The sequence below is a fragment of the Phyllobates terribilis genome, unplaced genomic scaffold (genome assembly GCF_046119375.1).
Source record: "Phyllobates terribilis strain yellow unplaced genomic scaffold, ASM4611937v1 Scaffold_60__1_contigs__length_8166268, whole genome shotgun sequence".
Classification (NCBI taxonomy): domain Eukaryota; kingdom Metazoa; phylum Chordata; class Amphibia; order Anura; family Dendrobatidae; genus Phyllobates; species Phyllobates terribilis.
The window spans coordinates 1,334,184-1,478,362 of record NW_027362820.1 but is presented as its reverse complement, the minus strand read 5'-3'; the positions used below and the strand labels follow the sequence as shown (position 1 = coordinate 1,478,362).

The window sequence follows — 144,179 nt, the reverse complement described above, 5'->3', positions numbered from 1 at the left end:
CGGCACGGTCCAGTGGAATCACACGCACACGCCGCTCAGCCTGGGCGTGTGCATTACAGCATGCTCAGGCCATGGTTCCCGTTGAGCCCCAAGGCCTTCGCTCTCTGAGACGTTTTTCCAGCTAATACGTGCATTAAAAAAAAAATATATATATATATATATATTTTTTTTTTTTCTTTAGCTGAGTTCCAGGCGAATTACGCACCCGTCCAGATGGATCTTTCTGCACTCGTTCCTGCGGATCCGCCACGGTACTATGGGGATCCAAGACAGAGTCGTGCATTTGTGGAGCAATGCATGCTACACTTCAAGTTCTACCCTCTTTGTTTTCCCACCGATCAGGCTAAGGTGGGATTCATGATGTCTTACCTAGCGGGTGATGCCTTGAAATGGATCACCCCCCTATGGGACGCACAGGATCCTATCGTCCTGGACATAATGGCCTTCCTGGTGGCCTTTCTAATGGTCTTCGATGATCCTAACCCGGAGGCTCCTGCTGAAGCTTCACTTCCCAATATCCCGGAGCAGCCCCGATGGGTAATGTGTGTGGGTAGCGCACTAGTCCTCCTGCCCGAAGAGACTACTACCCATCCAGAATCCACACAGGATGACTACGCTCTCAGTAATACTTCTCCCAACCTCAAGAGGCAGTCCAGACGTGCTAGGTGTAGAGGCAAGCCGTCACGCCTGGGTCTGTCCTCCCAAAGACCTCCTGATCCCAACCTTGACGTCCCTGCTGAAGCTTCATTTCCCTGTTTCCCGGAGCAGCCCCGAAGGGTAATACGCGTGGGTAGCGCACCAGTTCTCCTGCCCGAAGAGACTTCTGCCCACCTAGAATCCTCCGGGATACCACCTGATGACAAATGGAGAGAGACTTCCCTACACCCGGTACCCGATACTTCGTCCGCTCCGTCCTGTGAGCCTGACAATGGGTACCTCAAAGCGGTAGTTAACCCCGAGTCTCTACACCCCTCCGACCAGGCGGAGGATCTCCAGTTGTCTCCAGAACCCTTCGGGGTGCTACCTGGTAGCGAATGGACAGAGTCTTCCCTATACTCTGTACCTGATACTTCGGCCGCTTCGTCCAGTGAGTCCGACCTAGTGTACTCCGAAGCAGAGGTTATCCCCAAGTCTCTACACCCCTCCGACCAGGCGGAGGACCTCCAGTTGTCTTCTGAACCCTTCGGGGTGCTACCTGATAGCAAATGGACAGAGACTCTCCTATACTCGGTACCTGATACCTCGGCCGCTTCTTCCAGTGAGTCCGACCTAGTGTACTCCGAAGCAGAGGTTATCCCCGAGTCTCTACACCCCTCCGACCAGGCGGAGGACCTTCAGTTGTCTCCTGAACCCTTCGGGGTGCTACCTGATAGCAAATGGACAGAGACTCTCCTATACTCGGTACCTGATACCTCGGCCGCTTCTTCCAGTGAGTCCGACCTAGTGTATTCCGAAGCAGAGGTTATCCCCGAGTCTCTACACCCCTCCGACCAGGCGGAGGACCTCCAGTTGTCTCCTGAACCCTTCGGGGTGCTACCTGATAGCAAATGGACAGAGACTCTCCTATACTCGGTACCTGATACCTCGGCCGCTTCTTCCAGTGAGTCCGACCTAGTGTACTCCGAAGCAGAGGTTATCCCCGAGTCTCTACACCCCTCCGACCAGGCGGAGGACCTCCAGTTGTCTCCTGAACCCTTCGGGGTGCTTCCTGATAGCGAATGGACAGAGACTCTCCTATACTCGGTACCTGATACCTCGCCCGCTTCTTCCAGCAAGTCCGAGACCTAGTGTACTCTGAAGCAGAGGTTACCCCCGAGTCTCTGCACTCTTCCGACCCGGCAGAGGACCCCAGTTGTTTCCTGAATCCTCCGGGGTACCACCTGATAACAAAGAGACAGTGACTTTTCTACACCTTGTACCTGATACCTCGCCCATTTCATCCTGTGAGCTTGACAAGATGTACCCCGAAGCAGAGGTTACCCCCGAGTCTCTGCACCCCTCCAATCCGGCAGAGGACTTCCAGTTGTCTCCTGAACCCTCTGGGGTGCTACCTGATAATAAGTGGAGAGAGACTTCCTTGTGTGCTGTTCCTGGTACTCCACCCGTTTCGTCTGTTGCTGAGGATGGCTGGATAGGAGGTAGCATCCTAGCTACCCAGATGAGACCAGTTTTTCCTGTGGACAGTGGAAGTGATCTCCCTGAAGTGAAGGATTGGCGCTCGAATTCCCTGCGGAACATTCTGGCAGGCCTGAAGAAGAGGGGGCGTAAGGGGGGGGTACTGTAACATACCTGGCGGCGTCCTTGCATAGTGGTCCATCTCCCACTGTGCAAGAGCGCGCACTTGATCTCCAGTCCAGTCTGCTAGCCTGGCTTCCCTCCATGCTGTCTGCTTGCCTCTGTGTCTGCTGCTTAAGGGCGGCGCCCGATCACTTCCTGGTTCTTGTACCTGCTGCGGGCACACCCCTTGTGCGTCCTCAGCCTATTGCTGTCTGTCACCTGGTATATAACCCAGCTGCTCCAATGAATCCCTGCCTGAGCATTGTGTTTCATTCAGTGTGCTCTTTCACTCTGAATGTGCCAGGTCCCTTTCTGTGTTTGCTTGCTTGCCTTTCTTGGAGGCTGTATTTCCAGTCCTGTCTGAACACGCTCCTTGCCTGTTCGTTCCGCCTTCTAGGGGCCGCATACCTAGACCCGCTCCCGTATCTTGTCTGTCCTGTCTGAACACGCTCCTAGCCTGTTTCTCCCGCCTTCTAGGGGCTGCATACCTAGACCCGCTCCTGTATCTTGCTACTGTGTCTGTTCTTGTCTGTATACTCTTCTAGCCTGTTTCCTGTGTTTCTCTATGTCCGTACCTTTCCTTTGTCTGCAGAGTCTGAACTCGTACCTAACTCCTGCTCGTTGTCACTATACTTCCGTTTGTGAGTTTGTGGTCCACTCGCTACTTCACTGCAAGTACCCTGTGGGTATCTGGTTCTGCCTTTCCCTTCCTGCCTGTTCCGTGTGTACTGAGCCCTGTCCCCCCTGCTCTGCCTTGCTCACCGCTCTGGCGGTTCTAGCCTGCTCTGCCTTGCTCACCGCTCCGGCGGTTCTAGCCTGCTCTACCTTGCTCACCGCTCCGGCGGTTCTAGCCTGCTCTGCCTTGCTCACTGCTCTGGTGGTTCTGGCCTGCTCTGACCCTTTGCTCACTGCTCCGGAAGTCTTGCTCCGCTCTGACCCTTTGCTCACTGCTCCGGCAGTCTTGCTCCGCTCTGACCCTTTGCTCACTGCTCTGGCAGTCTTGCTCCGCTCTGACCCTTTGCTCACTGCTCCGGTAGTCTTGCTCCGCTCTGACCCTTTGCTCACTGCTCCGGCAGTCTTGCTCCGCTCTGACCCTTTGCTCACTGCTCCGGCAGTCTTGCTCTGCTCTGACCCTTTGCTCACTGCTCCGGCAGTCTCGCTCCGCTCTGACTCCTTTGCTCACTGCTCCGGCAGTCTCGCTCTGCTCTGACTCCTTGCTCACTGCTCTGGCAGTCTCGCTCAGCTCTGACCTTTTGCTCACCGCTCCAGGCGGCCTCGTCCTGCTCTACTCTTGCTCACCGCTCCAGGCGGCCTCGTCCTGCTCTACTCTTGCTCACCACTCCAGGCGGCCTCGTCCTGCTCTACTCTTGCTCACCGCTCCAGGCGGCCTCTTCCTGCTCTACTCTCGCTCTCCGCTCCAGGCGGCCTCGTCCTGCTCTACTCTCGCTCACCGCTCTAGGCGGCCTCGTCTTGCCCTGCTCTCGCTCACCACTCTGGGCGGCCTTACTCTGCTGTGTTTGTCCGCCACATCTGTGGTTCTGTTCCTGAGTTCCAGTGTGTACTGGGTCCTATCCCGCCTGTGTTCCTACCTGCTAGTGCCTCCCTGTCTGCACTCTAGCCGTGCTTGCCTGTACCCCCCTGCCTGCATACCCGCCTGCCTGCATACCAGTCGTGCCTGCCTATACCCACCAGTCTGTGTGCCAGCCTAACCTGTCTGTTCCTGTATTCCCCTGTGTGGGTCAACAGCCGTGTCCGGGGTCTGTCCTGGAGTAGCACCTGGTCCCTCTGCTCGGTTCCTCCTTGGTGCACTGGCGTCGTATGCCGTCGTGCGACCCTGGTCGGATCGGGTGAATACCTAGTTACGCCCCTCCAGGCATTCACTCTCCGGCACGGTCCAGTGGAATCACACGCACACGCCGCTCAGCCCGGGCGTGTGCATTACAGATTGACAATAAATTTCACATGCTGATGTGCAAATGGAATAGACGATAGATGGAAATTATTGGCAATTATCAAGACACCCTCAATAAAGGAGGTTCTGCAGGTGGGGACCACAGACCACATCTCAGTACCAATGCGTTCTGGCTGATGTTTTGGTCACTTTTGAATGTTGGTTGTGCTTTCACACTCGTGGTAGCATGAGACAGACTCTACAACCCACAGAAGTTGCTCAGATAGTGCAGCTCATCCAGGATGGCACATCAATGCGAGCTGTGGCAAGAAGGTTGGCTGTGTCCAGAGGCTGGAGGCGCTACCAGGAGACAGGCCAGTACACCAGGAGATGTGGAGGGGGCCGTAGGAGGGCAACAACCCAGCAGCAGGACCGCTACCTCTGCCTTTGTGCAAGGAGAAACAGGAGGAGCACTGCCAGAGCCCTGCAAAATGACCTCCAGCAGGCCACAAATGTGCATGTGTCTGCACAAACGGTTAGATACCGACTCCATGGGGGTGGTATGAGCGCCCGACGTCTACAGATAGGGGTTGTGCTCACAGCCCAACACCATGCAGGACGTTTGGCATTTGCCACAGAACACCAGGATTGGCAAAGTCGCCACTCGTGCCCTGTGCTCTTCACAGATGAAGCAGGTTCACACTGAGCACATGTGACAGACGTGACAGAGTCTGGAGACGCCATGGAGAGCGACATCCTTCAGCATGACCGGTTTGGCAGTGGGTGAGTAATGGTGTGGGGTGGCATTTCTTTGGAGGGCCGCACAGCCCTCCATGTGCTCGCCAGAGGTAGCCTGACTTCGATTAGGTACTGAGATGAGATCCTCAGACCCCTTGTGAGACCATATGCTGGTGCGGTTGGCCCTGGGTTCCTCCTAATGCAGGACAATGCCAGACCTCATGTGGCTGGAGTGTGTCAGCAGTTCCTGCAAGATGAAGGCATTGAAGCTAAGGACTGGCCCGCCCGTTCCCCAGACCTGAATCCGATTGAGCACATCTGGGACATCATGTCTCGCTCCATCCGCCAACGTCACGTTGCACCACAGACTGTCCAGAAGTTGGCGGATGCTTTAGTTCAGGTCTGGGAGGAGATCCCACAGGAGACCATCCGCAACCTCATCAGGAGCATGCCCAGGCGTTGTAGGGAGGTCATACAGGCACGTGGATAAATATATATATATATGTATATATATATGCCTTTTTGTCATTCTAGTAGTAGGGCCATAATTAAGACATGATTTGTTGAAACGCGTAGGTCTGTAAGCTATGATAGTTGCACATTTGCTGTATTCTTTGTGGAGCAGTGTTTTATATGGCTAATAAAAGCTAAGTATTAATATTTTTTCTACTAAACAAACCTTTACGCTGGATCATTTGCACTTTTCCCTTGTCTGACTACACTTACGTTTCGCCCTGGTACCACTTATCTGCATCTCCAGAAGTTTCCCATTTCTCTATTATACTCTTCAAATTACATTTTGAGACTTTCTCCTCCTGTTGTTGCACATATTTTTTTCCCTTCATCTGCACAGGTATCATTAATCTATCAACTATAATGGCCGTACCACTTCCTGCAGGTCCTGTATCCCGTACACATGACGTGGGCAGTGCACGGCATGCCGCTAGTTTTTATTCTGAGTGCTCTTATATACGGTGGTAGTTTTACACAATGTTGAGCCTGTGATTTGCAGAGTGAAATATCTGACTGCTAGAACAGAAGTATACGGCAGATTCTACAGCATGGATACATAAAGGACGTCCTGGGGGAATATACCTCCCTCCAACACTCGTCCAGTCCCTGCCTCACACTAGAGACATTTATAATAACTCCAGGACTATGGAGCTGGTCATTTTCTCATAATCTGTGGCCATTATTAGTGATCTCGCATTGTACGGTAATATCACCCTGGAGGTTGTGATGTATTTAGTGTAATAGCGCCATCTAGAATATACAGTATATATCAGGTGATACTATGCTTTCTATAGTTAGTCGTCTTCTGTGACCTCTATAGCTATCTATTATACTTTATATTTCTTTATAATAATTTATAATAAATTACTCGATAGTTTTACAGCTTTATGATGTTTATTAATCTGCTGTAATTATAAAAGAAAGTCCAACCTTACAGTGGACACAGGTGGAAGTGTCCTCCATGATGGTGTAGGCTGAGGTAGAGCAAGTATATAGTCAGTGGGGGATCAAGATGACCAGTATTCCCCAGGGTTCCTTGTTATCAGGGAGGGACCCGGTGAATGCAATCAAAAGATCTTATCGTTTGTCCGGCTGTGTGCCATCAACAGGTAATGATCCTCTTTCCGGCTGTGTGCCATCAACAGGTAATGACCATCCGGCAGTGCGACATCAACTGGTCACCACCCTCCAGCTGTGTGCCATCAACAGGTAATGACCATCCGGCAGTGCGCCATCAACAGGTAATGACCCTCTGGCTATGGCCATCAATAGGTTTTCACCCTCCGGCTGTGTGCCATCAACAGGTAATGACCATCCGGCAGTGCGCCATGAACAGGTAATGACCATCCGGCTGTGTGCCATCAACAGGTAATGATCCTCTGTCCGGATGTGTGCCATCAACAGGTAATGACCCTCTGGCTATGGCCATCAATAGGTCATCACCCTCCAGCTGTGTGCCATCAACAGGTAATGACCCTCTGGCTATAGCCATCAATAGGTCATCACCCTCCGGCTGTGTGCCATCAACAGGTAATGACCCTCTGGCTATGGCCATCAATAGGTCATCACCCTCCGGCAGTGCGCCATCAACAGGTAATGACCCTCTGGCTATGGCTATCAATAGGTTATCACCCTCCGGCTGTGTGCCATCAACAGGTAATGACCATCCGGCAGTGTGCCATGAACAGGTAATGACCATCCGGCTGTGTGCCATCAACAGGTAATGATCCTCTGTCCGGCTGTGTGCCATCAACAGGTAATGACCCTCTGGCTATGGCCATCAATAGGTCATCACCCTCCGGCTGTGTGCCATCAAATGTTTTTATCTTCTGTCCAGTTTTGTGCCATCAAGAGGTAATGACCCTCCAGCTGTGGGCCATCAACAGGTCATCAACCTTCGGTATTTAGGCTTCTTGTCTTCTGTAAGATGCGATTCTTGAGTCTCCTGATGTTAAAAAATATTTAAAAAATCACCGATTAAACTAATAATCTATCTAGTACATAAGCATCACAATTTATAATCTATCTAGTGCATAAGTATGACAATTTAGCTCTCAGAACATACACTATGCTAAAACATTAGACCCTACAAGCAGAAATTTGCTAAACTAACATAAATATAACTGACAAATCAGTAGAAAAATTGCTACCAATGGCACAGCTCTCTTCACATCAACCTGTAACCATAGTAGATAAGAAATAGAGGACAATGCTCATAGTCAGTTATCAACAATTCGGCATGGGGCATCCCACCAGAGACATTATAATATCTAGTAGATTATAGATGGCAATAGAATTTACCAACAAGCACATAGTACGCCAAACTCAAGTACATAGTATGCCAAACCTCGACACGTTTTCCTAAAATAGGTTCATCAGAAGCACATACTAGACAGTGATACTTAGCAAAGCGTTCATAGATATATGCGCCATATGATAAGGTGCTAAAGTGCAAGTGTGTGACAAAATATCCATTCGATTTCAGGTGCAATGCTGCATTGTATGTAGTAAGATGGTGCCCATCAGACAGCATGTATACGACTAACCTGTGATGAAAACACGAGCAATGGGAAAGTTCAAGCAGTTGCCTTCTCAATCTTCCTCGCCTCTAAGACATCTAAGGAAACATCTTCTCCTCTTGATTTTGGGTGGAGGTGTTGTAGGCATTTCAGGCTCTGGCATTCTAGGTTCTGACATACTAGGTTCTGACATGGTAGGTTCTGGTGTTCTAGGTTCTGGTGCTCTTGGCTCTGGAATTCTGGGTTGTTGGCTTCTCTGAAAAATCAGTAACCTCTCTTTATGCTCCGTGGAACTTCGAGCTCTTCTTCCTATATTGTTGTGAGGGATCGTTCTGACCCAGACAATATCACTGAACGCCACTTTATAGTTGCAACTAGGAACCTTTTTCGCATCCTGCGGTGCAGGAGCCATGGATGGAGTAGAACATTTGCCATTGGGCAGGACAGGTGTTCTCCTGGAGTCTTGCTCCTGAATCTGAGGGATGCAAATCGGCTCCTTACAAGCACTTTGTTCCTTCAGAATGGTTTTGTTCTCAGGAGTTTTCTGATTGTTTCACCAGGTTCAGACATTGCCCACTTGCTCAGGACAAGACTTAAGGCCAAATACTCTAGTATTGTCAGTAGTGTCATCACCGCAACAAAAACTGCGCCACAGAAGAGCCAAAGAGGAAGATTGATGGAAGCTTGATAGGTGCTTCTCCTGAGATCCACGGGTAGTGGGTCATCCTATAATAAAGAAAGAAAACATAATAAAGTCCTGTATATTTATACCCAATCCAGTCAAACAGAGAGCCCTTGTTATTATACAGTGATGGATACATTATCAAGCAACTTTCAGAAATATCCCATTGAGAAGATCAGGAAGAAGTTTGGGATTCACCTCCAGGGTCCATGGAATATTATTTACAGTTGGACTTTCATATGACGGACGGTCACGTGTCCAGTATGAGAAGTCCTGCAAGAGGCGATATTCTCATTAGCTGATCCTTGTGACCTCCATATTGATGAGAACATACTCGTCCTCAGTGTACTGTAATGTGGGGGGTAGAGCAACGTAAAGCACAGAAATGATAGGATGATACTCATCATCTCCAGAGGTCTCTCAGCACCAAGGTATGGTCAATGAGATACAAGCTGCAGATGGGCCGAGGCTTCTAATATACCCAGGGGTGACATCACAAAGCCCTCTGTGACATCATTGCACAGTTCTATCCATCATGTCACTGATACTTTGGACCTAACTAAATGTCTAAAAGAGAACCCTTCCACATGATTTCCAATCACGGAGCAGCTTCAGTTTTTCAAGAAAAGTTTAAAAAATATAATCTGTGCTGTGATTGGTCACAATGGCACATGAAGCAGAACGTCTTTAGATCTTTTAAAGGGAAAGTGTCAGCAATTTTTTTACAATTATAAAATTGTAAAGTATTTATATATAAATACACACATATATTTAAAAAGGTTTTAATGGTATAAAATCTGAAAAAATATTTTAACTGTTTTGATGTTTTCATCTTGTAAACACTAGGGGGAGCAGCTGCTGACATTTCCATGAAAACAGAATACAGCTAGCTCGCATTATGACTGCAGTAAAAGTGGGCGGGATCTGCTCACATGGGTGTGATGTCACTCCTCCCCTTCTGGGCGTTTGCAATAAGGTAAATGAGACTGTAGTTTGGGATCACAGTGCGGAGCGATCACTGGTGACTGCAAAGTGATATATAAGGGACAACACCAAAGTCATTAATCACTACAAGGACAAGGCAGGAATGTGGGAGTCAGAGGGGTCACCCCACACTTATATCCCCTCTGACTGTCACTTCCTAAGCTCCTTTCCCTGCCATAACCTCTTATTCCCGCAGGTAAATTCTTACAGGACCCCCCTCCCCATCCCCTTCCCCTGCCGCAGCTGATTCTAAACGTCCTCCATATGTAATAATAGACAGGTACTCACCGGCAGCCTATGGTAATTCACAGGGTAGAACAGGGTACAGCACAGAAACAATATGGCGATCCTCATTGTCTCCAGGGGGTATCTCAGCACCAAGATATGGCCAATGAGATATGAGCTCCAGGTGGATGGAGCCCCCTTATATACCCCAAGGGTGACATCACAACGCCCTCTGTGACATCATCACCCACAACATTCCGTCACATGACATCACCCAGCACCAGCATCATGTGACCCAGCATAAATAGAAACGGTCCCTGTTGCCTATAGCAACTATTCAAAACTAAGTTTAAACTTTTCCAACAGCTAAAGGCGGCTCTGTGATGGCAGTTTCTTCTTGTGGACGGTTGTGATAAATCTGCAGAACATCTACATAACGCGACATGTAGAAAATCCTGTCTTTTTCCCTCTGTTCTTCCTCTGGTGCTACAGAGACCGATAGAAGGAGCTTTTCCAGACCTTACAGTGCACAATATGGGACCTAATCACTGATATCCCAGATCTCCTCAGTACAAGCATACCGCCAACCTATGAGGACTAGAAAGAGGGCGAAACCATGCGGCACGCGTAGTCTGACCACGCCCCTATCCACACCCCAAGCCACGCCCTTTTTATGCCTTGGCAGGAGGAGATGTCTGTACAAAGCGCAAGTTATCAAAAGGCTGAAGGAACACTTTATCAACATGAATGAAGGTTTTGAAGGGCATCCACTGTCCCGGCACTACCGGAAGTTCCACAACCAATCTTATAAGAACACTAAGTTTTGTGGGATCCGATTAGTCCCCAGAAAATGGAGGGGAGGTGATTACCTGAGATTAATGTCGCGGATGGAATCCAAATGGATCTTCACATTAAATAGCTTGGCTCTGAAGGGCCTTAATCACGAGAGTCAGCTGTATGCCTTCAACTCGCAGCGGTATATACTGTATGTATTTTTTATCCCAGTACCAATTGAACATTTACATTGCACTTTTATGAACCTCCTTATATTTTATCAATATAATATGTCTTTTGGATATATTCCTTTGAATCCACCTATTTTATATATGTATTTGTTTCTATACATTGATATCCCTATTGGAGATACTATATAATGTTTTTATTTTTCTCCTTCATTTTTTCCTTTTTATCTCTTGATGGTACTAAGTGCCGAATTTATACTATCCTGGTAATATACACTGATTAACAGACTGTTTTTTATAGCCATCAGAAATATAAGTATATCATTTTTATTCATTTTTAACTAATTGTGAAAGTTTGAACAAAGTCTTTTTTATTATTATTTTTTTCACACACAGTCTATTCTTATTGGAATTCTATCTTAGTTCTATTGCACCTCCATATGTCCTTTTGCACCGTCTTGATAGTATTGGATCTTCCTCCATTTCTTTGGTTGTATTATCTTTGTGGGGGGCGTTTGGACTTTATTAGGTTACCAGTTTGACTACCAGCGAGAAGCTGACGAAGAGGAACTGTGAGTCCTCGAAACGCGTAGTTTTTTTTGGCCTATACAGGACATCGAAGTAGAAGGAGAGAGTCAATGCACAGGGATAAGCCCTCCTGATATCCAGAAGATATATATAACCATATCATATTATTGATACAAAATATAAATGCACAGAGTCAATAAAATCACTTAAAAACACCAAACCCCATCCTTACTTTGCAAGATACCTATTCCAAAGGTGTATCTAGGTTTTCTGGCACCCGGTGCAGCAGGGGCTGGCTGGCACATTTTAGCCTGGGGGGCAAGCACACAGCAGTGGCCCATGAGTAGCGGCCCATCCTTAACATGTTTATTACCAGATGCATCATAAGCCTATATTCACACGACCGTATGGTCTAAGTGTTGCCCGTGAAAAAAGCTGACAGCACTTGGACCAGTTCAGATGAGTGTTTGTAGTGGTCAGACATAGTACATATTATTCTTAGGTATTACTATTTTTAAAGCAGATATACCTTTTTAGAGATGTAGTACCAGGGGCAGACCTACCGCCCGTGCAGCCGGTTCATTGAACGGCGACCCCCGAGGGAGAGGGGGCCCCTTCAGCCTCCAGCAGGGCCGCCATCATGGCATGACTGCCCTGACTCCAGCATGGGGCCCGGCCGGTCGGGGCCCCCACGGAGCCCCACTCTTGTGCGTCTCCTCATGGGGCCCCCCCCGCAGGACCACCCGCCGTCACATGACCGGAGATGTGCCTGCACTCAGCATGGGCCCCATGCTGAGCGCAGGGACATCTCCGGTCATGTGACGGCGCCCGCACAATACTTGCCCCTCCCCATGCCTCCGCAGCGTCTGCCGCGTCCTCTGACTGTGACGTCTCAGGTCAGAGGGCGCGGTGACTTCTTTACACCACGTGCTCTCTCCTGAGCTGTCACATCACAGAGCGGGAAGACGCGCGCAACGCTGGAGTCCGGATCAGCAGCAGGTAAGAAGTGAGGTGAGTATTTGATTTTTTTTTTTTAATGTATGGGTGCATGGGGCATTTAATGGTGGGGGGAGAGTGGGTGTGACATCCTGCATGGGGCAGTATATGGGGGAGGTGGTGTGACATCCTGCATGGGGCACTATATAGGGGGGGGGGATTGGCATCCTGAATGGGGCATTATATGGGGGAGGGGGGAATAGACATCCTGCATGGGGGCATTATATGGAAGTGGGGGGGATGTGACATCCTGCATGGGGCATTATAAGAGGGGAAGGGGGAAGTGACATCCTGCATGGGGCATTATAAGAGGGGAAGGGGGGAAGTGACATCCTGCATGGGGCATTATAAGAGGGGAAGGGGGAAGTGATATCCTGCATGGGGCATTATAAGAGGGGAAGGGGGGAAGTGACATCCTGCATGGGGCATTATAAGGGAGGGGGGGCGTGACATTCTGCATGGGGCATTATAAGGGAGGCGGTGTGACATCCTGCATGGGGCATTATAAGAGGGGGAGGGGGGAATTGACATCCTGCATGGGGCATTATATAGAGGGTGGGTGTGTGACATACTGCATGGGGCATTATAAGGAGGGGGGGTGACCTCCTGCATGGGCCATTATAAGGGAGGGGGTGGTCTGACATGCTGAATGGGGCATTGAATAGGGGGGAAGTGACATCCTGCAAGGGGCATTATATGGGGGGAAGAGGTGACATCCTGCATGGGGCATTTTATGGGGGGTAGATGTGACATCCTGCATAGCGCATTAAAAGACGGGTGTCATCCTGCATGGGGCATTAAAAGGGGGGAAGAGCCTGCATGGAGCATTACATGGGGGCCAATATTCTGTATGGAAAGTTATATGGGGACCAGTATCCTGTATGGAGCATTATATGGGGACCAGTATCCTGTATGGAGCATTATAAGGGGGTCAGTATCCTGTATGGAGCATTATATGGTGCCCATATTACTGTATGAAGGACTATACTGTCCGGTCTGCACTGTGCACTGTGAGGATTCGCCGGTTTCTGAGCTATTGTAGAATTTACAATAGATATCGCTTGTGTAATGGGGCATTATAAGTGGGGAACAGCCTGCATGGAGCGTTATATGGGGGCCAATATTCTGTATGGAGCGTTACATGGGGGTCAGTATTCTGTATGGAGCGATATATGGGGGACAGTATTCAGTAGGGAGCGTTATATGGGGGCCAGTATTCTGTATGCAGTGTTATATGGGGACCAGTATCCTCTATGGAGCGTTATATGGGGACCAGTATCCTGTATGGAGCATTATATGGGGACCAGTATCCTGTATGGAGCATTATAAGGGGGTCAGTATCCTGTATGGAGCATGATATGGTGCCCATAATACTGTATGGAGGACTATACTGTCCGGTCTGCACTGTGCGATGTGAGGATTCGCCGGTTTCTGAGCTATTGTAGAATTTACAATAGATATCGCTCATGTAATGTAGTAAGTGAAATCCTTGGCCTTGTACTATATATATATATTTATCTGCGGTATCTGTGCATCATGAATCATGGTATGTGTTAAAGGGGCCCACTGAAACTCTGTCGCCCAGGGCCCACAAAAACCTGAAGCTGGCCCTGGGGGTAAGTATAACAATTTGTATTTTTTTTACATACAATTAATTAACTTGGAGTGGGGGGAATCAGAGATGCACGGGGGGAATCAGAGATGCACGGGGGGATGAGAGATGCACGGGGGGGGGCCCTTCATGCCCCCTATGAAGGGCGGGGGGGGGGGGGGGCAAAAAAATTCTTGCACAGGGGCCCACTACAGTCTGTGTCCACCCCTGTGTAGTACGCTGTGTTTTTCTACACTCCTAAAATAACATATCAGCAGAGTAAAGGTGATCACACATAAGCCCCGGTCTGCTAGATAGATACCTATGAATTATTATTTTGTATATGTTTTCAAACATACTTGATCAATGAAATCATCATTGTAAACTTCAACTCCACATAATAGTATATGATGTAGCAGTCACTAATTATCTTGAGTGCTTCATCTGATGTCCGTGCACATAGTATACATAGTATACCACATACAGTACAATATATATAGGAAAATATACAGTATGACTGGTATATAGAGACGAGCAATTTGTAGAACCGTGGTCCAGTGGTCAGATGAATATTCTGTGGCTGCTGAACAGGAGCCACCTCATAGTCACCTTTTTACAGCCCCACATAGCCTTCCATATACTGTACAGTGTGAGCCCCACATAGCCTCCTATATACAATGTGAGCCCTCACACAACCTCCTATATGAGTATGAGCCCTCACATAGCCTCCTATATACAGTATCAGTCCCCACACAGCCTCCTGCATATAGTGTGAGGACCCACACAGCCTCCTGCATACAGTGTGAGGACCCACACAGCCTCCTGCATACAGTGTGAGGACCCACTGTGTGAGTACAGTGTGAGGACTGGTCGTCGGATATGTTGCACGCTTATTGAGATGTGTTATTGACAGCTCTATCATTTTTCTTGCCACTGTCTTGTTAAATATACAGGTTGGATACATTTGGTGTTCATGCCATATAAATTCCTGTTTATAACGAGTACATATTTATGATAGGTAGCTTTGTTTTACTACCATTGGCAGGCATTAACTGGATTTTAGGTCCTAGTGACGTTTTATATCTTTTTTACCTACGTATTCATTAAAGGTTATGTTTTAACCTCTTTCACTACTTTAATTGCTTCATATTACCTTTATTGAGTGGTGACCTGTATGATAGTGTGTGAGCACCAGCTCCAGGCGTCCCTGAAGAGGGGCAGGGAAAAAGTAAAGGGGGCAGTGGAAAGGGGGTTTATCCAAGGAGGGGTGAGGTCAGCAGAGTATGAGAGACAGACTCATCCTAAACCAGGGGTCTCAAACACGTGGGTCGCATGTGGCCCTTCAGACTGGTTCATGCGGCCTGTGTGCACCATAGACCCCGATCGCGGCCCGGTCCAGGAGCTGCCGACAGCTGCACTTTAGTTCAGTGTATTGCTGCGCAGAGACCGGCTCTCTGCATGATACAATACCAATGCCAGCCACCGGCCTATCAGAGGCCAGCAGCGGACATCCGCGTGCCAGCGCAGCGGTGCATGACATCACTAACATGGGCAGATGTCAGCTGCTGGCCTCTGATAGGCCGGTGGCAGGCATTGGTCTCTGCGCAGCAATACACTGAACTAAAGCGCAGCTGCCGGAAGCTCCTGGACCAGGCCGCGATCGTCAAGGGGTCTATGGTGCCTGCGCCCGCATATGCAGAAAGGACACCGAGGGAACGGAGGACAGGTGAGAAGAGACTTTTTTTTTTCTTATATATGTATGTGAAGAATGGAACAGCTGACATTCCTACAATATAGGGACCTGAATGGGGACATTCCTACAATACAGGGACCTGAATGGGGACATTCCTACAATGTGGGACCTGGATAGGAACATTCCTACAATGTGGGACCTGGATGGGGACATTCCTACAATGTGGGACCTGAATGGAGACATTCCTACAATATGGGGACCTGGATAGGAACATTCCTACAATGTGGGACCTGGATGGGGACATTCCTACAGTGTGGGACCTGAATGGGGACATTCCTACAATATGGGGACCTGGATAGGAACATTCCTACAATGTGGGACCTGGATGGGGACATTCCTACAATGTGGGACCTGAATGGGGACATTCCTGCAATATGGGGACCTGGATGGGGACATATCTACAATGTGGGGACCTAGATAGGGACATTCCTACAATGTGGGGACCTGGATAGGAACATTCCTACATTGTGGAGACCTGGATAGGAACATTTCTACAATGTGGGGACCTGGATGGGGGACATTCCTACAAGATGGGGACATTATAACAAGATAGGGACCTAGATGGGGGACATTACGACAAGATGGGGACCTGGATGGGGGACATTACGACAAGATGGGGACCTGGATGGAGGACATTACGACAAGATGGGTACCTGGATGGGGCATTACTACAAGATGAGGACCAGGATGGTGCATTACTACAAGTTGAGGGCCAGGATGGGGCATTACTACAAGATTAGGACCAGGATGGTGCATTACTACAAGATGAGGACCAGGATGGGTCATTACTAAAAGATGAGGACCAGGATGAGACATTACTACATGATGAGGACCAGGATGAGGCATTAGATGAGGCATTACTACAAGATGAGGACCAGGATGAGTCATTAACCCCTTTACAACCCAAGGTGGTTTGCACATTAATGACCAGGCCAATTTTTACAATTCTGACCACTGTCACTTTATGAGGTAATTACTCTGGAACGCTTCAGCGGATCTCCCTGATTCTGAAACTGTTTTTCGTGACATATTGTACTTCATGATTGTGGTAAAATTTCTTCGATATCACTTGCGATATTTGTGAAAAAAATGGAAATTTGGCAAAAATGTTGAAAATTTTGCAATTTTGAAAATTTTAAGTTTTATGCCCTTAAATCAGAGAGATATGTCACACAAAATAGTTAACAAATAACATTTCCCACAAGTCTACTTTACATCAGCACAATTTTGGAACCAACATTTTTTTTACTGGGGAGCTATAAGGGTTAAAAGTTGACCAGCGATTTCTCATTTTTCCAACAAAATTTAGAAAACCATTTTTTTAGGGACCACATCATATTTAAAGTCACTTTGAGGGGTCTTTATGACAGAAAATACCCAAAAGTGACACCATTCTAAAAACTGCACCCCTCAAGGTGCTCAAAACCACATTCAAGAACTTTATTAACCCTTCAGGTGCTTCACAGGAATTTTTGGAATGTGGAAGAAAAAAATTAACATTTAACTTTTTTCACAAAAATGTTACTTTAGACCCAATTGTTTTTATTTTCGCAGGGGTAACAGGAAAAAATAGACCCCAAAATTTGTTGATCAATTTCTCCTGAGTAAGCAGATACCCCATATGTGGGGGAAAACCACTGTTTTGGCGCACGGCAGGGTACGGAAGGGAAGGAGCGCCATTTGACTTTTTAAATGTAAAATTTGCTTGAATAATTAGCGGACGCCATATTGCATTTGGGGAGCCCCTGATGTGCCTAAAAAGTGGAAACCCCCCACAAGTGACCCCATTTTGGAAACTAGACCCCTCAGGGAACTTATCTAGATGTGTGGTGAGCACCTTGAACCCCCAAGTGCTTCACAGAAGTTTATAACATTGAGCCGTAAAAATAAAATTTTCACATTTTTCCCACAAAAATGTTTTTCAGCCCCCACTTTTTCATTTTCATAAGGGTAACAGAAGAAATTGCACTATGCAGTTTGTTGTTCAATTTCTCCTGAGTTAGCAGATACCCCACATGTGGGGGAAAACCACTGTTTGGGAACGCGGCAGGGTTCGGAAGGGAAGGAGCGCCATTTGACTTTTTGATTGTAAAATTTGCTTGAATAATTAGCGGATGTGCCCCTGATGTGCCTAAACAGTGGAAACCCCCCACAAGTGACACCATTTTGGAAACTAGACCCCTCGGGGAACTTATCTAGATGTGTGGTGAGCACCTTGAACCACCAGGTGCTTCACAGAAGTTTATAACATTAAGCCGTAAAAATAAAATTTTCACATTTTTCCCACAAAAAATGTTTTTCAGCCCCCACTTTTGCATTTTCATGAGGGTAACAGAAGAAATTGCACTATGCAGTTTGTTGTGCAATTTCTCATGAGTTAGCAGATACTCCATATGTGGGGGCAGACCACTGTTTGGGCGCGCGGAAGGGTTCGGAAGGGAAGGAGCACCATTTGACTATTTGATTGTAAAATTTGCTTGAATAATTAGCGGATGTGCCCCTGATGTGCCTAAACAGTAGAAACCCCCCACAAGTGACACCATTTTGGAAACTAGACCCCTCAGGGAACTTATCTAGATGTGTGGTGAGCACCTTGAACCCCCAAGTCCTTTACAGAAGTTTATAACATGGAGCCGTGAATATAAAAAAATCAAACTTTTTCCACAACAATGATGTTTTAGCCCCAATTTTTTTATTTTCACAAGGGTAAGAGGAGAAAATGGACCCCAAAAACTTTTGTGCAATTTCTCCTGAGTACGCCAATACCCCATATGTCGGGAAAATACAGTGTTTGGGCGCACGGCAGAGTTCAGAAGGGAAGGAGCACTGTGTGACTTTTCGAAGGCAAAATTGGGTGGAATCGATAGCGGACGCCATGTCGCGTTTGAAGAGCCCCTGATGTGCCTAAATAGTTGAAACCCCCCACAAGTGACCCCATTTTGGAAACTGCACCCCTCAAGGATTTTATCAAGGGGTATAGTGAACATTTTGAACCCAGAGGTACGACACAAAATTTGATGACATTAGGTCATCATATTAAATAAGTTGTCATTAGTCTTGAGCGCAAGTGCTCGCTACTTGAGTTTGCATCGGGTACTCAGGTATGCACCATGTATCACAGGTGCTCAAGTGAAATGCTCGAGTCCCCTCCCGCATGTTTCACGGTTATTAGACACCCCCCAAAAAACATGCGGGGATCGCTCGAGCATGGCAGGCAATCCCTGTGAGGTTATTTTGGCCGCGAAGCATATGGAGTGGAGACTCGAGCACCCGCGATACTCAATGCATACCCGAGTACCCGATGCAAACTCAAGTAGCGAGCACTTGTGTTCAACACTAGTTGCCATATCGTCATCTTTTTTTTTTTTTTTTTTTATAAAATAAAAACAACCCTTACCCCCAACCTTAACCCTACCCTAGCCCAACCCTGATCCCAACCCTAACATTAGCACAACCCTAACCCCAACCCCAGCCCTAGTGTTTATTTTTTACGCCGTTCCTCGTGCGGTATAAGTGATTAGACGACCTTATTCTTCGGGTCGGTGCAACTACAGAGATACCAGAATGATATCGGGTTTTTATGATTGACAGCTGTCACACACTAAAAGACACATATTTTGTAAAATCTAGTTTTTGCATCGCCATATTTTGAGAGCTATAATTTTTCCATATTTTGGCCGACAGAGTCATGTGATGGATTTTTTTTTGCGGGACAAGTTGACGTTTTTATTGGTGCCATTTTCAGGCACGTGACATATTTTGATTGCTTTCTATTCCAGCTTTTGGGAGGCAGAATAAACAAAAACCTACAATTCAGGAATTTTTTTTATTTTTTTTTTATTCTACTCCGCGTGTGGTAAAATTGATAAGGTAGCTTTATTCTTCGGGTCAGTACGTTTACAGCGGTACCACATTTATATCATTTTCCTATGTTTTGGCGCTTTTACACAATAAAAGACATTTTATAGAAAAAAATATTTTTTTGCATCGCTTTATTCTGAGAGCTATAACTTTTTGAATTTTCGGATTATGGAGCTGTATGGCAGCTTGTTTTTTGTGGGACAAGATTACGTTTTCAGCAGTACCATTTTTATTTATATTCATCTTTTTGATCGCGTGTTATTCCATTTTTTGTTTGGCGGTATGATGATAAAGCATTGTTTTTTGCTTCGTTTTTTTATTTATTTATTTTTTTACCGTGTTCAATGAAGGGGTTAACTAGTGGGGCAGTTTTATAGGTCAGGTCGTTCCGGACGCGGCGATACCAAATATGTGTACTTTTATTGTTTTTTTGTTTTTTTTCATAATAATATTTATTGATGGGTACATTATATTTTAATTTTTGGTGGATTATTTTTTTTATTTTTTTAAAATATTTTTACAATTTTTTTCAAAAATTTTTTTCACTTTCTGAGAGGTTTTTCACTTTTTTACTTTGTCCCACTCTGGGACTTTCACTTTTTTTATTCTGATCGCCTGCATAGCATAGGGATGGAGCACCATCCCTGAGCCATGCAGGCAGTCAGCGCTGCACAGTGAGAAGATTGTTCGATCATGCACTGCGCATGACCAAACAATCTTCCTGCTGTCTGGTGACCCGGATGTTGTCATGACGACATCGGGTCATCTTAGCAACACCCGGGAAGCCGCGGCAGACAGCGCTGGAGGCCGGAAGAGGAGGTGAGTATTGCGATCACCTCCCCTTGCCACCGCAATGCTGCGATCGACTTCGATCGCAGCATTGCGGGGGTTAATGTGCCGGGAGCGGTGCGGGACCGCTCCCTGCGCATAGTACCGGGTGTCAGCTGTGACAATCAGCTGACACCCGGCGGTGATCGCGCCCGCACAGCCTGTGTGCGCGCACGATCGCCATGACGTACTAATAAGGGTCAGGCTCTTAAAGCCCAGGGCACAGACGCGTATTAGTACGTCATGGGCTGTAAAGGGGTTAATACAAGATGAGGACAAATTCAAAAGGTGTATAGAAAAAAAAATGATATCACTAAAAATGTCATTTTGTCATGCAAAGAATGCGGACCATCTACCCAGCCGAGTTTGAGACCCTTGCTTTATAAAGTATCTTTGCTTAACAAACAGTTGTTTCTGAGAAGCTAATGATAGCAAATGATCAGACAATATTTTCTGTGCATTTTCCCATTTCATTCTACTTGTGCCTCCTTTTCGCAAACATTCTGTTGCAATTTTTGGGTTAACTCCTTTATTTTGGATTTTATCTTATTGAATGGTTTTTAACAGGGAAAAATGCAAAGTACTACATCTGGGCAATAAAAATGAAAAAAGCATATACAGAATGGGAGGAATAGAGCTAAGCAACAGTACGTGTGAAAAAGACTTAGGTATACTAATAGATCATAGACTAAACATGAGTCAACAATGTGATGCAGCAGCAAAAAAGGCAAATACAATTCTGGGATGTATTAACAGAAGCATACAGTCTAGATCACGTGAAGTCATTATCGGACTTTACTCCTCTTTGGTCAGACCTCATCAGGAATACTGTGTACAGTTTTGGGCACCACATTTTAAAAAAGACATAGACAAACTGGAGCAAGTTCAGAGAAGAGCGACCAGAATGGTGACTGGTCTGCAAACCATGTCATATGAGGAACGGTTGCAGGATTTGGGAATGTTTAGCTTGCAAAAAAGAAGACTGAGAGGAGACTTAATAGCTGTCTACAAATATGTCAAGGGCTGTCACATTGTAGAAGGATCATCTTTATTCTCATTTGCACAAGGAAAGACTAGAAGCAATGGGATGAAACTAAATGGGAGGAGACACAGATTAGATATTAGAAAAAACTTTTTGACAGTGAGGGTGATCAATGAGTGGAACAGGCTGCCGCGAGAGGTGGTGAGTTCCCCTTCAATGGACGTCTTCAAACAGAGGCTGGACAGACATCTGTCTGAGATGATTTAGTGAATCCTGCTTTGAGCAGGGGGTTGGACCAGATGACCCAGGAGGTCCCTTCCAACTCTACCATTCTATGATTCTATGATTCTATGATTCTATCTCCCCTATGCGTATTCCCCGTACATATGCTTTCATAGCATCCCATATAAATCTCGTAGATGACGACCCATCATTAAAACGAAAATATTCTAAGATTCTAGAGCTAAGAGTAGGACCAATTAGTTGCAGCCAAAAAGGATTGATGTGTCATGTATATTCCCCCAGACAGGGCCGGCTCCAGGTTTTTCTGGGCCCCGGGTGAAAGAGTCTCAGTGGGCCCCTTTAACACATACCATGATTCATGATGCAGAGATACGGCGGAGAAATATATATATATAGTACAATGCAAAGATTTCACTTCTTACATTACATGAGTGATATCTATTGTAAATTCCACAATAGCTCAGAAACCGGTGAATCGCTCCACACAGAATACTGTCCCCCATATAACGCTCCATACAGAATACTGGCCCCCATATAAGGCCCCTTACGGAATACTGGCCCCCATATAAGGCCCCATACGGAATACTGGCCCCCATATAAGGCCCCATACGGAATACTGGCCCCCATATAAGGCCCCATAAGGAATACTGGCCCCCATATAAGGCCCCATACGGAATACTGGCCCCCATATAAGGCTCCATGCGGAATACTGACCCCCATATAAGGCTCCATGCGGAATACTGGCCCCCATATAAGGCTCCATGCGGAATACTGGCCCCCATATAAGGCTCCATGCAGAATACTGGCCCCCATATAAGGCTCCATGCGGAATACTGGCCCCCATATAAGGCTCCATACGGAATACTGGCCCCCATATAAGGCTCCATACGGAATACTGGCCCCCATATAAGGCTCCGTACAGAATACTGGCCCCCATATAACGCTCCATACAGGATACTGGTCCCCTTATAAAGCTCCATACAGGATACTGGCCCCCATATAACGCTCCATACAGGATACCGGTCCCCATATAACGCTCCATACAGGATACTGGTCCCCTTATAAAACTCCATACAGGATACTGGCCCCCATATAACGCTCCATACAGGATACCGGTCCCCTTATAACGCTCCATACAGGATACCGGTCCCCTTTTAACGCTCCATACAGGATACTGGCCCCCATATAATGCTGCATGCAAGCTGTTACCCCCCACATAATGCCCCATACAGGCTGTCCCCCCCTTATAATGCTCCATGCAGGCTGTTACCCCCACATAATGCCCCATACAGGCTGCCCCCCCCTTATAATGCACTATGCAGGCTGTTCCCCACCTTATAATGCCCCATACAGGCTGTCCCCCCCCCTCTTTATAATGCCCCATGCAGGATGTCACCCCCCCTCTTTATAATGCCTCATGCAGGATGCCCCCCCCCTCTCTTTATAATGCTCCATGGAGGATGCCACCCCCTCCCCCCCTTCTCTTTATACTGCCCCATGCCTCCATACATTAAAAAAAAAAAATCAAATACTCACCTCCCTTCTCCTCACCTGCTACCTGCTGCCCGCTGCCCGCTGCTCGGGTCCGAACTCCAGCGTTGTCAGCGTCTTCCCGCTCAGCGCTCCCTGTGACGGCTCAGGGGAGGGCGCGGTGTAAAGACGTCACCGCGCCCTCTGACCTGAGACGTCACAGGGAGCGCAGAGCAGGAAGACAGCTGATCTGCGGAGGCACGGGGAGAGGTAAGTATCCGGCTGCCGGGGCCCTGAGCAAGCGGCGGAGAAGGGCGGGCGCTGACACCGCTCTCCTCCGCCCATAGCCCAGCGGGGTGCGCGACCGCCAGTGGGCCCCTCTGCCTGCTCAGGGCCCCGGCATTTGCCCGGGTGCGCCGGGTGCTGACGCCGGCCCTGCCCCCAGAGACCTCACAGCACCCATCTGCAGTTGTACCTGTATAGGCGAGTGGTCAGAGAAACTCCTTGGCAGATACCTCACTGATTTAATATAGGGTATGATTGATTCAAAGCCAATAGCTTGGTCTATTCTTGACAAAGAATGATGGGAGGTGAAGTAACAGGAATATTGTCTGACATCAGGGTGCCGTATTCTCCATAGGTCCACTATGCCTACCTCCTCTAGCAGATAATGTAGAGATGTATATTGTGCATTTTGAAAAATATTTCCAGTATGGAATTTATCCCAGAAAGGATGGAGGTAGGTGGTAAAATCCCCTCCCCCTGTGAGGTTGGGATTTAGGAGGATGTTAGTTTTAGATCAGTTGCAGAACGGAGGGCACGGGAGGGGTGATAGACAGAAATGAGGGATGAGATATAGGGTGGTGCAGAACTGGGGAGGGCTTTATGGGTGAGAGAGATGAGTTTGTATTGTATTCTGTGGTGAATGGGTAACCAGTGCAATGACTGGCACTGGTTAGAGGCGTTGGTGAAGCGGCCTGAAAGAAATACGACCCTGGCTGCTGCATTCAGAATGGATTGGAGAGGAGAGAGTTTGTTTAGAGGGAGACCGATTAGAAGAGAGTTGCAGTAGTCCAGACGAGAGTGAATAAGAGCGACAGTAAGAGTTTTTGCAGTATCAAAGGTGAGAAAATGTGGGTTCTGGAGATGTTTTTAAGGTGCAGGTGAGATGAGTGAGTCAGTGATTGTAGCCCAGTCAAGAGAGCTTGTAAAATAACTTCTACATGATGTTTCAAGGATGGAAAGAGACTGCCATCTACTGGCCAGGCGCAGTCAAGCGGAACCAAGATATGCAAGGGAAGTTGCAGGGAGAGCAAGTTCAGACGCTGGACCTGATCAGGTGACTTCCAGGAAGGAGTTCTGGAAAATAAGAGGCCAGCGCGCCAAACCTGAGGGGTCTTTGGCGCCAAGCAGCAGAAAGGAGCAGATGTGTTCCCTGCGTCCTTAGAAACCCTGCGTGACAGGCCTAAGCCAGAGGCCTGTGAGGTGCCACAGCCGGGCATCGGTAAAAGAGCTCCGGATATCTCGGGGATGTTACCTGAGTGCTGTGCCTGCTGAGGAGACTAGGAACCTAATTGCGGTGCTGAGTGAGTTCGCGGAACCCGACGTCGCCCGCCGACAGACGAGGCCTGGACCCCCCTATCCAAGGCTCGAGAGACTGCCTCCAACAGCCAAGCTGAGAGGAGTTGAGAGACAGTTGCCCCAGGAAAGTCACGCCAGCGGAAGCGGAGGAGCTGCATACGTGAACAGGGCCGTCAATTCCACTGTTCACCCACAGTACCGGGGACAATTGGGTTTAGATAATCAGGTTGGGAGGGGAAGGGTTGGGACTAAAGGAGCACAACGTGATCTAATTGAATTCATGCGGAAGAGACTCACGGCCTAGCGGGAATAACCGATGACCCCCGCTAGGGCCAAATGTACAGTTAAAGAACTTACGTGGTGTCTCCCATGACTGAGGGCATCACCCTACTTAAGAGACTTCGCCTTACTTAAGAGACTTCACCTTACTTAAGAGACTTCACCCTACTAAAGAGACTGCAACTTACTTAAGAGACTTCACCGTACTTTGAGAGGCTTCACCTTACTTTGAGAGACTGCGTCTTATTTTGAGAGATTTTGCCTTTTGATGATATATTGAATTACTGTTCATTACCCTTGTTACTAATCCCTTGTTCAGAATACCTGTTGCATAAAATTGTTTATTTTCATCTCAGACTGTTCTCGCCTTGTGTCTCTGTGCGTTGCATTCCCCCACCTGCATTACATTTGGCGTAGTCGGCAGGATGCAACATTCAGACGCAGAGATGGGGGATCAGTCTGTGGCTGGGTCCGATCGGACCCATATACCCCTGGGGGCTATGCTCAGCCATCTTCCCAAGTTTTCAGGGGATGGCATGTCACTGTGGGACTGGGTAGAAAGACTGAGAAGTATGCTACGGATGTACCCCCTTGATCCCCTAGCCCAGGCGGAGCTGGCCCTCCTAACTCTTGATGGAGAGGCCCGACAGACTGTGATGTACCGCCCACCTGGGGACCGTGACACCGTGGATAAAGTGATAAAAATTTTAGAGGACATGCATGGTGACACTACACCCACTGTCAAATTGGTGGCGGCCAATCAACTACCTATCCCAGTAGCGGGAGTAGTATGGATGTCCATGCGGGCATGTGGAAAGGACCTCGGTCGAAAAGGGATCGTACTAACCACAGGGCCCGGAGGCGATGGGCCCATTGTAACCCTGGGCATGAATGTGCTGAAAGAAGTCGGACAGTTCCTGGCTGAGGGCTGTAGCAAAAACAACTGGACCCGTGCCACTCGAGACCCAGCTAGCAAGAAAGTGTTCCAACACCTCGTGCGGGTCAGCCAGATTCAAAAATTGCCCGCTACCTCTCAGTACCTTGGCAAGGTATTGATACCGCCCGAAGCCACAATGACACTGCCGGTGGGACAAACTATACTCACGTTGCCGGTGCTGGCACATGTGTCCTTAGAGGGTGTGGACATTCAAACTGAACCAATGGAAGGAGAAGAAGCGCCCTCTGGACTCCTGATTGCTCGAACCCTGGCCACCGTGCGGCACGGCCGAGTACCCGTGTGCTGCATCAATTTAGGTGGCACCAGTTTACAGTTGTTACCCCGACAAGAGGTGGCGGGAGTGTACATAATGCCAGAGGCCCTTACTAGAGCGGACGCTATAGGGCTGGCACCTGTGGAAGGAAAACCATGGACCCTGGAGGTGTCCCTCAACAGCCAGGAGAATGGAAGAGAACTGTTGGCTGGACGCCACCTTCTGGAACAAATGGAGGCTAATCTGACTGAGTTTTCTGCTGGACAAGTAAGACAGATCGAACAACTTCTACAGCGATATCAAGGAGTGTTTGCACAGCATGAAGATGATTTTGGGTGCACTCGGGACATTCAGCACGAAATACCCACCGGAAATACTATTCCCATCCGAGAGAGATATCGGCAGATCCCGCCTCAAATGTACCAGGAGGTGAAAGAGCTGTTGGCCCACATGTTGCAGAACTGTGTGATCCGTGAAAGTCAGAGCCCCTGGGCGGCTCCGATCGTGCTGGTCCGAAAGAAGGATGGTACCCTGAGATTTTGCGTGGACTATCGAAAGCTGAATGCCTGTACAGTCGGGGACTCCTATCCACTCCCCCGAATCGAAGAGTCTCTATCTGCACTAGGAAGTGCCAAATTCTTCTCTTCCCTCGACCTGGCCAGTGGCTATTGGCAGGTCCCAGTAGCTGAGAAGGATCGTCCGAAGACCGCTTTTGTTCTCCCTATGGGCCTGTTTTAGTTCAATCGGATGCCGTTCGGACTAACAAATGCGCCAGGGACCTTCCAACGGCTGATGGAGAGATGCTTGGGGGACCTCAACTTTGAAGCCACTTTAATATATCTGGACGATATAATTATCTATTCCGCTACGTTTGAGGATCATCTCCGCCGATTGGAACAAGTGTTAGAACGGCTTCAGAGACACCGCCTGAAAATTAAGCCTCGAAAGTGTCGTCTCTTCAAACGAGAAATTGAGTATCTGGGGCACACTGTGTCCAGTGCAGGAGTACACCCCACTGCAGAGAAAGTAGCTGCCGTGCAGAAGTGGCCCACGCCCGCCAACCTAAGGGAACTGAGGGCGTTCCTGGAGCTTGCTGGATACTACCGCAGATTCAGTAGAGACTTCGCTAAGATTGCGATCCCGCTCAATGAATTGCAGAGAGGAACAGGTTGGGGAGCCAAGCGACGGCCCATCCAGTGGGGCCCACGACAAGAAGAGGCATTCCGAGCATTGAAAATGGTGCTAACAGATGCCCCAATCTTGGCCTACGCCGACTTTTCGCAGCCTTTCGTGTTGTACACCGATGGAAGCTTGCATGGACTGGGAGCAGTGCTGGCTCAAGTACAAGGAGGAAAAGAGCGAGTGATCGCGTATGCCAGCAGGTCACTCCGTGATACGGAGAAGAATCCGGAGAAGTACAGTTCGTTTAAGCTGGAGCTACTAGCACTGGTGTGGGCCATGACCGAGAAATTTGCTGAGTACTTGTCAGGGTCAGAAGTGCAAGTGCGGACAGATAAAAACCCTTTGGCCCACTTGGAGAACGTCAAACTGGGCGCATTAGGACAGCGGTGGGTCGCAAGGATGTCCAAATACCAGTATAAGATTGCCTATCGGTCCAAGGTCCTGAATACCCATGCCAATGCCCTGTCCCGGGTCACTCAGGCGGGGCCGAAAGAGGACAGAGATGAGGAGCTCGAAGGCGACGAGATTCCGGATTTCAGCCAGTTCGTCGATGCCCAAGAGACCAGAGAGGAGCCGAAGCCCACTCAGATTCTGGGCCGTTCAAGAGACGAATGGATACATCTGCAGCAATCCAATCCGGAGTTAGCAAAATTGAGGGAATGGGTCGCCCTTAATCAAAGACCCGACCAGGAAACCAGAGCTGCTTCACTTCCAACTACCCTACAAATCCTAGGTCAGTGGGAGAGGCTTCTCCTGAAGGACGGCTTGCTATGCCGAAGAATCCAGCTGCCTCAAGAGTTTGATGTTACCTGGCAGGTGGTAGTTCCAGGAGCGCTAGTAACACAGCTAGCCCAAGAAGCTCATAGAAGAGGTGCTCACTTCGGAGTAGAAAAGACCTTTCGGTGGTTGCAACGGCTGGTGTATTGGCCTCAACTGCAGCAAGAAGTCGAGGGAGTCTGCCGAGCATGTCGCCAGTGTGAGTTGAATAAGCCCCCGGAACAAAGAGCTCCCATTCAGAACATCCGAACTTCTGCCCCCTTGGAGGTCTTGATGATTGACTACTTGATGATAGGAACTTCATACAATGGTTATGGACACTGTTTGGTCATGACTGATCACTTCACCAAGTTCGCAGTAGTGACGCCTACTAAAGACCAGACGGCAGAAGCCGCAGCTAAGGCCATCTGTCAAGATTTCATCCGGATTTATGGGTGCCCGAAGCGAATACATTCTGACCAGGGGGCCTGCTTCCAAGGGCGAGTGATGGATGAGTTGTACCGCATCTATGGAATCGACCGTTCCCGAACAACGCCCTACCACCCGCAAGGGAACGGCGCATGCGAGCGCTTTAACCGAACCCTGTTGCAAATGTTGCGAACGCTGGAAGCGGACAAAAAGATGAAGTGGCCCGAATATGTGTCCGAGCTGGTGTGGGTGTATAATAATCGAGTTCATGCGACCACCGGCTACACCCCTTACATGTTGCTGTTTGGAAGAAGTGGCCGAGAAATCACTGAACTGGAGCTAGACTCAGAAGATCCCGGCCCGGGCGGTAGCCCAAGTACCTGGATTCGAGAACACCGGCGTCGGCTCCATACAGTGAGAAGACTGGTTGCTCAGAAGTTTCAGGAAGTAGAGCATGCAGTTCGGCCCCCGACGACAGGTGGATCACTTCAGCCAGGAGACCGAGTGCTGGTGAGGGCTAAACAATTTGGAAGTAAACTGGACCATCGATGGGAGGCGATACCATATCGGGTGGTGAAGAAAGTTCACCCAGACAACCCAGTCTACGAGGTTAGACCCGAAGGGGATAACGCCGCGACACCCAGGGTGTTGCACCGTAATATGCTGCGACCTTGCTCCTCTGAAGCAGAAGTCTGTAACGGAGTTGGGCCCCCAGACGTATTGGCTGAAGTGCCACATGCAGGAACCTTAGGGGATGAAGAAGGATGGGCCACAATGCAGTTGGGCCCTTCAGAACCGTTGATGCCAACCCCGAGTGGAATTCCAAATGAGTCGGGAAATGATTTGCAATCCCCAGTGGTTGATTCCTCGGATCTCCCGGAGTCACCTCCGCAAGAAGAGCTCCGCAGAACTGAGCGGGCTAATGCCGGAATCCCTCCTAACCGGTATGCTCAGGAAGAGTTCATCTGGTCTCAAATCCAACAGAAAACGCAGGAGTGTGCCCAACTCCTGTCTGAGCTTGCACTGCCTGGAAGGAGGCATCAGTTCTGCGAGAAGCCCACTCGCCCGAGGACTGGCGAGCAAAAAGGAGGGAGGAATGTAGCCCAGTCAAGAGAGCTTGTAAAATAACTTCTACATGATGTTTCAAGGATGGAAAGAGACTGCCATCTACTGGCCAGACGCAGTCAAGCGGAACCAAGATATGCAAGGGAAGTTGCAGGGAGAGCAAGTTCAGATGCTGGACCTGATCAGGTGACTTCCAGGAAGGAGTTCCGGAAAATAAGAGGCCAGCGCGCCAAACCTGAGGGGTCTTTGGTGCCAAGCAGCAGAAAGGAGCAGACGTGTTCCCTGCATCCTGAGAAACCCCGCGTGACAGGCCTAAGCCAGAGGCCTGTGAGGTGCCACAGCCGGGCACCGGTAAAAGAGCTCCGGATATCTCGCGGATATTACCTGAGTGCTGTGCCTGCTGAGGAGACTAGGAACCTGATTGCGGTGCTGAGTGAGTTTGCGGAACCCGACGTCGCCCGCCGACAGACGAGGCCTGGACAACCCTATCCAAGGCTCGAGAGACTGCCTCCAACAGCCAAGCAGAGATGAGTTGAGAGACGGTTGCCCCAGGAAAGTCACGCCAGCGGAAGCGGAGGAGCTGCATACGTGAACAGGGCCGTCACTTCCACTGTTCACTGTTGGGAGGGGAAGGGTTGGGACTAAAGTAGCACAACGTGATCTAATTGAATTTATGCGGAGGAGACTCACGGCCTAGCGGGAATAACCGGTGACCCCCGCTAGGGCCAAATGTACAGTTAAAGAACTTACGTGGTGTCTCCCATGACTGACGGCATCATCCTACTTAAGAGACTTCGCCTTACTTAAGAGACTTCACCTTACTTAAGAGACTTCACCGTACTAAAGAGACTGCACCTTACTTAAGAGATTTCACCTTACTTTGAGAGGCTTCACCTTACTTTGAGAGACTGCGTCTTATTTTGAGAGATTTTGCCTTTTGCTGATATATTGAATTACTGTTCATTACCCTTGTTACTAATCCCTTGTTCAGAATACCTGTTGCATAAAATTGTTTATTTTCATCTCAGACTGTTCTCGCCTTGTGTCTCTGTGCGTTGCATTCCCGCACCTGCATTACATGATTGTATATGGGGGATAAAGGAAAGTTGTGTGTCAAATATGACTCCAAGACATCGAGCTTGCTGCTTGGGGGTTATGGTGGCGCAACCCAAGAAAATTGAAAAGTCAGGTATAGGTAGGTTAGTAGAAAGAGAAAAAACAAGGAGTTCAGTTTTGGAGAGATTCAGTTTCAGATAGAGGGAAGACATGATGTTAGAGACAGCAGACAGACAATCACTGGTATTTTGTATTAGAGTGGGGGTGATGTCAGGTGAAGAGGTGTATAGTTGGGTGTCATCAGCATTGAGATGGTACTGGAAATCAAATCTGCTGATGGTTTGTCCAATAGGAGCAGTATACAAGGAGAAGAGGAGGGGACCTAGGACTTATCCTTGTGGAACCCTGATAGTAAGAGGAAGATTAGAGGAAGAAGAGCCGGCAAAAGATACCGTGAAGGAGCGGTCAGAGGTAGGAGAAGAACCAGGAGGGAGCGGTGTCCTTGAGGCCTATACAGCGGAGCATAGTGAGGAGGAGCTGATGATCTACAGTGTCAAAAGCGGCAGAGAGATCCAGGAGAAACAGCAGGGAGTAGTGACCATTAGATTTAGCTGTTAGTAGATCATTAGAGACTTTAGTGAGGGCAGTTTCAGTAGAGTGTGAGGAGCGGAAACCAGATTGTAAAGGGTCGAGAAGAGAGTTATCTGAGAGATAGCGGATTAGGCGGGAATGGACCAGGCGTTCCTGGAGTTTAGAGATGAAGGGAAGATTAGAGACCGGTCTGTAGTTAGCAGTGCAGTTCTGGTCCAGGGATGGCTTTTTCAGTAAAAGGGTTATGATGGCATGTTTAAGTGAGGAGGGAAAGATACCTGAAGAAAGAGAGAGGTCAAATATTTTAGTTAGGTGGGTAGTGATGTCAAGGTAAAATATATATATTATAGAAAATCAATTAGTTTATTTTAATAGATTACCTAATCAGTGTGAATTAATATAGAGATGATGGAATAATCTATGTGTATGTATGTATGCAAATGTGTATATGCACATTGATTATGTTAAGAGTTAATGATATATAACAGTTTCTGTTCTCAGGCTATGTGCCCACGATGCAGAAATGCTCCGGATTTTTCCTGAGCGTTTCTGCATCTCCCTGGCAGAAAAAATGTATGCGGATTGTACATGCGGATTTTACATGTGGATTGTACATGCGGATTTTACATGCGTTTTTCCTGCCAGGGACAAGCGGATGTGAAGCTTTCTTCACATGCATTTCCGCATGCGCATTGAAAAGCGCTTTCCAAGCGATTTTATCATCACTTGGAAAGTGCTTGACAACTTGGTCACACTATATAAATCCATCCAAACGGCATGGATTTATATAGTGTGTCCGAAAGAATGTTAAAAAATAAAAAATAAATGTCATACTTACCTTCTGATGGCCCCCGGTGTCTTTATCCGATGCGTCTCAGCTTGCCGGCAGCTCGCGGTACACTGAAGGACCTGCGTCACATGACTAAATGACGTCAGCGCAGGTCCTTGAGTCCACCGCGATCTGCCGGCAAGCCAAGACAAGCACACCGGGGGCCATCAGAAGGTAAGTATAATATTTATGTTTTATTTTATTCTTTTTTTACAGGTACTATGGTACCTGGGTCCGGAGGAGAGTCTCCTCTTCTCCAGACCCGTGTACCATCCGCACATTGAAACGCATGGAATGCGCATGTACAGATCCAGTGATGTGGATTCCATGCGTTTCAATGCAAGTCAATGGCGGCGAAAACGCAGCGCTTCCGCAAAATAATTGATCGTGCTGCATTTTTTTCCGCAATGATAAGACGCAGCGGAAATTTCTGCAGCATGTGCACAGCACATGCGGATTATCATTGGGGAACATGGCAGGCCTTCTACCAAGCGTTTTTTAAGCGTTTCTGCAGCGGAATTGCCGCTGTGGAAACGCTTAAAAAACACATCGTGGGCACACAGCCTTATTGTAGACATGAACAACTAAATGATTTCCTGGGAATGACGTATGTATGTGCATGGCTGATAACAGAGAGATTCATGTCGAGTTGGCAAAGATGGCGCTGAGAGACGACTTCACCCCTCCCATCAGAATTCCTAAGGTGTTACTGAGGCCAGGAGATACATGGATGAGCAAATTGCAGAGTGCCAAGTTATCAGAAGGAGCAATGAATTTTACTAATCCCACCTAGAAGTAGAATACTATATAACCCCATGTCTACATAATAAAGTATGTCATTTTGCGTGGTTTAGTCTCTGAGTGAAGTTTTTCAACCATATTAGCAAATTTGGTTGATTTGCATTCACTCGGACATCTTTAATTAGGAGGAGAGCAGTTACCTAGTGTATCTTAAATTGGTGAAACCTCCACAGTGACAGCTGGGGAAAGGAACTGAATGAGCTGTGAGGGAATAGGGTCACTGTTGCAGGTTGTAGGGCGGGAAGAAGTGAGGAGTCTGGTCACTTCTTCTTCTGTGACCATCCCGAAGATGGAAAGTGAACTTGAGGTGTGGGACGGAAGGGAATCCAGACTCTGAGGGGATTGTGTAAAAATGTCTTGACAGATATGATTGATTTTTTGTAGGAAATAAGTGGCCAGATCGTCAGCGCTTAGGTTGGTGACGGGGGTCTGTACTTTAGAGCTCAGGAGGGAGTGTGTAGCGTCGGCGTCCCTGCCTCCTGCTAGGCAGGGACGCCGTTCCCCTCACCTCTCCGCTCCGTGCCCGGCGTCCTCCTCCCGCTCTGCTGGCAGCGCGCGCTGCTTCCCGGTCACTGTGCTTAGGGCGCACGCGCGCTCCCTCTCTCTTAAAGGTGCCGCGCGCGCCGTCCTAAGGAGTCCCCGTCCAATGGCCGGAGGATCTCACCATATATAAGGCACCTCCTCCAAAATGGAGGTGCCCGAGCAATGTTGTTGCAAAGCCTTTCAACTCTGCTTCAGCCCTCAGGTCCCGTTGCCAGCTTGTTTTCCAGTGCTGTCTACCTGCTTGCAATCCTGCGGTCCGACAGTCTGCCTACCAGCATCTGCCAGTCTGTCTATGGATCAGTCCGCCTGCGGACCAGGAAGCACCTGCCAGATACCTGCCTGATACCTGTCTACCTGCTTGCAATCCTGCGGTCCGACAGTCTGCCTACCAGCACCTGCCAGTCTGTCTATGGATCAGTCCGCCCACGGACCAGGAAGCACCTGCCAGATACCTGCCTGATACCTGCCTGCCTGCCAGCCTGTCCAGAGACTCTTACCCGCTCACCTGGGAGCGCTCACCTGCTACCTGCCTGCTAGCCTACCTGGAGGCTTAGCCGTCACTTGCCGTGACCACCTGCCTGTCCAGAGACTCTTACCCTGCTGTCACTTGCCGTGACCACCTGCCTGTCTAGAGACTGTTATCCTGCTGCCACTTGCCGTGACCACCTGCCTGTCGAGAGACTCTTACCCTGCTGTCACTTGCCGTGACCACCCGCCTGTCTAGAGACTCTTATCCTGCTGTCACTTGCCGTGACCACCCGGCTGTCAAGAGACTGTCCCCGTCACTCGCCGTGACCTCCTGCCCTTCTACCCAGAGACTGTCCCTGTCACTTGACATGACTGCCTGCCCGCTTTCCCTGGGAGCCACCCGCTTCCTTACAAGGACTGCCCCTTTGTATAGTAGCTCAGAGGTTCCACCTCCCAGACCCGTTACAGAGTGGAAGGTTTCAAAGAGTCGTTTAGGATTGTTGGCTAGAGATGTGATGAGAGTGGTAAAGTAGACTTGTTTAGCCGGATGGAGAGCAGAATTATAAGTTTTGAGCATGAACTTATAGTGGATGAAGAGAAACCAAAAACAAGAAAAATACCCAAATTGAAAGTAAATGTATAGTGGATGAAGTTTTCTGTCAAAAGAGATTTTCTCCACAGATGCTCCACTCACAAAATAAGAATACTTTGTATGTACAATAAGGCAGGTACATAACTCATCATAGCTCAACATTTCCCGCTCATAATAGAATAACGGAATAGATTCAGGGATAGGCATTTTTTCATAATGGTATATGAAAAGTGCTTGGAGAAAACCGCCTCAAGGAGAAGTCTCTCATCCAGCTCCATTTCGCAGAGATCTCTTATTGGCATCCATTCATGATAAAGCATCTGGAAGGGAGTCAAGCATATGAACTCCACCCTAAGCCAAGCAGGGTAGATAATAGAATAGGAAATTTGCTTTTCACAGAGCCTCCTTTTTCTATCCCAGAACTTGACGCTCTCCTTCTGAACTTCTGTTGAAAAGTCAGGATAAATAGATATTTTCCTTCCATCAAGGGTAAGTGAAGAGTGGTCCCTGGCCTTTCGTAGGATAAGGTCTCTCTCTTTAAAATTTTGTAATTTGATGAGTACAGGTCTTGGTGGAGCACCCGGTGGCAAAGGACGTGTAGGAACTCTGTGAGCTCTTTCAATTGCAAAAAATTGAGAGAGAGTGTCTTTGCCGAACATTGTAGTCAGCCAGGATTAAAAAAAAAATCAACTGAATTACGACCCTCCGCTTTTTCATGAACCCCGACTAAACGTATGTTATTTCGCCGATGCCTATTCTCTAGGTCATCAACCTTCTTGAGAAGGGCATTGATATTCTGAAGACCTCTCCTGAGATATTTATGTATAGTAGGCATTTGGTCCGCAACAGAACTCACTCTTTCCTCCAACTCATTGACTCGGCTGTTTATTTTCTTCATGTTTTGTCTGATGAGATTAATGTCCTCTCTAAGCCCTCCCATGTGTTTGTTGAGAATTTCTAATGAGAAGCTACAGGATTTTCCAGCAGAGAAAACATCTTGTCGTGTAGGCTCTTGCCCAGAATCATTGACTTCTCCATAGGTGTTGTTAGTGCTCTGCATTTCCTGCACTTCTCTGTTTAACTGTTGCTGTGAGAGTAGTGCCACATTGCCTCCCCTGCACAGTCTCTGTATCTCTCTTCCTCTGTGAGCATACCTGATCAGGTTGTAAATCATCTGAAGGGTCAGAATCTAAGGTCAGTCTGGCAAATCTCCCCAGCTTTGCTGCAGCAGCCTCAGCATCTCTCACTCTGGCTGGTGTGGGGGAGGAGGCGCCATGTTGGAAGGCCCACTATCTGGACTCTGCTCCTTCTGATGCTTGCTTCTGGTCATGTCTGAGTGCACTTTAAAGCTTCTCTGTGTACTTTCCCCCAGCCTTTGGTGTGAAGGAATCAATATTTCACTGCTAATAGGTGGAAATGAAAGGATGCAGAGCAGGAGCAAAGCACAGAGCTTCCATGTGAAGAGGCTGTCAGGAAAAGGTCCTTTTTAAAGGGGAATCTGTAACACTCCCATCATCTGCTCCTGAGCTCACATCAAAGACAGTCTGTATTATATGTATTTTATATGAGCACTGCACTTGGCTTTTTCTGGCAAAGAAGATGACACACCCGATCTGCCGCTCCATTTTACAATAGGAATAAAAGTGCCCTGTCAGGGATAAAAACTCCCCATTCTTCCAATCGGTACAGTCCCAAATGGTCAGACCAATCAATCACTGACCAATAAGATATCACCTCTCCTGTGGATCCTATGGAGCTATCACCTCTCCTGTGGATCTTATGGTCATAACTTGTTTTCACCAACAAAGTCCTTTACTGCAAATTACCGTAATTGTACATCCCAGTTATGGTATCGCACAGAAAGAGGTGCAGGAGCCTCCTGTATTTTACAGCCGACGCTCCACTATAATCGGGATAATGGCTAACAGGTTTTCATATACAGCTGTAGTGTGGGCCCCTAGAATCAATTCCTATTGGGGCCCCAGACACCCCAGTTTGATCCTGGTTGGGGGTGGGGAGGGTAATTTTGCACCCTGTCGTAAAGAAAAATTGTAAAATCCAAAAAGACATCTCTGGAGAGGGGACATATCACCCTCACATTGAACATATAGGATTATAACTAGAAAAGTGAGAAAGAGCTGACACTTCAACCTCTATTGACTTAGGGCCTCCTGCCGTGGTCAGGTAAATTCAACAAAGAATCTGATGAGAACCAGCCAACAAGTCTAGAATTTGCATACTCAGAGGCGGATAAGTACATTTCCGAAGCAAGGGCTTCCTCTTTTCAAAGGACTTGTCTCAGACACTCTGAAGACTGTGGTCAGTGATGAATATTGGGGTTTGCATCAATCCAATATTCATGGGAGATGTATTTTCGACATCGTAGCAAAAGGACGATCATAACGCATTCACTCACATCATTGTAAGGCCAGCCGAACACCCCCAACTTAATATCGTTTAGATGGATAATGCTATCCATGCCATGTTTCATCTCTATAGAAAGGTAAAATCATGATAGAAAACATGACCATGATATTTCCCGCCCAAGACCTCCATGGGCGAAGATATCCTGAAAGTTGGGGATCTCATAAACTTCTAAAAGATCTAGCACACCTATGACAAGTCCTCATATGAGCTCACCAATGGAAGGTATGTGGGTGTAACCGTGATCTTATTAAATCAGAGCTTGGATTTTGGTCATTGGTCAGTCCTGGAAGGTACAGCTTGCTGTAGTTGTATCTGTTTTCCTAAGGAGTTCTTCTAAGGAGTGCTTCCTTGCGCTAAGCTCTAAGCTATTTCTCTGACACAGGTTTAGCACTTTTCTTTTATTATCTTTTTGATTTTATGTTAATGTATATATCATATTGTTTGTATCATCTTTGTGTATTTTTTATACACACTGCCTACTTTTCAAGATTAGATCACTTGTTTTTATTCTGTTATTCCCACACCCTATCATTTCTTTACTTAGAAAATTGGGCGTGAGGAACGATCAACACGCCCATATGATGGGGCGGTCGAGCATGTAAATTGTAACTCCCTACATGTATTTCTATAGCAGGACTAAGAACGTTTGGCGTTCGAAACGTGTAGGTTTCACAGAGGTCTCCACCTTTATTTATTTTATTTTTGCAATGTGTATATCTTTTTAATGGATTAACAATAAAATCATAATTTTATCTGCAATTGGATCTGGAAGCTGGCGCATCACAATGTCGGTGGATATGCACCTTCTCTTTTTTGTTGAGGAGAAGGTGACTCCTAAAGGGTGAGATAGAAAAATGCAATGAGCCTAAGAACTATCAGGCAGGTAATTGCTTATTACGTGCTTGTTCTACCCTGTGGTGGCTCAGATTGCTCCTGGACCGCTCCTAACAGCGATTCTGCTGCTTCACGTCAACAGAACAGTTCTTGCTCTTCCCGACTGCTCTGTCAAAGAGGCGTGACTGCCAACTTTATGCTGATTGACAGACGGCTCCCTGCAGTTAGGCAGCAGGGAGTCAGCTGTCAAGCAGCATGACACCGGCAGTCACAGATCAACAGATCAGAGCGGGAGCTGAAAAATCAGGAGCGCTCCGTGACCACTCTGAACCAGCAGATATCGGCGCCTGGCACAACAGGCACATAGTTAGCAAATACTTGCCTGTTAGTTCTTAGGTCCATGGTAAAAAAAAAAGTCCCGGAAAACCCCTTTTAATATTAAGGAGCAGGAATTCTCCGCATGATGCTATAATCAAGAAAACATGAAATTCTCTCCTGCCTAGTCAGTCTGCCCGATCTGTTACACCATGATTACCAAAACCTCGACTCAATCCACTGCCTACTTGTATTACCACTTACCCGGCTCTGCTTGGCCCCTGTTACCAGGCCATTGGCTTGTCTGACTGCAAGTGCACACTTCTGAACCGGGAGTCCCTGTGGATTTTCACATCCCCTCAATTTGACATAATGAATTTCAGTGACACAGAGGATTGTTCGGCTAGACTGAACAAACTAGCATCCATTTTTGATAATAAACCGTCAGTGGTGACAACAGAACCGGATGAATTTAAAGATCTCATGTTCCAGATGGAAAACAAAATGACCAGAGAACTTAAAGTTTGGTGGGATCTCACAACCTTGGACACATATATAAAAAAGGAAATGATCCCTAGAGGTCTGCGTTTAAAAAAAAAGTCGCCACCACTATATACAATGATGGTTTTCAAGAAGATCAGAATGCGATTCTTAGTCAATGTTCACTGAATCTTATGCACCTCATAATCAAACATGAGGAACTGGAACTGACTTAAATTAAATTGGATATTAAAAATATACAATCGTCTTTGGGGAAATATGTGCAACTAAAAGAATTTAATATTTGTAATGACAAACTGAAATCTAATTTGGCCAAGTTGGAGAACACCATTATGGATATAAAAAGATCCAAGTTCAAAAGGGACAGTGAGGACTATGCGCAGAACAAGATTTATAGTTGGAATAAACAATTACCATCCATCTTAAAAAAACGCTCCCACAAACGTTTTCAGAGATCTGGAAGAGGGTGTTTTAAGGAGCATGATGATGTTACGGATAATTCTTTTGCTGCCACCTCTGATGTTTACTCAGATTCATCTATGAGTTCAATGGGAGAAATGCAACAATTGTATTTTGTCAAAAATAAATTATCTAGTGCTGGTGGAGCGATTACAAAAAACGGAGGAAGAGGATGAGGCGCCCCTGAGGGTTCGGTCGCCACAGGGGGGTACTGCATCTTGTGAAAGAGGTGTGGTATCTCCTCTCCCAGGTTAGGATGGAGCACCTGTCAGGACCCCACCTCATCACTCAACACTACACACTCCGGTACTATGGGGGGCTAGTATGCACTAGGGTGCTGCCCCAGCAGGATAATGGAGATGGGGGAACCAAAGATAGGGGGAACCATGTAGTGGGTGAGGGTGGAGGACGCACTTTTAGGTTACACTTGTAGATACATATTTAATAGCCAGCCATCTTAAGTTCAAGGTTGTTTGATTGTGGTCTTCACAGCTGACAGTGGCCTTGTGTAGGAGCCTGCAGCGTGCTGGAGATGCACGGTCCTCGTGCTCTGGCCTTGAGACGAGGAGCAGGATAGAGTTAACAGAGGTCTCTACCCACCACCTATACTCTCCATTCTGGCCTAGTCAGAGGGACTCCTGCTGCAAGAGGGGTACCGGCCCCTGATATCTGACTTTGTTACTTCACGTCTCAGTCGGAAAAGCCTGAAGGCTAAGTGGTTCCCACCGGGTAACAGACGGAGCGGAGTTGCCACCTGTGCCCTTGTTCTGTGTATAGCCTGAGGGAGACCCAGCCTTGCAACACGCACTGCACACGGACAGGAGAGGCCCAAGGGGGAGATTTCTAGGAACACACTGGTGCTGGGGGTCCTGATAGACGCACCTGAACTACCGGGGTGTGCCGAACCCCCTTCTCTGGTGTCCGCAGCACGCCGTGAGGAGCAAGGAGAAGCCTTGCAGATGACCTCTAACAACGTGAGTAAAGCTTGGAAGACTACATCCATTGCCTCCGGTCCATTATTGCAGCGGGACACCACACCGCAAAACTGCACCTACTACGACTCCCCTCATCCTCCTGTTTCCTCTGCCCTGAGGCCCTGCTCCGCCTGTGGGGAGTAGTACTACAGTCGGCTGCCACAACATCCCGCCTCAGATGACTGCAGCAGCGCTGGTGGCGCATCACCAGACACCACAGATGGCGTAGTCGTCTATCCACTCATAATTGCCACTCATCAACTAGCCCCTATTTTTAATGTGTGCGCCCTGGGCACGGACCGGGCCGAGGCCGCTACTGCATCCCCATTCTACCAACTGGGCCCGCCGTCCGAGTACACCCCTTTCCCAGGGAGGGCTTGCCTCTACTGAAACAGCTAGTGGCGGGTCAAACATCACTGGCGTAGTCGGCAGGATTGTGTGCCCGCAGCAACGGAAGAAGTGATTCCCATTGGCAGCGGGTACTGTGCGCCTTTACAACAGACTGTCTTTAACACCCAAGATGGCGCCCGCCCAAGAAGAAAGGATGCCATTGTGTGCAAAAAGGACAACCACCCAGCACCTCCCATCGTGGGTCTGACTTTCCCCATGGCACCAACAGCTAGGACCGGCCCTTGCATTAGAGACTGTCCGCGAGGTAGTGTCCGTCAAGACGGATGGGACGTCCTAAGGGCTGCCTGTCAGCCAGCCACCCTGGAGCCGCCCCAAGAGAAGGAGGAGTAAGCAACAACAAGGTGTGACCACAACAATCCTAGAGACTCCACACCCAGCAGCAAGGATGGAAGCAGTGCAGGAGAGATGCTCCGATGCCGCCCCACCAACTGATGCCTCGCTCGGAATACGGGGGATTCACCTGACCCCGGAGGAGACCGAGTTCCTCCAAGTGGAGTCACAGGACCTGACCCGGAGGGTTGCGGAGGCCCAGCGTACGGTGTCCGCAGCATGGAGAGAGGAGGTGCTGCAGAAGATCAGGTCCCGCCTCCAAGGTGCTGCAAGCCAAGAAAGCGGAGCAGCAACCCAGGAGGAAGGAACCTCAGAGGCCGCGTGCAGCACAGGACTGGGTAACATACAAACCCCTGTCCCGGGTGAGAGACACACGGAGGCCCTAGTGGATCTAATGCCGGCACCCCTGTCCCTGGGCGCCGTTGTTTGGGAGCAGATCTTCGCTCCGGAGCTGGAGGCTTACGTGTCATTCTCCGCCGGAGGCCTGCAATGCCTCCAAACTCCCGGCCTAGAAGAGCCTGTGCTTAGTGGGGACACCACCTGCCCCAACCCGGACTGGTCCACGCCACCGAAGGACCTGCAGCAACCCCTGTTGTCGCGACAGCCAGCGTCACTGGTTACCTGCCCGGCGGCGGAGGAGATGGTCTGGGACAACCAGGGGGGACCTAATGGGCTTCCCTCAGGAGACCCGGGCGGAAGCGCGGAGGCGAAAGGACTTCTGCCGCAAGGAGCTCCTTCAGCTGGACAAGGAGCGGCGCGAGAGGCGGGTACGTTGCGAGCGCCTGGAGGTGCGCGCTAAGGCCGCCAAGTCCAAGGCCTGCCAGGAGGAGGCAGCCCATCCAAGCCCCCGGGAGGAAGGGCTGATCGTCCGCTTCCACCAGGAGGCGGGGTGGGGCTTCATCAGGAGTCCCCAGTTTGCTCAGGACGTATTTGTGAACCGCAGAGGTTCGAGCCACAACTGAGGAGGGATGACCCTGGCCGGAATCTCTACCCGGGTGACTTGGTGTCGTACACCCGCCACCATGGGGAGCGTGGGTGGTACGCCCTGGATGTGCATAGAGTATTCCAGGATGAGGCCCCTGCGCACCTGCCGGTAGGGGACCGGTCTGGCTCCGTGAGCAAGAACGAGCCTTTCCCTAGGTGGAGGTACCTGGACTAAGCGGCCCCGGAGGCTGTATCTTTGAGTTGACTTGTTGATTGTTTATGTTTATTACCATGTTTTCCTCCCGGTTTAGAGAGACATTTGTCCCTGCGGACCGGCAATAGACAGACTCTATTGTATATAGTTCTGCATCTATTTAGGTGCTCCCTATTGGTTTTATACAAAACCCACTTCTACTTCTATCTCAGACCTCAGAAGCAAAACCTGTCTGGAGTGGCTCTCCTGGAGGTCCAACACAGGATCTCCAAGCCCTGCAGCCACCCCAGGGCCTACGTTGAGGGTTTGGGACAGGTCCCTCTTGCTGCTGAACTGCCTCTTTTTCTATTTTCCTACCAAGCTGTCTACATGCATGATGTCTCTTTGATGTTTTTATACTTTTGTACTATTTATCTGCAACGTTTAAGAATCAGAGCCTCCCATAATGGGAAGATTGTTGATTGTTGTGAAAAAGCATATAAAAAGTCTGTACCATGTTTTGCTCTCTTTGCAGCCCGCGGACGTGCGGTGTTTCACCAGGGGGGAATGTGGCGCCCCTGAAGGTTCGGTCGCCACAGGGGGGTACTGCATCTTGTGAAAGAGGTGTTGTATCTCCTCTCCCAGGTAAGGATGGAGTACCTGTCAGGACCCCACCACATCACTCAACACTACCCACTCCTGTCCTATGGGGGGCTAGTATACACTAGTGTGCTGCCCCAGCAGGATAATGGAGATGAGGGAACCAAAGTTAGGGGGAACCATGTAGTGGGTGAGGGTGGAGGACGCACTTTTAGGTTACACTTGTAGATACAGTACATATTTAATAGCCAGCCATCTTAAGTTCAAGGTTGTTTGATTGTGGTCTTCACAGCTGGCAGTGGCCTTGTGTAGGAGCCTGCAGCGTGCTGGAGATGCACGGTCCTCGTGCTCTGGCCTTGAGACGAGGAGCGGGATAGAGTTAACGGAGGTCTCTACCCGGTCAAGGTCCCTGCTTAAGAAGGCCTGGAGGGGAGCTAAGGAGGAGAGCTCCGCAGGCAAAAGGATCCCAGGGAATACGGACGGAGCGGCATACACCACCTGTACTCTCCATTCTGGCCTAGTCAGAGGGACTCCTGCTGCAAGAGGGGTACCGGCCCCCGATATCTGACTTTGTTACTTCACGTCTCAGTCGGAAAAGCCCGGAGGCTAAGTGGTTTCCACCAGGTAACGGACGGAGCGGAGTCACCACCCGTGCCCTTGTTCTGTGTATAGCCAGAGGGAGACCCAGCCTTGCAACACGCACTGCACACGGACAGGAGAGGCCCAAGGGGGAGATTTCTAGGAACACGCTGGTGCTGGGGGTCCTGATAGACGCACCTGAACTACCGGGGTGTGCCGAACCCCCTTCTCTGGTGGCCACAGCACGCCATGAGGAGCAAGGAGAAGCCTTGCAGCTGACCTCTAACAACGTGAGTAAAGCTTGGAAGACTACATCCATTGCCTCCGGTCCATTATTGCAGCGGGACACCACACCGCAAAACTGCACCTACTACGACTCCCCTCATCCTCCTTTTTCCTCTGCCCTGAGGCCCTGCTCCGCCTTTGGGGAGTAGTACTACCATCGGCTGCCACAACATCCCGCCTCAGAGGACTGCAGCAGCGCTGGTGGCGCATGACCAGACACCACAGGTGGCGTAGTCGTTTATTCACTCATTATTGCCACTCATCAACTGGCCCCTATTTTTAATGTGTGCGCCCTGGGCACGGACCGGGCCGAGGCCGCGACTGCATCCCCATTCTACCAACTGGGCCCGTCGTCCGAGTACATCCCTTTCCAAGGGAGGGCTAGCCGCTACTGAAACAGCTAATGGCGGGTCACACAAGGGCGGGACGTAAGCGCAAATGCAAACAAGTACCCAACACAGAGCAAAAAACACCATTATTAGAGTCACCTGTTTGGAATCTCTCTAGCTACATCTTATCTGAGAGTCAAATTTCTCTCCTGGCTAAAGGCCTGAGCTTTTCACCTTCTAACGAATTCGACATTTTCAGAACAATTCTGGATGTTAACAAACTAGCACGTAACCTCACCATCCGATGTCATTTTATGGACATGAAAAATCCACAGAATACAGCTTCAGAAGAAGTTTCTCCTAGGACAAGCCAGGACTCCATGTTATTATTCACAGAACAACAGTCTTTATTACAAATGAAACAATTCGAGACTTAATCTTTAATTCCAAATGTAAATGTAAATGACGACTTTCGGGCTGGTAATCCTTTCTTTTACCCACTTCAGTCCAGACCATTGGTTCTGGATCAGTTCCAGGACTTAATTGAAAAAGAACTAGTGGAATTAAAGAATGAATTATCTTCTACTAATCATTTGGACTCTAATCTGACATATAGAGAAAAAGACGCTCTGAAAAAATTAAAGGATAATTCAGACATACTAGTCCGCTCAGCGGATAAAGGTGGCACTATAGTACTGAATGCAGGATTGTATAAAAAATTGAATTTGATGGATTTAGAAAATAGGGATGTTTATTTGGAGTTAGCTAGAGATGCTACTGTTGAGTTTAATGCGGCTATGTATAATCTATTAAACGAAGGTTTGCACTGAGGGGCCCTAAAAAAAAATTAATGGAATATTTATACATAGATCACCCAATTGTTCCAGTTTACCATTCGCTGCCAAAAATACCTAAAAATATTTTCCCACCACCTTTAACACCTTTACTACCCAAGGTGGTTTGCACATTAATGACCAGGCCAATTTTTACAATTCTGACCACTGTCACTTTATGAGGTAATTACTCTGGAACGCTTCAATGGATCCCCCTGATTCTGAGATTGTTTTTTCGTGACATATTGTACTTCATGATTGTGGTAAAATTTCTCCGATAGCAATTGCATTTATTTGTGACAAAAACTGAAATTTGGCGAAAATTTTTGAAAATTTAGCAATTTTCAAAATTTGAATTTTTATGCCCTTAAATCAGAGAGATATGTCACACAAAATAGTTAATAAATAACATTTACCACATATCTACTTTACATCATCACAATTTTGGAACCAAATTTTTTTCTATTAGAGAGCTATAAGGGTTAAAAGTTGACCAGAGATTTCTCATTTTTCCAACAAAATTTACAAAACCATTTTTTTAGGGACCACATCACATTTGAAGTCACTTTGAGGGGTCTTTATGACAGAAAATACCCAAAAGTAACACCACTCTAAAATCTGCACCCCCAAGGTGCTCAAAACCACATTCAAAAAATTTATTAACCCTTCAAGTGTTTCACAGAAATTTTTGGAATGTGGAAGAAAAAAATTAACATTTAACTTTTATCACAAAAATGTTACTTTAGACCCAATGTTTTTTATTTTCACAGGGTTAACAGGAAAAAATGGACCCCAAAATTTGTTGTTCAATTTCCCCTGACCACACAGATACCCCATATGTGGGGAAAAACCACTGTTTAGGCGTACGGCAGGGTTCGGAAGGGAAGGAGCGCCATTTGACTTTTTGAAAGTAAAATTTGCTTGAATAATTAGCGGACGCCATGTTGTGTTTGGGGAGCCCCTGATGTGCCTAAACAGTGGAAACCCCCCACAAGTGGCGCCATTTTGGAAACTAGACCCCTCAGAGAACCTTTACAGAAGTTTAAACATGGAGCCATGAAAATAAATAATCAAACTTTTTCCACAAAAATTATGTTTTAGCTCCAATTTTTTTATTTTCACAAGGGTAAGAGGAGAAAATGGACCCCAAAAACTTTTTGCAATTTCTCCTGAGTACGCCAATACCCTATATGTGGGGAAAATACAGTGTTTGGGTGCACGGCAGAGTTCAGAAGGGAAGGAGCACTGTGTGACTTTTTGAACGCAAAATTGGCTGGAATTGAGGGCGGACGCCATGTCACGTTTGAAGAGCCCCTGATGTGCCTAAATAGTTGAAACCCCCACAAGTGACCCCATTTTGGAAACTACACCCCTCAAGGATTTTATCAAGGGGTATAATGAACATTTTGAACCCGGTACGACACATAATTTGATAACATTAGGTCATCATATTGAATAAGTTGTCATTAGTCTTGAGCACAAGTGCTCGCTACTTGAGTTTGCATCGTGTACTCGGGTATGCACCATGTATCGCACGTGCTCGAGTGACATGCTCGAGTCCTGCCCACATGTTTCAAGGTTATTAGACACTCAAAACAAACATGCAGGGATTGCTGGTGCATGGCAGGCAATCCCCACACGTGTTTTTTGACTGTGAAGCATATGGGGCAGAGACTCGAGCACCCGCGATACTCAATGCATACCCGAGCACCCGATGCAAACTCAAGTAGCGAGCACTTGTGCTCAACACTAATCGCCATATCGTCATCTTTTTTTTTTTTTGCTTTTGAAAAAAATCCCAACCCTAGCACAACCCTAACCCTAGAGTTTATTTTTTACACCGTTCCTTGTGCAGTAAAAGTGATTAGACGACTTTATTCTTTGGCTCGGTGCGATTACAGCGATACCAGAATCCTATCGGGTATTTATGATTGACAGCTGTCTCACACTAAAAGACGCATTTTTTTGCAAAATCTAGTTTTTGCATCGCCATATTTTGAGAGCTATAATTTTTCCATATTTTGGCCGACAGAATCATTTGACAACTTGTTTTGACGTTTTTATTGGTTCCATTTTCAGGCACGTGACATTTTTTGATCGCTTTCTATTCCGATTTTTGGGAGGCAGAATAAGCAAAAACCAACAATTCTGGAATTGTTTTTTTTAATATTTTTATGCTGTTCCGTGTGTGGTAAAATTGATGAGGTAGCTTTATTCTTTGGGTCTGTACGTTTACAGCGGTACCACATTTATATCTTTTTTTATGTTTTGGCGCTTCTACACAATAAAATCTATTTTCTAGAAAAAAATATTTTTTTGCATCACTTTATTCTGAGAGCTATAACTTTTTTATTTTTCAGCTGATGGAGCTGTATGGCGGCTTGTTTTTTGTGGAACAAGATGACGTTTTCAGCGGTAACATTTTTATTTATATTCATCTTTTTGATCGCGTTTAGTTCTATTTTATGTTTGGCGGTATGATGATAAAGCATCGTTTTTTGCTTTGTTTTTTATTTTAATTTTTTACCGTGTTCACTAAAGGAGTTAACTTGTGACACAGTTTTATAGGTCAGGTCGTTCCGGACGTGGCGATACCAAATATGTGTACTTTTATTGTTTTGTTTGTTTTTTTTCATTATAATATTTATTGATGGGTACATTATATTTTTATTTTTGGTGGATTATTTTTTTTTTACATTTTTTTACCACTTTTTTTTACTTTTATACTTTGTCCCACTATGGGACTTTCACTTTTTATACTCTGATCTCCTGTATAACATAGGGATGGAGCACCATCCCTGTGCTATACAGGCTGTCAGCGCTGTAGATGCAGAAGATACTTTGGTCATGCACTGTGCATGATCAAAGTATCTTTCTGCTGTCTGGTGACCTGGATGTTGTCATGACAACATCTGGGTTACCATGACAACCACGGAACCCAGCCTCAGACAGCGCACGACGGCGGGGAAGAGGTGAGTATGCAGTACTTACCTCCGCAATGCTGTGATCGACTTCGATCGCAGCATTGCGGAGGTTAATGTGCCGGGAGCCGTGCGTGACCGCTCCCAGCACATAGAAAAAATCAGCTCACACCCGGCGGCGATCGCGCCCGCACATCCTGTGTGTGGCCGAAATCAACAGGGCGTACTAATACGTACCTGGCTCTTAAAGCCCAGGGCGCAGGTACAGTACGTATTAGTACGCCCTGGGCAGTAAAGGGGTTAAGACCCATAGTGGTGGGGATTGGTTCCCATGGTGAAAAATTAAGTGCCTGGATGGATTTTTACCTACAGCCTCTGGTTCAGGAAACTCCGAGTTACATTAGAGATTCAAAATTCATAGTGACCATTTTTGATAAATTTGAATGGCCAAAAAACTTTGGATGATTGTCCTGTGATGTGGTGGCATTATACCCCCTCAATTCCACACCATATTGCTTTAGCATGTTTAACCTACCACCTTGACACCTACAGTTCGTACACTATAGAAATAAAAGAATTTCTGGTCATAGCAGTACAGTTCCTCTTAGAGCGTAATTATTTTAGCTTTGATAAAAGGTTTTTTTTTTACAGAAAAGAGGAGTCAGCATGGGCAGTAAATTTTCTCCTTCGCTAGTGAACATAGTGATGTGTAGGTGGGGGAGCTTTTCATTTACCATAATGATAACACATATAGTGGACACATTGTGTGGTACGGTAGATTTATTGATGACCTCCTCCTGGTGTGGGGGGCACACAGGAGGAGGTGGTACAATTTGTACAGTACATCAACTGCAATAATTTTAATCTTAAATTCACTTAGTTCTACCATTCATCCAAAATTACTTTTTTGGATCTCGAACTTGAGGCTACCAAGGAGAAAGAATTGGTCAAAATTAATCCCCACAGAAAATCTACAGCCTCAAATTCTATTCTATCAGCTAAATGTTGTCATCCGCCACATATTAAGAGAAATATCCCTTACGGTGAGCTAATACGAACAATACGAAATTGTTCAGATAACATCACTTTTCAGAAGGAATCAGAAAAAATGTGTAACAGACTATCCAATAGGTGCTATCCCGAGTGGTCTTTAACCCCTTAAGCCCCGGAGCATTTTTCGTTTTTGCATTTTCGTTTTTGCTCCCCTTGTTCCCAGAGCCATAGCGTTTTTATTTTTTGGTCAATATGGCCATGTGAGGGCTTATTTTTTGCGGGACGAGTTGTACTTTTCAACGCCATTACTAGTTTTATCATATCCTGTACGGGAAAACAGGAAAAAAATTCCAAGTGCGGTAAAATTGCAAAAAAAGTGCAATACCCCAGTTGTTTTTTATTTATTTTTTTTACCATGTTCACTGAATGCTAAAACTGACCTGTCCTTCTTATTCTACAGGTCATTACGAGTTCATAGACACCAAACATGTATAGGTTCTTTTATATTTAAGTGGTGAAAAAAAATTCCAAAATTTGGTAAAAAAAAAAATAAAAAAATAGTGCCATTTTCTAAGACCCGTAGCGTCTCCATTTTTCGTGATCTGGGGCTGGTTGATGGCTTATTTTTTGCGTGCCAGGCTGACGTTTTTATTGATAACATTTGGGGTAGATCCGATGTTTTGATCGCCCGTTATTGCATTTTATTGCAATTTTGCGGCGACCAAAAAACGTAATTCTGGCGTTTAGAATTTTTTTCTCGCTACGCCGTTTACCGATCGGAATAATTCTTTTTTTATTTTGATAGATCGGGCGATTCTGAACGCGGCGATACCAAATATGTGTATGTGGGTTTTTTTTTTATATATTTTATTTTGAATGGGGTGAAAGGGGGGTGATTTAAACTTTTATATTTTTTTATTTTTTTTTATATTTTTAAAAACTTTTTTTTTTTACTTTTTGCATGCTTCTATAGTCTCCATAGGAGACTAGAAGCAGCAACTGTCCGATCGCCTCTGCTACATACAGGGGACCAGCAGATCCCCTGCATGCAGCAGAAATGGTCCTGTGCTATGAGCGCCGACCACTAGGTGGCGCTCATAGCGACAAGATCATGACAACCACAGGCGTCTGCTGCAGACCCTGGGTTGTCATGCACGCCCATCGGCGACCCGCGATCACGTGACGGGGTCGCCGGTGGGCGGGGCTTATGACGCGCTACCCGGAAGCGCGCGTTAAATGCTGCTGTCGGAGATTGACAGCAGCATTTAACTGGTTAACAGCCGCGGGTGGATCGCGATTCCACCCGCGGCTGTTGCGGGCACATGTCAGCTGTAAGAATCAGCTGACATGTGCTCGGTTCAGTGAGGGCTCAGCGCCGGAGCCCTCACTGAACCGGCGGTACGCAGATTTGCGTACTAATACGTCCCCGGTAAGTAAGGGGTTAAGAAAAGCGAGTAGAATTGTCTCCAATATAAATCGGAAAGATATACTCCGAAATAAACAGAAAAATAACATTAACACATTGGATACTAGGGTAACGTTTTCTACCACCTATAGTCCTCAGTATAATAAAATTACATCTAGAATTAAAAAGTATAACCCTATTATATATCAGAGCAAGAAACTAAAAAACCTACTTTCTAATGCCATCCGCTTTGTAGCCAGGAAAGCGCCCGCTCTGGGAACCATCCTTTCTCCTAGCTTATACACCAGTGAGACTAATACTGTACAACCAAATTGGCTCAGCACAAAAGGTTTCTTCAGATGTGGAGCCAATCGGTGCAAAGCGTGTCTACACGCGGTTAAAACAGATAGTTTTATGTCCTTAAGTAATGATAGAGAATATAAAATTCATGATTTCCTCAATTGTAATTCATCAGGGGTTATATACCTTATAGAATGCACCTTGTGTAAGGTCCACTATGTGGGTTGTACCACAGGTGCGCTGAAAGTCCGTATCAGAAGACATCTTTCTGATGCGATTAATTTGGAAGCCATAAATACATCAGCAGTATCGAGGCATTTTGCGAGAGTTCATAAAGGTGACACTTCATTCTTTAAATATATGGAGATAGAGAAGGTATATAGATCCACACGAGGGGGGGATCATAAGTGCAAACTTCTGAACCGGAAGTCCCTGTGGATTTTCACATTGGATACCACAGGGGTTAAATTCAAGACAGGATCTGATACTGCAGTATTAAGAAATATAATTCTGCATTTATTTCCATGCATGTACACTGGGTACGGAAAGTATTCAGACCCCTTTACATTTTTCACTCTTTGTTTCATTGCAGCCATTTGGTAAATTCTAAAAAGTTCATTTTTTTCTCATTAAAGTCCACTCTGCACCCCATCTTGTCTGAAAGAAAACAGAAATGTAGAAATTTTTGCAAATTGAATAAAAAAGAAAAACTGAAATATCACACGGGCATAAGTATTCAGACCCTTTGCTCAGTATTGAGTAGAAGCACCCTTTTGGGCTAGTACAGCCATGAGTCTTCTTGGAAATGATGCAACAAGTTTTTCACACCTGCATTTTGGGATCCTCTGCCATTCTTCCTTGCAGATCCTCTCCAGTTCCGTCAGGATGAATGGTAAACGTTGGTGGACAGCCATTTTCAGGTCTCTCCAAAGATGCTCAATTGGGTTTAGGTCAGGGCTCTGGCTGGGCCAGTCAAGAATGGTCACATAGTTGTTCTGAAACCACTCCTTTGTTATTTTAGCTGTGTGCTTAGGGTCATTGTCTTGTTGGAAGGTGAACCTTTGGCCAAGTCTGAGGTCCAGAGCACTCTGGAAGAGGTTTTATGATCTGCTACAAGAACTAAGGAAAGAGAGGAAATCTGTCCATACAATAGGACTAAGCTGATTCCCTACGATGCAGCGGGTAACCTGTTCCTTGGGAACAGACCCGCCTTCGTCCGCGGCTAGTCTGAACGCAGACCTATAGATTAAAGGGAGGGGACCCTAAAAGAACTAAGGACTGGGACAAAATTGGACACCTCCTGGCAGAAGTAGTAGCAGAAGAAGACAAACAGACAAAAGTACTTAGTGGTCCAAGGACCAAACAAACTAGAGAGATACAGTCGGTACAAAGCACCTGGCTAGATTAAGAGTCAAAGTAACACTGAAGTCCAGCAAAGCCTGAAGGGCAGCTGGTATAAATAGGCAGAAGGTCACGTGACCACAAAATAGAAAAAACTAACAGGAGGGTTCTATCAACTGCCACCACCATGTTTCACTGTTGGGATTGTATTAGGCAGGTGATGAGCAGTGCCTGGTTTTCTCCACACATACCACTTAGAATTATCACCAAAAAGTTCTATCTTTGTCTCATCAGACCAGAGAATCTTATTTCTCATAGTCTGGGAGTCCTTCATGTGTTTTTGAGCAAACTCTATGCGGGCTTTCATATGTCTTGCACTGAGGAGAGGCTTCCGTCTGGCCACTCTGCCATAAAGGCCCAACTGGTGGAGGGCTGCAGTGATAGTTGACTTTGTGGAACTTTCTCCCATCTCCCTACTGCATCTCTGGAGCTCAGCCACAGTGATCTTGGGGTTCTTCTTTACCTCTCTCACCAAGGCTCTTCTCCCACGATTGCTCAGTTTGTCTGGACGACCATGTCTAGGAAGACTTCTGGTGGTCCCAAACTTCTTCCATTTAAGGATTATGGAGGCCACTGTGCTCTTATGAACCTTGAGTAATGCAGAAATTCTTTTATAACCTTGGCTAGATCTGTGCCTTGCCACAATTCGGTCTCTGAGCTCCTTGGGCAGTTCCTTTGAGCTCATGATTCTCATTTGGTCTGACATGCACTGTGAGCTGTGGGGTCTTATATAGACAGGTGTGTGCCTTTGCAAATCAAGTCCTATCAGTTTAATTAAACACATTTGGACTCCATTGAAGGAGTGGAACCATCTCAAGGAGAATCACAATGAAATGGACAGCATGTGACTTAAATATGAGTGTTTGAGCAAAGGATCTGAATACTTATGACCATGTGATATTTCAGTTTTTCTTTTTTAATAAATTTGCAAAAAAATTCTACATTGCTGTTTTTTTCAGTCAAGATGGGGTGCAGAGTGTACTTTAATGAGAAAAAAAATGAACTTTTTAGAATTTATCAAATGGCTGCAATGAAACAAAGAGTGAAAAATTTAAAGGAGTCTGAATACTTTCCGTACTCACTGTATGTATCTATATACACTGCTCCAAAAATAAAGGGAACACTTAAAACAACAGAATATAACTCCAAGTAAATCAAACTTCTGTGAAATCAAACTGTCCACTTAGGAAGCAACACTGATTGGCAATCAATTTCACATGCTGATGTGCAAATGGAATAGACGATAGATGGAAATTATTGGCAATTATCAAGACACCCTCAATAAAGGAGTGGTTCTGCAGGTGGGGACCACAGACCACATCTCAGTACCAATGCTTTCTGGCTGATGTTTTGGTCACTTTTGAATGTTGGTTGTGCTTTCACACTCGTGGTAGCATGAGACAGACTCTACAACCCACAGAAGTTGCTCAGATAGTGCAGCTCATCCAGGATGGCACATCAATGCGAGCTGTGGCAAGAAGGTTGGCTGTGTCCAGAGGCTGGAGGCGCTACCAGGAGACAGGCCAGTACACCAGGAGATGTGGAGGGGGCCGTAGGAGAGCAACAACCCAGCAGCAGGACCGCTACCTCCGCCTTTGTGCAAGGAGGAACAGGAGGAGCACTGCCAGAGCCCTGCAAAACGACCTCCAGCAGGCCACAAATGTGCATGGGTCTGCACAAACGGTTAGATACCGACTCCATGAGGGTGGTATGAGGGCCCGACGTCCACAGATAGGGGTTGTGCTCACAGCCCAACACCATGCAGGACGCTTGGCATTTGCTACAGAACACCAGGATTGGCAAAGTCGCCACTCGCGCCCTGTGCTCTACACAGATGAAAGCAGGTTCACACTGAGCACATGTGACAGACGTAACAGACTCTGGAGACGCCGTGGAGAGCGACATCCTTCAGCATGACCGGTTTGGCAGTGGGTGAGTAATGGTGTGGGGTGGCATTTCTTTGGAGGGCCGCACAGCCCTCCATGTGCTCGCCAGAGGTAGCCTGACTTCCATTAGGTACCGAGATGAGATCCTCAGACCCCTTGTGAGACCATATGCTGGTGCGGTTGGCCCTGGGTTCCTCCTAATGCAGGACAATGCCAGACCTCATGTGGCTGGAGTGTGTCAGCAGTTCCTGCAAGATGAAGGCATTGAAGCTATGGACTGGCCCGCCCGTTCCCCAGACCTGAATCCGATTGAGCACATCTGGGACATCATGTCTCGCTCCATCCGCCAACGTCACGTTGCACCACAGACTGTCCAGGAGTTGGCGGATGCTTTAGTCCAGGTCTGGGAGGAGATCCCACAGGAGACCATCAGGAGCATGCCCAGGCGTTGTAGGGAAGTCATACAGGCACGTGGAGATATATATATATATATATATATATATATATATATGCCTTTTTGTCATTCTAGTAGTAGGGCCATAATTAAGACATGATTTGTTGAAACGCGTAGGTCTGTAAGCTATGATAGTTGCACATTTGCTGTATTCTTTGTGGATCAGTGTTTTATATGGCTAATAAAAGCTAAGTTTTAATATTTTTTCTACTAAACAAACCTTTACGCTGGATCATTTGCACTTTTCCCTTGTCTGACTGCACTTAGGTTTCGCCCTGGTACCACTTATCTGCATCTCCAGAAGTTTCCCATTTCTCTATTATACTCTTCAAATTACATTTTGAGACTTTCTCCTCCTGTTGTTGCACATATTTTTTTTCCCTTTATCTGCACAGGTATCATTAATCTATCAACTATAATGGCCGTACCAGGTCCTGCAGGTCCTGTATCCCGTACACATGACGTGGGCAGTGCACGGCATGCCGCTAGTTTATATTCTGAGTGCTCTTATATACGGTGGTAGTTTTACACAATGTTGAGCCTGTGATTTGCAGAGTGAAATGTCTGACTGCTAGAACAGAAGTATACGGCAGATTCTGCAGCATGGATACATAAAGGACGTCCTGGGGGAATATACCTCCCTCCAACACTTGTCCAGTCCCTGCCTCACACTAGAGACATTTATAATAACTCCAGGACTATGGAGCTGGTCATTTTCTCATAATCTGTGGCCATTATTAGTGATCTCGCATTGTACGGTAATATCACCCTGGAGGTTGTGATGTATTTAGTGTAATAGCGCCATCTAGAATATACAGTATATATCAGGCGATACTATGCTTTCTATAGTTAGTCATCTTATGTGCCCTCTATAGATATATATTATACTTTATATTTATTAATAATAAAATTACTTGACACTTTTTCAGCTTTAAGATATTTATTAATCTGCTGTAATTATAAAAGAAAGTCCAACCTTACAGTGGACACAGGTGGAAGTGTCCTCCATGATGGTGTAGGGTGAGGTGGAGGTTGTGATGTATTTAGTGTAATAGCGCCATCTAGAATATACAGTATATATCAGGCGATACCATGCTTTCTATAGTTAGTCGTCTTATGTGCCCTCTATAGCTATCTATTATACTTTATATTTCTTTATAATAATTTATAATAAATTACTCGATAGTTTTACAGCTTTATGATGTTTATTAATCTGCTGTAATTATAAAAAAAAGTCCAACCTTACAGTGGACACAGGTGGAAGTGTCCTCCATGATGGTGTAGGCTGAGGTGGAGCAAGTATATAGTCAGTGGGGGATCAAGATGACCAGTATTCCTCAGGGTTCCTTGTTATCAGGGAGGGACCCGGTGTATGCAATCAAAAGATCTTATCCTCTGACCGGCTGTGTGCCATGAACAGGTAATGATGCTGTGTCCGGCTGTGTGCCATCAACAGGTAATGACCATCCGGCAGTGCGACATCAACTGGTCATCACCCTCCAGCTGTGTGCCATCAACAGGTAATGACCATCCGGCAGTGCGCCATCAACAGGTAATGACCCCCTGGCTATGGCCATCAATAGGTCATCACCCTCCGTCTGTGTGCCATCAACAGGTAATGACCATCCGGCAGTGCGCCATGAACAGGTAATGACCATCCGGCTGTGTGCCATCAACAGGTAATGATCCTCTGTCCGGCTGTGTGCCATCAACAGGTAATGACCCTCTGGCTATGGCCATCAATAGGTCATCACCCTCCGGCTGTGTGTCATCAACAGGTAATGACCATCCAGCAGTGTGCCATGAAAAGGTAATGACCATCCGGCTGTGTGCCATCAACAGGTAATGATCCTCTGTCCGGCTGTGTGCCATCAACAGGTAATGACCCTCTGGCTATGGCCATCAATAGGTCATCACCCTCCGGCTGTGTGCCATCAAATGTTTTTATCTTCTGTCCAGTTTTGTGCCATCAAGAGGTAATGACCCTCCAGCTGTGGGCCATCAACAGGTCATCACCCTTCGGCATTTAGGCTTCTTGTCTTTTGTAAGATGCGATTCTTGAGTCTCCTGATGTTAAAAAATATTTAAAAAATCACCGATTAAACTAATAATCTATCTAGTACATAAGCATCACAATTTATAATCTATCTAGTGCATAAGTATGACAATTTAGCTCACAGAACGTACACTATGCTAAAACATTAGACCCTACAAGCAGAAATTTGCTAAACTAACATAAATATAACTGACAAATCAGTAGAAAAATCGCTACCAATGGCACAGCTCTCTTCACATCAACCTGTAACCATAGTAGATAAGAAATAGAGGACAATGCTCATAGTCAGTTATCAACAATTCGGCATGGGGCATCCCACCAGAGACATTATAATATCTAGTAGATTATAGATGGCAATAGAATTTACCAACAAGCACATAGTACGCCAAACTCAAGTACATAGTATGCCAAACCTCGACACGTTTTCCTAAAATAGGTTCATCAGAAGCACATACTAGACAGTGATACTTAGCAAAGCGTTCATAGATATATGCGCCATATGATAAGGTGCTAAAGTGCAAGTGTGTGACAAAATATCCATTCGATTTCAGGTGCAATGCTGCATTGTATGTAGTAAGATGGTGCCCATCAGACAGCATGTATAGGACTAACCTGTGATGAAAACACGAGCAATGGGAAAGTTCAAGCAGTTGCCTTCTCAATCTTCCTCGCCTCTAAGACATCTAAGGAAACATCTTCTCCTCTTGATTTTGGGTGGAGGTGTTGTAGGCATTTCAGGCTCTGGCATTCTAGGTTCTGACATACTAGGTTCTGACATGGTAGGTTCTGGTGTTCTAGGTTCTGGTGTTCTTGTCTCTGGAATTCTGGGTTGATGGCTTCTCTGAAAAATCAGTAACCTCTCTTTATGCTCCGTGGAACTTCGAGCTCTTCTTCCTATATTGTTGTGAGGGATCGTTCTGACCCAGACAATATCACTGAACGCCACTTTATAGTTGCAACTAGGAACCTTTTTCGCATCCTGCGGTGCAGGAGCCATGGATGGAGTAGAACATTTGCCATTGGGCAGGACAGGTGTTCTCCTGGAGTCTTGCTCCTGAATCTGAGGGATACAAATCGGCTCCTTACAAGCACTTTGTTCCTTCAGAATGGTTTTGTTCTCAGGAGTTTTCTGATTGTTTCACCAGGTTCAGACATTGACCACTTGCTCAGGACAAGACTTAAGGCCAAATACTCTAGTATTGTCAGTAGTGTCATCACCGCAACAAAAACTGCGTCACGGAAGAGCCAAAGAGGAAGATTGATGGAAGCTTGATAGGTGCTTCTCCTGAGATCCACGGGTAGTGGGTCATCCTATAATAAAGAAAAAAAACATAATAAAGTCCTGTATATTTATACCCAATCCAGTCAAACAGAGAGCCCTTGTTATTATACAGTGATGGATACATTATCAAGCAACTTTCAGAAATATCCCATTGAGAAGATCAGGAAGAAGTTTGGGATTCACCTCCAGGGTCCATGGAATATTATTTACAGTTGGACTTTCATATGACGGACGGTCACGTGTCCAGTATGAGAAGTCCTGCAAGAGGCGATATTCTCATTAGCTGATCCTTGTGACCTCCATATTGATGAGAACATACTCGCCCTCAGTGTACTGTAATGTGGGGGGTAGAGCAACGTAAAGCACAGAAATGATAGGATGATACTCATCATCTCCAGAGGTCTCTCAGCACCAAGGTATGGTCAATGAGATCCAAGCTGCAGATGGGCCGAGGCTTCTAATATACCCAGGGGTGACATCACAAAGCCCTCTGTGACATCATTGCACAGTTCTATCCATCATGTCACTGATACTTTGGACCTAACTAAATGTCTAAAAGAGAACCCTTCCACATGATTTCCAATCACGGAGCAGCTTCAGTTTTTCAAGAAAAGTTTAAAAAATATAATCTGTGCTGTGATTGGTCACAATGGCACATGAAGCAGAACGTCTTTAGATCTTTTAAAGAGAAAGTGTCAGCAATTTTTTTACAATTGTAAAATTGTAAAGTATTTATATTTACATATAAATACACATATATATTTAAAAAGGGTTTAATGGTATAAAATCTGGAAAAATATTTTAACTGTTTTGATGTTTTCATCTTGTAGACACTAGGGGGAGCAGCTGCTGACATTTCCATGAAAACAGAATACAGCTAGCTCGCATTACGACTGCAGTAAAAGTGGGCGGGATCAGCTCACATGGGTGTGATGTCACTCCTCCCCTTCTGGGCGTTTGCAAAAAGGTAAATGAGACTGTAGTTTAGGATCACAGTGCGGAGCGATCACTGGTGACTGCAAAGTGATATATAAGGGACAACACCAAAGTCATTAATCACTACAAGGACAAGGCAGGAATGTGGGAGTCAGAGGGGTCACCCCACACTTATATCCCCTCTGACTGTCACTTCCTAAGCTCCTTTACCTGCCATAACCTCTTATTCCCGCAGGTAAATTCTTACAGGACCCCCCTCCCCATCCCCTTCCCCTGCCGCAGCTGATTCTAAACGTCCTCCATATGTAATAATAGACAGGTACTCACCGGCAGCCTATGGTAATTCACAGGGTAGAACAGGGTACAGCACAGAAACAATATGGCGATCCTCATTGTCTCCAGGGGGTATCTCAGCACCAAGATATGGCCAATGAGATATGAGCTCCAGGTGGATGGAGCCCCCTTATATACCCCAAGGGTGACATCACAACGCCCTCTGTGACATCATCACCCACAACATTCCGTCACATGACATCACCCAGCACCAGCATCATGTGACCCAGCATAAATAGAAACGGTCCCTGTTGCCTATAGCAACTATTCAAAACTAAGTTTAAACTTTTCCAACAGCTAAAGGCGGCTCTGTGATGGCAGTTTCTTCTTGTGGACGGTTGTGATAAATCTGCAGAACATCTACATAACGCGACATGTAGAAAATCCTGTCTTTTCCCCTCTGTTCTTCCTCTGGTGCTACAGAGACCGATAGAAGGAGCTTTTCCAGACCTTACAGTGCACAATATGGGACCTAATCACTGATATCCCAGATTTCCTCAGTACAAGCATACCGCCAACCTATGAGGACTAGAAAGAGGGCGAAACCATGCGGCACGCGTAGTCTGACCACGCCCCTATCCACACCCCAAGCCACGCCCTTTTTATACCTTGGCAGGAGGAGATGTCTGTACAAAGCGCAAGTTATCAAAAGGCTGAAGGAACACTTTATCAACATGAATGAAGGTTTTGAAGGGCATCCACTGTCCCGGCACTACCGGAAGTTCCACAACCAATCTTATAAGGACACTAAGTTTTGTGGGATCCGATTAGTCCCCAGAAAATGGAGGGGAGGTGATTACCTGAGATTAATGTCGCGGATGGAATCCAAATGGATCTTCACATTAAATAGCTTGGCTCTGAAGGGCCTTAATCACGAGAGTCAGCTGTATGCCTTCAACTCGCAGCGGTATATACTGTATGTATTTTTTATCCCAGTATCAATTGAACATTTACATTGCACTTTTATGAACCTCCTTATATTTTATCAATATAATATGTCTTTTGGATATATTCCTTTGAATCCACCTATTTTATATATGTATTTGTTTCTATACATTGATACCCCTATTGGAGATACAATATAATGTTTTTATTTTTCTCCTTCATTTTTTCCTTTTTATCTCTTGATGGTACTAAGTGCCGAATTTATACTATCCTGGTAATATACACTGATTAACAGACTGTTTTTTTAGCCATCAGAAATATAAGTATATAATTTTTATTCATTTTTAACTAATTGTGAAAATTTGAACAAAGTCTTTTTTATTATTATTTTTTTCACACACAGTCTATTCTTATTGGAATTCTATCTTAGTTCTATTGCACCTCCATATGTCCTTTTCCACCGTCTTGATAGTATTGGATCTTCCTCCATTTCTTTGGTTGTATTATCTTTGTGGGGGGCGTTTGGACTTTATTAGGCTACCAGTTTGACTACCAGCGAGAAGCTGACGAAGAGGAACTGTGAGTCCTCGAAACGCGTAGTTTTTTTTGGCCTATACAGGACATCGAAGGAGAAGGAGAGAGTCAATGCACAGGGATAAGCCCTCCTGATATCCAGAAGATATATATAACCATATCATATTATTGATACAAAATATAAATGCACAGAGTCAATAAAATCACTTAAAAACACCAAACCCCATCCTTACTTTGCAAGATACCTATTCCAAAGGTGTATCTAGGTTTTCTGGCACCCGGTTCAGCAGGGGCTGGCTAGCACATTTTAGCCTGGGGGACAAGCACACAGCAGTGGCCCATGAGTAGCGGCCCATCCTTAACATGTTTATTACCAGATGCATCATAAGCCTATATTCACACAACCGTATTGTCTAAGTGTTGCCCAAGAAAAAAGCTGACAGCACTTGGACCAGTTCAGATGAGTGTTTGTAGTGGTCAGACATAGTACATATTATTCTTATGTATTACTATTTTTAAAGCAGATATACCTTATTAGAGATGTAGTACCAGGGGCGGACCTACCAGCCGTGCAGCCGGTTCATTGAACAGGGACCCCCCGAGGGAGAGGGGGCCCCTCCAGCCTCCAGCAGGACCGCCATCATGACATGACTGCCCTGACTCCAGCATGGGGCCCGGCCGGTCGGGGCCTCCTCGGAGCCCCCCTCTTGTGCGTCTCCTCATGGGCCCCCCCCCCCCGCAGGACCCCCTGCCGTCACATGACCGGAGATGTGCCTGCGCTCAGCATGGGCCCCATGCTGAGCGCAGGGACATCTCCGGTCATGTGACGGCGCCGGCACAATACTTACCCCTCTGCCGCGTCCTCTGACTGTGACGTCTCAGGTCAGAGGGCGTGGTGACGTCTTTACACCGCGCGCTCTCTCCTGAGCTGTCACATCATAGAGCGGGAAGATGCGCGCAACGCTGGAGTCCGGATCAGCAGCAGGTAAGAAGTGAGGTGAGTATTTGATTTTTTTTTTTTATGTATGGGGGCATGGGGTATTTAATGGTGGGGGGAGAGTGGGTGTGACATCCTGCATGGGGCATTATATGGGGGGGTGGTGTGACATCCTGCATGGGGCATTATATAGGGGGGGGGATTGGCATCTTGAATGGGGCATTATATGGGGAAGGGGGGAATTGACATCCTGCATGGGGGCATTATATGGGGGTGGGGGGGATGTGACATCCTGCATGGGGCATTATAAGAGGGGAAGTGACATCCTGCATGGGGCATTATGAGAGGGGAAGGGGGGAAGTGACATCCTGCATGGGGCATTATAAGAGGGGAAGGGGGGAAGTGGCATCCTACATGGAGCATTATAAGGGAGGGGGGGTGTGACATTCTGCATGGGGCATTATAAGGGAGATGGTGTGACATCCTGCATGGGGCATTATAAGAGGGGGAGGGGGGAATTGACATCCTGCATGGGGCATTATATAGAGGGTTGGTGTGTGACATACTGCATGGGGCATTATAAAGAGGGGGGGTGACCTCCTGCATGGGGCATTATAAGGGAGGGGGTGGTCTGACATGCTGCATGTGGCATTGAAAAGGGGGGAAGTGACATCCTGCAAGGGGCATTATATGGGGGGAAGAGGTGACATCCTGCATGGGGCATTTTATGGGGGTAGATGTGACATCCTGCATAGCGCATTAAAAGGGGGGTGTTATCCTGCATGGGGCATTATAAGGGGGGAACAGCCTGCATGGAGCGTTACATGGGGGCCAATATTCTGTATGGAGAGTTATATGGGGACCAGTATCCTGTATGGAGCATTATATGGGGACCAGTATCCTGTATGGAACATTATAAGGGGGTCAGTATCCTGTATGGAGCATTATATGGTGCCCATATTACTGTATGGAGGATTATACTGTCCGGTCTGCACTGAGCGCTGTGAGGATTCGCCGGTTTCTGAGCTATTGTAGAATTTACAATAGATATCGCTTTTGTAATGGGGCATTATAAGGGGGGAACAGCCTGCATGGAGCGTTATATGGGGGCCAATATTCTGTATGGAGCGTTATATGGGGGTCAGTATTCTGTATGGAGTGATATATGGGGGACAGTATTCGGTAGGGAGCGTTATATGGGGGCTAGTATTCTGTATGCAGTGTTATATGGGGACCAGTATCCTCTATGGAGCGTTATATAGGGACCAGTATCCTGTATGGAGCATTATAAGGGGGTCAGTATCCTGTATGGAGCATGATATGGTGCCCATAATACTGTATGGAGGACTATACTGTCCGGTCTGCACTGTGCGTTGTGAGGATTTGCCGGTTTCTGAGCTATTGTAGAATTTACAATAGATATCGCTTGTGTAATGGGGCATTATAAGGGTGGAACAGCCAGCATGGAGCGTTATATGGGGGCCAATATTCTGTATGGAGCGTTATATGGGGGCCAGTATTCTGTGCGGAGCGATTCACCGGTTTCTGAGCTATTGTAGAATTTACAATAGATATCGCTCATGTAATGTAGTAAGTGAAATCCTTGGCCTTGTACTATATATATATATTTCTCTGCGGTATCTGTGCATCATGAATCATGGTATGTGTTAAAGGGGCCCACTGAAACTCTGTCGCCCAGGGCCCACAAAAACCAGGAGCTGGCCCTGGGAGTAAGTATAACAAGTTGTATTTTTCTTACATACAATTAATTAACTTGGAGTGGGGGGAATCAGAGATGCACGGGGGGATGAGAGATGCACGGGGGGGGGCCCTTCATGCCCCCTATGAAGGGTGGGGGGGGCCCCCAAAAAATTCTTGCACAGGGGCCCACTACAGTCTGTGTCCGCCCCTGTGTAGTACGCTGTGTTTTTCAACACTCCTAAAATAACATTTCAGCAGAGTAAAGGTGGTCACACATAAGCCCAGGTCTGCTAGATAGATACCTATGAATTATTATTTTGTATATGTTTTCAAACATACTTGATCAATGAAATCATCATTGTAAACTTCAACTCCACATAATAGTATATGATGTAGCAGTCACTAATTATCTTGAGTGCTTCATCTGATGTCCGTGCACAGCTTGCACTGCCTGGAAGGAGGCATCAGTTCTGCGAGAAGCCCACTTGCCCGAGGACTGGCGAGCAAAAAGGAGGGAGGAATGTAGCCCAGTCAAGAGAGCTTGTAAAACAACTTCTACATGATGTTTCAAGGATGGAAAGAGACTGCCATCTACTGGCCAGACACAGTCAAGCGGAACCAAGATATGCAAGGGAAGTTGCAGGGAGAGCAAGTTCAGACGCTGGACCTGATCAGGTGACTTCCAGGAAGGAGTTCCGGAAAATAAGAGGCCAGCGCGCCAAACCTGAGGGGTCTTTGGCGCTAAGCAGCAGAAAGGAGCAGACGTGTTCCCTGCATCCTGAGAAACCCCGCGTGACAGGCCTAAGCCAGAGGCCTGTGAGGTGCCATAGCCGGGCACCGGTAAAAGAGCTCCGGATATCTCGCGGATGTTACCTGAGTGCTGTGCCTGCTGAGGAGACTAGGAACCTGATTGCGGTGCTGAGTGAGTTCGCGGAACCCGACGTCACCCGCCGACAGACGAGGCCTGGACCCCCCTATCCAAGGCTCGAGAGACTGCCTCCAACAGCCAAGCAGAGATGAGTTGAGAGACGGTTGCCCCAGGAAAGACACACCAGCGGAAGCGGAGGAGCTGCATACGTGAACAGGGCCGTCACTTACACTGTTCACTGTTGGGAGGGGAACGGTTGGGACTAAAGGAGCACAACATGATCTAATTGAATTTATGCAGAAGTGACTCACGGCCTAGCGGGAATAACCGGTGACCCCCGCTAGGGCCAAATGTACAGTTAAAGAACTTACGTGGTGTCTCCCATGACTGAGGGCATCACCCTACTTAAGAGACTTCGCCTTACTTAAGAGACTTCACCTTACTTAAGAGACTTCACCTTACTTAAGAGACTTCACCTTACTTTGAGAGGCTTCACCTTACTTTGAGAGACTGCGTCTTATTTTGAGAGATTTTGCCTTTTGCTGATATATTGAATTACTGTTCATTACCCTTGTTACTAATCCCTTGTTCAGAATACCTGTTGCATAAAATTGTTTATTTTCATCTCAGACTGTTCTCGCCTTGTGTCTCTGTGCGTTGAATTCCCGCACCTGCATTACATGATTGTATATGGGGGATAAAGGAAAGTTGTGTGTCAAATATGACTCCAAGACATCGAGCTTGCTGCTTGGGGGTTATGGTGGCGCAACCCAAGAAAATTGAAAAGTCAGGTATAGGTAGGTTAGTAGAGAGAGAAAAAACAAGGAGTTCAGTTTTGGAGAGATTCAGTTTCAGATAGAGGGAAGACATGATGTTAGAGACAGCAGACAGACAATCACTGGTATTTTGTATTAGAGTGGCGGTGATGTCAGGTGAAGAGGTGTATAGTTGGGTGTCATCAGCATTGAGATGGTACTGGAAATCAAATCTGCTGATGGTTTGTCCAATAGGAGCAGTATACAAGGAGAAGAGGAGGGGACCTAGGACTGATCCTTGTGGAACCCCGATAGTAAGAGGAAGATTAGAGGAAGAAGGGCCGGCAAAAGATACCGTGAAGGAGCGGTCAGAGGTAGAAGAACCAGGAGGGAGCGGTGTCCTTGAGGCCTATACAGCGGAGCATAGTGAGGAGGAGCTGATGATCTACAGTGTCAAAAGCGGCAGAGAGATCCAGGAGAAACAGCAGGGAATAGTGACCATTAGATTTAGCTGTTAGTAGATCATTAGAGACTTTAGTGAGGGCAGTTTCAGTAGAGTGTGAGGAGCAGAAACCGGATTGTAAAGGGTCGAGAAGAGAGTTATCTGAGAGATAGCGGATTAGGCGGGAATGGACCAGGCGTTCCTGGAGTTTAGAGATGAAGGGAAGATTAGAGACCGGTCTGTAGTTAGCAGTGCAGTTCTGGTCCAGGGATGGCTTTTTCAGTAAAAGGGTTATGATGGCATGTTTAAGTGAGGAGGGAAAGATACCTGAAGAAAGAGAGAGGTCAAATATTTTAGTTAGGTGGGTAGTGATGTCAAGGTAAAATATATATATTATAGAAAATCAATTATTTTATTTTAATAGATTACCTAATCAGTGTGAATTAATATAGAGATGATGGAATAATCTATGTGTATGTATGTATGCAAATGTGTATATGCACATTGATTATGTTAATAATTAATGATATATAACAGTTTCTGTTCTCAGGCTATGTGCCCACGATGCAGAAATTTACATGTGGATTGTACATGCGGATTTTACATGTGGATTTTACATGCGGATTTTACATGCGTTTTTCCTGCCAGGGACAAGCGGATGTGAAGCTTTCTTCACATGCATTTCCGCATGCGCATTGAAAAGCGCTTTCCAAGCGATTTTAACATCACTTGGAAAGTGCTTGACAACTTGGTCACACTATATAAATCCATGCAAACGGCATGGATTTATAAAGTGTGTCCGAAAGAATATTAAAAAATAAAAAATAAATGTCATACTTACCTTCTGATGGCCCCCGGTGTCTTTATCCGATGCGTCTCAGCTTGCCGGCAGTTCGCGGTACACTGAAGGACCTGCCGTCACATGACTAAATGACGTCAGCGCAGGTCCTTGAGTCCACCGCGATCTGCCGGCAAGCCAAGACAAGCACACCGGGGGCTATCGGAAGGTAAGTATAATATTTATGTTTTATTTTATTCCTTTTTTACAGGTACTATGGTACCTGGGTCCGGAGGAGAGTCTCCTCTTCTCCAGACCCGGGTACCATCCGCACATTGAAACGCATGGAATGCGCATGTACAGATCCAGTGATGCGGATTCCATGCGTTCCAATGCAAGTCAATGGCGGCGAAAACGCAGCGCTTCCGCAAAATAATTGATCGTGCTGCGTTTTTTTCCGCAATGATAAGACGCAGCGGAAATTTCTGCAGCATGTGCACAGCACATGCGGATTATCATTGGGGAACATGGCAGGCCTTCTACCAAGCGTTTTTTAAGCGTTTCTGCAGAGGAATTGCCCCTGCGGAAACGCTTAAAAAACGCATCGTGGGCACACAGCCTTATTGTAGACATGAACAACTAAATGATTTCCTGGGAATGACATATGTATGTGCATGGCTGATAACAGAGAGATTCATGTCGAGTTGGCAAAGATGGTGCTGAGAGACGACTTCACCCCTCCCATCAGAATTCCTAAGGTGTTACTGAGGCCAGGAGATACATGGATGAGCAAATTGCAGTGTGCAAAGTTATCAGAAGGAGCAATGAATTTCACTAATCCCACCTAGAAGTAGAATACTATATAACCCCATGTCTACATAATAAAGTATGTCATTTTGCGTGGTTTAGTCTCTGAGTGAAGTTTTTCAACCATATTAGCAAATTTGGTTGATTTGCATTCACTCGGACATCTTTAATTAGGAGGAGAGCTGTTACCTAGTGTATCTTAAATTGGTGAAACCTCCACAGTGACAGCTGGGGAAAGGAACTGAATGAGCTGTGAGGGAATAGGGTCACTGTTGCAGGTTGTAGGGCGGGAAGAAGTCTGGTCACTTCTTCTTCTATGACCAGCTCGAAGATGGAAAGTGAACTTGAGGTGTGGGAGGGAAGGGAATCCAGACTCTCAGGGGATTGTGTAAAAATGTCTTGACAGATATGATTGATTTTTTGTAGGAAATAAGTGGCCAGATCGTCAGCGCTTAGGTTGATGACGGGGGTCTGTACTTTAGAGCTCAGGAGGGAGTGTGTAGCGTCGGCGTCCCTGACTCCTGCTAGGCAGGGACGCCGTTCCCCTCACCTCTCCGCTCCGTGCCCGGCGTCCTCCTCCCGCTCTGCTGGCAGCGCGCGCTGCTTCCGGGTCACTGTGCTTAGGGCGCGCGCGTGCTCCCTCTCTCTTAAAGGGGCCGCATGCGCCGTCCTAAGGAGTCTCCGGCCAATGGCCGGAGGATCTCACCATATATAAGGCACCTCCTCCAAAATGGAGGTGCCCGAGCAATGTTGTTGCAAAGCCTTTCAACTCTGCTTCAGCCCTTAGGTCCCGTTGCCAGCTTGTTTTCCAGTGCTGTCTACCTGCGGTCCGACAGTCTGCCTACCAGCATCTGCCAGTCTGTCTATGGATCAGTCCGCCTGCGGACCAGGAAGCACCTGCCAGATACAAAGGACTGCCCCTTTGTATAGTAGCTCAGAGGTTCCACCTCCCAGACCCGTTACAGTTTGCTCGGGCCATGGAACCCGGTGGCACCCAAGCTCCCTCGCTCTCGGACCTATGTCATGAACTATCCCGTCAGCGGTCCCAACAGGACTCCATCTTGGGCCACCTGCGTAGTGTTAACTCCCGCCTGGACACACTGACCGCCTCATCGGGAGCTGCTTCCACCCGCACAACTACTACTCCGGCAGCGCCGCTGCCCATCAACACCATGGCATCCCTTCCTGGTCCACGCCTTTCCGCCCCCCCTCGTTTTGGTGGAGATCCCGGCCTGGCACGAGGCTTCATTAACCAGTGCACCCTGCACTTTGAACTTTTGGCATACCAGTTCACCACTGACCAAGCCAGGTGGCCTTCATCATGTCCCATCTCACTGGGGAGGCACTGGCTTGGCTAAATCCTCTATGGGAGAGAGGAGACCCCCTGGTATCCAACCTGCCAGCCTTTCTCACGGCCTTCTGGAAAGTCTTCGATGAACCTGGAAGAAAGACCTCATCCGCCTCATCTCTGCTACGCCTCCGTCAAGGGAGTCTCACCGTGGGCCAATATGCCATACGGTTAAGTACCCTTGCTTCCGAGCTTTCCTGGGATAATGAGGCACTGGTTTCCGTCTTCTGGGAGGGCCTGTCCGGCCGGATTAAAGATGAACTTGCCGGTCGGGACATTCCTACCACTCTCGATGACTTAGTGACACTTGCCACCCGGATTGACATCCGGTTCCAGGAGCGCACCAAAGAGGTCACCCGTGAGAGGAGGTTTCCACGCCTTGCTCCTACTTTTCTGAATCCCGTCTCTTCCTCTGTAACTCCCCGGCCGCACTCGCCAGAGCCCATGCAGGTCGACCAAACCAAGATGGTCAAAACCTGTCAAGAGTCTCGCCATGCCGAGGGGAGCTGTTTCTACTGAGGTAGAAAGGAGCACCGGATCCGTTCCTGCCCGGAGAGGTCGGGAAAAGCATGTGTCTAGGATCGCTCAGAGAGGTCGTCCTAGACAAGAATAAATCCTCTCCTTCTCTGATGCTGTCGGTCTCTATCATCTGCGGGGAGAACCGTTACTTTGAACTTGCTCAACTTGATTCTAGAGCTGCTGGAAATCTCATTTCTCAATCCCTGGTAGAGAAATACCGCATTCCCACCAAACCTCTGGCTGTACCCTTATCTGTCGCCTCCGTGGATGGGGGTCTCTTACCGCATCCCATCCAACTCATCACCGAATCCATAACTCTGCAGGTGGGAATGCTGCACTCTGAGAGCATCTTCTTCCATGTTCTGCCTGGACTCTCTCACGCCCTCTTGCAAGGCCTACCTTGGCTCCAGAGACATGCACCCGTGCTTGATTGGCAGACCGGAGAAGTCCTTCGCTGGGGGCAGGACTGCCATAAGACTTGTTTAGTTCCCGTTCGTCCTGCCCGTCCTTCTCCTACCCCAGCCAATCTACCCGGCCTACCGGTTCCCTATTGGTCTTATGCGGACGTCTTTATCAAAAGAGAAGCAGAGACATTACCCCCTCATATACCATACGATTGCCCAATCGACCTGATACCCGGCGCTACTCCTCCCCGTGGGCGTATTTACCCTTTGTCCGCTGCTGAAACCCGGTCCATGTCTGAATATATCGAGGAGAATCTGGCCCGGGGACTTATCTGGAAATCTACCTCCCCGGCGGCAGCAGGCTTCTTCTCCGTCAAAAAGAAAGACGGCTCACTCTGTCCCTGTATAGACTATAGAGGCCTTAACCAGATCACGGTGAAAAATAAATACCCCCTTCCGCTCATTCCTGAATTATTTGACCGTCTGAGGGGTGCTAGAATCTTCACCAAGCTGGATCTCCGTGGGGCGTATAACCTGGTCCGTATCCGTCAGGGGGATAAATGGAAGACGGCATTCAACACCCGGGACGGCCACTATGAATACCTCGTAATGCCCTTCGGTCTCTGTAATGCTCCCGCCGTCTTTCAAGAGTTGGTCAATGACATCTTCCGTGACCTTCTCTACTCCTGCGTGGTGGTGTACCTGGACGACATCTTGGTCTTCTCTCCGGATCTTCCCACACACCGGAGGGACGTTCGTCAGGTCCTGCTCAGGCTCAGGCAGAACCACCTCTACGCAAAATATGAGAAGTGCCTCTTTGAGCAGACCTCGCTTCCGTTTCTGGGCTACATAATCTCTCAGACCGGCCTACGAATGGATCCTGAGAAAATGTCTGCCATCCAGAAGTGGCCCCGACCGGAGGGGTTGAAGGCTATTCAGCGGTTCCTGGGCTTCGCCAACTACTACCGCCTCTTCATACCGCACTTCTCTTCCCGGACTGCCCCTATCTCTGCGCTCACCCGTAATGGCGCTAATCCCAAAGAATGGCCGCCCGAAATAGAGGAGGCCTTCCTTTCCTTGAAACAAGCTTTCTCCTCCGCCCCTGTGCTGGACGGCAACAAGTAATTCTTCCTAGAAGTAGACGCTTCCTCCTCCGGAGCCGGAGTGGTACTCACCCAAAAGTCGTCATCCGGAAGAATGGTAACCTGCGGCTTCTTCTCCAAACTCTTCTCCTCTTCTGAGCGCAATTATTCTATAGGAGACTGAGAATTATTAGCCATTAAGCTGGCACTGGAGGAGTGGCGTTACCTGCTCGAGGGGGCTCTTCACCCGGTAATAATTTACACGGACCACAAGAACTTGGCTTACCTCCAGAGTGCCCAGAGACTTAACCCGCGCCAAGCCCGGTGGTCCTTGTTCTTCTCCCGCTTTGATTTCATTCTTCATTTTCGCCCGGCAGACAAAAACATCAAAGCTGATGCTTTGTCCCGATCCTTTTTGGGCTCTGATCTAGAGGAGGAGCCTAAGCACATCATCGACCCCGCCAAAGTAATGCAGGTGGCCCCCGTGAATCTAAATCGTCTTCCACCCGGTAAGACGTTCGTAACAGTACCTGATCGTGAGAAGGTCCTACACTGAGGACATTCGTCTAAGCTAGCTGGCCATTCTGGTCAGAAAAAGACCCTCCAGCTTATTACCCGGCATTACTGGTGGCCTACCCTGCACAAGGACGTAATAGACTTTGTTTCAGCCTGTGCGTCCTGCGCCTGCAACAAGGTTCCTAGACACCTGCCAGCCGGCCGCCTCCTGCCTCTTCCTGTACCTGCTGCCCCGTGGCAGCATATAGCCATGGACTTTATAACGGACCTCCCTGTCTCTGCCGGTTGTACGGTCATTTGGGTGGTCGCTGACTGCTTTTCTAAGATGGCTCACTTCATTCCCCTGCCGGGCCTTCCGTCTGCATCTGAGTTGGTTAAAGACTTTATCCATCATATTTTCCGTCTTCATGGTCTTCCTCTCCACATCGTATCCGATCGAGGAGTTCAGTTCACCTCTCGCTTCTGGCGAGCCATGTGTAAATTGCTGGGGGTCACCTTGGACTTCTCTTCTGCTTATCACCCACAGTCCAATGGTCAAGTAGAGCGGATCACCCAAATTTTAACCAGTTACCTCCGGCACTTTGTTAATGCTCACCATTCCGACTGGTTGGATCTTTTACCGTGGGCCGAATTTTCCTACAATAATCACGAGAGCGAATCTTCCTCCAAATCCCCGTTTTTTATAGTCTACGGTCAGCATCCTCGGATCCCGTCTCCCGTCTCCACCTCGGTGGACAATCCGGCTGCGGAATCTCTTGTTAGCGAATTTTCCTCCATTTGGGAAAGTACCAGATCCGCACTTCTTCAGTCATCCGAGCGGATGAAAAAACAGGCTGACAAAAGACGTCTGGATCCACCACAATTCCGTCCTGGAGATAAAGTCTGGCTCTCGTCCAAATATGTCCGGCTCAAGATTCCTTCCTACAAGTTAGGGCCTCGGTTCATCGGCCCACTGGAAGTTATCAAACAAATCAACCCGGTGGCCTATAAATTGAAACTCCCGGCCAACTTGCAGATCCCTAACTCCTTCCATGTATCTCTACTCAAACCCGTTGTACTTAACTCTTTTTCCAAGTCTACAGGTACGCCTCCTGCTCCGGTTTCCTCTGAAAACGAGTTTGAGGTAGAGAACATTCTGGCCACCAAAAGGGTAAGAGGAAAGACCTTTATTCTAGTGGATTGGAAGGGGTTTGGTCCTGAGGAGAGAACGTGGAAGCCCCGGGAGAACATCCATGCCCCTCTCATCCTTGATAAATTTCTCTCTGGCCTAAAAAAGGGGGGGCCTAAAGGGGGGGGTACTGTAGCGTCGGCGTCCCTGCCTCCTGCTAGGCAGTGACGCCGTTCCCCTCACCTCTCCGCTCCATGCCCGGCGTCCTCCTCCCGCTCTGCTGGCAGCACGCGCTGCTTCCCGGTCACTGTGCCTAGGGCGCGCGCGCGCTCCCTCTCTCTTAAAGGGGCCGCGTGCGCCATCCTAAGGAGTCCCCGGCCAATGGCCGGAGGATCTCACCATATATAAGGCACCTCCTCCAAAATGGAGGTGCCCGAGCAATGTTGTTGCAAAGCCTTTCAACTCTACTTCAGCCCTCAGGTCCCGTTGCCAGCTTGTTTTCCAGTGCTGTCTACCTGCTTGCAATCCTGCGGTCCGACAGTCTGCCTACCAGCATCTGCCAGTCTGTCTATGGATCAGTCCGCCTGCGGACCAGGAAGCACCTGCCAGATACCTGCCTGATACCTGTCTACCTGCTTGCAATCCTGCGGTCCGACAGTCTGCCTACCAGCACCTGCCAGTCTGTCTATGGATGAGTCCGCCCGCGGACCAGGAAGCACCTGCCAGATACCTGCCTGATACCTGCCTGATACCTGCCTGCCTGCCAGCCTGTCCAGAGACTCTTACCAGCTCACCTGGGAGCGCTCACCTGCTACCCGCCTGCTAGCCTACCTGGAGGCTTAGCCGTCACTTGCTGTGACCACCTGCCTGTCCAGAGACTCATACCCTCCTGTCACTTGCCGTGACCACCTGCCTGTCCAGAGACTCTTATCCTGCTGTCACTTGCCGTGACCACCTGCCTGTCGAGAGACTCTTACCCTGCTGTCACTTGCCGTGACCACCCGCCTGTCTAGAGGCTCTTATCCTGCTGTCACTTGCTGTGACCACCCGCCTGTCAAGAGATTGTCCCCGTCACTCGCCGTGACCTCCTGCCCTTCTACCCAGAGACTGTCCCTGTCACTTGACGTGACTGCCTGCCCGCTTTCCCTGGGAGCCACCCGCTTCCTTACAAGGACTGCCCCTTTGAATAGTAGCTCAGAGGTTCCACCTCTTAGACCCGTTACAGAGTGGAAGGTTTCAAAGAGTCGTTTAGGATTGTTGGCTAGAGATGTGATGAGAGTGGTAAAGTAGACTTGTTTAGCCGGATGGAGAGCAGAATTATAAGTTTTGAGCATGAACTTATAGTGGATGAAGAGAAACCAAAAACAAGAAAAATACCCAAATAATTGAAAGTAAATGTATAGTGGATGCATGCCTATAACCCAGTGAACATCCACAGTCTAAAGTGGTCCATATATCCACTGTAAGGCTTATCAGCTCAGGTAATATTGCCGCCTGATCATTTAGAGAGAATACAATTAGAAAAATCTTGACAATCAGAAATTAAAAACCTATTGATAAAAAAGAATATAAATGTCTGGTTTTAATAATTACAGAAATTTCTAGCTGATATATTCCTTAACATAATCAACACTCGTATAAGACGTAGATAGTACTCGGACCTCACAAGTGACCGCGGTCAGATAGTATTTAATCTAAATCACAATTAGTCAGGAAGCAGGAAACCACTAGAATAAAATTCCGCAAGTAGAACAAACGTGATTGTATATTATCATTAGGCTATATTCAGTAGCTTTACCGAGAATTCTATAATAAAGGCTCAGTGGTCAATGTTCTCGTGTATAAAACATTCACATAACATAAAAAGAAGTAACAATGCAGAACACTGACGTGGTAAATCTAAAGCTTCCTCCTAAAAGGAAAACCCCACGCGGGGAGAGGACCACATCTGAAGACTCGACAATGACACATTATGATGGAATGATCATCTCGGAGCTTCTCCTGCTGAGCCTTCACCTCTTTCCAGGACATCGAGGAAAAAAAGAAAATACCTGACTATTCAAGGAACCATTCCTGAATAATTCTTAGTATTCTGGGATATTTGGCTGCATCCGTTCTTTATGGAAATAAGGATCTACAAAAGCCAAACTGTTGTAAAATGCAGCAAATGTTCTATTGTGTGGTATACTGGGATCTACGGGGGCTTCAAACTCTGGGGTGACCATTATAAAGCAGCACAGAGCCCATTGTATAAACTCTACTGGAATATTTAGCTGTATTAGAACCAAAATATCTAACTGAAGGCCCACCATACATATTAGACTAATGTTGACCTATCCCACCGATATTGACAGATTCAGCTGAAACTCAAATGTGTATGGGGGCCCAGACAACTGATTGTTGGGGAAGTTAAAGGGGTATTCCTATCTCCAAGATCCTATCCCAATATGTAGTAGGTGTAATAATAATATTAGCAAATACCTCCAATTAGAAATGTAGTATAGTCCTTCTGATTAGCAATGTTGCTTACCCCATGTGCAAGGCATTGCAGTAGCTTAGGCATCCATGGTTACGACCACACATAGTTACGCTTAGTGGTCGTAACAATGAATACCTAAGCTACTGCAATGCCCTGCACATGGGGTAAGTGACATAGCTAATCAGAAGAACTATCCTACATTTATAATTGTAGGTATTTGCTAATATTATTACACCTACTACATATTGGGATAGGATTTTGGAGATGAGAATACCTCTAAAGTGTCCGACATGTCCGATTTTGAACTATTGATCCTTCTGTTTCCCTGGAGATAACTTATCACCAAAGATGTAGGACTGCGGTTCTCTTATAGAGAACACAGAGACACTCGGCTGAAGTACTCTTGTGTATGGGACAACGCTTTACTGTTGGAATTGCTGTGGCATATGAGAGGAGACTGACTATGAGCATCACTATCACGGTGAAAATATTTAGGATTTTTAAAGTCCTAATTTTAGGAGGTCCAAGTCCTAAAAAAATATTATTAACCAGGAACAATGTATTATTTAGAAAAAGACTCATCCATCGCCTGATTGGATTGTTTATAGTCATCTCATCTGCCCATGTAAACAGGACGTGCTGCCGACAATAAGCAACCATCTTGGTACACTTTGTATCGGCCCTTTTGAAAAGGCTTTATATGAGCACCGGTGGACTTGTTAGTGGGGCTGTGGCCTGACGCTGATGATTGGCCACACTATCTATCAGTATTCGGTCAGTATTTTTTCTCAGGAGTGGGAGCCAAAACCAGGTGAGGAACAATCAGAGAACCGGTCTAATAGAAACAAGTCACCAATTCTGCATTTATCACCCACTCCTGGTTTTGGCTCCCACTCCTGAGAAAAAATACTGACCGAATACTGATAGTGGGGCCGTGGCCTCAGTCCACAAGTCCACAGTGCATGACCGTGCTCATTCATGTGTATTTGTACATGTGAGATCTGAAATGAACGTGAACGACTGTGACCTGTTTGGTGAGATAAAGGTTACTGACGCACTTGATCTAAACTTAGTCCCGCAGTCCGGCTTCACCCATTTTTTTCCTACAGATCATATTACCTGAACTTATCATGTGTCTTCCCAGGCTGTAAACAGAGAGGAGGCAGTACATTGTAAAGACGAGGCCTACAGCGTCCAAAGCCCAAACCCGAGAAGCCAACAACTAATCTGTCCGGTGTACAAATACATTCCACCCCTCTGTTATCCTGATCAGACAAGGAGCTCACATGGCTCATTACAGGACGGGACGGAAGTTCTCTTAAAGTGATCTACACCTCCGACATTAAATGTGACGATACGTTTCTAATGTCTAGACGGAGTGAGCCGTCTTTCTTTTTGACGAAGAAGAAGCCTGCTCCCGCCGGGGAGGTAGATTTCCGGATAAATCCCCGGGCCAGATTCTCCTCAATATATTCAGACATGGACCGGGTCTCAGCAGCGGACAAAGGGTAAATACGCCCACGGGGAGGAGTAGCGCCGGGTATCAGGTCGATTGGGCAATCGTATGGTCTATGAGGGGGTAATGTCTCTGCTTCTCTTTTATTAAAGACATCCGCATAAGACCAATAGGGAACCTGTAGGCCGGGTAGATTGGCTGGGGTAGGAGAAGGACGGGCAGGAAGAACGGGAACTAAACAAGTCTTATGGCAGTCCTGTCCCCAGCGAAGAACTTCTCCAGTCTGCCAATCAAGCACGGGTGCATGTTTCTGGAGCCAAGGTAGGCCTTGCAAGAGGGCGTGAGAGAGTCCAGGCAGAACATGGAAGAAGATGCTCTCAGAGTGCAGCATTCCCACCTGCAGAGTTATGGATTCGGTGATGAGTTGAATGGGATGCGGTAAGAGACCCCCATCCATGGAGGCGACAGATAAGGGTACAGCCAGGGGTTTGGTGGGAATGTGGTATTTCTCTACCAGGGATAGAGAAATGAGATTTCCGGCAGCTCCAGAGTCAAGTTGAGCTAGTTCACAGAAACTGTTCTCCCTGCAGATGATAGAGACCGACAGCATCAGAGATGGAGAGGGTTTACTCTTGTCTAGGACGACCTCTCTGAGCGATCCTAGACACAGGCGTTTCCCGACCTCTCCGGGCAGGATCGGATCCGGTGCTCCTTACTGCCACAGTAGAAGCAGCTCCCCTCGGCACGGCGTAATTATTGACGGGTTTTGACCATCTTGGTCTGGTCGACCTGCATAGGCTCGGGTGAGTGCGCCTGAGGAGTAACGGAGGAACGGAGGAAGTGACAGGTTTCTGAAAGGTAGGGGCAAGGCGTGGAAACCTCCTCTCACGGGTGACCTCTTTGGTGCGCTCCTGGAACCGGATGTCAATCCGGGTGGCGAGTGTTATTAAGTCGTCGAGAGTGGTAGGAATGTCCCGACCGGCGAGTTCATCTTTAATATGGCCGGACAGACCCTCCCAGAAGACGGACAACCAGGGCGTCGTTATCCCAGGCAAGCTCCGAAGCAAGGGTATGGAACCGTATGGCATATTGGCCCACGGTGAGACTTCCTTGACGGAGGCGTAGCAGAGATGAGGCGGATGAGGTTTTCCGTCCTGGTTCGTCGAAGACTTTCCGGAAAGCCGTGAGAAATGCTGGCAGGTTGGACACCAGGGAATCTCCTCTCTCCCATAGAGGATTTAGCCAAGCCAGTGCCTCCCCCGTGAGATGGGACATGATGAAGGCTACTTTGGCTCGGTCGGTGGAAAACTGGTGTGCCAAAAGTTCGAAGTTCAGAGTGCACTGGTTAGTAAAGCCCCGTGCCTGACCGGGATCTCCGCCAAAACGAGGCGGGGCGGAGAGACGGGGACCGGGAAGGGATGCTATGCTATTGATGGGCAGGGGCGGTGCCGGGGTAGTAAGTGTGCCAGTGGAAGCAGCTCCCGATGAGACAGTCAGTGTATCCAGGTGAGAGTTAACACTACGCAGGTGACTCAGGATGGACTCCTGTTGGGACCTCTGACTGGAAAGTTCATGACATAGGTCCGAGATCGAGGGAGCTTGGGTGCCACCGGGTTCCATGGCCCGAGCAAACTGTAACGGGTCTGGGAGGTGGAACCTCTGAGCTACTATACAAAGGGCAGTCCTTGTAAGGAAGCGGGTGGCTCCCAGGGAAGGCGGGTAGGTAGACACTGCAAGTGACAAGGACAGTCTCAGGGTAGAAGGGCAGGGCGGTCACAGCAAGTGACGGGGACAGTCTCTTGACAGGCGGGTGGTCACGGCAAGTGACAACAGGGTAAGAGTCTCTGGGCAGGCAGGGGGTCACGGCAAGTGACGGCAGAGCCTCCAGGTAGGCTAGCAGGCAGGTAGCAGGTGAGCGCTCCCAGGTGAGTGAGTAAGAGTCTCTGGACAGGCAGGTGGTCACAGCAAGTGACGGATAAGCCTCCAGGTAGGCTAGCAAGCAGGTAGCAGGTGAGCGCTCCCAGGTGAGCGAGTAAGAGTCTCTGGATAGGCAGGTGGTCACAGCAAGTGACTGCTAAGCCTCCAGGTAGGCTAGCAGGCAGGTAGCAGGAGAGTGCTCCCAGGTGAGCGGGTGAGAGTCTCTGGACAGGCAGGTGGTCACAGCAAGTGACGGCTAAGCCTCCAGGTAGGCTAGCAGGCAGGTAGCAGGTGAGCGCTCCCAGGTGAGCGCTCCCAGGTGAGCGGGTAAGAGTCTCTGGACAGGCAGGCAGGTATCTGGCAGGTAGTTCCTGGTCCGCAGGCGGACTGATCCATAGACAGACTGGCAGGTGCTGGTAGGCAGACTGTCGGACCACAGGATTGCAAGCAGGTAGACAGAAATCAGGCAGATATCAGGCAGGTATCAGGCAACGGGACCTGAGGGCTGAAGCAGAGTTGAAAGGCTTTGCAACAACAGAGCTCGGGCACCTCCATTTTGGAGGAGGTGCCTTACATATGGTGAGGTCCTCCGGCCATTGGCCGGGGACTCCTTAGGACTGCGCGCGCGGCCCCTTTAAGAGAGAGGGAGCGCGCGTGCGCTCTAAGCACATTGACCAGGAAGCAGCATGCGCTGCCAGCAGAGAGGGAGGAAGACGCCGGGCACGGAGTGGAGAGGTGAGGGGAACGGCGTCCCTGCCTAGCAGGAGGCAGGGACGCCGACGCTACAGTCGTCACGTGATTGTAGCAGCCGTCACGTGATTGTGGCAGCCGTCATGTGATTGTGGCAGCCGTCACGTGATTGTGGCAGCCGTCACGTGCTGGTATAACACGCTGCAATTAGAAATGGGAATCGGCACAGGAGTCACAATATAAAGTCAGTGCTGGTAGTAACACAAGAATCCAACAAGCCGAGCATCCACACGTCGTCCAACAGCCCAACATGGATGATGAGAAGCTGCGGGACGTCACATAATCCGCGATATTCAGGCAGAGAACACAAACCGCAATGTGCTGCCACCGACATCTTCATCAGCTCAGGAGGAGGCGACTGTGTAAGAACATCACCGTTTTGTTTTCCCCCCTGAATATCGTGGATTATTAGATGACTGATGTTCTGCTACTTTTTCTTTTTGAAGTTGTCTACACACATAATGGCTGCAGAGGACTGAGAGAAAGTCCACAGGGAACAAAACAGAAGTCGGGAACCGAAGGGGAGACGAGGGCTGAGCCACTTACACAGACAGAAAGCTGAGGAGGACATGTTATTACTCCAGGATCTGCTCCATTCATTCCCTATGTGGCATCCAAGCGCTGAGCTCGGCTTTTTCCAGAGCCCCATAGAGAATGAATATAGCTGCAGTTGTTCCCTGACTTTCCGTTCCTTCCCGATCAGACGATGGTTCGCAGTGGTCAGACCCCACGATCAGTAAGTGATCACTGAGCCTGTGGATAAGTGATAACTAAAGTTGACAAATTCCCAGGCCCGGATGGGATACACCCGCGAGTACTGCAGGAATTAAGTAACGTCATAGATAGACCATTATTTTTAATCTTTAAAGATTCCATAATAACAGAGTCTGTACCACAGGACTGGCGTATAGCAAATGTGGTGCCAATATTCAAAAAGGGGACAAAAACCGAACTTGGAAATTATAGGCCGGTAAGCTTAACCTCTACTGTGGGTAAAATTCTGGAGGGTTTCCTAAGAGATGCTATACTAGAGTATCTGAAGAAGAATAACCTCATGACCCAATATCAACATGGGTTTACAAGGGACCGTTCCTGTCAGACTAATCTGATCAGTTTTTATGAGGAGGCAAGTTCTGGACTGGACCAAGGAAATGCAGTGGATGTTGTGTATATGGACTTTTCAAAAGCTTTTGATACGGTTCCACACAAAAGGTTGATACATAAAATGAGAACAATGGGGATAGGGGAAAACATATGTATGTGGGTTAAGAATTGGCTCAGTGATAGGAAACAAAGGGTGGTTATTAATGGAAAACACTCAGACTGGGTCTCAGTTAACAGTGGGGTACAACAGGGGTCAGTATTGGGCCCCCTTCTTTTTAACATATTTATTAATGACCTCGTAGGGGGCATACAGAGTAATATTTCAATATTTGCAGATGACACTAAACTCTGCAGGGTAATGAATACAGAGGAGGACAATTTTATATTACAGGAGGATCTATGTAAACTAGAAGCTTGGGCTGATAAATGGCAAATGAGCTTTAATGGGGATAAATGTAAGGTAATGCACTTGGGCAGAGGAAATAAAATGTATAATTATATGCTTAATTGTAAAACACTGGATAAATCTGTCACTGAAAAAGACCTGGGTGTATTGGTGGACGACAAGCTCATGTTTAGTGGCCAGTGTCAGGCAGCTGCTGCAAAGGCAAATAAAATAATGGGATGCGTTAAAAGAGGCATAGATGCTCATGAGGAGAAGATAATTTTACCTCTATACAAGTCATTAGTGCGACCACACTTAGAATACTGTGTACAGTTCTGGTCTCCGGTGTATAAGAAAGACATAGCTGAACTAGAGCGGGTGCAGAGAAGAGCGACCAAGGTTATTAGAGTACTGGGGGGTCTGCAATACCAAGACAGGTTATTACACTTGGGGTTATTTACTGTGGAAAAAAGAAGGCTTAGGGGTGATCTTATTACTATGTACAAGTATATGAGGGGACAGTACAAAGACCTGTCTACTGATCTTTTTACTCTGAGGCCAGAGACGGGGACAAGGGGGCATCTTCTACGTCTGGAGGAAAGAAGGTTTAATCATAATCACAGACGGGGATTCTTTACTGTAAGAGCAGTGAGACTATGGAGCTCTCTGCCGCATGATGTTGTAATGAGTGATTCACTGTTAAAATTTAAGAAGGGTATGGATGCCTTTCTTGAAAAGTATAATATTACAGGTTATAAATACTAGATTCCTTGATAGGGCGTTGATCCAGGGAACTAGTCTGATTGTCGTATGGAGTCGGGAAGGAATTTTTTCCCCAATGTGGAGCTTAGTGTTTGCCACATGGGTTTTTTTGCCTTCCTCTGGATCAACATGTTAGGCTATGGGTTGAACTAGATGGACTTAGTCTTCCTTCAACCTTAAAAACTATGTTACTATGTATGTAACTTGTTATCTTCAGACATCCCCTCTAAGCAATGGCGCACGCCAGCAGTGAAGGCGGGAGGAGGCGCTGGGTACAGGGAAGACTTTACCTCTGGGGGCCACATATAGGGCATGTGAGGGGTGGACACTTCCCGTATTCACCATTACTGAGCCCCCGCTCTGTACCGCTCTTATCTGAGTGCAGGAGACACAGCAGTCACTAATCAGGCACTCTCCGGCACTTGCAGCTGTCCGAGCTCTGCTGTGCCTGTTAGGGGTGAAGTTCGGGTCCTAGGAGGCAGCGACTATGCAGCCTGCAAAGCAGATCACAGCCCGGGTACCGCGTCTCCGGATAAATCTCCACCTTGTGAGCTGCTTCTTGTGCAGCAGCCCCATGCAAGTCGCTCCGCTCTCCTCAGCCAGCTCCTGCTGAAGACTGAGCTCCTCTGCCCAATCTAGGAGCCCAATAGCCCTGATCACACCAGTGGTAGCCCAGTGCTGCTGGGGGGGGGCAGGGCTAGATCCGATTTACAGATAGCAAACTAATCAGCCCTAGATATTTCTAATAGCTGCAGAGCAGGCGACATAACTCTGACCGGTGTCCTCATAGACATCTCCTCAGCCAGGGTCTAATAAGAGCAGTAAGATGGCCGTCATGGGGTCCATTGTTAGATCTCGGCTGCCATAGAAACTCATCGGCACCATGATCGCACCTCCCTCTCCGGTCTTAAGTGCCTAAATGCTGTGAAAGCCACTGACTGTGTCATATAAGGGGTTAAGCTGCCAAGATCAGGGTTGGCTCCACTGCTGGCGCCTGAGGCAGGAGGGGGACTGTGTTATACCGCCACACGACTGCCGCAGATCTTGTAAGAGCCCTGACTGCACCTGCCTGATGATAATGTGTCCTATAACGCGGGTCCTGGTACCAGACTGCCCTTTACATATTAATCACTAGCTGGGAACCAGTTACTTACAGGTTCTAGTTTGTGATGTGTTTCCAGGACCTGTAGTTATCAACATTTTACCCTTAAGGCCCAGTTATAATATTACTGCAACACTCTCACTACATATGAGCGTCCTGTACCTGTATACCTGCCCTGTGTGCGGCACAAAAGTATATAACAAAATGTGTGTACACAAATACCTATCTCCTGAATGGTATTACTGCTAGATCTCCTGTACATAGAAATATGAGGTTCTTAGCGCACACTTTGAGCAAATTGTGCGAGCCCATCTGCCAACGTCAAGGCGACCTCTTCAGATGGGTCCCTACACTAACACTACACTAACTTACTAACTGGGACCACCATTTTTAATGTTTATTATTACTGTACTAATGCAATCAATTGTACCTGTTATAATTCATTTTTTTAATTAGTTTTATAATTTTTTATTACTCTTGTGTTTATGATAATGGTATTACTAAAGTCCCTATACTTAGTGTTGATCCAGAAGAAGGCAAAAACCCCAGGACACCTTCAGCCAATTTGTGTCACAGGGGAAAAATTCCTTCTTGACCCCGAGAAAAGGCGATCAGTCCTAGGACCCTGGATCAAATCTAATAATGTTATTACTAGTTATTAATAATTCTTATTAATATTACACAACTAATTGTACTGCTACTGTAGTTATTAGTATTTTAATTTAGGTTTTTGTACTTTTTATAGATTATATATTATTTATGTCCTGCTATCTTATTACTTTGCTATTCTAACTTTTCTATAACTACTTAAAATAATCAAAACAACACTATAATTATTTTTATATTCTTACTATTATTAACATCCTGCTATCTTATTACAGTATTATTCTACTTTCCTATCACTACTAATACTACCCTATACCTAGAGTGTTGATCCAGAAGAAGGCAAAAACCCCAGGACACCTTCAGCCAATTTGTGTCACTGGGGAAAAATTCCTTCCTGACCCCGAGAAAAGGCGATCAGTCCTAGGACCCTGGATCAAACCTAATAATGTTATTATTAGTTGTATAATTAATATATTACTTATTGTGCTACTGGAGTTATTTTAATTTATGTTTTTATTTTTATAAATATAGCTATTTAATATTCTTATTATTATTAATAACCTGATATATTTTTACATTATTATTATTCTCTCCTATCACTACTAATACTACCCTATAACTACAGTATTGATCCAGAAGAAGGCAAAAACCCCTGGACACCTTCAGCCAATTTGTGTCTCAGGGGAAAAATTCCTTCTTGACCCCGAGAAAAGGCGATCAGTCCTAGGACCCTGGATCACACTGCTATTCTACCTACTACTATTACTACTGTTATTTTATTACTATTTTATTTATTTCTTACTATTGTCACTAGTATTATTACTCTTATTACACTAATACTGATACACTACCACTATATTACACTATCCTGCTGTTATTTGGTGGTCTTATACTTACCAGCCGGTATTGCCGTATGTGATGTTATCAGCAGAGAGGTTCCAGCAGGATGGTCCACATGATGTTCCTCTTTCCTCTCAAATACCGGTTGATGTAGTGGCGGAAGTTGGTCTGGTTCTCCTTCTTCCTTCTTGTTGTTGGGATCGGTTGTCTTCTTTTCTGGCCTTTGGCCGTCACTTCCCCCCTAGGGATCTTGATGTGGAGTTTCATCTTCTTTGCTTTCTCTTCTTTCTCTTCTTTCTCTTCTTCCTCTTCTTCCTCTTCATCCAGGTAGGCGCACAGTTCTTTTAGTGTCTTCTGTCTTAAATCCATGATGTCCAGCTTTATCTTCTTTGCTGCTTTCTCCTCTTCTTCCTTCTCTTCTTCCTCGTCTTCCTCTTCATCCAGGTACTTGCGCCGTTCTTTTAGTTCCTTGCGCCTTTCTTCCCTCTTCCTTTTCTCCCTGGCTTTATACTCTTCGATGCATCTTCTTTGGGCAATGGGGTTGGTCGGCATAAGGCGCTGGAAGAGAAGAGATGAAGTTAGGAGGCTACAAGGAAGATCCGAATACACAGCTACCTTATAGAAGAGGCCGCAGCGTTGCCCTGAGTCGTCTCACTGACCTCCTTCTTGTAGAGGGGAGAAGGGAGAAACTTCACACAATATGCCAGTCTCCTCAGCTGTTCCTCAGGACTGATGTAATCTGCAGAAAACACAACCAGATATTAGGAGCAATCCTCACCGTACAAAGAGGACGTATGTATGTTAAGACTGCCAGAAGGAGCTCACTGATGGATTCTCAGTTAACTAGTTCTGCAGCCAGCAATAGACAGTACAGCACAGAGGGTACAGGAGGCAAACTGTGCACAATTTTCAATAAAACTCAGAAAAATATTTACCACCAAGTATATGCATTAAAGGAAAGAAAATGTCCCCACAGATGAGTCTGTTTAATGAAAGCCCCAGAAGCCATGTAACAAGAGTATAGAGAACGGTGAGTGAGTGATGGATACTACCTGCTCCAACGCTGGCAGAATACTCCATCCCCATGGTGTCCGCTGATATCTTCTCTTGTAGAAATGTATCCACAATCTATAAAACCTCAGGAGGCGTCAGCAGAGGGTTTGGGGATTGGCTGATATTTCTTTGGTCTTAGAAATGTGACACCCCAGGGGTCTGGTTGCCACAGTGATAGAGATATTACATCTGAGAGCAGGTGGGAGGTCTCTTGGTCAGGAATCCTATGCATGCCACACCTCCTGCCCAGTCCTGGGAGGGGAAGAACTTCCCCTATATAAACCTAGGGCTGAGGCAGGGTTAGTGAGTAGAGAAGAAGTAGAGACAGAGAAGAGAAGCAGATATAGGAAAGAACATCAGGAGCTCTGTGGGAGCAGTACTACAAGGAGTCAGGGGCTGGCAGCTGCAGAGCTCGCCCTGACTGAGAAGTTATCTCCGGACCCGGAGTCCAAGGCTGTGGGGACTAACTCCTACCCAGCAGCAGAATCCGTCAGCAGGGGATTTCAGGTCCTCTGGCCAAGAAACCCGAAGGCACGGTCACACGCATGGGACCAGCACCGCCGTCGTGGAGCGGAAGCTAGTAGAAGGCCCTGAGTCACCGGCCATACGGGTGAGCACCACACGGTACACTCAGGGACGTGGGCTACTTATACTCGCTTCTAGCAAGGTAGCCAGAAGAGTACAGTCAGTTTGGGAGGCCTACAACTCCGCCTGGCCAGGGGAGATCCCATCTGCTCAAGGACTGACCAGGCCCCAATCGCTAGCCAGTACTCCGGGAGGGTCTATCTTTGTCACCAGTAAAGACCCTGAACTACACCGCATCGTCTCTGAGTGGTTCCTGCTACCCCCATCATCCACGTCGGCTGCCCTGAGGCCATACCCCTCCCGTTGGGGGTTATACCATCTACGCTGCACTATCCTACCACCGGCCTCAGCGGTCTGCCCTGCAGCGGCAGCTCCATAGCTGCATTCAACGGGTGGCGTAGTCGTCCTACATCTACTGCTAATACAGCGCCACTTAGTCTGACTCCCTGGGCACGGACCGGGTCACCGCCACGAGACTACAACCCTCAACAGATCCGGCTCCGGGTAAGCTCCCGCGTGCGCAACGCTGCGCGACACAGGCCCAGGGGTGCGTCAAATTTTGGCGTAGTCGGCAGGATTTCGTGCCCGCAACCACCGGGTACTGCGTGCCTGAAAAAGACTGTTCAAACTTACCTGTGGTGAAGATTCCCGCCATCCGGCGCCATCTTCCGCTTCCTTCCCGCCATCGGTGGAGTTTTCCCGCCATCCGGCGCCATCTTCAGCCTTCTTCCCGCCATACGTGGAGTTTTCCCGCCATTGGACGCCATCTTGAGGACGCCGCGCGGGAAGAAGAGGGGCGTGGACTCCGAAAGCGCGCGAGAACTGAAGCCCCGCCTCACGTCCGGACGTTGCGTAAGGTCCTGGAAGGAGCCCAGCAGACGCTGACGTCACAGGAGCGCGACGGAAGGTCCTCAACCCTGACGATCCACTGCGGAGCCGCGGCCTACGGAAGAGGATCATCGCAAGGTAGGCCACGGTCCACTAGGGGGGAGGAAGGATGTCGGATACGGAGGAGAGCTTCACCGCTTCAACCCCCGCCAGCGCCACCGCTGTTGCGGTCATGCCTTTCACCATGCCCTATATCCCGGGGGCAGCCTGGCTACCCCAGTACTAAGGGGAGTCACATACCCTGCATGACTTTAGAGAAAAGCTGGATAGCCTCTTCCAGGTGTACCCCCTCACAGAGGAGCAAAAAGTGAGCATCCTGGTGGCCCAATTAACCGGGGCAGCCCAAAGGGAGGTAAAGTCCTGGCCACCTGGGAGGAGGACTGTCGCAGAGATACTAACCCAGCTAACCGAGGAGGAGCTGCAGTACTACCAATACGAGGAAAGCCAAGAGGACCCGGACGGGTCTGAGGACTACCCTCAGGAGGGAGCACAAAGAGGACATAGCTACTGAAGGGAAGTAGCGTGAATAAAGAGCTGTAAATAGTTACCCGTAAGGGTACAAGGACTGCTGCTAATTAAAATATGGTCCCCGTTGGGATTAGTGAATTGTTCCCCATGTGCCCCTATCTTAAACCAGGCTGAGGACTGTGAGCAGCCATTCCTTATCCCCACTGGCCGAGGACTGAGAGCGGCCATATCCTGTAAATAATTATGTGTTTCTAGTAATTTATGGGAGTCTTTGGTGGATTTACCGGGAATCCTTTGTACATAGTTGGAGCGTAACCCAGGACGGACTAAAGACTGTTAAGGACTCGGGGCAGGACAGACCCCTACCTGGTTACGTCTCCCTGTTTTGGTGAAATGGACACCTTTGTTTTCTTCAAAGACTGCACCCGGTTGCGGACATGTCGTGACCATCCTAATGTTTTTCTTTATTGCGTTGTTTCTGTTTGTAATTTGTTATGTTACAAAAATATGTTTAGTCCCGGAGTACTAAATTTCACTAGGGGGGAATGTGACACCCCAGGGGTCTGGTTGCCACAGTGATAGAGATATTACGTCTGAGAGCAGGTGGGAGGTCTCTTGGTCAGGAATCCTATGCATGCCACACCTCCTGCCCAGTCCTGGGAGGGGAAGAACTTCCCCTATATAAACCTAGGGCTGAGGCAGGGTTAGTGAGTAGAGAAGAAGTAGAGACAGAGAAGAGAAGCAGATATAGGAAAGAACATCAGGAGCTCTGTGGGAGCAGTACTACAAGGAGTCAGGGGCTGGCAGCTGCAGAGCTCGCCCTGACTGAGAAGTTATCTCCGGACCCGGAGTCCGAGGCTGTGGGGACTAACTCCTACCCAGCAGCAGAATCCGTCAGGCAGGGGATTTCAGGTCCTCTGGCCAAGAAACCCGAAGGCACAGTCACACGCATGGGACCAGGACCGCCGTCGTGGAGCGGAAGCTACTAGAAGGCCCCGAGTCACCGGCCATACGGGTGAGCACCACACGGTACACTCAGGGACGTGGGCTACTTATACTCGCTTCTAGCAAGGTAGCCAGAAGAGTACAGTCAGTTTGGGAGGCCTACAACTCCGCCTGGCCAGGGGAGATCCCATCTGCTCAAGGACTGACCAGGCCCCAATCGCTAGCCAGTACTCCGGGAGGGTCTATCTTTGTCACCAGTAAAGACCCTGAACTACACCGCATCGTCTCTGAGTGGTTCCTGCTACCCCCATCATCCACGTCGGCTGCCCTGAGGCCATACCCCTCCCGTTGGGGGTTATACCATCTACGCTGCACTATCCTACCACCGGCCTCAGCGGTCTGCCCTGCAGCGGCAGCTCCATAGCTGCATTCAACGGGTGGCGTAGTCGTCCTACATCTACTGCTAATACAGCGCCACTTAGTCTGACTCCCTGGGCATGGACCGGGTCACCGCCACGAGACTACAACCCTCAACAGATCCGGCTCCGGGTAAGCTCCCGCGTGCGCAACGCTGCGCGACACAGGCCCAGGGGTGCGTCAGAAACATTGGCTATAAATAATTCGGGGGCTCTGCTGGGGAAAGGGCAAATTGGGAAATGTGGAGGATATTTACTGTTCTGTATCTGAGCTTCATTAAAGGGGAATTATCAGATGGAACAAGTCATCCCCTTATCCCTGGGCTCGGTGACGACTGATAGATCAGTGGGGTCCGACCGCGGGAAACTCCAGCAATCACCAAAAAAGGGCAGTGACCCCCATTAGAAGTGATGGCTGGATCCTTCCAGATGGGAGCTGTGATGAGTGTGGCGCCCCCCACTGGTGTCTCAGCGTATCATGTGTTGGGGAATAATGACTTCTCCTCTGGTAAATGGGCTGATTCCTGTCAGTTGTGGTCGCTGAGTGCGTGTGATGGGATGTGGCTCCGTCCATTATATTATATCACGTCTTATACCTATAATCTCTCGCTGATCGCAGGTGTCTGTCTTCACACTCAGATCAGATGGAACAAACTGACCACATAGGAGTTTTTTTTTTTTTCAAATTCAAACCGAGCAATCCTATTGGCTGAGTATGACTGTCGTTACCATGGTGACAGAATTTTAAAGGGACAGAACATTAATAATGTATAATAGTGTATTTTATGACATATTTCCCATAATAGTGGCTGATATATGGACCTGTACAGATAATATGTGGGCGCACACTTCTATAACTCCTCATATTTTTCATACAGCAATTTGGTGGTGCTGCAGAGATATTTTGGGCGTAATATAACTTGTGCTGGCAATTGATCATCTATAAAGTAGTCTGGTAATGTATGTAATGGTCCTAAGATTGTGGTTTTATGTTCAATACAAATCTAAATATTAATCAGACGTCACTCCCTGCTATTTGAAGGGTTTTGTCCCTTTCCCTATGTCAGAGTAGTATCACATATAGCTCGGATACGCTGCAGCCTTCAGAACAATGAGGTCCGTTGTGGCTTTTCCCTGCACATTCGGCCATTATATAAGTGACGGCAGCTGCGTTGTGTCCCTGCACGGCTGATAGCGTCGCTGTGCAGGGATTCAGTATGGTGGAGCTGCGGCTCTTTTCTTTTATGGGTCGATACAAGTCTTGTTCAGACATATAAATCTGCCTTGATTACATTGTAGAAAAGAAGGGTGACATTACAGGAGTTCCATCCATTCTCAGTGTAAGATCAGTGGGGTCGGACCCCCGGCACCAGGGAGTATACAGAAGGAGCTTGTGAATGTCTTACTTTAGTGGTCTTGTAAGCTCCTCATCCCACACTTTTCCTGTATAGGACATATAGCTTTTCTGTATACATAACTCTTATGTAAAAACAACATCCTCCATGCACATTTCTGTAGGTTGCCTGATGGTTCAGGTGTATTTACATCATTTTTTTCTACTGCCCGACCTAACAGCGTTAGTTTGCTCTTTTAGTAATCCAATTGTATTGTTTCACATTTGGGGCGATTGTGTCAGCAGCAGGTTTCATTGTGGGTTATATAATGGCCACTATTTTTATAGGCTTATTTGGATATTAATGCCTTTGTGAATAGATACTTTGCTGCTACCTTGCTCTTTATTATATTGTGGTGGGCAGTCTGTAGTCATATATTGAGATTTTCTGTGACTAGTTGGGCATATATATGTGAGGATTAACCATATCAGTACCTTGCAATGGTTTTGTTATTCATTGGGGCAATTGTTGCTTTTTAGTTGTTTTTTTAACATGTCTTGTATGTTTAGTCTTTAATAAAATTCTATATTTTTGCTATTCCTTGGTGATCCCGGTCATTGCTTCCTTTCTTTCTCCTTGCTTCTTTGCATCTCTATTATGTAGCTGCAGGGTTAGGGACGGCCGGTTCCTTGCAGGAATAGTTATCAGGACGGGTGCGGTTTCTGCTGTAATAACTCATTCATGTGACCCATCAGTCATCACCCGATCAGCCAGGCAATGCTCAGCACAGGCCGCCGTCATCCCACTTCTCTACATCTATTATATGGACACTCCACAACTGCTCCTTCTCTTCAGAATTCAGAAAGATTTATTTTTTATTTTATTTATTTTTTTATTTCCGCAGCCATGCAGTGACGCTAGGTAGGTGCAGAGCTAAAGGGAAACCCACCTCAGAAGAAAATTCTAGGGTCCTCATCACTAGAGATGAGAGCTTAAAGGGAATCCGTCACTAGGTTTTTGCCATATATTCCGAGAGCAGCATGATGTAGAGACAGAGACCCTGATTCCAGCGATGTGTCACTTTCTGGGCTGCTTGCTGGTGTTTTGATAAAATCTTTGTTTTATCAGTAGGAGGTTGTGACTAGAAGACTAGTAAACCTGCAACCAGGTATCCCTCATTTTTCAGGAGTGGTCCAAATTAAATAAAAAAGCGGTCTATAGGGCGCTAAAAGAATGAACACTAGAAGTGAAAAAAATTTTAGGACTAAAAAATAAATTTAATGAGCCCTTTCCACAAAGCGTTTCGATAGTGAACTATCTTCCTCAGGTGGTACATGGCGCGCTTTTTCTCCCTTTCTCTTTTCTCATTTTTCACAAGGTCTGTATAGCAGCCTTCTGCCTATGCACAGTGTACACAGAAAGCTGCCAATCAGTGGTGCAGCCGGTTATACGGAGCTCAGCATTCAGAGCACTGCTAGATCTGCAGTAGATAAAACTAAAATTTATCAAAACTGCAGCGAAATAAGGGACACATTTCTGGAATCAGGTTTCTGCCCTTACATCATGCAGATGGGATAGCAAAACCTGCTGGCAGATTCCATTTTAGAGCCATCGGATATTACCTTGTGACCTATCAAAGGGGAACTTGATGTCTAGGATGGTTATTATTTTATGTCATGTGTCTCTTGATGCGGGATAACTTGTATGTAATGTGTTGTATGTTAGGTCTATGAACAGTACAAGTCCTTCAGTATAGGGTTACCTGAGAAGCGTACCCAGCATGAAGCAGGACTTGTATTATGTTTTGTCAGGGATGATTAATGTCTGAGTGCTTTATGCTGCGTTCTGCAGTCATCTCTCTGCCATCCTCCGTACACCCATCGCCGTCCTGTTCTCACACTTCTTTATTTGGCTTTTTTCTTGTGGTCGTAATATGGAGCATGTTGTATCCATAAAGCGGTCAGATTTGCCGGACCTCATGCTGTTCTGCCGAATCAGACCTAGATCATTATTGGGGGCTGGGGCACCTCCAATTCAAGACGGTAGACAAATCGTGTCTTGTGAGACTGCACGCTCCAGCACCCACAATACTGGAGCATCGGTTAGGTTTACACATATCCACCTGTTGTGTTTTCTTTTGGGACACAGCAGTTTGTAGAATTGTCATCATTAATGTTTTCTTTTTTTTATCTTTCCAGTATTACTGAAATTCAGAAAGATGTGGAGTACAGACTGCCAATCACCTTTAAGAACTTCACCATCAGCATCAATATGTAAGTGACACGGGGTGCTATTGTCTTAGTTGAGAGATTACGTTGCATTTGTTGGGGTTATTAAATGTGAACCTAATGGGAATTAAAGGGATTGTCCTCTACTTTGATATTGATAACATCAGCATTGGGTATCAATATCAAATCGATGGGGTTCTGACAGCCCCCCAGAGAGGGAGCCGCATGCTCCTATTCACTTGTGAAGATGGCCCCCACTGATTCCATATTAATGACCTATCCAATGGGTAAGTGATCAATATCAAGGTAGTGGGCAACCCCTTAAAGAAAGCAGACCATATTAGGTACTTCTAGAATATCTTTGTCCCATGCTGTTGATAGACCCCACCACGTGTAATCGGTACCCTACAATGACTTGTCATCCATAGTCATGTCTTGTAGCACTGGAGCCATTAAATGATGTTGCTTGGCGGCTCATGACGTCACTATAGATGATGTGTATTAATGCAAGTTGTTTAATTGCTACTAATAAGAAATCACTTTAAATCAATATGGAGGCTTATAGGGTCCTCTCAGCTTCCTTTTACATATGGAAGTAGTGGTAGAACAGTATCGTCGATTGTCCCTCCCCAGAAAAATTATTCTTTTTTTTTTTGCAGAGCTCCGATGTGCCAGTCAAAAGGAAATGGAGTGTCTGCAGATTGGTGTGGGAGTGCAGAGGGGCGTGTCCGTGCACTTGAAAGGAGCTGTCTAAGTGCAGTGATACGCCCCAGTGCACTTCCAGACGGATTTGCAGATGTTTTCCACACTAGATTTGTCATGATGGACTCATCAGATCTCTTATAACACCATTACGATCATATGTCAAGGTGCTGACGTCCCTTTATGCCTTACGCTACGTGCCACCTAAATGGATTTTCCATTGAGATGAGATGAGGGTGTTGGGTATTTTCCCCGGACCTGTCACGTTTCTGTAGGCTGCAGTCATGTATCCCGCGTCTTGCTCTAATACTTTGTTTTTATTGCAGTTTACTTCCGCCACATTTTCCTCAAGACAAACCTCTCATCACAGTCTTTCCACCGATAAGACATCACCTGGTGGACAAGCAAGGCCCCAATGTCACCTGTCCTTTACTACAGAATGTAAGGAGACTTGGGAGATTTTGAGCACTGGACTTAGGAATGTTGTAATTTAACCTTTCAATGACTGAGGTGTTTTTGTTTTTTTATAAAGTGGATCTGTGTGGTCTCCTGACACATCTGTTTTAGTAATCTTATAAACCCTATAAAATCACAAATGTGCAGAATTTGTGTTTCAGACCACTGTGCAGTGCCTTTGAAGGCTATGTTCACACATTGCGTTTTTTTCAGCGTTTTTTTAATGCAAATTTTCAGCCGTGTTTTACAGTACAAGCAAAGTCTATGAGATTTCAGAAATCTCCTGCTCACAACCTGGTTTTTGTATGATCAGTATTTTGTGATTTGCATTGTTTTTTGCTGAATAGAGCACGTCACTTCTTTCAGTGTATTTCACCCATTGAAAGTAATGTGTAGTGAAAAAACGCCTAGTGTGAACATAGCCTTACATCTAATTGACAATGGGGTGTTACCTTACTCCTTGTCCATGTCTAATCAGTTTGGACAGTAGGCATAATCACTACGACCAGGGGCCTGGCAGTGGCCAGTTGTCAATGTATCCACACATTTCCAGAAGATTGGCACAACGCAGAGGACCTGGGAAGAAGAGATGCCACGGTATTGTTAGTTCATAGGGAATACACCTCTTTATTTTGGTAGATGAGGTCTTTGTCAAACACATCTTCAGCAAAGGAGAATGAAATGAAAGGATTAATGTATGTGTTAATGACCCAGTTCTGCGTGTGCTCTACGTAAAATGTGGCTGCAGATGGCTGTGCTGCATCGACACGTGAGGTTTGGGAGCCACCTTACATCTAATGGGTGGGGGTCTTACATTGAGGTCCCTGACGCGCCCCTGGGCCTGTGTCGCGCTGCGTGGCGCACGCGGGAGCTTACCCGGAGCCGGATCTCTTGAGGGTTGTAGTCTCGTGGCGGTGACCCGGTCCGTGCCCAGGGAGTCAAATTGAGCGGCGATGTAACAGCGGTAGATGTAGGACGACTACGCCACCCGTTGAATGCAGCTATGGAGCTGCCGCTGCAGGACAGTCCGCTGAGGCCGGTGGATGGATGGTGCAGCGTAGATGGTATAACCCCCAACGGGAGGGGTATGGCCTCAGGGCAGCAGATGTGGATGATGGGGGTAGCAGGAACCACTCAGAGACGGTGCGGTGTAATTCAGGGTCTTTACTGGTAACAACGATAGACCCTCCCGGAGTACTTGCTAGTGAACGGGGCCTGGTCAGTCCTTGAGCAGATGGGATCTCCCCTGGCCAGGCGGAGTTGTAGGCCTCCCAAACTGACTGTACTCTTCTGGCTACCTTGCTAGAAGCGGATATAAGTAGCCCACGTCCCTGAGTGTGCCGTGTGGTGCTCACCCATATGGCCGGTGACTCGGGGCCTTCTAGTGGCTTCTGCTCCACGATGGCGGTGCTGGTCCCACGCGTGTGACCGTGCCTTCGGGCTTCTTGGCCAGAGGACCTGAAATCCCCTGCCTGACGGATTCTGCTGCTGGGTAGGAGTTAGTCCCCACAGCCTCGGACTCCGGGTCCGGTAAGAAATCTTCTCAGTCAGGGCGAGCTCTGCAGCTGCCAGCCCCTGACTCGTAGTAGTATTGCTTCTGCTGTTTCTTGTCTCTACTCTCCTTGACTCCAGGCTCAGGCCCCTGGACAGGGCCTGCCTGTGGAGCAGAGCCCATAGAGCAGCTCTGCTCCCTGTCTTCTCCTCTCAGAACTCCCTACCCTGCCTCAGCCCCAGGTTTATATAGGGGAAGTCCTTCCCCTCCCAAGACTGGGCAGGAGGTGTGGCATGCACAGGATCCCTGACCAAAGGACCTTCCACCTGCTCTCAGACGTAATATCTCTATCACTGTGGCAACCAGACCCCTGGGGTGTCACATTCCCCCCTAGTGAAATTTAGTACTCCGGGACTAAACATATTTTTTTAGAAAAACATAACAAGGTATAACAATAACAATACAATAAGAAAAACACATAAGATGGTTATGGCGTGTCCGCAACCGGGTGCAGTTTTGAAAAGCAAGGTGTCCATTTCACCAAAACAGGGAGACGTAACCAGGTAGGGGTCTGTCCTACCCCGAGTCCTTAACAGTCTTTTAGTCCATCCTGGGTTACGCTCCACTAACTGTACAAAGGATTCCCGGTAAATCCACCAAGGACTCCTATAAATAACTGGAAACACATAATATTTACAAGATATGGCTGCTCTCAGTCCTCGGCCAGTGGGGGATAAGGATTGGCTGCTCACAGTCCTCAGCCTGTGGGGAGATGGGATGGCTGCTCACAGTCCTCAGCCTGGTTAAGGATAGGGGACACACGGGAACAGTTCACACTTGTCCCAACGGGGACCATATTTTAATTAGCAACACAAGTACCCCTACGGGTAACTATGTACAGTTCCACTTTACCGTACTTCAGTAACGGCATCCTCCTGCTCCTTCTTGTGTGTAGGCTTCAGACCCGTCCGGGTCCTCTTGGCCTTCCTCGTATTGGTAGTACTGCAGCTCCTCCTCAGTCAGACGGTGTACATGGAGGGCGTACAGTCCTTTGGCACCCTTATGCCGGGTGAAGGTAACCACATCACCCGGATAGAGATCACGTCCGCGGTGCCCGTCCGGGCTGGTGGTGGCGGTGCCCAGGGCTGGAGGGCTCGGCCGCAGGGCTTGTTGCGGGGGCTGGAGCAGGTCGGTGTTCGCAGCGCCCGGGGTCAGCGGCTCCACCAGGAGGCCCGGGAGCAGGCTGACGCTGGCAGCGTCCGGGACAGGGAGACTCCTCTTACCTGCTCCCGCGACCGCTCCTGCGTCACGCGTCTTCTCCTGGTGCTGGTCGGGGCCCGCGACGGCTGGGGCGCTGCCGATGCTGGGCAGCTTAGTCTGCTGCCGGTCCGCCATCTTGCTGTCCGTTCCTGGTGTCCTCCTCCCCCCTAGTGGACCGTGGCCTACCTTGCGATGATCCTCTTCCATAGGCCGCGGCTCCGCAGTGGATCGTCAGGGTTGAGGACCTTCCGTCGCGCTCCTGTGACGTCGGCGTCTGCTGGGCTCCTTCCAGGACCTTACGCAACGTCCGGACGTGAGGCGGGGCTTCAGTTCTCGTGCGCTTTCGGAGTCTACGCCCCTCTTCTTCCCGCGCGGCGTCCTCAAGATGGCGTCCAATGGCGGGAAAACTCCACGGAGGGCGGGAAGAAGGCAGAAGATGGCGCCGGATGGCGGGAAACTTCACCGATGGCGGGAAGAAGGCTGAAGATGGCGCCGGATGGCGGGAATCTTCACCACAGGTAAGTTTGAAAAGTCTCTTTTTCAGGCACGCAGTACCCGGTGGTTGCGGGCACGAAATCCTGCCGACTACGCCAAAGTTGACGCGCCCCTGGGCCTGTGTCGCGCTGCGTGGCGCACGCGGGAGCTTACCCGGAGCCGGATCTCTTGAGGGTTGTAGTCTCGTGGCGGTGACCCGGTCTGTGCCCAGGGAGTCAAATTGAGCGGCGATGTAACAGCGGTAGATGTAGGACGACTACGCCACCCGTTGAATGCAGCTATGGAGCTGCCGCTGCAGGACAGTCCGCTGAGGGCGGTGGATGGATGGTGCAGCGTAGATGGTATAACCCCCAACGGGAGGGGTATGGCCTCAGGGCAGCAGATGTGGATGATGGGGGTAGCAGGAACCACTCAGAGACGGTGCGGTGTAATTCAGGGTCTTTACTGGTAACAACGATAGACCCTCCCGGAGTACTTGCTAGTGAACGGGGCCTGGTCAGTCCTTGAGCAGATGGGATCTCCCCTGGCCAGGCGGAGTTGTAGGCCTCCCAAACTGACTGTACTCTTCTGGCTACCTTGCTAGAAGCGGATATAAGTAGCCCACGTCCCTGAGTGTGCCGTGTGGTGCTCACCCGTATGGCCGGTGACTCGGGGCCTTCTAGTGGCTTCCGCTCCACGATGGCGGTGCTGGTCCCACGCGTGTGACCGTGCCTTCGGGCTTCTTGGCCAGAGGACCTGAAATCCCCTGCCTGACGGATTTTGCTGCTGGGTAGGAGTTAGTCCCCACAGCCTCGGACTCCGGGTCCGGTAAGAAATCTTCTCAGTCAGGGCGAGCTCTGCAGCTGCCAGCCCCTGACTCGTAGTAGTATTGCTTCTGCTGTTTCTTGTCTCTACTCTCCTTGACTCCAGGCTCAGGCCCCTGGACAGGGCCTGCCTGTGGAGCAGAGCCCATAGAGCAGCTCTGCTCCCTGTCTTCTCCTCTCAGAACTCCCTACCCTGCCTCAGCCCCAGGTTTATATAGGGGAAGTCCTTCCCCTCCCAAGACTGGGCAGGAGGTGTGGCATGCACAGGATCCCTGCCCAAAGGACCTCCCACCTGCTCTCAGACGTAATATCTCTATCACTGTGGCAACCAGACCCCTGGGGTGTCACATCCCCACTTCAGACATTTCTGATATTTCCAGTGAATTTTCCAAGGAAGTTTCAGATAAAAATACCATAAGAAAATGTGGTCAACCTTGTTTTAGTTTTTTTTTTTAATATATAAGATTTTTAGTTATAGTCTTTGTTATATTCACATAGAAGACCGGTGGGTTTTTTCTTTTTTAGTAACAAAGTATATACAGTGGGGAAAATAAGTATTGGATACACTGACGATTTTGCAAGTTTTCCCACCTACAAAGAATGGAGAGGGCTGTAATTTTTATCGTAGGTACACTTCACCTGTGAGAGACAGAATCTAAAAATAAAAAAACAGAAAATAACATTTTATAATTTTTACATACTTATTTCATGCAATTATGCAAATTAATTATTTGATACAATAGAAAAACAGATCTTAATATTTGGTACGGAAACCTTTGTTTGCAATTACAGAGGTCAGACGTTTCCTGTAGTTCTTGACCAAGTTTGCAGACACTGCAGCAGGAATTTTGGACCACTCCTCCATACAGATCTTCTCCAGATCTTTCAAGTTTCGGGACTGTTGCTGGGTGCAGTTGTCCTGTCCCCTTTGCAGAAAAGCACCCCCAAAGTATAAGGTTTCCCCCAGCATGCTTCTCAGTTGGGACGGTGTTCTTGGGGGTTGTACTCATCCTTCTTCTTTCTCCAAACACGGCAAGTGGAGTTGATACCAAAAAGTCCTATTTTGGTCTCATCTGACCACATGACCCTCTCCCATGCCTCCTCTGGATCACCCAGATGGTCATTGGCGAACTTCAAACGGGCCTGGACATGTGCTGGCGTGAGCAGGGGACCTTGCGTGCCCTGCAGGAGTTTAATCCATGACGGCATAGTGTGTTACTAATGGTAATGTTTGAGACTGTAGTCTCGGCTCTCTTCAGGTCATTGACCAGGTCCTCCTGTGTAGTTCTGGGCTGATTCCTGACCTTTCTCAGAATCATCCTTATCCCACGGGTCGAGATCTTGCATGGAGCCCCAGACCGAAGAAGATTGACAGTCATCTTGTGTTTCTTCCATTTTCTAATAATTGTGCCAACAATTGTTGCCTTCTCACCAAGCTACTTGCATATTGTCCTGTAGCCAATCCCAGCCTGGAGCAGGTCTACAATTTTGTCCCTGGTGTCCTTAGATAGCTCTTTGGTCTTAACCATGGTGGATAGGTTGGAGTGTGATTGATTGAGTGTGTGGACAGGTGTCTTTTATACAGGTAACGAGTTCAAACAGGTACAATAAATACAGGTGAGGAGTGCAGAGTAGGAGGGCTTCTGGAAGAAAAACTAACAGGTCTGTGAGAGCCAGATTTCTTGCTGGTTGGTAGGTGATCAAATACTTATTTCATGCAATGAAATGCGATTTAATTATTTAAAAATCATACAATGTGATTTTTTTTTGGATTTTATTTTTAGATTCTGTCTCTCACAGTTGAAGTGTACCTATGATAAAAATAACAGACCTATCCATTCTTTGTAGGTGGGAAAACTTGCAAAATCAGCAGTGTATCAAATACTTATTTTCCCTACTGCGTGCGTGTATGTATGTATATATATATATATATGTGTGTGTGTGTGTGTATGTACAGTACAGACCAAAAGTTTGGACACACCTTCTCATTTAAAGACTTTTTATGTATTTTCATGACTATGAAAATTGTACATTCACACTGAAGGCATCAAAACTATGAATTAACACATGTGGAATTATATACTTAACAAAAAAGTGTGAAACAACTGAAAATATGTCTTATATTCTAGGTTCTTCAAAGTAGCCACCTTTTGCTTTGATGACTGCTTTGCACACTCTTGGCATTCTCTTGATGCGCTTCAAGTGGTAGTCACCGGAAATGGTCTTCCAACAATCTTGAAGGAGTTCCCGGAGATGCTTAGCACTTGTTGGCCCTTTTGCCTTCACTCGGCGGTCCAGCCCACCCCCAACCATCTCGATTGGGTTCAGGTCTGGTGACTGTGGAGGCCAGGTCATCTGGCGTAGCACCCCATCACTCGCCTTCTTGGTCAAATAGCCCTTACACAGCCTGGAGGTGTGTTTGGGGTCATTGTCCTTTTGAAAAATAAATGATGGTCCAACTAAACGCAAACCGGATGGAATAGCATGCCGCTGCAAGATGCTGTGGTAGCCATGCTGGTTCAGTATGCCTTCAATTTTGAATAAATCTCCAACAGTGTCACCAGCAAAGCACCCCCACACCATCACTCCTCCTCCTCCATGCTTCACTGTGTGAACCAGGCATGTAGAGTCCATCCGTTCACCTTTTCTGCGTCGCACAAAGACACGGTGGTTGGAACCAAAGATCTCAAATTTGGACTCATCAGACCAAAGCACAGAATTCCACTGGTCTAATGTCCATTCCTTGTGTTCTTTAGCCCAAACAAGTCTCTTCTGCTTGTTGCCTGTCCTTAGCAGTGGTTTCCTAGCAGCTATTTTACCATGAAGGCCTGCTGCACAAAGTCTCCTCTTAACAGTTGTTGAAGAGATGTTTCTGCTGCTAGAACTCTGTGTGGTATTGACCTGGTCTCTAATCTGAGCTGCTGTTAACCTGCAATTTCTGAGGCTGGTGACTCGAATAAACTTATCCTCAGAAGCAGAGGTGACTCTTGGTCTTCCTTTCCTGGGGCAGTCCTCATGTGAGACAGTTTCTTTGTAGCGCTTGATGGTTTTTGCAACTGCACTTGGGGACACTTTCAAAGTTTTCACAATTTTTCGGACTGACTGACCTTCATTTCTTAAAGTAATGATGGCCACTCATTTTTCTTTACTTAGCTGCTTTTTTCTTGCCATAATACAAATTCTAACAGTCTATTCAGTAGGACTATCAGCTGTGTATCCATCAGACTTCTGCACAACACAACTGATGGTCCCAACCCCATTTATAAGGCAAGAAATCCCACTTATTAAACCTGACTGGGCACACCTGTGAAGTGAAAACCATTTCCGGTGACTACCTCTTGAAGCTCATCAAGAGAATGCCAAGAGTGTGCAAAGCAGTCATCAAAGCAAAAGGTGGCTGTTATGATCTGCTACAGGGACTAAGGAAAGACAGGAGAACTGTCCCTACAATAGAACTAAACTAGATCCCTACGATGTAACGGGGAACCTGATCCTGCGATCAGACCCGCTAAAGTCCTCGGCTAGTCTGAACGAAGACCTATAGATGTGAGGGAGGGATCCCTACAAGAACTAGGGACTGGGATAAGTTGGACACCTCCTAGCAGAAATAGTAGCAGTCAAAGACAAACACACAACAAAAAGCATAGAGGTCAGAAGACCTAGCAAAACTAACAGAGAACGGCAACAGAGCACCAAGCTAGCTCAAGAGTAGTAAATACAATGAAGTCCAGCAAGACCAGGAGGGCGGAGCCGGATTAAATAGGCAAAAATGGTCATGTGACCAGCAAACTAAAAAAAAACTAACAGGAGAGTTCTAACAGTACCCCCTCTTCTAAGAGGATCCTCCGGATCCCCTAGGCCCAGGCTTACCAGGAAACCTCCTGTGAAACTCTCTGACAAGTCTGGAAGCAGAAACATCATCCGCCCTCACCCATGAGTTATCCTCAGGTCCGAAACCCTTCCAAGCGACGAGATACTGCAAACTCCCTCTATACCGTCTAGAATTTAGGATGCAGGAAATTTCATATTCCCCGTCCTCCACCACCGGAGGAACAGTGGCAGAGGCGTCACCATCAGACACATCAGCTTTTTTCAACAGAGAAACATGAAACACCGGGTTAATCTTCCAGGACGTAGGAACCTCCAACCTAACAGCAGATTGGTTAACTATCTGAAGCACCTTAAAGGGCCCTACGAACTTGGGACCCAATTTTTTAGAAGGAATCCTCAATCGCAGATTCTTAGAGGACAACCAAACCATGTCACCAACAGCAAACAAAACCTCTTGCCGTTTCCTATCAAAGTACCTCTTAGATTTTTTGTTAGCCTCCTGAAGATTACCACGCACATCTGTCCAAACTCTCTCCAAATCACCGGAAAAACTCTCCTCCTCCGGCACAGCCGAAACCAATTTGGAGAATGACCCAAAAGACGGATGTCTCCCAGAACAACAAAAAAAAGGCGAACACCCAGCAGAAGAGGTTGTATGGTTGTTAAGAGCAAATTCAGCAAGTGGCAGAAACTCAGACCACCCCTCTTGATTGTCTGCCACAAAACAACGCAAGAACTGCTCAATATCCTGGTTCTTCCTTTCTGTCTGGCCATTAGACTCAGGATGATATCCAGATGAAAGCGACAAATGAACTCCCAACCTGTCACAAAAGGCACGCCAAAAACGAGCCACGAACTGAGGTCCCCTATCAGAAACAATGTCAGTAGGTACACCATGTAGTCTGACAATTTCCTTGACAAAGGCCTTAGCGAGTGTCTTAGCGCAAGGCAGTTTGATGAAGGGAACCAAGTGACACATCTTGCTAAAACGGTCCACGACCACCCAGATGACCGTGAAACCTTCAGAGGAGGGAAGGTCAGTAATAAAGTCCATAGCCAGATGTGTCCAAGGTGCACTAGGAACCTCCAGAGGGCAAACCAACCCCGCAGCAGGAGCATGCGAAGACTTAGATCTAGCACACACAGTACATTGACGCACCCACTTAATGACTTCCTTCTGCCATCCAGGCCACCAAAAACTGCGACCCACAAGTCTCTTGGTCTCAGAAATTCCTGGATGACCTGCCAACCGAGACTCATGACACTCAACAAACAAATCTCTCCTAAAGGTCCTAGGCACAAACAACCTCCCATGGGGAGTGTTAGATGGGGCATTCTCCTGAGCTTTAAGAATCTCATCCTCCAAAACGGAGTCCAAAGCAGCAATCACAACACCTTCTTGTAAAATGTCCTCCTCAACACCGACCATGGGAGAAAAGCTGCGAGACAAAGCACACACTTTAACATTCTTGGTACCCGGGATGTAAGTAACGGAAAAATTAAACCGCGAGAAAAAAAGTGCCCACCTAGCCTGATGGGCATTCAAGCGCTTGGCAGCATCAAGATAGATCAGATTTTTATGATCAGTGAAAACCTGAATGGGAAATTCAGCACCTTCCAAGAGGTGACGCCAGTGTTCAAATGCGAGTTTAATCGCCAGCAATTCCCGATTACCAATATCGTAATTAAGTTCAGTCTCAGAAAATTTTTTTGAAAAAAAGGCACAGGGATGTACTCCATCCTTGTTTTCCTGAGACAACACCGCACCGACCCCCACCGAAGAAGCATCAACCTCAACCAAAAACGGCTTAGTCACATCAGGCTGCATAAGGATGGGAGCAGAGGTGAACCTCTCCTTTAGAAACACAAAAGCTTCAATGGCCTCAGAAGTCCACTGAACCGCATTAGCACCTTTCCTGGTGAGATCGGTCAGCGGTTTGACAATAATAGAAATTTTTTTTATGAATTTTCTGTAATAATTGGCGAAACCCAAAAACCTCTGTATCGATTTCAAACCAATAGGCCTAGGCCATTCCTGCACAGCTTGAACTTTAACCGGGTCCATCTCAAAACCTTCACTGGAGACAATGTAGCCCAAAAAACTAATTCTCTGTACAGCGAACTCACATTTCTCCAGCTTAGCAAAAAGCGAATTGTCCATTAATAACTGTAAAACCCCACGTACGCTACGCCAATGAGACTCCAGATCAGGCGAATAAATCAGAAGGTCATCCAAATACACAACCACATTTTTGCCGATTAAAGGTCTAAGCATGTCATTAATAAGATTCTGAAAAAATGCTGGAGCATTGGTAAGACCAAAAGGCATAACCAGATTCTCAAAATGACCCACAGGAGTGTTAAAAGCAGTCTTCCATTCATCACCCTCCTTCATGCGCAACAAATTGTATGCCCCCCGGAGATCAATTTTAGAGAACCACTTGGCCCCAACTAACTGGTTAAATAAATCAGGAATCAATGGCAGTGGGTAAGGATTGCGTACAGTAATTTTATTAATCTCACGAAAGTCCAGACAAGGACGTAAACCGCCATCTTTTTTTTTTTCCAAAAAAAATCCAACAGCCACAGGAGACTTGGAAGGCCTAATGTGACCGGCGGCCAAGCTTGTCTGTATGTATTCCTCCAAAGCCTTTCTCTCAGGAATAGTAAGATTAAATAAACGACTTTTAGGAAGAGTCGCTCCAGGGACAAATTCAATGGTACAATCATAGTCTCTATGGGGAGGCAAAATTTGTGACTCCTCCTCAGAAAAAACTCTCCAAAAATCCTGAATAGGTACAGGTAATTCCCCTTTTTCCACAGCAGCAATGCGCCCGTTACAACACTTGTCATAACACTTAGGGCTCCAGGACTTAATTTCATTGGTAGACCAATCCAGTACAGGATTGTGCAATTTTAACCAGGGTAACCCCAATATTACTGGAGAAGGCAAATTATCCAATACCACCAAATCCAAATTTTCTTGGTGAATACCATTAATAGTGAGGGGAAATTCACAGACCTTATGAGTAACACTCTTCAAGGGAGAGCCATCAACAGAAACCACAGCAATAGGGGATGACAAAGTTTTAGGTTCTAATCTAAGTTTTTCCAAGAATCCCCCATCAATCACATTCAGAGTAGAACCACAATCCACAAATACCCGAAATTCAATTAATTCATCCTGAGCAGCAGTAGTGGCAGATAGGAATACTCCCTTAGAATTTAAACAGGCAATACGGGCATAACTGACCATTTTTTTTTCTTTCTTCAAACGAAGCACACAGTTCTTAATAAAATGACCAGAATTTCCGCAATAGAAGCACAAGCCTTCAGAAAGCCTGCGATCTTTTTCCTGAGAGCGGGGTGTCATCGCTCCAATCTCCATCGGCTCTCCATTGTCAGCACAGACCCTCTCAAGACTCGGAGCTGACATAGCAGAGGATTTGCTCTCATTAACCCTTGCACGCAGTCTCCTGTCCACCCGTATAGCTAATTGCATAGCCTCCTGCAAGTTTCCAGGTGTGGGATAAGCAATCAGTAAATCCTTAACCCTTTCACCTAGCCCTGCAAGAAACAAGCTTTTCAAAGCTGAATCGTTCCACCCCACCTGGGCAGACCACCGACGGAAGTGAGAACAATATTTTTCCACATTACCTGATCCCTGCCTCAAACGTCTCAATTCAGACTCAGCAGATGAGACACGATCAGGATCATCATACAACAAACCCAAAGCAGAAAAAAAACTATCCACTGATCTAAAGCACGGATCACTAGGTTGGAGAGAGAAGGCCCATCCCTGAGGATCTTTGCGCAAAAGTGACATTATGAACCCTATGCGCTGTGATTCATCACCAGAGGATCCGGGTCTCAAACGAAAATACAATAAACAAGCATTTTAAAAAGAAAAAAAATCTTGTTGTTCGCCATAAAATAAATCAGGCAGACGTACCTTTGGTTCCACAAAATGTGCTCCAGAACGTGTTGTTGGAGCTTGGCCACCTCCAGAGAGAGTCCCTGCAAGCGTTGAGCCAAATCTTGAACCGAGACCATGATGGAAAACTGGAGGTCTTTCCTTAGAGAAAATTTTTTTTTTTTTCTTTTAGGGCTGGACTTACTGTTATGATCTGCTACAGGGACTAAGGAAAGACAGGAGAACTGTCCCTACAATAGAACTAAACTAGATCCCTACGATGTAACGGGGAACCTGATCCTGCGATCAGATCCGCTAAAGTCCTCGGCTAGTCTGAACGAAGACCTATAGATGTGAGGGAGGGATCCCTACAAGAACTAGGGACTGGGATAAGTTGGACACCTCCTAGCAGAAATAGTAGCAGTCAAAGACAAACACACAACAAAAAGCATAGAGGTCAGAAGACCTAGCAAAACTAACAGAGAACGGCAACAGAGCACCAAGCTAGCTCAAGAGTAGTAAATACAATGAAGTTCAGCAAAACCAGGAGGGCGGAGCCGGATTAAATAGGCAAAAATGGTCATGTGACCAGCAAACTAAAAAAAAACTAACAGGAGAGTTCTAACAGTGGCTACTTTGAAGAACCTAGAATATAAGACATATTTTCAGTTGTTTCACACTTTTTTGTTAAGTATATAATTCCACATGTGTTAATTCATAGTTTTGATGCCTTCAGTGTGAATGTACAATTTTCTTAGTCATGAAAATACAGATAAATCTTTAAATGAGAAGGTGTGTCCACCTTTTGGTCTGTACTGTATATATACACTGCTCAAAAAAATAAAGGGAACACTTAAACAACAGAATATAACTTCAAGTAGATCAAACTGTCCACTTAGGAAACGACACTAATTGACAATCAATTTCACATGCTGTTGTGCAAATGGAATAGACAATAGATGGAAATTATTGGCAATTATCAAGACACCCTCAAAGGATTGATTCTGCAGGTGGGGACCACAGACCACATCTCAGTACCAATGCTTTCTGGCAGATGTTTTGGTCACTTTTGAATGTTGGATATGCTTTCACACTCGTGGTAGCATGAGACGGACTCTACAACCCACAGAAGTTGCTCAGGTAGTGCAGCTCATCCAGGATGGCACATCAGTGCGAGCTGTGGCAAGAAGGTTTGCTGTGTCTGTCAGCGTAGTGTCCAGAGGCTGGAAGTGCTACCAGTAGACAGGCCAGTACACCAGGAGACAAGAAGGGGGCCGTAGGAGGGCAACAACCCAGCAGCAGTACCGCTACCTCCGCCTTTGTGCAAGGAGGAACAAGGGGAGCACTGACAGAGCCCTGCAAAATGACCTCCAGCAGGCCACAAATGTTCATGTGTCTGCACAAACGGTTAGAAACCGACTCCATGAGGGCGGTATGAAGGCCCGACATCCACAGATGGGGGTTATGATCACATCCCAACATTGTGCAGGACGCTTGGCATTTGCCACGGAACACCAGGATTGGCAAAGTCGCCACTGGCGCCCTGTGCTCTTCACAGATGAAAGCAGGTTCACACTGAGCACATGTGACAGACATGACAGAGTCTGGAGACGCCGCGGAGAGCGATCTGCTGCCTGCAACATCCTTCAGCATGACCGGTTTGGCAGTGGGTCAGTAATGGTGTGGAGTGGCATTTCTTTGGAGGGCCGCACAGCCCTCCATGTGCTCGCCAGAGGTAGCCTGACTGCCATTAGGTACCGAGATGAGATCCTCAGACCCCTTGTGAGACCATATGCTGGTGAGGTTGGCCCTGGGTTCCTCCTAATGCAGGACAATGCCAGACCTCATGTGGCTGGAGTGTGTCAGCAGTTCCTGCAAGATGAAGGCATTGAAGCTATGGACTGTCCCGCCCGTTCCCCAGACCTGAATCCGATTGAGCACATCTGGGACATCATGTCTCGCTCCATCCACCAACGTCACGTTGCACCACAGACTGTCCAGGAGTTGGTGGATGCTTTAGTCCAGGTCTGGGAGGAGATCGCACAGGAGACCATCCGCAACCTCATCAGGAGCATGCCCAGGCGTTGTAGGGAGGTCATACAGGCACGTTGAGGCCGCACACAATACTGAACCTCATTTTGACTTGTTTTAAGGACATTACATCAAAGTTGGATCAGCCTGTAGTGTGTTTTTCCACTTTAATTTTGGGGGTGACTCCAAATCCAGGCCTCCATTAGTTAATAAATTTGATTTCCATTGATGATTTTTGTGTGATTTTGTTGTCAGCACATTCAGCTTTGTACAGAACAAAGTATTCAATGAGAATATTTCATTCATTCAGATCTAGGATGTGTTATTTGAGTGTTCCCTTTATTTTTTTGAGCAGTGTATGTATATGTGTGTGTATATATATAATTTTTTTTAATTTTTTTCAATACATATTTCACTTTGGAGCTGACATAAGTCATGGACATGGGCTCTGTATCATGATATGTCTCCAATTTAGCAAATCTAGATCATGAAAGTAACTCTGTGACCTGCCATGTTGTCACCTTGAGTAATATGCTATAGGTATCATTACTGAGTCATATAGTGATGAAGTGATTGACAGTTGCTCCTGCTTTCTATCGAGCGTCTCTCCTGCTCTCTCTCTCGAGCGTCTCTCCTGCTCTCTCTCTCTCAAGCATCTCTCCTGCTCTCTCTCTCGAGCGTCTCTTCTGCTCTCTCTCTCTAGCTTCTCTCCTGCTCTTTCTCTCGAGCGTCTCTCCTGCTCTCTCTCTCTCGAGCATCTCTCCTGCTCTCTCTCTCGAGCGTCTCTCCTGCTCTCTCTCTCGAGCGTCTCTCCTGCTCTCTCTCTCTCGAGCGTCTCTCCTGCTCTCTCTCTCTCGAGCGTCTCTCCTGCTCTCTCTCTCGAGCGTCTCTCCTGCTCTCTCTCTCGAGCGTCTCTCCTGCTCTCTCTCTCGAGCGTCTCTCCTGCTCTCTCTCGAGCGTCTCTCCTGCTCTCTCTCTCGAGCGTCTCTCCTGCTCTCTCTCTCGAGCTTCTCTCCTGCTCTCTCTCTCGAGAGAGTCTCTCTCTCTCTAGCGTCTCTCCTGCTCTCTCTCTAGCGTCTCTCCTGCTCTCTCTCTCTCGAGCGTCTCTCCTGCTCTCTCTCTCGAGCGTCTCTCCTGCTCTCTCTCTCTCGAGTGTCTCTCCTGCTCTCTCTCTCGAGCGTCTCTCCTGCTCTCTCTCTCGAGTGTCTCTCCTGCTCTCTCTCTCTCAAGCGTCTCTCCTGCTCTCTCTCGAGCGTCTCTCCTGCTCTCTCTCTCGAGCGTCTCTCCTGCTCTCTCTCTCTCGAGCTTCTCTCCTGCTCTCTCTCTCGAGCGTCTCTCTCTCTCTAGCGTCTCTCCTGCTCTCTCTCTAGCGTCTCTCCTGCTCTCTCTCTCTCGAGCGTCTCTCCTGCTCTCTCTCGAGCGTCTCTCCTGCTCTCTCTCTCGAGCGTCTCTCCTGCTCTCTCTCTCGAGCTTCTCTCCTGCTCTCTCTCTCGAGCGTCTCTCTCTCTCTAGCGTCTCTCCTGCTCTCTCTCTCTCGAGCGTCTCTCCTGCTCTCTCTCTCTCGAGCGTCTCTCCTGCTCTCTCTCTCGAGCGTCTCTCCTGCTCTCTCTCTCGAGCATCTCTCCTGCTCTCTCTCTCTCGAGCGTCTCTCCTGCTCTCTCTCGAGCGTCTCTCCTGCTCTCTCTCGAGCGTCTCTCCTGCTCTCTCTCTCGAGCGTCTCTCCTGCTCTCTCTCTCGAGCGTCTCTCCTGCTCTCTCTCTCTCGAGCATCTCTCCTGCTCTCTCTCTCTCGAGCGTCTCTCCTGCTCTCTCTCGAGCGTCTCTCCTTCTCTCTCTCTCGAGCGTCTCTCCTGATCTTGAGCGTCTCTCCTGCACTCTCTCTCTCTCGAGCGTCTCTCCTGCTCTCTCTCTCTCGAGTGTCTTTCTAGCGTCTCTCCTGCTCTCTCTCTCTCTCGAGCGTCTCTCCTGCTCTCTCTCTCGAGCGTCTTTCTATCGTCTCTCCTGCTCTCTCCAGCCCTTGTCTGCTTGATCGCTGATACTGCCATACTTTGTGGTCTGTATACACTGTGTTCCAAATTATTATGCAAATAATATTTTCTCAGATTTTCCCAAATTACCTATATGAATTGCAGTCATTGTAATTTTCCAGTCAAATAACTATTAGAGTACAATTGAAAGGTTTTTGTACAAACTGCCTATGATAACAGTATATTTAAAAAAAAAACTCAAACTGTTCTCAAAATGCATGTTCCAAATTATTATGCACAGCAGAGTTTTCAACCTTTCCATTTTAATAAAGAACAAAAAAATGGTCATTTTTGAAATTATAAGCATTAGCAGGTTATTACAAACTGAAATCAAACAGTTTTCAACTCAAAACTTTATTCTAGGTGATGTTACATTTGCACATAGGACCCCTTGTTCGAAAGGAGCTTCTGAACTCTCTCGTCCATTGAATTTGTCAGGTTTTGGATGGTTTCTGCTTCAATTGTTTTGCATGAGGACAGAATACCCTCCCAGAGCTGTTGCTTAGATGTGAACTGCCTCCCGCCATCATAGACACTCCTTTTGATGATGCTCCAGAGGTTCTCAATGGGGTAGAGGTCAGGGGAGCATGGGGGCCACACCATAAGTTTGTCCCCTTTTATGCCCATAGCAGCCAGAGATGCAGATGTGTTATGTGCAGCATGAGATGGGGCATTATCATGCATGAAAATGATCTTGCTGCGGAATGCACGGTTCTTCTTCTTGAACCATGGAAGGAAGTGCTGCTTGAGAAACTCAACATACATTATGGAGTTCATCTTTACCCCTTCAGGGATCCTAAAAGGGCCGACAATCCCTCTCCCCATGATTCCAGCCCAAAACATTACTCCACCTCCTCCTTGTTAGCGCCGTAGCCATGTTTGCATGGGGTGTCCATCAACCAGCCATCCTCCACTCCATCCATCTGGACCATCGAGATTGTTTCATGCATGATAATGCCCCGTCTCATGCTGCACATAACACATCTGCATCTCTGGCTGCTATGGGCATAAAAGGGGACAAACTTATGGTGTGACCCCCATGCTCCCCTGAACTCAACCCCATTGAGAACCTCTGGAGCATCATCAAAAGGAGTGTCAATGGTGGGGGGAGGCAGTTCACATCTAAGCAACAGCTCTGGGAGGGTATTCTGTCCTCATGCAAAATAATTGAAGCAGAAACCATCCAAAACCTGACAAATTCAATGGACGAGAGAGTTCAGAAGCTCCTTTCGAACAAGGGGTCCTATGTGCAAATGTAACATCACCTAGAATAAAGTTTTGAGTTGAAAACTGTTTGATTTCAGTTTGTAATAACCTGCTAATGCTTATAATTTCAAAAATGACCATTTTTTTGTTCTTTATTAAAATGAAAAGGTTGAAAACTCTGCTGTGCATAATAATTTGGAACATGCATTTTGAGAACAGTTTGAGTTTTTTTTTTTTTTTAAATATACTGTTATCATAGGCAGTTTGTACAAAAACCTTTCAATTGTACTCTAATAGTTATTTGACTGGAAAATTACAATGACTGCAATTCATAAAGGTAATTTGGGAAAATCTGAGAAAATATTATTTGCATAATAATTTGGAACACAGTGTTACGCCAGGAATCTCTGATCATGTTAGGTGTTATTATGGCATTAGCCACATGATTCTTTCTGATGAGAGTTTACAGCTGTTAACATCTTAACAATTTTCTCCTTTTTTAGTTTACTATGCACTCAGATCTTGGGAAAATAGTCCAGAATTTACTAGAAGAGTTTTGGAAAAGCCCTCCAACCCTGGCCCCAACCTCTGGCTCTTTCCCCTAGTAAGTAATTATATTGTCCTGAGATCTCAGATCCTTCCATTGTTATGGCGGAATATCATCTAAGTTTAAAGGGTTATTCCAATATTCTTAAAGTGGTGAAATTGCAAAATTCTTGTAAAATCAAGCAATTTAGTAATTTACTTGTTATTAAAAATCCTTTCCATTCTCAACAATGGAAGTATATTTAATTTTATTCTTTTCTGCTTCTGCGGTGGCAAAATACAAATCCTTCCCAGTAGAGCTTGTAAGCACTGCCCGAAGCTGGCTGGATGGCTGGAGCGCACTGCCGGCTTCAGTGCCGCTGCTTCCCAGATGCTGCAAAGGCAAAATGATCTCTGCTTGCAGCACCAGAGAGCGCATAGTTCGGACAAGCCGCACAACACATGCCGCTGCACCAAGCTGTCAATCAAGCAGGAGCGCACTGCTCCCCATAAATCGGGAAGCGAGGAGGCTGGGGAGCGGTGCACTTCTACTTGATAAGATGGCACATCCGCTTTTAGCACTTATTTCTGCTCATCTGAACGATTGTTTACCCTCACATTGCGGCTGAATTTGTGGTTCCATGTAGCAAATTACAGTAAGTTCTAATTTTGACTGCAGGTTTCTTTGTAGAGTTGTACCTTAACTTGTACCTGAACATTTCTTTTTCTCTCCTTTAGACTTTTAACATTATCAAAATTCAGACTTTACAAATTATGGGTCCCCTCCTTTCCATATTGTTTGATGGGAATACCCACTGTACACCAATGATGAGAGTTTTGTACCGAGTGGTTGGGGTCTAAGGGCTAGCGTTTCTCCTTGTGGAGAATGCCAAGCCAAGCCTGGCATGTCAGAGTGAGGAGACGTATAAGCCGTGCATGCTCCTCTGGGCAATTAAATATGCAAATTGTCTCTTCAGAGAGGAAGAGTATTAGAACTTTAGCGCCACCTTTTGGAAGTAATCCTAAAAGTCAATATCGACCCTTTAACGAGCCTTGCCATATGACTTAGGATAAAAGCCAAACCAGATTCTCAATTTGCAGACACGGTGTGTCGGGGAAACTCTGCATGATGCCGCTGCACATGAGACTATGTTCACACGTCAGTAATCATCCATTAGAACTTTCTAACATGATTACTGGATGTGTGAACATAGTCCGTATCCAGCAGCAATCTGATAACAGAACAGTTGTGCAGGCCCAACTTTTTTTTATGTGGCAAAAAAAAAAACTTATTTCCATTTGATCCATTTTGTAACATTGAACCCTATGGAAAACTGATTTGTTAATTAGCCATCCATTTTTTTTTCATTTTGCAAAAGGTTAATTGTTCTATTTACTGGATCAGTTTCAAAAGGAAGAAAACAGATGGCTAATAAACGGATCCGTTTTCCATAGACGTCAGTGTTAAGAAAATGGACCGAGTTGAAATTAGTTTCTTTTCAGGTGGACAAAAAAGTTGTGTCAATTATTTTTTTTTTGTGTGTGAATGGATCGCTGCTGGATCCATCCTAACTGATGATTACTGCACATGTGAACATAGGCCAACGCTATGGGAGCTGTGGAAATGGCGGTGTGTTCACAATCATTTACACTTCAGAGACCAAAGAAGTCTTCAGTTGTAGTGACAAGTTGGAGTCACAGTGATGTAAATTTATCTCCATCACTCAACAGAAATCTGTGGCGGTGAATAGAAGAGACTTGGAGTACAAAGCTGGTGCGATGGGGCGGTCATTTTCAAGACTGCTTAAGCTGTAGCGTTATTGGCAGCACATCATCGCCCTGTGTGATCAGATCGTGTGCTGCTGAGATTCTATCATATTAACCATCATTCTGTGCGGACAGAAGTGCGGCTCGCCTGTCTAAACATCTCCAGAAGTGACTGCCTATGGATATGATGCTGCTGATGGGCAGAATGGGTATAATGACTAAACCCAGCATTACAGGGTGCTATATACCATCCAGACGGCTCCTCTTACTTCTCTTGTACATTTTCTGTCCGTGGATGTGACGCGCCCCCTGGGACATCTTCCTTTTTGAGGGGAATACCCGGCACCGGATCAGATGGGGGGTTGTAGTCTCCGAGCGGCTGTGACCCGGTCCCGTGCCCAGGGCGTCAAGCTCAGTGTGATGTGGCAGTTCTACAGATGTTACTAAAGTTCTTTTGTGTCGACTACGCCACCCGTTGTGGTGCGGTCACTGTGGCCGCCGCTGCAGCAGGGTCCGCTGAGGCAGATGGTGGGTGCGCAGCTTGGTGAGATAACCCCCAACGGGAGGGGTATAGCCTCAGAGGGGACAGGCGCAGAGGATGGGGGTTGTGGTGGTGTAGTGCAGACGGCAGTGAAGACAGAGTCGGGTTGTGCAGTTAAGGGTGTTTACTTACTGCAGATGTTGTACTGGTCACTCCAGCTCCGAGTGACCACCCGAGCCGTGCTGCGTCCACCAGGTCCTGGATCCAGCCAACCCCCAAACAAGTCCGGAGCGTGGCCCTGAGCTCTCCCTCTGTCCTTTCTTCAGCCGTCCCCACCAGTGATCCACCTAGGTCCAGCTCCCTCGGGCCTTCTGTTGGGACACCCTTGGCCCTGGGTTCCCTGACCCTTCATGTGGTGTGCCTTCGGGGTGGATGTGATGGGTGGCCGTGGCAGATGCTGCCCACGGCCTCCGGTCTCTGGCTGGGGATTGTTTTTACCCCCACCAGTTTGGGTTCCGGTACCCTTTTGCTGACTCCTCACCCGGTGCTCTGATTTGGGTTCTTGGGTCCCTTCTCTTCTGTGCTCTGGGTCTTTCTCTTTTCTCCTCTCTCACTCTGGGTCTTGGTCTTTCTTCTCTCCTCTCCTGACTTGTTTTCTGCAGCTGATCCTCTCTGCATCTGGCTCTCTGCATCTGACAGGCTCCTCTGCATCTGACCCTGATTCTAGTTGGTGCCCACCTTATATATCCCTCTATGTGTGAGCTCAGGTGACCAGCACCCAATGAGCTCCTAACTTTACCCAGGCTGCTCCCCCTATCTGCGCCTACACTACATGGGATGTTCCACCCCCCTCCCACTCCAGCCAGGAACAGACTCGGTCGTACCTGCACATTTCTAAGTGGGAGTACCGTCGCCCTGTTCCTCGGAAATGGGATGTATGTAGTGCATGCAGCCTACCGAGCTCAGTTCCACACTCCATCCTTACCCGGGAGTGGAATATCACACCTCTGGATTGAGGTGCAATACCCCTGTAGCAGCCGAATCCTCAGGGTGCTACATTCCCCCCTGGTAAATCACAGCACGTCCTCGGGCTGTAAGACATAAATAACACCAAAACATACATTTTTTTTTCCATATAAACATAATAAAACATATAAAACATTATATATATATAAAACTTTTTATATAAACATTCTCGTCGTCTCTTGTTTCAGGTTCCTCCTCCGGACACTGTGCAACGTGTGTCCGGGAAAAATGCGACAGTCTCTTAGAAAAACTGGTTTTCCTATAAAACCGGTAGGGGGCGCTTTAGGAAGCGCAACTATATACAGGGGAGGTTGGCCGCTCTCAGTCCTCGGCCAGGTAGAGGGAAGGGAATGGCTGCTCACAGTCCTCAGCCTGTGGGATGAAGGGGTTAACGGGTAAACAGTTCACTCAGCTGGTCCCAACGGGGACTATATATATATGTATCAACAGTTTCTTTGGTACCCGGTCGGGTAACTATTTACAGCACCTGCTCTGCCGCACTCAACGGCGTCTTCCTCCTGCTCTTTGCTTGTAGCTGGTGGTAACTTCAGACCCGTCCGGCCATGTGAGCTGGCTGAACAAGTCCTCCCCCAGACGCGGCACCCTTGGTTTTACGGGCGCGGGCGCGGTGGTGGTGGCGCCCGGATTGCCCAGGCCTTGCGGCCAGGCCTGGGGCACCTGGAAGGTGAAGGGCACCGTTAGGACGGCGGCGCCCTGGGCTACCTGGCCTTGCGGCCAGGCCGGAGGCTCCGCGGAGGTAGGGGGCGCTGTTGGTGATGCGGCGCCCGGGGGTACTAGGCCTTGCGACCAGGCTGGTGGTATTTCCTGCTTTGTCACGCTCCGGGTCGAGGCGCGTGACGTCACAGGGGTCGCTGCGGCGGCTTCCGGTCGGGGCCTAGTCCATAGCGGTGACATGGCGGCTACGGGCACAGCAGGGGGACTTTCGGGCTCTGCGACGGGGAGCTGGGGCAGGTGGGCGGTTTCTCGGCTTGGGGTATAGGCGTCCCCTTTACCTGCCTCCATGCGTTCGGCTCCCTTCTCGGCGCCGTCTCCGGCCTTGGGTCCTCCCGCGCCATCCTCAGAGGCGGTCTGCTTCCTCTTCCAGGGTAGCGTGCTCCGTTGACTGGTCTCAGCTTGCTGGGTCATCTCCCGGCTCCACTCCGCCAGTATCTCGCGCTGTACCCGGGCCATCCTCCTTGCGAGGCCCTCCAGGGCAGTTTGTGCACACTCCCGGTCTCGGGGGAGCTGCGCTAAGATCTCCGCTAGACCTAGCGGGGTTGTGGACTCTAGCAGGCTCCTGACCATCGGGTCGGTGCTGCTCTGCTCTTCCTCCGGCAGGCTCCTGGCCAGCGGGCCGGTGCTGCTCTGCCCTCCTTCCTCGGTCTCTAGCAGACTCCTGGCCAGCGGGCCGGTGCTGTTCTGCTGTTTCTCCATCTCCGGGTGAGTTCCTTCGCTACTCCTCGTTCGACCTCTTGCCTCCGGGTGCGCTCGCTCCAGACTGCTCCAGGCGACACCCATCTTTGTTCTCTTCTTTCGTCTCCTCCCACTTCGAGGGCGGTCCCGGGGCAACTCGGTGACTGTCAGCTCCAGGGGCTGTTCTTTCACGCTGACAGACACCTCCAGCATCACAGTCTCTGTTGGTGGGGGCGGTTTCCACTTTTGGCGCCATTTTCTGTCCTGGCCCACGATGGGAGGTGGCCTCTTGCCCTCCTTTGGCACGCCCATAATGGCGTCCGCTGCTCTTCCAAGGCGGGAAATCTGCGGTTTTGGCGGGAAGCGTCGCCCAGTGGCGGGAAACTCTGCAGATGGCGGGAACAAGTTGGAAATGGCGGACAATCGGCGGGAAACGACTGGTGATGGAGTCCGATGGCGTGGACCCTCCGGAACCGGCAGGAGACTTCTTTCTGAGGTAAACTTGCACTTTTCTTCAGGCACGCAGTACCCGGGTGTTGCGGGCACGTAATCCTGCCGACTACGCCAAAGTTGACGCGCCCCCTGGGACATCTTCCTTTTTGAGGGGAATACCCGGCACCGGATCAGATGGGGGGTTGTAGTCTCCGAGCGGCTGTGACCCGGTCCCGTGCCCAGGGCGTCAAGCTCAGTGTGATGTGGCAGTTCTACAGATGTTACTAAAGTTCTTTTGTGTCGACTACGCCACCCGTTGTGGTGCGGTCACTGTGGCTGCCGCTGCAGCAGGGTCCGCTGAGGCAGATGGTGGGTGCGCAGCTTGGTGAGATAACCCCCAACGGGAGGGGTATAGCCTCAGAGGGGACAGGCGCAGAGGATGGGGGTTGTGGTGGTGTAGTGCAGACGGCAGTGAAGACAGAGTCGGGTTGTGCAGTTAAGGGTGTTTACTTACTGCAGATGTTGTACTGGTCACTCCAGCTCCGAGTGACCACCCGAGCCGTGCTGCGTCCACCAGGTCCTGGATCCAGCCAACCCCCAAACAAGTCCGGAGCGTGGCCCTGAGCTCTCCCTCTGTCCTTTCTTCAGCCGTCCCCACCAGTGATCCACCTAGGTCCAGCTCCCTCGGGCCTTCTGTTGGGACACCCTTGGCCCTGGGTTCCCTGACCCTTCATGTGGTGTGCCTTCGGGGTGGATGTGATGGGTGGCCGTGGCAGATGCTGCCCACGGCCTCCGGTCTCTGGCTGGGGATTGTTTTTACCCCCACCAGTTTGGGTTCCGGTACCCTTTTGCTGACTCCTCACCCGGTGCTCTGATTTGGGTTCTTGGGTCCCTTCTCTTCTGTGCTCTGGGTCTTTCTCTTTTCTCCTCTCTCACTCTGGGTCTTGGTCTTTCTTCTCTCCTCTCCTGACTTGTTTTCTGCAGCTGATCCTCTCTGCATCTGGCTCTCTGCATCTGACAGGCTCCTCTGCATCTGACCCTGATTCTAGTTGGTGCCCACCTTATATATCCCTCTATGTGTGAGCTCAGGTGACCAGCACCCAATGAGCTCCTAACTTTACCCAGGCTGCTCCCCCTATCTGCCCCTACACTACATGGGATGTTCCACCCCCCTCCCACTCCAGCCAGGAACAGACTCGGTCGTACCTGCACATTTCTAAGTGGGAGTACCGTCGGCCTGTTCCTCGGAAATGGGATGTATGTAGTGCATGCAGCCTACCGAGCTCAGTTCCACACTCCATCCTTACCCGGGAGTGGAATATCACACCTCTGGATTGAGGTGCAATACCCCTGTAGCAGCCGAATCCTCAGGGTGCTACAGATGTGCTGTATGTTGCTGCTGCCGGTAAGCAGGGCCCGGACAGTTCTCTCCCATTGTGCACCTTGCATGGCGGCTACACTAGCAGTAGAGGAGAGGTGATCATCTCGCAGCCCATGTGGAGTACGGGCTACATTGTGTCCTCATGAAGCCTGTCAGTAACCTTATCTGCACATTAACATCTCTGGTATACTAATAGGATTGCAGGGTAACTGTGTGTTAATACGTGTGTATCTGTCCGTACACAGTATGTTCAGAGCTGCAGAATTACAGCACATAATAGGCTGATCTATCTGCTGGCATGTTGGCGACACAGCATCTACCTACAGATATTGTATGTTTCATTACGATGGTGCTTGGGAGAATACTAATCTAATGAGGGAAACCCTTTCTTGTCTTTCCGCCTGTACAGCAATCCCGCAGGGAGGCCTCCGCACCCTCTTTCTGGCTTTTCTTTGTTTCCACCTTTCCCTACACAAGATAACAATAGATCAGTGCCAGTATCTGAACCTGTTCCTTCCACATACAACTCTGCCAAAACTGCCGCCCCCGCATACGGCCTAATTACAGATCTGCCGGTGCCTGTCCCCCCGTCTGAAGTAAGTGCGCAGCCGTGATCAGAAAAAGCCAAAAAATGTCAATTAAACTTTAATAGGTGGGCAGGGAAGATGTTTCTGTAAAGGGGTTGTCTGGTCTAAAACGACAAGTCTGCAGTCACTGTGTATGACTGCAGACTTGTGAATCCTCACATAGAGCACACTGCACACAGTGAGGATTCTGTGGTGTCCACACCGGGAAAGGCGGTCAGGTGGCCACAAGTATACAATATGCGTACTTCCGGCCACAATCTGGCTACACTGTTTCCAGCGCGCTCAATGCAAGAGTATTGTGCGAGGCCTTGAACTGTAGTTGGATTCTGGCTGGGAGTATGCATAGCGCGTACTTGCAGACAGCAGTGCACACTATGTGAGAATTCACAAGTCTGCAGTCAGTGTCATGTCGGATCAGAAAACCCCTTTAAGAGCTTGTCTAATCTTGTTTCATCAGGAGCACACTGCTCCTCTGTCTTGCTGGCTACCTCCTTGCTGGGGCAGTGCTCTCCTGAAGATGGACAGTTTCAACCAGCGGCATGGTCGCGCCGCTGGTCTGAACTATGCACTTTCCTCTGCTGTCGGCAGAGACCGCTTTGACTTTGCAGCGTCGGAGGAGCACAGAGGTACTGAATCCAGGGATCCGGCCAACTTCAGAGCTGCACTTGCAAGCTGTATAGCAAACTGCTTTCCTTGCCTAGGAGACTGGCCACCACTGATAGACAGCAGCAGTGGCCGGTAACCTAGGCACCGAACATTTCTGTTTCTGTAGTCTCTCACCAGTACCTGTATATATTTCTTAGGTGGGTGTGAATGGTTTTACATATAAGATGCCTGATCTCCCTGAAACGTTTCCTGAGTTGTCAGATTTGAGGTTTGTATTTTTACAACTAAAATAAAAATAAAAAAAAGTTAAATTTTTATTTGTCAAAAAAAAAAATTCTGAATTCTATATTAGTTCTAATGATAAAATGACATCCATCCTAGTATTCCCCAGGGCCACCCCTATAGATAAGTCTGTGGGGGCTTATTCTGCACACTAGCTTCTCTGTACCCTGTTGTAACATTTCCATGAAAGTCTTCGACGCACGTTTCTCTTTTTTTCGACTTCAGCGTGTCACAGCTCACCGATATGATGGAGCAAGAGGATGTTCTTCTGGAGCAGTTTGTAAATCTTCCACAACTAAAACAGATTATATCTGATAAAGAGGAGCTAGTGAAAAATATCGAGGAGCTGGCAAGTAAGATTTGGTGGATGGTAGTTGAATACGGTTTTGAGGAATGAAGAGTTTTTCTGGTTCTTGGGAAAAAAAATATAGATAGATAGATATACAGTACAGACCAAAAGTTTGGACACACCTTCTCATTTAAAGATTTTTCTGTATTTTCATGACTATGAAAATTGTACATTCACACTGAAGGCATCAAAACTATGAATTAACACATGTGGAATTATATACTTAACAAAAAAGTGTGAAACAACTGAAAATATGTCTTATACTCTAGGTTCTTCAAAGTAGCCACCTTTTGCTTTCATGACTGCTTTGCACACTCTTGGCATTCGTCTTTGTTCGACGCAGAAAAGGTGAACGGATGGACTCTACATGCCTGGTTCCCACCGTGAAGCATGGAGGAGGAGGTGTGATGGTGTGGGGGGTGCTTTGCTGGTGACACTGTTGGGGATTTTGTAACATCTTTTAACCCCTGTAATCTAAAACCGAATGCCAATCCTGCAACAAATTTACCAACTTTTGACACAGACCATCCAATCTCTGCTGCCCTTCCCACAAGAAACAATACCGCCATCTCTCTATCTCCATCACTCTCCATCACACCCCACTCCAGAATCCAACTTTGCCATACTCGCCACGATGCCTCGTATGATGCCCAGGTCTGCCTCGTAATGGACTCCCTTATTAACCGTCTGGCTCCTCCATAACCATTTGCCACAAATGCGAAGGGCATTCTTGACCCACGTCCCCTGCCTCTGGTGCTAGCGCCCGAAAACGGTCCCACTGAAAACGAGATAAGGCATCTGCTATAGAATTTTGTACACCTGGAACATGTACCGCTGTAATCCAAGCGTTCAAATTGAGACAACAAAGAACTAGTTCCCTGAGCAGCCTAATAACTGGTGGGGATGAGGCCGACAAGCTGTTGATGACAGACACCACTCCCATGTTGTCGCAATGAAACCGAATTCTCCTGTTGGCAAAACACTCCCCCCAAATAGTAACCGCAACAACAATAGGGAACAATTCCAAAAACGCCAGGTTCCTCGTAAGTCCCCTCTCCGTCCACCCAATCGGCCATGCCCCAACACTCCACCGCCCTTTCCAGTAGGCCCCGTATCCAGCACCTCCCGCAGCATCTGTAAAAATCTCACAATCAAAACTGCTTACAAACTCCTGCTGGATTAATGACCTGCCATTATAGCTTTCCAAAAACAACTTCCAAACCCTCAGGTCCTCCTTGTGTTCCTTATTTAGGCGGATAAAATGATGAGCCCCACGCACTCCTGCTGTGGCGCCTGACAACCTGCGACAAAATATTCTGCCCATTGGCATAATCCTGCATGCAAAATTTAAGCGCCCCAACAGCGATTGTAGCTCCCTCAGGGTCACCTTGCGCAACCTCCCGACTCTATCGACCTCCTGCTTGAGCAGACACAATTTATCTTCAGGTAACCGGCACTCCATCCTTTCTGTATCAATAACAATGCCCAAAAAACTTAGGATTGTGCAAGGGCCTTCCGTCTTTTCTTTTGCCAATGGTTCGCCAAAATGCTCCGCTACCCACACCATAGTACCTAACAAATTCCTACACAATAACGATTGCGGAGGGCCTATAAACAAAAAATCATCCAAATAATGAATGACTGAATTAACTGATGCCAGGTCCTTCACCACCCATTCCAAAAAGGTACTAAACGTTTCAAACAAAGAACACGAAATTGCACAACCCATTGGCAAACACCTATCCATGTAATATGCCCCATTCCAAAAACAACCTAACAACGGGATGCTATCCGGGTGAACTGGCAGCAACCGAAAAGCCGACTCGATATCCGTCTTGGCTAGCAACGATCCTGACCCATATCGCCATACCCATCGCACCGCCGCATCAAATGATGTATATTCAACTGAACATAATTCCTGTGCAATGCCATCATTCACCGAGAGCCCCTTCGGGTACGACAAATGCTGAATCAAACGAAACTTATTCAGCTCTTTTTTGGGCACAACCCCCAGTGGCGAGATAATCACCCCACTGCTAGGTAATACCCGAAACGGTCCCGCCATCCTGCCCAATTCCACCTCCTTAGCCAACTTCACGCTAACCACTTCCGGATGAAGGGAAGCCGACGTCAAATTTTTTAGTGAAAAGGGGACCTCGTGCTCAGGAGGAGGGATTCTAAAACCTTCCAAAAACCCATCCGAAATGACCTTAGCCTTCGACTGATCCGGATACCTACTTAGAAAGGGGGCCATCGCGTGCACCCTCACCGGAGTCAACCCTTTGACCGGTACCCACTGTTGGCTTTCCTTTACCCTTCTTAAAGCATTTTGATGCCCCGTGTGAGCTTCCATTACAATGGGAGCACACGTGTTTGAATTTACAGGAGGTCCCGTACTTGCATTGGCCGTCATTAAATTGCCAGCAAGTTCCCACTTCCTTCTTAGTGCTTTGTGCCCCTTGTTTACCTCCCCCTTGTCCTGCAGATTGGTTACCACTACTGCTGCTCCCATGAAAGGACTGCCCATACCTCAGTGGGGCCATAACCTTCAGCCACAAACCAATGTCCTTTTGATCCCATCTGATCTCAGGGCGGACTGCCTTCCTCTGACGAAATTGCTCGTCATATCGTAACCATGCCTGACCCCCGTAAGTCCTATAAGCCTCCCCAATAGCATCAAGGTAGCAAAACAAACCCGAACAATTATCAGGAGCTTTTTCTCCAATAACGCTAGCCAATATTGCAAATGCTTGCAACCAATTGACAAACGTCTGTGGAATCAACCTTCACCTACGCTTCTCTTCTTCCTCTTTTTTACTGTCTTCCTTTTTTCCCTTATCCAGGTTAAACTTTTCCAACGGAAGAAGGGAAAAAATTTCGACATACTCGTCCCGCCAAATTTTTTCTTTAACCTCTTTTTTTAAATGCGCCCCCAATGGCCCCTCAAAGCACACGTATACCTCCCCTTTCGCCCTATCATCCAGTTTTATACTATCCGCATTTTCCTTTTCTGTCTGCACACACACCGACACCCCAGAAGGTGTCCCAGCTGTACACCCCGCCGACCTGGCCGACTCGCTCCCCACCTGCAACAACGCCGGTTGACTAGGTAGCCAAGCCCCCGCCGGTGACAACCCCCTTTGAATGGCCCCCCCGCCGTCTATTCTCGCCAAAATGCGCGACATGCTAACCAACAAATCCCTAAACCCGCTTACATCTGACCCACTACCTCCCCTACCATTTTCCCTGCTGGGCCCAGACACCTGCCTATCACCTAACCCATCCGCTACAGACCCCGCGGGCGACAAACCATACATAGACGCATACTCACGAAGCTGCGCAGGTGCTGTGTCCCCGCCAGCCGTACTCCCCGAGTCCTGATGAGTCCTTGGTTCGTCTTGTTCTTCTCCATAATCCAGTCCGACCGACCCCTGCTGCTCAAGGCCCGCGCCCCTGGCCTCCTCCTCACCAGGGGGGACCCGAGCCCATGCCGACCTCTCCGCCGTTCGTCCTCCAGTCCTCACCGCCGACCGTGCACCTCCGCGATTTTTAGACCTGGACTCACCAGCCCGATCCGTGTTGGTCCGTGGATAACTGCCAGGCAACTCCGTGCTGCTGCCCGCCGCTCCATCCCTCTGCCTGGAGAAACTTGAGCCAGGCAGCAGGTCCTGGAATTGTTGCTGCCTGCCCGTGTAGCTCCGCTGCTGTCTGCGCCCTCTGGTCTGTCTGGCAGGCACCCCGACAGGAACGTCGCCAGGTGTGCCTGCCGCGCTGGTGTTCCCTCCGTTCCCCGCTGCAGGATTGCCGCCCTTTTTTCTTTTAAATAACCGGCGTCTTGAATCTCCGCTGGATCTTGGAGTGGGGGGCGTGTCCCTGCGCCCGCCGCTCATTGGCTGTGCGTCCCTTTCGTCTGTCTCCGGGGCCGGAAGTGACGTAGTCCCCATTTCCGGTGAGGCCCCGCCCCCCGGATGACGCGTCTGCGGCCCGGGCCTTGCTTCCGGCGCGGCCTGGGCTCTAGTACTGCGGCGCGCCGACGGGGGAGGCCGCACCACGACGGACCGGGGAACTTCAGTCGCGGACCGCGACCCGATGCAGGGGGAGCCCGCAGACCGGCTGGGCGGATTCCTGCCGCGGCGGGCACGCCGGCAGGGGATTCCGCCGGCATGCTCCCCGGACACAGGGTCCCCTGAGGGGCTCCGCAGCCTGCGCCTGCTGCCCGTACCAACCATCTCCAGGGAAAGCCTCTCGGGGGGCCGCGTCCTCCTGGCACTTCTTCCCAAACCCGACGGGGATTCTTCCTTTCCGGCATTCCCCAGAAGTCCGGCCAGCTGGGCCTCAAGCCACCCTCCTTGCCTGGATCTGGCAGTCTCCCTCAGCCTGGCGATAAGGGACTCCACGGACTCCATAATAGCGAGAAGAGTGTCCAAGCAATTAGAAAGGTAGAAATATATATATATATATTTTTTTTTTTTTGATCAGTGCTCCAGAACTTCTCTCAATGACTTCTTCCCTGGACTGCCCGTTTTCCCGCACTTTTCCCTATTATACCTCTTCCCCCCTTTACCCCACCCCCATCCAAATGCCAGCCCCTCCAAGCCAATACCCAATCCCGACCATTGGGATTTAAAAATTGCACCCTCCTGGCCAATCCCGGTCATGTGGGGCTTCCTTCTAGGTTCCCATGCCTCCAGCCCCCTTCTTGAGCTGAGCGAGGTAATGTGGCGGATACGGGGCTAGAGAAGATGGCGACTGCGGGACAGTGATATCACCTCTTGTGAATGGTGGATTCTATTGTATATTGATTGTTACCTTTCATTATTATCCTGTCTGTGATGATCATGAGACTGATGCAAAGCCTTGTGAACAGAATAAGAAGTTTGAGTCTAGTATTAGGATTAATGGCCAGTTTGCATTTTTTTTTTATCTAGATTGTGTTATGGAAAATTGAAAAAAAACTCAGTAGTTAAAAATAACATGTAAAGAGAACCTGTCAGCTTTCTCATGCCTCCCGAAGCGCCACCATGTATTTATTGATCTTTTTGTACCCTGTGTAAAGAGCCCATTAATAGTGGCTTACTGATTTCTAACATTTTTATAACTGCGGCCGTGATAATAAGTAGGTGAATATTTGTGGGGGCATTGCAACGCGCCCCACCACTAGTCACCCTCTAATTAGCAAATTGCCACCACAATTAGAAAATAGATTTTCGCCAAATGCAGAAATCAGAAAGCCACTAAAAGGGGTTTGTTAGGACGGGTATAAAGTGAGAAATAAATACATGGTGACGGTTTGTGATCTCGGGGGAGCTGACAGGTTACCTTTAACATAAAGTCCTGGTCATTTTCTGATGACACATTCCCTTTAATTGCAGAGCTGTGCTGTCAGTAGATCTCTTTGATAAGTTAAAGGGTAATAAAAGCCCTTTATGTGTCCTGTGGAAACTGGACTTCTAATCTGCAGAAAGCCGCTGAAGCCACAAATGACATTATTGTTCAGTAGAACAAAGGGAACGTTCTGAAAGGTTTACAGTGCGGGGGGATATGGACGGCGTGCACTGTAAGGGGGCCATGCAAGAATTGGCTGAATATTGAAATATTACTATATGTATGATGTCGCTACTAGTGATGAGCGAGCGTGCTCGTTTAACCCTTTAAACGAGCACGCTCGGGTACTCGCCAAGTAGTTTCGGCGTGCTGTGCATATCGGTTGCAGCCGCAGCAGCTGCATGTGTCGCGGCTGTTACACAGCTGTGACACATGCAGAGACTGGCTAACAAACAGGCAATCCCTGCATGTGTCACAGCTGTGTAACAGCCGCGATACATGCAGCCGCCCCGGCTGCAACGGAAATGCTGAACACGACGAAACTACTCAGCGAGTACCCGAGTGTGCTCGTTTAAAGGGTTAAACAAGCACGCTCGCTCATCACTAGTCGCTACATGTTCCCAGATTGCCACTATAGTCCTATACAATGTTTTCAGCATCATCTCGCCCAGTTTTCCATATAATACACATTTTTATATCAGCTGATCTTTTCTACTAGACAGACGATAGGTCCAATTGTCCAGACTTGTATTTAATCCTGATGATTAGTACTGTGAGGTTATAGCATGTGAATGGTACATGACCAGATGCTTTCACAGCAGCCAACCAGAGCTTGGCTTTCATTTTTTAGGAACAGTTTGAGGAATGAAAGCTGCATTATGATTGGCTGCAATGGATGATCTGTAAATGAGCCCCATTTGCTGGGGAAACCTACTGCCGCTAGTAAAATAGGTGAGTCCCTGTGCCATATGGGATGAGGTGTAACGTCCTGCTCCTTCCCTCCTCGCAGAGCTGCGGTCTCAGCGCACTACAGGCCAGGTTAAAGGTCGCTGCCCACCAAGCTGAAGAGGACTCTGACAATTTTGCCGAAAATTTCCTTGAGGGAAAAACAGAAATAGATGATTTTTTAACTCTGTTCATGGAAAAGAGAAGAGTAAGTGCTGTGGTATTGGTTTAATAGTGGTGCGCCTTATACTGGGGAATTGCATGAATAGCAGTTCCCTAAGATATGTCTGTATACAGGGAATTGCTGCCATTAATGATTCAGTATCTGGGCTGGTCAGCCTTGGATCCATAGAGCGAATGTTACCTGTGACGCGCCCCCTGGGCCATATTCTTTAGGGGAATACCCGGAGCCGGATCAGATGGGGGTTGTAGTCTCCGAGTGGCTGTGACCCGGTCCGTGCCCAGGGTGTCAAGCTCAGTTGTATGTGGCAGTCCTACAGATGTTATTAAGTTCTTAATGTCGACTACGCCACCCGTTGTATTGCGGTCACTACGGCCGCCGCTGCAGCAGGGTCCGCTGAGGCTGATGGTGTTGGTGCAGCTTTTGATAGTATAACCCCCAACGGGAGGGGTATGGCCTCAGGGGGTCAGGTGCAGAGGATGGGGGTTGTGGTGGTGCAGCGTAGATGTTAAGTGAAGACAGAGTCGGGTTGTGCAGTTTAGGATGTTTACTCACTGCTGATGTTCTGGTCACTCCAGCTTCAAGTGACCACCCGAGCCGTGCTGCGTCCACCAGGTCCTGGATTCAGCCAACCCCCAAGCAAGTCCGGAGCATGACCCTGAGCCCTCCTTCTTGTCCTTTCTTCTGGCCGTCCCCACCAGGGATCCACCTAGGTCCAGCTCCCTCGGGCCTTCTGTTGGGAGACCCTTGGCCTTGGGTTCCCTGACCCTACATGTGGTTTGCCTTCAGGGTAGATGTGGTGGGTGGCCGTGGCAGATCCTGCCCACGGCCTCCGGTCTCTGGCTGGGGTGTGCTTAAGCCCCCACCAGTTTGGGATCCGGTACCCTATTGCCAACTCTTCACCCGATGATGGACTTTGGGTTCTCAGAGTCCTTTTCTTGTTTCCCCCTCTGGGTCTCTCTTTCTTTCTCCTCTCTCTCTCTGGGGCTTCTCTGCTCTCTGCTCTCTTCCTCTGACTCTGCAAAGACTGACAGACTGACTGTCTGTGGCAGACTGACTGACCCTGATCTTAGATGGTGCCCACCTTAAATACTCCCTCTATGTGTGAGCTCAGGTGACCAGCACCCAATGAGCTCCTAACTTTACCCAGGCTGCTCCCCCTATCTGCCCCTACACTACTGGGATGTACCACCCCCCTCCCACTCCAGCCAGGAACAGACTCGGTCGTACCTGCACATTTCTAAGTGGGAGTACCGTTGGTCTGTTCCTCGGAAATGGGATGTGTGTAGTGCATGCAGCTTTCTGAGCTCAGTTCCACACTCCATCCTTACCCGGGAGTGGAATATCACACCTCTGGGTTGAGGTGCAATACCCCTGTAGCAGCCGAATCCTCAGGGTGCTACACCTGCGGTCTGGATCTGGTGGAGCAGCGGACACGGCTTGTACCGATGAGCGGGAAGCCATGGACTCCACATTGTATGTCCTCCTAGAGAGGAAAGAAGAGGTTAATCCAGCTCCCCTGCTGATTGTGCATACTCCCCCCAGCAGGGCAAAATGGCTACAAGAGGGGTGCACCCAGCACCAGGGCCGAAGAAAATCATTGTAAAAACCATTTATTGAAAAAAATGTTACCAAGAATTCATCTAATAAAAAAAGCATTTCTCCGAGGCATGCACGACTGCCGCGCTTCACACCATGTGTTCTCCTAGTATGTTCTAGCTCTCCAGCGCTAGGTGGGGGGGAAATAATGAAGGTATAGGGTATCCGGTGCCTCTCCACATCAGCACAATGGTGATGTCAGAAGCCTCGGGGTTAATGCGGCTGAGAAAGTTCCTCCACCCAAGAGAGGAGGCGATGGATCACGTAGTAGAAAACATAGAGGCTTCATGGCTCCTCACATTAAAGATCAGAGAACCAGATGGCATGCATGGTGGAACTGATTTAATGGATATTAACGAAATAAATCATTGATTTGAAAAACAAATGTCTATATATTCAGTTCAGAGAACTAATGATCTGTCTACATCATATCCTATACCTCCATTATTTAACCACGACCTAGCGCTGGAGAACTACGCCATACTAGGATTAAGAGCGCAGAGTCTGAAGTGCGTCAGTTTTAAAAACTTTTCAATAAATGGTTGTTTTTACAATGATTTTCTTCCGATCTGGTGCTGGATACAGCCCTCTTGTATTGTATGTCCTCCTGTGTTATCTCAGTATGACTGGCAGTCACTGATGCACCTATAGTGCACCTATACAACGACTGCACGAAGAAGCCTAGGAAAGACAAAGATAGTGACTGACACTGGCTCCATGGCCCAAGGTGGCATTGTAATTGCTCTCTAGATCATATTGTGCATCTGTGCAGAGCCGAGTCCTGTCATGTTTCACTTATGTCTCTAGAAGCCATTCACATCACTGACGATTTGTCTCCTATCTCTCAGTGCTGCCACAGTAGAGAAGCTGCAACAGTCCATATCCCTGCACAGCCAGGACCATGCACCGCTATAGGTACGATAATATACCGCCATGTTGTCTGCATGTTTATATACACCATCCATACTATGCACCGCTATAGGTACGATAATATACCGCCATGTTCTCTGCATGTTCATATACACCATCCATACTATGCACCGCTATAGGTACGATAATATACCGCCATGTTGTCTGCATGTTCATATACACCATCCATACTATGCACCGCTATAGGTATAATAATATACCGCCATGTTGTCTGCATGTTTATATACACCATCCATACTATGCACCACTATAGGTACGATAATATACCGCCATGTTGTCTGCATGTTCATATACACCATCCATACTATGCACCGCTATAGGTACGATAATATACCGCCATGTTGTCTGCATGTTCATATACACCATCCATACCATGCACCGCTATAGGTACGATAATATACCGCCATGTTGTCTGCATGTTCATATACACCATCCATACTATGCACCGCTATAGGTACGATAATATACCGCCATGTTGTCTGCATGTTCATATACACCATCCATACTATGCACCACTATAGGTACGATAATATACCGCCATGTTGTCTGCATGTTCATATACACCATCCATACTATGCACCGCTATAGGTATAATAATATACCGCCATCTTGTCTGCATGTTTATATACACCATCCATACCATACCATGCACCGCTATAGGTACGATAATATACCGCCATCTTGTCTGCATGTTTATATACACCATCCATACCATGCACCTCTATAGGTACGATAATATACCGCCATCTTGTCTGCATGTTTATATACACCATCCATACCATACCATGCACCGCTATAGGTACGATAATATACCGCCATCTTGTCTGCATGTTTATATACACCATCCATACCATGCACCGCTATAGGTACGATAATATACCGCCATGTTGTCTGCATGTTCATATACACCATCCATACTATGCACCGCTATAGGTACGATAATACACCGCCATGTTGTCTGCATGTTCATATACACCATCCATACTATGCACCACTATAGGTACGATAATATACCGCCATGTTGTCTGCATGTTCATATACACCATCCATACTATGCACCGCTATAGGTACGATAATATACCGCCATGTTGTCTGCATGTTCATATACACCATCCATACTATGCACCGCTATAGGTACGATAATACACCGCCATGTTGTCTGCATGTTCATATACACCATCCATACTATGCACCGCTATAGGTACGATAATATACCGCCATGTTGTCTGCATGTTCATATACACCATCCATACTATGCACCACTATAGGTACGATAATATACCGCCATGTTGTCTGCATGTTCATATACACCATCCATACTATGCACCGCTATAGGTACGATAATACACCGCCATGTTGTCTGCATGTTCATATACACCATCCATACTATGCACCACTATAGGTACGATAATATACCGCCATGTTGTCTGCATGTTCATATACACCATCCATACTATGCACCACTATAGGTATAATAATATACCGCCATGTTGTCTGCATGTTCATATACACCATCCATACTATGCACCACTATAGGTACGATAATATGCCGCCATGTTGTCTGCATGTTCATATACACCATCCATACCATGCACCGCTATAGGTACGATAATATACCGCCATGTTGTCTGCATGTTCATATACACCATCCATACTATGCACCGCTATAGGTACGATAATATACCGCCATGTTGTCTGCATGTTCATATACACCATCCATACTATGCACCACTATAGGTACGATAATATACCGCCATGTTGTCTGCATGTTCATATACACCATCCATACTATGCACCACTATAGGTACGATAATATACCGTCATGTTGTCTGCATGTTCATATACACCATCCATACTATGCACCACTATAGGTACGATAATATACCGCCATGTTGTCTGCATGTTCATATACACCATCCATACCATGCACCGCTATAGGTACGATAATATACCGCCATGTTGTCTGCATGTTCATATACACCATCCATACCATGCACCGCTATAGGTACGATAATATACCGCCATGTTGTCTGCATGTTCATATACACCATCCATACTATGCACCACTATAGGTACGATAATATACCGCCATGTTGTCTGCATGTTCATATACACCATCCATACTATGCACCGCTATAGGTACGATAATATACCGCCATGTTGTCTGCATGTTCATATACACCATCCATACTATGCACCGCTATAGGTACGATAATATACCGCCATGTTGTCTGCATGTTCATATACACCATCCATACTATGCACCGCTATAGGTACGATAATACACCGCCATGTTGTCTGCATGTTCATATACACCATCCATACTATGCACCACTATAGGTACGATAATATACCGCCATGTTGTCTGCATGTTCATATACACCATCCATACTATGCACCACTATAGGTACGATAATATACCGCCATGTTGTCTGCATGTTCATATACACCATCCATACCATGCACCGCTATAGGTACGATAATATACCGCCATGTTGTCTGCATGTTCATATACACCATCCATACTATGCACCGCTATAGGTACGATAATACACCGCCATGTTGTCTGCATGTTCATATACACCATCCATACTATGCACCACTATAGGTACGATAATATACCGCCATGTTGTCTGCATGTTCATATACACCATCCATACTATGCACCGCTATAGGTATAATAATATACCGCCATGTTGTCTGCATGTTCATATACACCATCCATACCATGCACCGCTATAGGTACGATAATATACCGCCATGTTGTCTGCATGTTCATATACACCATCCATACCATGCACCGCTATAGGTACGATAATATACCGCCATGTTGTCTGCATGTTCATATACACCATCCATACTATGCACCGCTATAGGTACGATAATATACCGCCATGTTGTCTGCATGTTCATATACACCATCCATACTATGCACCGCTATAGGTACGATAATATACAGCCATGTTGTCTGCATGTTCATATACACCATCCATACTATGCACCGCTATAGGTACGATAATATACCGCCATGTTGTCTGCATATTCATATACACCATCCATACTATGCACCGCTATAGGTACGATAATATACCGCCATGTTGTCTGCATGTTCATATACACCATCCATACTATGCACCGCTATAGGTACGATAATATACCGCCATGTTGTCTGCATGTTTATATACACCATCCATGCCATGCACCGCTATAGGTACGATAATATACCGCCATGTTGTCTGCATGTTTATATACACCATCCATACTATGCACCACTATAGGTACGATAATATACCGCCATATTGTCTTCATGTTCATATACACCATCCATACTATGCACCGCTATAGGTACGATAATATACCGCCATGTTGTCTGCATGTTCATATACACCATCCATACTATGCACCGCTATAGGTACGATAATATACCGCCATGTTGTCTGCATGTTTATATACACCATCCATGCCATGCACCGCTATAGGTACGATAATATACCGCCATGTTGTCTGCATGTTTATATACACCATCCATACTATGCACCGCTATAGGTACGATAATACACCGCCATTTTGTCTGCATGTTCATATACACCATCCATACTATGCACCACTATAGGTACGATAATATACCGCCATGTTGTCTGCATGTTCATATACACCATCCATACTATGCACCGCTATAGGTACGATAATATACCGCCATGTTGTCTGCATGTTCATATACACCATCCATACCATACCATGCACCACTATAGGTACGATAATATACCGCCATGTTGTCTGCATGTTCATATACACCATCCATACTATGCACCGCTATAGGTACGATAATATACCGCCATGTTGTCTGCATGTTCATATACACCATCCATACTATGCACCGCTATAGGTACGATAATATACAGCCATGTTGTCTGCATGTTCATATACACCATCCATACTATGCACCGCTATAGGTACGATAATATACCGCCATGTTGTCTGCATATTCATATACACCATCCATACTATGCACCGCTATAGGTACGATAATATACCGCCATGTTGTCTGCATGTTCATATACACCATCCATACTATGCACCGCTATAGGTACGATAATATACCGCCATGTTGTCTGCATGTTTATATACACCATCCATGCCATGCACCGCTATAGGTACAATAATATACCGCCATGTTGTCTGCATGTTTATATACACCATCCATACTATGCACCACTATAGGTACGATAATATACCGCCATATTGTCTTCATATTCATATACACCATCCATACTATGCACCGCTATAGGTACGATAATATACCGCCATGTTGTCTGCATGTTCATATACACCATCCATACTATGCACCGCTATAGGTACGATAATATACCGCCATGTTGTCTGCATGTTTATATACACCATCCATGCCATGCACCGCTATAGGTACGATAATATACCGCCATGTTGTCTGCATGTTTATATACACCATCCATACTATGCACCACTATAGGTACGATAATATACCGCCATGTTGTCTGCATGTTCATATACACCATCCATACTATGCACCACTATAGGTACGATAATATACCGCCATGTTGTCTGCATGTTCATATACACCATCCATACTATGCACCGCTATAGGTACGATAATATACCGCCATGTTGTCTGCATGTTCATATACACCATCCATACTATGCACCACTATAGGTACGATAATATACCGCCATGTTGTCTGCATGTTCATATACACCATCCATACTATGCACCGCTATAGGTACGATAATATACCGCCATGTTGTCTGCATGTTTATATACACCATCCATACTATGCACCGCTATAGGTATGATAATATACCGCCATCTTGTCTGCATGTTCATATACACCATCCATACCATGCACCGCTATAGGTATGATAATATACCGCCATGTTGTCTGCATGTTCATATACACCATCCATACTATGCACCGCTATAGGTACGATAATATACCATGTTGTCTGCATGTTCATATACACCATCCATACTATGCACCGCTATAGGTACGATTATATACCGCCATGTTGTCTGCATGTTCATATACACCATCCATACTATGCACCGCTATAGGTACGATAATATACCGCCATCTTGTCTGCATGTTTATATACACCATCCATACCATACCATGCAACGCTATAGGTACGATAATATACCGCCATCTTGTCTGCATGTTCATATACACCATCCATACTATGCACCGCTATAGGTACGATAATATACCGCCATGTTGTCTGCATGTTTATATACACCATCCATACCATACACCGCTATAGGTACGATAATATACCGCCATGTTGTCTGCATGTTTATATACACCATCCATACTATACCATGCACCGCTATAGGTACGATAATATACCGCCATGTTGTCTGCCTGTTCATATACACCATCCATACTATGCACCGCTATAGGTATGATAATATACCGCCATGTTGTCTGCATGTTTATATACACGATCCATACCATACACCGCTATAGGTACGATAATATACCGCCATGTTGTCTGCATGTTTATATACACCATCCATGCCATGCACCGCTATAGGTACGATAATATACCGCCATGTTGTCTGCATGTTTATATACACCATCCATACTATGCACCACTATAGGTACGATAATATACCGCCATGTTGTCTGCATGTTCATATACACCATCCATACTATGCACCGCTATAGGTACGATAATATACCGCCATGTTGTCTGCATGTTCATATACACCATCCATACTATGCACCACTATAGGTACGATAATATACCGCCATGTTGTCTGCATGTTCATATACACCATCCATACTATGCACCGCTATAGGTACGATAATATACCGCCATGTTGTCTGCATGTTTATATACACCATCCATACCATACACCGCTATAGGTACGATAATATACGCCATCTTGTCTGCATGTTCATATACACCATCCATACCATGCACCGCTATAGGTATGATAATATACCGCCATGTTGTCTGCATGTTCATATACACCATCCATACTATGCACCGCTATAGGTACGATAATATACCATGTTGTCTGCATGTTCATATACACCATCCATACTATGCACCGCTATAGGTACGATTATATACCGCCATGTTGTCTGCATGTTCATATACACCATCCATACTATGCACCGCTATAGGTACGATAATATACCGCCATCTTGTCTGCATGTTTATATACACCATCCATACCATACCATGCAACGCTATAGGTACGATAATATACCGCCATCTTGTCTGCATGTTCATATACACCATCCATACTAAGCACCGCTATAGGTACGATAATATACCGCCATGTTGTCTGCATGTTTATATACACCATCCATACCATACACCGCTATAGGTACGATAATATACCGCCATGTTGTCTGCATGTTTATATACACCATCCATACTATACCATGCACCGCTATAGGTACGATAATATACCGCCATGTTGTCTGCCTGTTCATATACACCATCCATACTATGCACCGCTATAGGTACGATAATATACCGCCATGTTGTCTGCATGTTTATATACACGATCCATACCATACACCGCTATAGGTACGATAATATACCGCCATGTTGTCTGTATGTTCATATACACCATCCATACTATGCACCACTATAGGTACGATAATATACCGCCATGTTGTCTGCATGTTCATATACACCATCCATACCATGCACCGCTATAGGTACGATAATATACCGCCATGTTGTCTGCATGTTCATATACACCATCCATACTATGCACCGCTATAGGTACGATAATATACCGCCATGTTGTCTGCATGTTCATATACACCATCCATATCATACCATGCACATCTATAGGTACGATAATATACCGCCATGTTGTCTGCATGTTCATATACACCATCCATACTATGCACCACTATAGGTACGATAATATACCGCCATGTTGTCTGCATGTTTATATACACCATCCATACTATGCACCGCTATAGGTATAATAATATACCGCCATGTTGTCTGCATGTTCATATACACCATCCATACTATGCACCGCTATAGGTACGATAATATACCGCCATGTTGTCTGCATGTTTATATACACCATCCATACTATGCACCACTATAGGTACAATAATATACCGCCATGTTGTCTGCATGTTCATATACACCATCCATTTCATACCATGCACCGCTATAGGTACGATAATATACCGCCATGTTGTCTGCATGTTCATATACACCATCCATACTATGCACCACTATAGGTACGATAATATACCGCCATGTTGTCTGCATGTTCATATACACCATCCATACTATGCACCGCTATAGGTACGATAATATACCGCCATGTTGTCTGCATGTTCATATACACCATCCATGCTATGCACCGCTATAGGTACGATAATATACCGCCATGTTGTCAGCATGTTCATTTACACCATCCATACTATGCACCGCTATAGGTACGATAATATACCGCCATGTTGTCTGCATGTTCATATACACCATCCATACTATGCACCGCTATAGGTACGATAATATACCGCCATGTTGTCTGCATGTTCATTTACACCATCCATACTATGCACCACTATAGGTACGATAATATACCGCCATGTTGTCTGCATGTTCATATACACCATCCATACTATGCACCGCTATAGGTATAATAATATACCGCCATGTTGTCTGCATGTTCATATACACCATCCATACTATGCACCGCTATAGGTACGATAATATACCGCCATGTTGTCTGCATGTTCATTTACACCATCCATACTATGCACCACTATAGGTACGATAATATACCGCCATGTTGTCTGCATGTTCATATACACCATCCATACTATGCACCGCTATAGGTATAATAATATACCACCATGTTGTCTGCATGTTCATATACACCATCCATACTATGCACCGCTATAGGTATAATAATATACCGCCATGTTGTCTGCATGTTCATTTACACCATCCATACTATGCACCGCTATAGGTACGATAATATACCACCATGTTGTCTGCATGTTCATATACACCATCCATACTATGCACTGCTATAGGTATAATAATATACCGCCATGTTGTCTGCATGTTCATTTACACCATCCATACTGTGCACCGCTATAGGTACGATAATATACCACCATGTTGTCTGCATGTTCATATACACCATCCATACTATGCACCGCTATAGGTATAATAATATACCGCCATGTTGTCTGCATGTTCATATACACCATCCATACTATGCACCGCTATAGGTATAATAATATACCGCCATGTTGTCTGCATGTTCATTTACACCATCCATACTATGCACCGCTATAGGTACGATAATATACCACCATGTTGTCTGCATGTTCATATACACCATCCATACTATGCACCGCTATAGGTATAATAATATACCGCCATGTTGTCTGCATGTTCATATACACCATCCATGCCATGCACCGCTATAGGTACGATAATATACCGCCATGTTGTCTGCATGTTCATATACACCATCCATGCCATGCACCGCTATAGGTACGATAATATAGCGCCATGTTGTCTACATGTTCATTTAAACCATCCATACTATGCACCGCTATAGGTACGATAATATCCCGCCATCTTGTCTGCATGTTTATATACACCATCCATACTGTGCACCGCTATAGGTACGATAATATACCGTCAAGTTGTCTGCATGTTCATATACACCATCCATACTATGCACCGCTATAGGTACGATAATATACCGCCATGTTGTCTGCATGTTCATATACACCATCCATACTATGCACCGCTATAGGTATAATAATATACCGCCATGTTGTCTGCATGTTTATATACACCATCCATACTATGCACCGCTATAGATACGATAATATACCACCATGTTGTCTGCATGTTCATATACACCATCCATACTATGCACCGCTATAGGTATATTAATATACCGCCATGTTGTCTGCATGTTCATATACACCATCCATACTATGCACCGCTATAGGCATAATAATATACCGCCATGTTGTCTGCATGTTCATATACACCATCCATACTATGCACCGCTATAGGTACGATAATATACCGCCATGTTGTCTGCATGTTCATATACACCATCCATACTATGCACCGCTATAGGTATAATAATATACCGCCATGTTGTCTGCATGTTCATATACACCATCCATACTATGCACCGCTATAGGTATAATAATATACCGCCATGTTGTCTGCATGTTTATATACACCATCCATACTATGCACCACTATAGGTACGATAATATACCGCCATCTTCTCTGCTTGTTTATATACCCAATCCATACTGTGCACCACTATAGGTACGATAATATACCGCTATGTTGTCTGCATGTTTATATACACCATCCATACTATGCACCGCTATAGGTACGATAATATACTGCCATCTTCTCGGCTTGTTTATATACACCATCCATACTATGCACCACTATAGGTACGATAATATACTGCCATCTTCTCGGCTTGTTTATATACACCATCCATACTATGCACCACTATAGGTACGATAATATACCGCCATCTTGTCTGCATGTTCATATACACCATCCATACTATGCACCACTATAGGTACGATAATATACCGCTATGTTGTCTGCATGTTTATATACACCATCCATACTATGCACCACTATAGGTACGATAATATACTGCCATCTTCTCGGCTTGTTTATATACACCATCCATACTATGCACCGCTATAGGTACGATAATATACCGCCATGTTGTCTGCATGTTCATTTACACCATCCATACTATGCACCGCTATAGGTACGATAATATACCGCCTTCTTGTCTGCATGTTTATATACACCATCCATACTGTGCACCGCTATAGGTACGATAATATACCGCCATGTTGTCTGCATGTTCATATACACCATCCATACCACGCACCGCTATAGGTACGATAATATAACGCCATCTTGTCTGCATGTTTATATACACCATCCATACTATGCATCGCTATAGGTACGATAATATACCGCCATGTTGTCTACATGTTCATATACACGATCCATACTATGCACCGCTATAGCTACGATAATATACCGCCATGTTGTCTGCATGTTCATATACACCATCCATACTATGCACCGCTATAGGTATAATAATATACCGCCATGTTGTCTGCATGTTTATATACACCATCCATACTATGCACCGCTATAGGTACGATAATATACCACCATGTTGTCTGCATGTTCATATACACCATCCATACTATGCACCGCTATAGGTATAATAATATACCGCCATGTTGTCTGCATGTTCATATACACCATCCATACTATGCACCGCTATAGGCATAATAATATACCGCCATGTTGTCTGCATGTTCATATACACCATCCATACTATGCACCGCTATAGGTACGATAATATACCGCCATGTTGTCTGCATGTTCATATACACCATCCATACTATGCACCGCTATAGGTATAATAATATACCGCCATGTTGTCTGCATGTTCATATACACCATCCATACTATGCACCGCTATAGGTATAATAATATACCGCCATGTTATCTGCATGTTCATATATCCCATCCATACTATGCACCGCTATAGGTATAATATTATACCGCCATGTTGTCTGCATGTTTATATACACCATCCATACTATGCACCACTATAGGTACGATAATATACCGCCATCTTCTCTGCTTGTTTATATACCCAATCCATACTGTGCACCACTATAGGTACGATAATATACCGCTATGTTGTCTGCATGTTTATATACACCATCCATACTATGCACCACTATAGGTACGATAATATACTGCCATCTTCTCGGCTTGTTTATATACCCAATCCATACTGTGCACCGCTATAGGTACGATAATATACCGCCATGTTGTCTGCATGTTCATTTACACCATCCATACTATGCACCGCTATAGGTACGATAATATGCCGCCTTCTTGTCTGCATGTTTATATACACCATCCATACTGTGCACCGCTATAGGTACGATAATATACCGCCATGTTGTCTGCATGTTCATATACACCATCCATACTATGCACCGCTATATGTACGATAATATACCGCCATCTTGTCTGCATGTTTATATACACCATCCATACTATGCATCGCTATAGGTACGATAATATACCGCCATCTTGTCTGCATGTTTATATACACCATCCATACTATGCATCGCTATAGGTACGATAATATACCGCCATGTTGTCTGCATGTTCATATACACCATCCATACCACGCACCGCTATAGGTACGATAATATAACGCCATCTTGTCTGCATGTTTATATACACCATCCATACTATGCATCGCTATAGGTACGATAATATACCGCCATGTTGTCTACATGTTCATATACACCATCCATACTATGCACCGCTATAGCTACGATAATATACCGCCATGTTGTCTGCATGTTCATATACACCATCCATACCATACCATGCACCGCTATAGGTATGATAATATACCGCCATGTTGTCTGCATGTTCATATACACCATCCATACCATGCACCGCTATAGGTACGATAATATACCGCCATGTTGTCTGCATGTTCATATACACCATCCATACTATGCACCGCTATAGGTATAATAATATACCGCCATCTTGTCTGCATGTTTATATACACCATCCATACTATGCACCGCTATAGGTACGATAATATACCGCCATGTTGTCTGCATGTTCATTTACACCATCCATACTATGCACCGCTATAGGTATAATAATATACCGCCATGTTGTCTGCATGTTCATTTACACCATCCATACTATGCACCGCTATAGGTACGATAATATACCGCCATGTTGTCTGCATGTTCATATACACCATCCATACTATGCACCACTATAGGTAGGATAATATACCGCCATGTTGTCTGCATGTTCATATACACCATCCATACCATGCACCGCTCTAGGTATAATAATATACCGCCATCTTGTCTGCATGTTCATATACACCATCCATACTATGCACCGCTATAGCTACGATAATATACCGCCATATTGTCTGCATGTTCATATACACCATCCATACCATACCATGCACCGCTATAGGTATGATAATATACCGCCATGTTGTCTGCATGTTCATATACACCATCCATACCATGCACCGCTATAGGTACGATAATATACCGCCATGTTGTCTGCATGTTCATATACACCATTCATACTATGCACCGCTATAGGTATAATAATATACCGCCATCTTGTCTGCATGTTTATATACACCATCCATACTATGCACCGCTATAGGTACGATAATATACCGCCATGTTGTCTGCATGTACATATACACCATCCATACCATACCATGCACCGCTATAGGTATAATATACCGCCATCTTGTCTGCATGTTTATATACACCATCCATACCATACCATGCACCGCTATAGGTACGATAATATACCGCCATCTTGTCTGCATGTTTATATACACCATCCATACCATACCATGCACCGCTATATGTACGATAATATACCGCCATCTTGTCTGCATGTTTATATACACCATCTATACCATACCATGCACCGCTATATGTACGATAATATACCGCCATCTTGTCTGCATGTTTATATACACCATCCATACCATACCATGCACCGCTATAGGTATAATATACCGCCATCTTGTCTGCATGTTTATATACACCATCCATACCATACCATGCACCGCTATAGGTACGATAATATACCGCCATCTTGTCTGCATGTTTATATACACCATCCATACTATGCACCGCTATAGGTACGATAATATACCGCCATCTTGTCTGCATGTTTATATACACCATCCATACCATGCACCGCTATATGTACGATAATATACCGCCATCTTGTCTGCATGTTTATATACACCATCCATACCATACCATGCACCGCTATAGGTATAATATACCGCCATCTTGTCTGCATGTTTATATACACCATCCATACCATACCATGCACCGCTATAGGTACGATAATATACCGCCATCTTGTCTGCATGTTTATATACACCATCCATACCATACCATGCACCGCTATAGGTACGATAATATACCGCCATCTTCTCTGCTTGTTTATATACCCAATCCATACTGTGCACCGCTATAGGTACGATTATATACCGCCATGTTGTCTGCATGTTTATATACACCATCTATACCATGCACCGCTATAGGTACGATAATATACTGCCATCTTCTCAGCTTGTTTATATACACTATCCATACCATACCATGCACCGCTATAGGTACGATAATATACCGCCATCTTGTCTGCATGTTTATATACACCGTCCATACTATGCACCGCTATAGGTACGATAATATACCGCCATGTTGTCTGCATGTAGATATACACCATCCATACCATACCATGCACCGCTATAGGTATAATGTACCGCCATCTTGTCTGCATGTTTATATACACCATCCATACCATACCATGCACCGCTATAGGTACGATAATATACCGCCATCTTGTCTGCATGTTTATATAAACCATCCATACCATACCATGCACCGCTATAGGTACTATAATATACCGCCATCTTGTCTGCATGTTTATATACACCATCCATACTATGCACCGCTATAGGTACGATAATATACCGCCATGTTGTCTGCATGTACATATACACCATCCATACCATACCATGCACCGCTATAGGTATAATATACCGCCATCTTGTCTGCATGTTTATATACACCATCCACCGCTATAGGTACGATAATATACCGCCATCTTGTCTGCATGTTTATATACACCATCCATACCATACCATGCACCGCTATATGTACGATAATATACCGCCATCTTGTCTGCATGTTTATATACACCATCTATACCATGCACCGCTATAGGTACGATAATATACCGCCATCTTGTCTGCATGTTTATATACACCATCCATACCATGCACCGCTATATGTACGATAATATACCGCCATCTTGTCTGCATGTTTATATACACCATCCATACCATACCATGCACCGCTATAGGTATAATATACCGCCATCTTGTCTGCATGTTTATATACACCATCCATACCATACCATGCACCGCTATAGGTACGATAATATACCGCCATCTTGTCTGCATGTTTATATACACCATCCATACCATACCATGCACCGCTATAGGTACGATAATATACCGCCATCTTGTCTGCATGTTTATATACACCATCTATACCATGCACCGCTATAGGTACGATAATATACCGCCATCTTGTCTGCATGTTTATGACGCGCCCCTGGGCCTGTGCTGAGTAGCGTTGCGCACGCGGGAGCCTACCCGGAGCCGGATCTGATAGGGGTAGTAGTCTTGTGGCGGTGACCCGGTCCGTGCCCAGGGAGTCAAGCTGAGTGGCAGTATATTAGCAGTAGATGTAGGACGACTACGCCACCCGTTGAATACAGCTATGGAGCTGCCGCTGCAGGGCAGACCGCTGAGGCCGGTGGAAGGATGGTGCAGCGTGGATGGTATAACCCCCAACGGGAGGGGTATGGCCTCAGGGCAGCCGACGTGGATGATGGGGGTAGTAGGAACCACTCAGAGACGATGCGGTGTAGTTCAGGGTCTTTACTGGTGACAAAGATAGACCCTCCCGGAGTACTGGCTAGCGGTCGGGGCCTGGTCAGTCCTTGAGCAGATGGGATCCCCCTTGGCCAGGCGGAGTTGTAGGCCTCCCCAACTAATTGTACTCTTCTGGCTTCATTGCTAGAGGCGGGTAAAGGTAGCCCACGTCCCTGAGTGTACCGTGTGGTGCTCACCCGTATGGCCGGTGACTCGGGGCCTTCTAGTGGCTTCCGCTCCACGACGGCGGTGCTGGTCCCACGCGTGTGACCGTGCCTTCGGGTTTCTTGGCCAGAGGACCTGAAATCCCCTGCCGGTCGGTTTCTGCTGCTGGGTCTGGGTTAATCCCCACAGCCTCGGACTCCGGGTCCGGTGGTAACTCTTCAATCAGGGCGAGCTCTTCAGCTGCCAGCCCCTGATTCCTTTTAGCACTGCTCCCACAGAGCTCCTGATCTTTCTTTCCTATGCTGCTCCTCTTCTTCTCTCTACTCTACTCCCTAACCCTGCCTCAGCCCCAGTTTTATATAGGGGAAGTTCTTCCCCTCCCGGGACTGGGCAGGAGGTGTGGCATGCATAGGATTCCTGACCAAGAGACCTCCCACCTGCTCTCAGACATAACATTGCTATTACTGTGGAGACCAGACCCCTGGGGTGCCACATTCCCCCCTAGTGAATTTTAGTACTCCGGGACTAAACATACTTTTGTAAACATAACAAATTACAAACAGAAACAACGCAATAAAGAAAAACATTAGGATGGTCACGGCGTGTCCGCAACCGGGTGCAGTCTTTGAAGAAAACAAAGGTGTCCATTTCACCAACACAGGGAGACGTAACCAGATAGGGGTCTGTCCTGCCCCGAGTCCTTAACAGTCTTTAGTCCATTCCTGGTTACGCTCCAACATATGTACACAAAGGATTCCCGGTAAATCCACCAAAGACTCCTATAAATATCTAGAAACACAAAATTATACACAAGCAACAATAGACAGGTAAACATTAATAAACAATCTAAACACTTAGATCCTCCAACGTATGGGCAACTGGCCTCTAGTGACCCTAGTGGACCTACGGAGCTGACTCACTGGTCCTGAGCTACAGGGTATAGGAGCTGTCAAGGGTAAACTGGGCAGCCATCTACGGACTCTTTGGCTCACTAGGGGTATGGCAGGCTCACTATAAGCAGAGGGTTGATTCTCCGGGTCTGCTTGTGTAGGGTCTTCTGCCTCCTGGACCGGCTGTTCTTCCATTTCTACCTGTGTCTCCGTAGGCACTTGGGATGCTGGTTGGAGGAACGTGAGGACGGGTACCACAACAGCACCATTGACTTGAGTCCAAGACCGAGGGAAGTCTCCGAGCACAGTACTAACCATATCTACCCTTTCCTCTACGGGTCGAGGGTCCTCTTGTTCCTCTTCAGGGTTCCGTAGCTGTTCGGGACACTTCTTTAGGTGATCCCGGGATACAATGGCCGTGGTTTCCCCTCCGTCTTTACTGATTGTACAGATCTTCGGGTTGTCGTGGCTTGAGGGCAGTACGGTGTACGGGTCCTTCTCCCACTGGTCGTCCAACTTGTGGAGCCGTCTTTTCCTCTTCAAGACCTGCTCTCCGGGCACCAGGGGAACAGCGGGAGCATACTGGTTGTAAGTTTTCTCTTGTCTTTCCCTAGCTTGACAGAGACTTCGCTCCACGCTCTCCTGTACTTTCCGGTACTGCTGCTGCCTCTCTGTGTCCCAGTCTGCTTCTGGTGAAGTGTCCTCGGGTGTCAGGACTCCCATCTCCAGATCAACAGGAAGCTTACCAGGTCTTGCCCTCATTAGGTAAGCCGGGGTACAGTTGGTGGAACCTACAGGGATGTGGTTGTATAGGTCCACCAGGTCGGGCAGCTTCTCAGGCCACAGACTGCGTTCCTCCAGGGGCAATGTTTTCAGGAGATCTATCACCACCTGGTTCATTTTCTCACAAAGTCCATTAGTTTGCGGGTGATAGGGTGTTGTTCTAATCTTCCGGCATCCATACAGGGTGCAGAACTCCTGGAAGACCTCCGCTTCAAAGGCAGGCCCCTGGTCCGTCAGCACCTGCTCCGGGTATCCATGCGGACGGCAGAAGTGCTGCTGGAAGGCTCTAGCTGCTGTGTGAGCCGTTAAATCCTTGACGGGGACGACAACCAAGAACCGGGAGTAGTGATCCACGATGGTTAATGCGTAGACGTAGCCACTTCTGCTTGGGGTCAGCTTTACATGATCCAAGGCTACCAGTTACAACGGCTGTCTGGTGATGATGGACCGCAGGGGAGTCTTCTGGCTGGCACGGTCCCTCCTTCTTAAGTTGCATGGGCCACAGTCTCTGCACCACCTCTCGATGGTTCCTCTCATGCCTACCCAATGGAACCGCCCGCGCAGCAGGAACTCCAGCTTCTTCCATCCGAAATGCCCAGCTCCGTCGTGGTATGCCTCCATCACCATAGCTGCGTCTCTTCTTGGCACCACTACTTGCCAGATTAGTTCATGCGTCCGGGAGTTAACCATTCTGCGGCACAACTTCCCCTTGTAAAGGAACAGTCGACTCTTCTCAGCCCACAGTTGCTTGGCTTCCTCCGGAGCGTCTGGGTCAAGGCGTGCATCTGGCCGAGTCAGCATCTCCTTTACCAGTCGGACGGCAGGGTCACTGTCTTGCGTCTCCGCCCAGTTGTAATGAGGTAACGGGTTGAACGTAGCGGATTGCTTACTCCTTACACGGTGGGAATACTGGATAGTCCCATGACGGTGGAACGCGGGGAGTTCAACTTCTTCCAGTTCCTCTGAATCTTCCCCTACGTCCGGTAGGTTCGGCATCCTGGACAGGGCGTCTGCGTTGGTATTGGAGCGTCCTGCCCGGTATTTGATTGTAAACTCATAGTTGGACAAGCGGGCCATCCATCTCTGCTCTAGGGCACCGAGTCTTGCAGTGTCCAGGTGTGTCAACGGGTTGTTATCCGTGTACACGGTGAACCGGGAAGAAGCGAGGTAGTGCTTAAAGCGTTCGGTGACTGCCCACACCACTGCCAGGAACTCTAGCTTAAATGAGCTGTAATTCTCAGGGTTTCTTTCGGTGGGTCGCAGTTTTCGGCTGGCGTAAGCAATTACCCGTTCTTTCCCCTGCTGG

The 144,179-nt window shown here is 47.3% G+C and overlaps 1 protein-coding gene across 1 annotated transcript; it reads left to right on the top strand.

The window, feature by feature from the left end:
• Positions 1–55,561: 55,561 nt before the first annotated feature.
• Positions 55,562–117,501, top strand: LOC141192374 (vacuolar protein sorting-associated protein 37A-like). Its single transcript, XM_073661891.1, has 7 exons — positions 55,562–55,590; positions 90,360–90,434; positions 91,418–91,532; positions 109,108–109,208; positions 116,030–116,225; positions 117,020–117,090; positions 117,330–117,501. Exons 1-7 carry the CDS (start codon positions 55,562–55,564, stop codon positions 117,499–117,501), a joined length of 759 nt encoding a protein of 252 aa, XP_073517992.1.
• The last annotated feature ends 26,678 nt before the right edge of the window (positions 117,502–144,179 follow it).

What these genes read in the sequence shown, in the direction of transcription:
- LOC141192374 (XM_073661891.1), top strand. Translation starts at nt 55,562, where the DNA reads ATGACCATCCAGCAGTGTGCCATGAAAAG. An exon ending in CAGCAGTGTGCCATGAAAAG is followed by an intron (nt 55,591 to 90,359) that starts GTAATGACCATC and finishes TTATCTTTCCAG; the next exon opens with TATTACTGAAATTCAGAAAG. An exon ending in ACCTCTGGCTCTTTCCCCTA is followed by an intron (nt 109,209 to 116,029) that starts GTAAGTAATTAT and finishes CTTGTCTTTCCG; the next exon opens with CCTGTACAGCAATCCCGCAG.